Below are 128,596 nucleotides of genomic sequence, written 5' to 3'. Positions count from 1 at the left end.
GGGAGGGTGAGGTGGATGGAGAGGACCAGCCAGTCCGCGGCTCGCCGGCAGCTGCGTAAGCGGCCCGTCTTCACTTTCCTTCTTAAAGAGATAGTTGGCATCTTGTTCCAGAGGGCGCGGGGACGGAGACGGGGGCACGCATGGAATGGAGTCCTTTCCCACCTACACACCAGCCTGTACTTAGAGCTGGGAGGTGGGGCATGGCGGAAAGGGCTCTGGTCTACTGACAGGCTCTGTGATCCTGGGCGAGTCCCTTCACCTCTCTGGGCCTCAGCTTTCTCATCTGTAATATGGGATGATGATACCAATCTCACTTCCTGGCACACAGTTGGCTTATGTTAAATAGTAATTTTATCTGAATTCCCGTAAGAACATTTTTCACTCCCCAAACCAAGTACCTCCGAGTACCAGGGTTATTGAATGCGAACAGCACTCGGACTACTAAGAAAAATGATGGCAAGAATCTTAAATATCTGAAAACAAAAATGTTTGTCTTGGAAGTATTAAGATGGTGAATCTTTGGAAAGATAGAAAGATGAACCTAAAGTGTTCACTATACACCTTTTCCTTCTGTCTTCCACAGGGGAAACAAGGGGACCAAAGATCCAGAAAACTGGGTTCTCTGCCTAGCCCTTCCACTTCTAGCCATGCAACTTTAGGTAAGTTAAGTCACTCTCTGGGCCTGGTTTCTTATCTGCTGCATGTGTGAGAAGTGGGGCTCAGTGGGAAGGAGCTCTCTCCTTCTGAACCAGCCCTAACTATCTGATCAGTCATTTCTCTGCTCGCAACCATCCCTCACTCCTTCCAGATCTCTGCTCAAATGTCACAGTCAGGGAGGCCTTCCTTGACCACCCTCCCTAAAATAGTCATTCCCTCCTCCCCCACTCCCTCTGCCCTAGTTTTGGTGTATTTCACCACCAGCTGACATAGTGTATGCTTACTGTTTGTCATTATCACCCCCACTAGAATGTACACTCCATGAGGGAGGGAACTTTGTTTTGTCCCCTGCTATATCCCCAGTGCCTGGAATACACCTCACATGTGTTAGGTGCTCAATAAATATTGACTAAGTGAATGAGAGAGCAAGCACGCATTGTGCCAGGCCCTCATCTTCTGTAAGATCACTAGGCCAGATGCCATCCTGGTCTCTTAAGTCTTTAAGTCTCTGTCTACTCTTGGCAAGGCTGAACTTGGTGCTCTCTACTCTCCACCCTAAGCTGAAGGAGAATTTGTAAAGTGACTTCACCTACTTTATATTATGACTCTGCAGTACTGGCCTGGTTAGAAATAGTTAATATTTACAATGTACATGAAAAAAGAATTATTTTAAATTTACTGTTACTTTTCAAAGTTAAATCTTTTTCTGTAGCTCTAATTTGTGGTAAATCCATCACTCTATAACAATGCCTATAACTTTGCAATAAACGCCTATAAATTTTTTTGGCATTGGTTATGTTTTTCCCTCTATTCAATTAAATTGAATTCTCCTATCTGACGGCCACCATTATATTATGCTTTGTGGAAAAACATGGCAGAGCAATTGTAGCAGGAATAGGAAACTGTAGTTGAAAAAGCCATGTGAAATGAGGCCTGCTGTATATATATAAAAAAAACAAACTAATGCTGTATTAGCAAGTTAAATGATGAAATGTTTTATCTGCCCTCAGGCCCACCTAAGTTACATAAGTGACTTCTTTACACTTACAGCAAAGCCAAAGCCATGTAATTACTGTTTGTTTATCAGGAGACAATTTTTTTGGCTGTCCCCCATGTTTTTTTGCTTGGCACTGAGAAGACTACATTTCCCAGAAATCTCCACAAGGAACTTCCCCCAAACAAGAGAACACCTCCACCCACGTTACTTCCATCTGGAATGGTGTTAGCCAGTAAAGAATTCTCTCCTCAGCATCATTAAAGCATGTGCTTGAGAAGAGAGCCAGTGTTTAGTTATAATGTAAATTGCAACAAATGAGGATTTTTAGCATAAAACAAAATTATTCTAAAGAAATTAGTAGTTTTGTACCAATTGGGAAATACTTAAATTTGTTTAGTTTCAAAAGCAATTTGGGTTCCAATTCTGGGTAAGCACACTCCTCCCACTGAATTCAACAATAAAACCCAAACGAAATGCATGCAGCAACTACTTGAGGACTCTCAAGAGAAAATACTAGCAGGCAAACTGGGGAAGAAGGTCAGAATTTGATGTACCACTGAATTAGTGACTTTACCACTTTTGTTTCTTCTGATATCCCCTGGCCTGGTCTCAAGGCAGCCTAAAATTTGGAACTGGGGAATCAACACAGAGAGAGCTCCCAAGCAATCTCCCCAGTTCTGACTTGAGAATCAGGAAAGGAGACTCCTGATGCGCAGGGTGAGTGGGGGAAATAATTTTTCCTTCCTTTTTTTTAATCTTTTCTGCATTGTCTCCTGACTCAGCCCCCAGGCAATCCTGCAGTGGTGGCTCTGACAGCAGGGACCCCCAGGTGCCTAAAACTCTGAGGGAGGAGAAACTTCTCCAATCAGAGGAGCTGTAGTCCTGAGAGAGGGTGAGCTTCTGCTGTTTTTTGTCTCTTTCTATCCTCCCACCATTTGACTCCAGGTGCAGGTGCAACTGGGGGAAGAAGGCAGCAAAACAGAGCAGAGTAAATAAAGCTCCAAGCGCCAGCATTCTGGTGAACCCCAAAGAGGATAAACCAAATAATAAAATGATAATAATAGAAAAATAATAATTTTCAGTTACTACTGAAAACTAAAAACAAAGAAAAAAATGTTGAAAGCAATCACAGAAAAATGATGTGTTAATTATATAGGAATGATTTGAATAACTTTGGATTTCTCAACTGAAACCATGGAGGGCAGGAGAAAAATGGAACAAAATTTTTAAATTGCTGAATGAAAAGAGCAGCCAACCAGGATTCTGTACCCAGTAAAAATATCCTTCAGGAATGAAGGTGATATTAAGACTTTCTCAGATAAAGGAAAACTAAGATAATTGCCAGCAGACCTGCTCTGAAAGAATTGCTAAAGAAAATTCTTCAGACAGAAGGGAAATTATATTAGAAGGAAACTCAGAACATCAGGAAGGAAAGAAGGACAATAAAAATGGTAAATATCCAGGTAATTTAATAGACTATTCTTCTCCTCTTAAATTCTTCAAAATATGTTTGACAGTTGAAAGCAAAAATTGTCACATTGTCTGATGGGGTTTCAATGTATGTAGATGTAATGCATAAGACAATTACAATTACAATATAAAGGAGGGAGTGTAAAGAAACTTATATGGTGCAAGGTTTCTACATCCACTTGAAGTGGTAAAATATTGATTCTAAGTGAAGCGTAAAGAGTGTTTTGTATCCTTAGGGATATCTATAAAATAAATTTTAAAACAAATAATATTTGTTATAAAATATCTATAACAAAAGATATAGTAAAAAAAAACACAACAGATAAATTAAAATGGAATTCTAAAAAAATATTCAAATATTCCAAAAGAAGGCAAGAAGGGGGGAAACAGGAATGAAAAATAGAGGAAACAAACAACAAACAAATAATAAAATGGTAGATCTAAATCCAAATATATCAATATTTACATTAAGTGTAATTGGTTTAAATACATCAATTAAAACAGATTATCAGAATGAATTAAAAAATGAATTAGATGCTATCTACAAGAAACTCACTTTAAATATAATGATATGGGGGCCGGCCCTGTGGCTTAGCGGTTAATCGCTCACACTCCGCTACTGGCAGCCCAGGTTCAGATCCCCGGCGCGCACCGACACACCGCTTGTCCTGCCATGCTGAGGCCGCATCCCACATACAGCAACTAGAAGCATGTGCAACTATGACATGCAACTATCTACTGGGGCTTTGGGGAAAAAAAATAAATAAATAAAATAAATAAATATAATGATATGGGTAGGCTAAAAGTAAAAGATGGAAAAAGATATACCATGTAAATACTAATCAAAGGAAATCTGGAATGGCTTAATATGAGAAAAAGTAGACTTCAGAGCAAAGAAAATTACCAGGGATAAAGAGAATCATTATACAATAATAAAAGGGTCACTTCACCAGGAAGACATAATAATGGTAAATGTATGCATCTAATAAAAGACCTTCAAAATACATGAAGCAAAAACTGTCAGAACTGAAAGGAGAAACAGACAGATTCACAATTATAGCTGCAGACATGAACACTCCCTTCTTGGTAATCAATAGAACTAGCAGACAGAAAATAAGCAAGGATACAGAAGAACTGAACACTATCAACCAACTAGTTCCAACTGACGTTTATAGAACACTCCACCTAACAGCTGCATAATGACTCAAGTGCCCTGGAACACCCACCAAGACAGACCCTACACTAGGTTATAAAACAAATCTTAAAAAATTTAAAAGAATCAAAATCATTTCAGGTATGTTCTCTGACCACAGTGAATTAGACTAGAAATGAATTACAGAAAGATAACAGGAAAATCTCCCTTGGAAATTAACAACATACTTCTAAATAATCCACAGGTCAAAGAGAAAGTCTCAAGGGAAACTAGAAAATATTTTGAACTGAACAAAAGTGAAAATACAAATATCAAAATTTGTGCAATGCAGCTAAAGCAGTGCTTGGAGGGAAATATATACCACTGAGCATTTATATTAGAAAAGAAGGAAGGTCTCAAATCAATTAAGCTTCCACCTTAATAAAACTAGAAAAATAAGAGCAAAATAAACTCAAAGCAAGCTGAAGGAAGGAAGTAATAAATATCAGAGCAGAAATCAATGAAATCAAAAAAAAGAAAAACAAAGGAGAAAATCAATGAAACCAAAAGTGGGTTCTTCGAAAAGACCAATAAAATTAATAAGCCTCTAGTACAACTGAAAAGAAAAAAAAGAGAAGACACAAATTAACAGTATCTGGAATGAAAGGGGTTATTACTATGGACCCTGCAGACATTAAAAGGATAATAAGAGAATTCTCCAAACAACTCTACACACATAATCACCAATTTAGATGAAATGGAACAATTCCTCGAAAACCACAAACTACCAAAACTCACCCAAATTTAAATAGATAACTGAATAGCCCTACAGCTATTTTAAAAATTGAATTCATAGTTTAAAACCTTCCGTGAATCTCCAGATCCAGAGGGTTTCATGGGTGAATTCTACCAAACATTTAAAGAAGAAATAACACAATTTACACAGTCTTTTCCAGAAAAATAAAATAGGGGGAAATACTTTCCAAGTTATTTTATGAGGCCTGTATTACCCTGATACCAAAGGCAGAAAAAGAAGAAAAGACAAATACAGAGCAATATTCCTCATGAACACAGATGCAAAAGTCCTAAACAAAATATTAGCAAATCCACATGAAAAGATGCTCAACATCATTAGTTATTAGGGAAACGTAAATCAAAATCACTTCACACTCACTAGGATAGCTATAATAAAAAAAGGGAGAATGAGTGTTGGCAAGGATGTAGAGACAGTGGAACTCTCTCACATTGCTGGTGGAAATGTAAATAGTACAGCTACTTTGGAAAACAGCTTCACAGTTCCTCAAAAAGTTAAACATAGAGTTATCATACGACCCAGCAATTCCACGCCTAGGCACATATCCAAGAAAGATGAAAACATGTATACATAAAAACGTATACACCTACGTTGACAGCAGCATTATTCATAATAGTCAAAAAGTGGAAAAACCTACATGTTTACCAACCAATGAATGGATAAACAAAATATATATTCACATAATGGAATATTAATTTGGCCATTAAAAGGAATGAAGTACAGATACATTCTACAACATGGATAAACCTTGAAAACATTATGCTAAGTGAAAAAAGCCAGACACAAAAGGCCATATATTGTATGAGAGACAGAAAGTGGATTAGTGGTTGCCAAGAGTTGTGGGGAGGGAGGGAATGGGGAGTGACTGCTAATGAGTATGGGGTTTCTTTTTGGGTGATGAGAATGTTCTAAAATTAGATAATGGTGATGGTTACATAACACTGTGAATATACTAAAAATCATGAATCGAACACTTTAAAAGGGGTAAATTTTATGGTATGTGTGTTATATCTCAATAAAGCTGTTAAAGTATATTAGCAAATTGAATCCAGCAATACATAAAAGGAATAATACATCATGACCAAGTAGAGTTTATCCTGGAAATGCAAAGCTGGTTAAAAATTCAAAAATCAGTTGGTGTAATCCACCATATTAACAGTCTAAAGAAAAATCTAATGATCCAATCAATCAATGCATAAAAAGCATTTAACAAAATTCAGCATCCATTCATGATAAAAAAAAAAAAAAACCTCGCAGCAACCTAGGACTACAAAGGAATATTCTCAACCCGATAAAAATTACCTACACATGCACATACACACATACACGCTCATATACAAAACCAGCTCTAGCTAACATCATACCTAACAGTGAAAGAGTGAATGCCTTCCTCCTTGTGCTGGGAACAGATTGCAAAGAAATGAAACTGTCCCTATTTGCAGACAACATGATTGTCTGTGTAGAAAATCTCAAGGAATCTACAAAGAACAAACTCCTAGAATTTGTGAGTTTAGCAAGGTCACAGGATACAAAAGTTAATTGTATTAATGACAAAATTATAGAGATGGAGAACAGTTTAGTAGTTGTCAGGGGCTCCGGAGGAGGGTAGGGAGGGAGGTGGCTGTGGCTGCAAAACAGTAGCACAAGTGATACTTGTGATGGAACTGCTATGTGTCTTGACTGTGGTAGTAGTCACATGAAGCTACATATGTAATAAAACTGCATAGAACTAAATCCACACACACAAATGAGTGAATGTAAACCTGGTGAAATACAAATAAGGTGAGTGGATTGTATCAATGTCCACTTCCTGTGATTGTACTGTAATTATACAAGATGTTACCACTGGGGGAACGTGGGTGAAGGGATGTACAAGATCTCTCTGTATTATTTCTTACAACTGCATGTGAACCTACAATTATCTCAAAACAAAAAGTCAACTGGGAAAAAACAAAAAACAAAACAAAAATTCAACTGGAACTCTCATACATTGCTAGTGGGTACACCCACTCTGGAAAACAGTTTGGTAATCTCTTATAAAGTTAAACATGCACTTATCATATGACCCAGCAATCCCACTCCTAGATATTAACTCTAAAGAAATAAAAACTTTTAATCACACAAAAACTGTACAGAAGGGTATGCAGCAGCTCTATTTATAATTGTCAAAACTGGAAACAACTTAAATATCCTTCTGGGGATAAATGGATAAATAAACTGTGGTATATCCAGACAACAGAATACTACTCAGCAATATACAGGATCAAACCACTGTTACAGGCAACAGCTTGGAAGAATCTCAAAGACATTATACTGAGTGAAAGAAGCGTGTCTAAAAATGGTTACATATTATATGATTCCATTGATAAGACATTCTTAGAAAGACAAAACTAGAGTCAAGTAGAAGAGAGGGGCCGCCAGAAGTTAGAATGGGAGAAGGGTGTGACTACAAAGGGAGAGCACAAGGGAGTGTTTTTGGGTGATATTATTGCTGGCATCCTGTTTGTGGTGGTGGTTACAGAAATCGATATGTGTGTTAAAATTCATAGAACTGTGCACCAAAATTAAAAAGTCAAGTTTTCTGTATGTGAATTTAAAAAATAAAAGAATTTTTTTAAAAGGTGATTTTGATATTTAAATCTTATAGTTAATACATTCAAAGAGGCCATTGAGAATTTATTTTATAGCATAATTCCATATACAACAGTATGTCAGAGAGTATCATAGGCTTCATTTTACAGTATACTATGGAGCTCACAAAGAATTATATGAAAATTTCCTAATTCAAACTTCAACTAAGAAAAAAGAAAACAGTAGTTTTAATGTCAAAAAATGCTCAGTAAACACCAAGTTAAAAGAACACTTTAGTGACATTTACTTGAATTGTAGCAGCGGACAACATGCTGAATAAGTGTCTGTTAATTTCTTTTTAACATAAGAAGCAGATTTAGTTTTGCTGACACACGAATTGTGGTTACAATAATCATTAAATAGTAAATAAAAAGGTTAAATGACCTATAAATAGACTAAAAGCTACTCAGATAATTTAAAACAAAGATGAATTTTGTAACTCTTCAATTAAGATATTAGATTAAAAACCATGACATTAGGTCAAATCAAGGATGGTATGCATTAGAATCAAATAAATTATTGTCTGTGGGGAAATAAGAAAGTGTTGATTATTAATTAATCCCATAAAATTTAAGTAAATAATCTAATGTAAAATAGCCTTTTAAAAAACATCCTTGAATGTTTCTTGAAGGCATATAGTGTTTAAAAAGCATATTTTAAATGCAACATGGAAGTCAGGGAAATGGTAAATGTTATATATTCAAGTCAGCTAAGTTAAAAATATTACTTAGCTATTATTAAGTATTATTAAGTATTTCTGTAAGCATATAGGTTTCCAATTCTGGCTGTGATTATTCTGAACTTTCCTCTGAAAGAGGAAACAGGAGGTTGGCCTATCGATGAAACTGATCAGACCTCAGCTGCTTCCAGACGGCTTCTTCATTAAATTGAACAATCTATACAGAAACTCCAAGGATGACATAAATCTGCATGTTCTGGATTTCCTTCACATTGTATGAAACATTGGTCCCACTGTCGCTATAATATCTGCATAGGGAGCACTCTGGCTCAGCTCAATAGCCCGCTGTTTTTTTAGGACAAGGAAGCTATAAAATTGGGCAGCAGCTTGTTTTCGGTCACTATTTCTGCACAGTTTCATCAGACTAAAGTACTGCATTCCCATCTTGTTGGATTCCTGGGAAAATAATTAGAAAAGAGGAAAGGAAAGGGAAACAAGATCATTAAAAGTAGAGCAGGCTGCGTAAACATAATGAACAACAAAGTATTGATATTTTTGATAAGTGCGAAATCCTGAAATGGAGGAATGCAAATGACTCATTAGTAAACTTAAAAAAACATAGGTCATTGGGCACAAGCTTGGTTCATTGAGAAAATGCATGCAAAAGAACTCTAAAGCGTTATACAAATTTCCAACGTGCTATACAAACTTTAGGTCTTTTAAAAAATTGATTCCACTCCTGTGGAAAGTGCAATTAGTTTAGACTTGTAGGGAAAAAAAAAAAATCCACAGGATTTTGGGAGGCTTTAAATACAATGAAAATTATCAGCCTATCAGGCTTCTTTTCCTTAAACGTACTGGGAGTTGGGAGTGACTACAAACAACTCTAGTCGTAAATGTAGACGTATATTTGTACATCTCAGTGGCAGGGGAATATGACTATATAAACATCTCCCACTTTCTCTGCATGGATTAAAAAGATGTTGGATTCACCATAGGGCACCTGTGAAACTACTAGAAAAAATTGAGGTACAATAAAGTATTTAATTACGGATGAAGATAGCTCCTTTTATGAAGACTAGTACTTGGAATCAGATTCCTAGAATAGAAATATAGTTTTTTAGTTAGAAATACTGTGGTGAATACCGGCCAGTATCCCTGTGAGTATCGTACTCTAGCTGTGAGCATTTTTAGAAATACCATATACAAGTTTTTTTTTTTTTACCAGTCCGTAACATTTAACAAATTAAAAAGTTAAATACTTTATCATACTTTATCTCAATCAAAGGAGTAGCCCAGCATCAGCAACTTTTCAGAGATGGCGTGCCAAGCCTTCATTTATTCCCTCCCTTGAGGAGACAAGATGTGGATTGGGTGGCTTTTTCCCCTGGGAGAGAAGCAGGACAACCTTTTCAATTTTAAGAATCCTTCTGAAAAACACCCTGAGGGGACAAATATGCAAGACTGAACATATGTGCTTATTCTGTTCCCTCCAGAATCCCCTCTAAAATGAAAGTAAAGGTGACAAAGGAAGTAGATAAAGACAAAGAAAGTGGAAGATTAACTGACTTAGCAGAGTAAAGCAAGTTGAAACCTAAGTGCCAGCAGGGAGGAAAGCCAGCAAAAAACAAGCCAATTTGAGCTACAGAACGTTGGCAAAGCTCAGGAATTGGAGGCAACAGTATTGTTATAAGCTGGAGAGGAAGGGTGAAGCTGAAAACATGAGAATTTGTTGCAAGTCTACTTGGAAGCAGTTAGACCCTCAGGTCCACTCCACCACCTCACTGAACCAGGAGACCACTACCCCCATAGGCTAGCAGGAGGCAGGAAGTTGCCGTTCTGGAGATGCCAACCACTGAGGCTCTAGATCTGGGACATCAGGCACCGTGGATGGTGGAGGAGAAGTGTCATACCACAAACTGGGGGATCAAGTGAAATTCTACACTCTAAACAGTGAGACAGCCAGCCTCTCCTTTATCCCTTTTTGGTTCCCGAACCACGAGCATCATGCTTATATCTCCTAGGCAGTATATTTGAAGACTAAGCTGGGAAAACTGACCATTTCGAGGAAAAAAACCCTATGGATAATAGCATCTGTGTGTGTGGGGGGAGGGGTACCACCCAATTACCTTACTATAAAGATCACAAGTCTACAAGCCCCAACCATACTTATATAACTTCCAATCAGCTTTTTGGTGTCTCACTCTTAAATAAAAACAGATGACCAAAGATCTGCCGGACATTTGAGTAAAATTTCTAACATTCAAGAGAAAAAAGAAAGCATTCAAGAGAACCACTAAGGAAACAGAGACAATGCAGGAAGCAGAAGAAAACTATAACCCCTGAAAGTTAAGAGAAGACACTGCATCTGTGAAAAATGATTAGGATGATACTGAGAGAAAGCAGATCAGTGGTTGCTTGGGGTTGGGGGACGGAGATGGGACAAGGATTATCAAGAGGCACAAGGAAACTTTTTGGGGTTGTGGATATATTCACTATCTTGATTGTGGTAATGGTTTCACAGGTATACACATACAGTCAGCCCTCCATATCCACGGATGCAGAACTTGCAGATACAGAGGGTGAACTAAGAGACTCGAGTATCTGATGATTTTGGTATCTGCAGGGGATCCTGGAACAAATCCCCTGCTAATACAAGGGATACCTGTATGTGAAAACTTATCTAACTGTATACTTTAAATGGGTATGGCTTATTGTATGTTAATTATACCTCAATAAAGCGGTTAAAAAACTGACTAAATAAATAAAAAGATTAGGGTGCTATAAAACAAAAGAATAATTAATAACTAAGAAAAAACTCCTGGAAAACAAAAAAGATGAAAGCAGAAATAAAATTCAATAAAGACTAGAAGATAAAGTTGAAGAAACCATCTAGAGAGTAGAAAAATAAAAAAGACAAAGGAAATTAATATAGAGGATAAAAGATTTTTTAAAAATTAAAGGCGCAATTCAGGAGATTCAACATCTGACACGAAGGCAGTCCAGAAAGAGAGAACAGATTAATAACAAGGAGAGAATCCAAGAAATGCAAAAAAAATTTCCTAGAACTCAAGGAAATGAACTTTCAGAATAACTCACCACATGCTCAGCACAACAAATGAAAAAAGACCCATACCAAAGCACATCACCATAAAATTTCAGACCTCTAGGGATAAAGAGAAGATCTAAGAGCTTCCAGAGAGAATATAAAGGTCACCTACAAAGGATCACCAATCAAGCAGCATCTGACTTTTCAATAGTAACACAAGAAGCCTAGAAATGTTACAAAGCCTTCCACATCTAACAGTATTTTCAAACTGTTTAGAGACAAACAATCAAGTTAAACGTAAAATACAGAAATTTTCAGACTTGTATGCAGTGTCTCTATCTCTGAGGCACTCTTTATCTCAGAAATTTACAAGAGGATGTTAATCACCAAAATTCAAGATAAGAGAAGATCAAAGCACCAAGAAATAGAGGAACTAATATAGGAAAGAGACAAAGGAGTTTCCATGTAACGGCAAAGGAAACTTCCAAGACAAAAACTGGAGCAGACCAGAGAGCAGCTAGTCCAGATGAGAAGAGGATGACGAGCTCCAGGAAGGATATCTTCAAGAAAAAAAAGTGGAACAGATGAATCAATTGATATATTTGACCATACTAAAAGGGGGTTATTGTACTGTCAGAGAGTTTAGAAAAAGAATTAAGGATGGGTATATAGACACAAAGCAAATGGGAAAAATGAGGTAAAGATTAACTCAAAAAAAAAAAAAACCCCATCAAGTTGACAAGAAATGTATTTACCCTTTGAAGCTTCAATGTAAACTAATTTTTACATAGTCTGTGGCAGCGACTGCTGGTTGTCCCTTAATATCCTTTCCTCTCTTCTTCTATAGTAATTGAATTATTAGCTGAGCCCAAGGTTGCCAGATAAGGACTACATTTCCCAGCTAGATGTGGCAAAGTAATAAGTGCTGGTCAATGAAATGTGAAAAGTGATCCACACAATTTCTGGTTGTACCCTTAAAGGAAACTTTGCTGCTGACTGGAATGCAGACATGGTGGGTAGTTAGCCATTTTGGATCCTGAGAATAAGGAAAATGAGATAAAGGGAACCATTTGTGAGCATAGCTGCCATACCAGATCGTACTCTGCCTGAGAGAGAAATAAACTTCTATCTTTTTAAGCCACTGATATTTTGGCTCTCTGTCACAATCAAACCTGCATCATAACTATTACAATTACAACATTGTAAACACTGAAAACTGTGTCTAAAAATAGACCGGGGCAGGTGAGAGATAACTAAGCTAAATTTTCATTGTCTGTTGAAAGAAGCCAACCGATAAAATTTAAAGCTGAAGTATCAAGAAAGAGCAGTAAGAGCATGTAATTAGAAATAGAGATACAGATACTGAAAGAAACAGCTTAATGTAGTTGCCTCTGATGAGCAGGACTTAGGGATAAGGAGGGGTATGACAAAGGACTTCTGCGTTTCCTTTTCAGCCTTATAGCATAGCACTATTGAACTTTCAAAAATATATACATGTATTATTTTGATAAAAATTTTAAATTTTAAAATGATCTGTTTCACTCTTAAACTGTTATAAACTTAGCTCCATATTGAGAATTATTTGATAGCCTCCTAAACACAACATGACTGTGGGTAAGAAGTTGATTAGAACATGTAGGCACCAAAAGCAAACTCCCATATTTAGCCCTGGGTATACTGCTCAAAAGCATTTCACTCTAGTGGAATTTGGCCTCAACAAAACATAATGAAAACAGTTTCATTTTTATTGCTATCTAGAAGATTGAAGTCAACATTTCATTTATTTTTAAAAATAAAAATAGCGTTGGTAAACCCTACCATCTTACCCGCAAACTATTTAACATCCGAAGTACTCTTCGATTCCATCTCTCTGCCTCAATAATTTGTTCATTCTCCAATGACTCCTGTTTGAATGATTAATAAAATATCTTATTTAAGCAAATTTTACTGAGTGTTTACTATTTTCCAAGTATAGTGTTAGCTGCTACAAGAAACACAACTATAACACTGGGTTCTGCCAAATAAGGAGCTTATGGTCTGATAATAGAGAGAATAAGACCAATACACAAACACAGATCCACGTTTGCAGGATTATATCTATGCTCCCCAGGCTATCTTCTGATATGGGGCAGTCTTTACTAGTAATGCATCCCAGGGCACTGTGCTCTTACTTTCAAAAGTAGACAGGAAAAATGATCACTTTTGGCTTGGACTGTCCCAGCTCTGGTCAATCTGAACTCAACTGACAGGAGTAAACATCAAGCTACAGAAAAACTGCTTTGTAAAGGCCTTTATCTGAACTTACCTGCTGATACAGGTAACAATACCTGATTTTTAGTAGTTTGTGTACAATTGGGTTAGAAAACTTTCGGATTTCCAGGGTGCCTTGTCCAAAAAAGATCAACCCACTGCCTATCATGTTATCTGAATAGATTCATTCTTTTCAGTCTAAAATTCAGCCACCTTCAGAAACCACTCATATTTAAAAATTGTTAAGTTGAAATCCCTTCTCAGGAACTCACTCTACGCCCTTATCAACTAACACCTTATGAGCTAAGAATGGAAACTGGGCATAGGAGAGGTGCTGATGAGTCTGATAAAAGAGCAGGCCTACAAAGGGTTGGAGGAAGGAAAGTGCACCAATCTGACCTACTATATAATTTTTCCTAGGCTAGCTCTGACCAAGACACCCAACAGCATCTGTGTTACCCTTATCGCAGGTCCGCTGTCAAGCCTCCATGTATACCTCTGGAGCCCAGACACTTCCTAAAAGTGCTTTCAATTTCATGAACTCCAAGATGATTTCAGAAAGCTCCAGAATATTCTGTATGACATTTGAAATCATTTGAGGCTAAGGGGACTGCTGAGCCCCCATTCCCACCAGCGATACTGGCTTCCTGGTCCTGCCTATGCTGTATCCTTTCTTACATTCCAAAGAGACAATTTGAAAATATGGTCACTTTATTCTGAAGAGTTTTCCATATCTCTGCAGCTACAATTTATGTTTATTCCTTTCTGGTCTGTTCTGGGATAAATGAGTCATCCAATTACTAATGTTTATTTTATTGTTAAATACATAAATACTATTTTTCAAATGTAAAAGGCAATGGTCCAAATCTTTGTTAAAGATCCATGAGACTGCAACTTCACCTACATTCACAACTAAACTAACCAGAAAAAGGCTCAGAAGAAATAGTCTCTGTGCTTTGCTGATACATTGTCCACTTGATCTATCTGGACACCCTACAGCTGAATCCATTGTGTGGAAAGCCCAGTGGATTATTAAAATAGCTGAATTATTAAAATAGCTAAAATGTGCTGTGTTGTGGTTTGCTTGACCACATATGAAAATAACCTGTGTCTATAGAAGTAAAGAGAAAGGCAAAAATGAATCAACCTACTTCTGGCTCAGCTGTTTGGATGTTTCAGGTAAAAATTTCAGGTATTTATTCTGTCTTAGATTATCCAGAGAACTCAGTCTGCTTTCCACATATGAAAAAACAATCTAATTGTCCTGGAACTCATTATAAAGATAATTTATTTAAAAACAAAATTAACATCAAGCATTAATAGGAGTTTTGACATTATTTACTAAGAAACTTTTGCTAAAATTCATTACAATCTTAAAAATGCCTTCAGCATTCTTGGATAAGGACTAGAGAAATAAGACAGCAACATAAATGGAGTCAGGCGAGCCAGATGTTACTTTTGGCTTTGCTACTGACTTGTGGCCCTTTGAGCAGACTATTTTCTTTTTCTGATCTCTAGAAGTCTTCTACAGATATAGGCCTTGAGCCACATAATGTTTTGGGAAAAAATGCCCATACATTTTTTTGTAAATAAAATAGAATTTAAAATGCCCTAGGCCATACCCCTAATAGTTCTGTTTCTCTAAAGACGTTATGAAAGTAACTTACAACAGTGATTCTCAACATTTTTTCACCTGTGGCTATCTTTGATAAGCACAAAAATCTCACACCTTCCTTTAAAATTATTTGAAGTTTCAAAATAAATTAAAGAAAGACAAAAAAGTCAAAGCATAAAAACATGTTTTATCAAACTACTCACACGCATGTTTGTTTGTTTTTTTTTTGTGAAGAAGATTGGTCCTGAGCTAACATCTGCCAATCCTCCTCTTTTTGCTGAGGAAGACTGGCCCTGGGCTAACATCCATGCCCATCTTCCTCCACTTTATATGGGACGCTGCCACAGCATGGCTTGCCAAGTGGTGCGTCAGTGCGCGCGCCCAGAGTCTGAACCAGCGAACCCCGGGCCGCCGCAGCGGAGCGTGTGCACTTAACTGCTTGCGCCATGCGGCCAGCCCACACGCGCATCTTTCTTGAGATCACTAATTTAAATTATAACTTTAGAAAGTAACATGACAGCTGTAAAACCAATTTTTAGGTAAATAAGGTGTTAAATATTTAGGGACAAAGTTTTTAAAAACATTCCCAAAACTATACATATATTTACCAATTCAGCTGGACAATTTTCAATTTCTTGTGCCAAGATGGCATTCATTAAAGAGGATTCCTCAGCAGCTGAAGAAATCATTTCAATAATATCCTGCTAAAGCAAATTAGGAAAAGATAGGTAAGCCACCCAGTAGTAGCAGTCATCACAGGAACAATCTCATTTTGTTAAATGCTTTAATCCCATGAATGCTCATTTCTAAAACTAATTTAAAATACTACCTGAATTCTCAGAATATTATTTCTGAAATATCCCAGATAGGCAGCCCCTGACTTAAATATTCCTGTTCTTCATATGCCTCCTACAAATGAAGAACTCGCATGCCCCTTCCCTCCTTGCTTTCTATCTTTATCCTTCCTATTTCCCTCCCTACTGCAGACCTCATATCAAAAATCTCTACTGCCGTGTGGCTGAGACCACTTTCCTTTGAAGCATTTTATCTAGCCTCAGTCCCCTACCTCTATTATCATGCCAGTACCAGTTGGCAGAGGAAGGAGATCTGCAAGCAGAGAGAGTGAGAATGAGGGAAAGGATATTAATATCCCTACCTAGGGCCATGACAGGATTCTTGCCACCACTGCTGGAGCTGTCACTGGCAAAGGGGAAGAAAAACTGTATCCTTTGGAAGGGGAGTGAAGACATAAAAGAAAAAGGAAAAAGAGCCGGAAATTCTCCATTCCCCACCATCTCCCTTTTTCATTGCTATAGAAGCTGTTGGCCCCCTTTTTCACCTTCAGCCTGTCTCCAAGCTTCATTCCCCAGCTGCCATCTGTGATCTTAAGTTAGGAGCTTCCTACAACATAGTTTACTTGATTTTTCACTTCAGTTTTTTAAAATTTTAGTGAATATAAGGAATTGCATTTTATTCTTTAATATACATACTTATGTTTTTTTCTCTTTTAATTTCTATGAATAGTCTACATTTTAAATACGCTCAATTTTTCAGTTACTTTACATAAAAATTATGTTTTATGAATATTTGAAAATGATTAATCAGAATCAATATTTTCCTGTCCCTTCAAATTGTGCTTCCATTCCTGACTATATTTCACATCTGTTCACCATTTTTGGAAGTAGAATAAAAATGGAATTGAAGGTTAAAGCATAAGTGTAGGGTAAAGGAGTAAAAGATTCAAAAGAACTAGTGTATCAATCTCTTTCCCTCATTTCAAGTATTTCAGAAAATCTATTTTATTAATATGTTAAAGACTCATAAACTAAACAAACTTGACTAATTTTCAGTGGGTGTGCTCTAAGAAATGCTTGAGCCCAAATAAGGAAGAGAGTAGTACTGGCAACCCCGTATCTCAATATCCAGTTTTTATCAAACATTTAGTAAAATACATTCTCTTTTTTTTATTTTTATTTTTTTGAGGAAGATTGGCCTTGCGCTAACATCTGTTGCCAATCTTCTTCTTTTTCTTTTTTTTTCTCTCCAAAGCCCCAGTACATAGTTGTATATCATAGTTGTAGAGTTGTAGCTCTTCTATGTGGGACGCCACCTCAGCATGGCTTGATGAGCAGCGAGTAAGTCCTCACCCAGGATCCTGACTGGGGAACCCCGGGCCGCCGAAGCGGAATGCGTGAACTTAACCACTACACTACCAGGCCGGCCCCAAACACATTCTCTTTTAATGCATCATGAAATTGTCTTTCCTTCCAAGGGCATTCAGTTTCAATGTGGATTGACTCTGAATTCCCTGAGTGATTATCAAATATAGTGATGATGGAACAGACCAGAAAAGCACTGGTCTATTTTTATCTGGTGTGGCTATAATATTTACATTTGTACAATCAATAAAATGACAAGTGGGAAAATATTTTAAAGCACACTGTTTCCAAGTATGTTTTCAAATAACTATGTTTTTCAAATAAAAATTATGGCTTTAGACAAAAATTTTTAAAAATTTTGTTTTGGTCATAGATCTTTAGATAGTCTTTCATATTCAAGGCTAAGGTAACTGGTAGTTCTAAAACATATTATTCTTAGAGGTAGGAAGGGTGAATTTATGACCAGAAACAAAATATAGGTGTAGTGTCTAGAGTCCTAAAAGATTCCATGACATATTGAATATGGCGTCTAGTAGGATTCTCAGCATATTACCAGAGTACAATCATTTATTTAATGTGCCATGCAAAATACTACTTCAATATGAAACTACTTATCTTGTGATTTATTATCCTAAACTTCTAGAAAATACTGTTCTGCAGATGAAAATCATGTTTTATCCTGTAGTACTGCTACTCACTAAAGAAATTACAGAATAATATAAGACGAAATATAAACTATTAATGTAAGAAGATATGCCAGAGTCTCAACATTCCTTCACTATATCTGTGTCAGAAAAATAGTAATATTTTTATGATTCTCTTTGGTTAACTTACCTCAGAGTTAATATTTTTATTGCTATCCTCATGAGAGCTACACTTAGATCCATCAATCACATCCTTCCGAGCTTTGGTTTGACTTAACTCTTGCTGAGAATTTGGCTCTTCCATAATGGAGGTCTCTGAATTATTAAGGAAGTAAAGAAGATTTCACCAAAATATCTTTCAAACTTAAGTTGGGATATGGTTGTTACTAAAGAAAACTTCTGACATTAGAATCCCAGAATTTAAGCAAAGGGTGCACAAAAGTTTTTATGGCTCCCCAAGTCTCATATATTTATCTTCTTTTTCCCCTCATCTGCCTCTTTATCACCTCCATTCCCTATCCTCCATCAGCTCTCCTCCCTGCTCTCACTCCCACATATTCACTCAGAAGATAACATGGATAGTTCAAGCTCATCTTGGTATATTGTTCAGCAGATTTTAATGCCTTCAGAAAGGGTGATCAGGAAGCAGAGGTTCACTCACCACATCAGTTAGTATTATTATTCCTTTATAATAATCACAATAATAATCAGCAATTATTAATACTCCATGTATCCTGTGGGTGGATGGAAATATCCGTGTCTCAGGTTAATTGTTATTGTTTAAATGCTATTCTTATCACTAGGTGACTTTTCACGTTAGTTGTCTTAAAGTGAAATATTATCCTACTAGATATAAAAATTTTCTTTGTTGAAGGTTTGTGAGTACTGCCTTTGGAAGTGAAGGAGGTGGGAAAGAGTGAGATTAAGAATAGTCCATGTAGTAGATATACTTCATCTTTTTAATGTAGCTTTTTAGACAAAAATTAATCTGCAAAACAGAAAAATACAATGCTCATATAAGAATTTCTTCTAAGTTCAAATACTCTTCTAGAGACAGCATTTATATTTAGGAATATGGGATTGGATCCATCTTCATTTTTAAATGTAAAATGAAATTGTTGTTTCTACAACATTCCCCTCAACACCAACAGAATTAAGATGTCTCACCTACTATGTTTTCATTTCCCATTGTTTCCTTTACTGACTCCTTCTCTATCAATTTTCTTCCGAGTTTAAAGCCAGAGGACACAAGGCATTTTGTAAACAACTGTAAAAATACAAATTTTTGTTTCTCATTTTTGTACAAGTAAAGCAATTCAATAAAATACAAGCACATATGCTAAAAAGTAAAAACTATAATTCATGCACACACATCCAGCAAATTAATTCAAAAGTAAGCGGGTATTTTTTCACAAGTTTAAATTTTGTTGTATATATGAATGTAAATATGCATTTACTTATTTATAACCAAACATCACACCCATGTAAAAGGATGGAAACTATTACCATTTTCAGTTCCGCGTGAGTCAAATCCTGGGCAGCCGTTGACAGAAGTGTATCCACTCCTCCCCTCTTCTTCCACATCATCAATCTTTGGGTAGGAGGTGCAAGTTCCAAAACCATGAGTGTGTCAGAAAAGGAAGAAAGCTGTTTATGCATAATTTTGCTACTGATCTCCTTGACTGGATCTATGAGCAATTTCCTCTTTTTGCCTTTCCTTTTCTCAGCAATGTCTAAATATAAGAAATAGGCACAAATGTGGTTGGTTGTACATCTTTGTAAAATGATATTGTACGCACTACATAGCTAAGAAATGTCTACCACCTTACAACATACAGAGTTGCATTGGGAAGAAAATCCCCTTCTCTCTACTGAAAATTATGTTTTACAAGTTTTTGCACAGCTAGAGTGTCTGAGCAGCCAAGAGTTTATGAGTTTATGCATTTTATAAGGTGTTGCTTGAAGGTGCTTGGGAGGGACTATGTTGACCTACCAAGCGGACAACTGAGGAAATATGGAGCAGAGGGTATACTGAGAGGGAAGTCACTCAATTTTGAGGTTCCTTAAAATATCTACATAACAGGATAACTTTTTGAAACATTAATTTGTATTTGTCCAATATATTTTTCCCTCCCCCACTGAAATTCACACATAAATTCCAAGTAGGTAGCTAGGCCCATGGGATTTTGCTCCTATAGTTAATTTTACCAGATAGAAAGCAGAAGTCAAACTTTTCCTTAGTAAAGATGCAAAAGGGGAGGGAGGGTTAGATTTCCCAGAATGGACAAAGATCTGAGATCAGATGGAGCCAGAAGGAACAGGAACCTGCTTGCTAACGTGCCTCAGTAAAATCCTAGGAACATAACAAGATCCCAGAGGGGCTGGCTGTGTGATGACCCCAGAGGCTATGTAGGCCAGGTCAGTGGGCACCACAAACTGGTATGGCTGACAACCAGAGGTTCCCTTCCACCTGCTACACCCCTGCCCCCAATTTTTATACTATATGGCTTAGGGCAGATGGGGGAGCCATGCAGATTGAAATTCTTGCAAGTCCAGTAAGATAGAGGCTCAGAGTTGAATTTAGTAAAGAAAAAAATTTGAATGCTTTATTCTTTACATGCCTGAGTTTATAAACTGAAATTCATATCAATTATACTACTTAAAACTAGGATCTTCTTAACAGGTCCAGTTATATATTAGATTCATATTTATTATTTATTCCTCAAAACATGTGTGAGGTTAAACATTAGAGGGGATATTGCCTCTTCTCTTTCAATCCTTTTAGTTTGCCATATTTTATATTCATTTGCAAGTTTATTTATCTTTCTGATCAGATTGTAAGCTTCTTAAAGGCAGGCACTATGCCTTCTTCATTTCTGTACCCAACACAGAGTAATGGCTTCAATAACTACTGCAACTGAACTCAGTTTTAAATTTTCCAGTTTCCCAAACTGGAAATAAGATTTGACCAGGACTGAATATAATGAAAGGATCATCTCAAGTTTCCTTCACACTCTTCCCCTATTGTATTACAAATGTCATTACTAGATTGACTACCTCCTATAATATTTCATTGATTATTCAAATATCTCACAGTAAATAAGATATAGTGTATCAAAAAGAAAAATAAAAACATAAGCGACTCTGACCTGAAGCATCAATTGGCTCAAGGGTAAATCCTTCCTCTTCATTTGATAATGTGGTTTCATCCATTTTTTCACTTTTAGATAGACATATACACTCTGGATTATCTGGTTCTACTAATCAACATCACCATAAAAGGAATTACAAAAAAAATAATGGTTATGTTACAAGCTAGAGGACTATATGAGAATTAAAGTGAAAGATAAACTAATTGAAGATTTATATTGCTAACTGGAACCACATCTGAATTCTTAGAATCCTGTATTTAATAGAGTTGAAGAGGTTCAGAGATTCTATAGTCTGGGACCCACAGTGTCTATGTGAATCAAGTATCATCACCCTCTTTTGCACATGTGACATCTAAGGCTGGACTTAGATGTGACTGTGACTATGGTCACAGTGGAAGTAAAAACAGTGGTACCAGCCATAATAAATGACTGAGACAAATTTGATTATATGTCTGCTACAAAATTTGTATTCTGTTAAATCATTTAATTATTAGTTGACCCATAAAGAACCACAACTAAATTTTTATTGCCTATCTCTTTTTTACATTTTAAATTTCTACTATTGCATTAGAAAGCAAATGTAACATCAAAAAGAGTGAAGAATCCAAATGGGCTAATCATACTTTTAATTCTTAAGAAAAATCAGACTAAAAAACCTCAAATCATTTGAGGTACCATCATATGGATTTCAAGTAGAAAATATCCCCATATTTGTAATTTCTCTCAAATTGTATATAGTTTGTCAAACCACATTAATACAGTGTTAATATTAATAATCAATAAGCATATTAACATCAAACATTAATGATGTTTTACCATGTAACATATAGTATTCTAATGATTCAAAAGCATAGTATTTTTTTTTGTTTATTGCAGTAACATTGGTTTATAACATTGTATAAATTTCAGGTGTACATCATTATACTTCTATTTCTGCATAGATTACATCATGTTCACCACCCAAATACTAATTACAACCCATCACCACACACATGTGAAAAAGCATAGTATTTTGGCAGAGTATTTAAAGTGCTCTCATACCAAATAAACACAATCCTGGTTAAATAACCATCATTGTACCCGTCTCAGAACTAATTTTCCTATCCTATATTGTCTAGAGTCAGACTAAGAGAGTTTGAGGGACGATGTTATTTATTATCTTTCACTGTACTATACTGCTACTTAAACTCAGAAGCTCTGAGGCTTAATTTGAATATTAGCACCTGTTCACTTTCTAAACAAAGGAAAATTTCAACATACCCACTATAGTAGTGGGAGGCTCAGAAGGCAGGGAAATTTCTCCGTTCAAATGCATGTCTTCTAACAGGATATTCTGATCATCTTGTAACAGATTGTCTTAAAAAACACAATAAATACTTTGGTCATACAGAGTTGAATCTGTCGTTTCTTCACTAAATATTTATTGGCATTATTATACGCAAGGAATAGTGAAGGGCTACAAAAATCAATGAACTCTACCTAATTAGATTTGATTGGTTACATAGACTATCACATTTCATGCAGGATAACACAGGATTTTGTATATAATTTCCTTTCTTTTAGTAAAAATCTGTTTTTAGATGTTTAATTTCAGGAAATGTTTACTAAACTATTACCAAGATAGTAGCCGTGTTACAAAGCCATGTTTAGATTTCAAATCAAGAAGTAAAAGGGTTTTGGGGCCAGTCCCGTGGTCCAGCAGTTAAGTTCGGTGTGCTCGCTTTGGTGGCCCAGGTTTGTGGGTTCAGATCTGGATGCGGATCTACACCACTCATCAGCCATGCTGTGGTGGCAACCTACATATAAAATAGAGGAAGACTGGCACAGATGTTAGTTCAGGGCTAATCTTCCTCAGCAAAAAAAAAAAAAAAGTAAAAGTGTTCAAACTCCTTTGATAGAGATCTAAGGTAGAGCCACTGTTTTTCCAAAATTTCCAAAAGTTTATCATAACCAGGCTTTTAATGTAAACTAGAGAATTTAAAAGATTTGATTTATAACAGTCAATATCTTTAAAATATGTGCATTTGAAGCTGGCCCCGTGGCTTAGCGGTTAAGTGCATGTGCTCCGCTACTGGCGGCCCGGGTTTGGATCCCAGGCGCATACCGACACACCGCTTCTCTGGCCATGCTGAGGCCGCGTCCCACATACAGCAACTAGAAGGATGTGCAACTATGACATACAACTATCTACTGGGGTTTTGGGGAGAAAAAGGAGGAGGATTGGCAATAGATGTTAGCTCAGAGCCCGTCTTCCTCAGCAAAAAGAGGAGGATTAGCATGGATGTTAGCTCAAGCTGATCTTCCTCACACACACAAAAAAATGTGCATTTGGATTTCCCAGTTTTTGTCTACACTATTTCTACAATTACCTTAAAATAATAGCATAATATAAAAATAAAATAACATAAAGTGCTTAACAGATCATTTAGAATAGCTGTCCCACAATTTCTGTTAAAGAAAACAATATTTTTTTAGTAGATGATCTAGTATATTTTGTGAAGAATACATTAACCTCACTCTTTCCTCTCTAAAAATTAAAAATTTGTAAAAATAAAAACAAGCAGCACTTCACAACCTATATGGAAAATGTGTTTAAACAGATGTCTATTTACTTAGACCTAGCCTAAATGTTTAAAGATACCATAAGTTTTGAAAATTAGTGTAAAAAATGTGTTGATTTATATGACACAAAAGCATTTCTGAAATTTTAGTTTGGTCTAATAAATCTACTAACATATTACAGTAATTTGATCGAAATAACTATCCAATTTCTATAGAACCAGACAGCATACCAATCATTTCTCCTGCAGCCCCTTCATCTCCAAATCCATCTCCACTGTCATAGAACAGTGATTTTTCTCCAATGAGGCTTCCGGAACTATGTTCAACTAAAGGACCACTGGAACTCAGCAATATGTTGTCATCAAAGAAGCTATGTCTTCTGAGAACTTCAGGCTCCTCTCCTAAATAAATATATATCATCAGTACTGAGTTAGTCACAGAAACACAGAATTTTAGGGTTAGAAGGAAATTCAGATGTCATCTTGTATAGACACTCCTCTCTTTACAGATAAGGAAAATGAGAGCTCAAAAACTTATTTGAATTATTCAACTAAAGTCACTCAGTTAATCAGTGGAGCCTGGATTTCTAGCCTAATACTTTTTCCAATACAATAGGAAAAAAAGCCAAAACATCAGGACAGAGTTTTTAGTTATGATACAGTTTAATAATTTCCCAGGTTATTATTGGCAGTGGAATGATTTCTTCTACTTTAGATAGGTCATGTTCTGCTTGATCAAGTATTATTTCATATTATTTCGAGGACAATTGCTTGTGTTGTTTATCCATAATGCGGGTTTGGAAAATAAGGGGCATATATGCCTTCTGAGGAAAAGAAAGGTGGGTAAAATATTAAAGAATAGGCTTACAACATTCATTCAATAAATACTTATTGAATGACTGGGTATTACGCAAGATGCTAGGGGTTGGAGATACAGCAGTAAAAAAGACGAAAACCAGTCAGCTAACATTAACTGAGTGCTTATTATGTGCATTATATTATATAATAGAAGATACTACTATAATCCTCATTGTACAGACAAAGAAACACATCCACAGAAAGGTTTTGTAACTTGCACACAGTCACACCCTAATACATGACAGAACCAGGATTTGAACCCAGCAGAGACAGTGATAGTATCAGTGTTAGAATTCTGACTGGTAAATAATTTCAAAATGGAGACTTTTGAGAGAAAACTCCTAAGACACTGACAGCAGCAGGTAACACAAACTCTGCTTCAAACTGCCCTGCTTCCAGCTTGGCTGTCAGAGCGCGCTTATTCTTTCTCTCCTTTGGGTTTGAATCCATAGGTCCAGGAGTCTGAAATTCCAGAGGTGAAAGCTGGTCTTCTCTTCCCTCCCTCTAACAACCCATGTTAGTGCTAGTCAGTAAAGAAAATCATGAAGTATCACTCATATTGAAAATTCTTCTATAGGCCTACACCTTCTAGAAAGGAAGAGTTGAAAAAGGCAAGCTTCATTTTGTTGGACTAAAGATTTGATCAACAGAAAAGACTGACTTTTCCAAAAGGAACCAAAAACATGTTCACATCTTCCAGTTACAGCCTGATAGCTCCCAAAAGAAAAATCAGCCTTGGTTAACAAGATAATAACATTTAGGAACAGACACTATATTCTGAGCAATGAGCATCAGGAGAACCTGAGACTACTCAAAAAAATTAAAGAAATAATCATTGCCTTCAATATTACATTGTAATCCAGAAAAGATAGATTAACATTAAACGTTTCTTAGAGGACATTAGGTTTAAGCTAGTTTTTGAAGGAGAGAAAAGTCACTTATTGGTGGATAGGACTGAAGGAGGGAATAAGGGAAATAACTCTGTGATGTTGCTAGTAGTATCTCAATTTTACATATAGGGCAGTAAGGCTCAGAGAAGTTAGGTAATTTGCCCAATACACACATCAAGTCAATAGAGAAAGGCCAGATTCAAACCCAGGTCTGTAGGTCTACTAAGAACATGTTCTTCCCACCTATACTAGAAAAAGGCAAGAACAAACTTACTGGGGGTTACGTTTACATATCAAAAGATTCATTCTAAAGATATTTCTACTGGCATAGAAATAGCTATTTCTATTGGCATTGTTTTAATACAAAAATGCAAATTTAATTATTATGACTTATAATTTTAATTTCTCAAATATTCTCACCAAAGGTCCCAGCTTGGAAAAGTAGATCGTTGCTATAATCTTCTCTAAGTGTGATTTCTTCTGGTTTGCTTTGGTTCTGAGTAAAGTGTTTTGAAACATCAATAGCACTGTGGAGAAATATAAGATTGAGGAAAACATGTGAACAGAACACAATGATTTTGTAGTAGACTGCAAAAAACCCCACAAAAAAACCTAAAACAAAAAACAGGTTTTATTATAAAAATAAAGGAGATTTTAATTTTTCTCAATAGTGTTATTTATAAACACTAGTTTATTATATATGCATATATACAAATGATCTCCAGGTTGCCAAACCCAGCGGTCAATTCTCAGTCCTTATCTTACTTACCTTAACCAACAGTATTTGAAATAGATGTTCACTCTCTTCCTCATGGAATACATTCTCCTCTTGGCCTCTGGGATACTTCCCTCTCTCTTTCTTTTTTTTTTGTGAGGAAGATCAGCCCTGAGCTAACATCCGTGCTAATCCTCCTCTTTGTGCTGAGGAAGACCGGCTCTGAGCTAACATCTATTGCCAATCCTCCTCCTTCTTTTCCCCAAAGCCCCAGTAGATAGTTGTATGTCATAGTTGCACATCCTTCTAGTTGCTGTATGTGGGACGCAGCCTCAGCATGGCCAGAGAAGTGGTGTGTCGGTGCGCGCCTGGGATCTGAACCCGAGCCACCAGTAGCGGAGTGCACGCACTTAACCGCTAAGCCACGGGGCCGGCCCGATACTTCCCTCTCTTGACTTTCTTCCTACCACATTGGCTGCTCCTTTTCTATCTCCTTTATTAGTTCTTCCTCATCTCCTAGACTATTAGCTATTAAGAATGACCCAACACTCAGTCCTCAGATCTTTCTCCCTCTTTTTTAAAACCTACAGTCAGTCCCTCGGGGATCTCTTATGTCTCACGGTTGAAGTTCCATCTATATACTCACAACTCCCAAATTTATATAGCCCATCCAGACCTCTTTCCTGAATTTCAGACCCAGATATTCAACTACCTACCTACTCCCCTTGGATGTGTAACAGTCATCTCAAAACCTATGTCAAAAACCTAATTTACTTCCTTCGCCCGGCCCTCCTTAAACTTGCCATTCCCTAGTTATCCTAATCTCATTAAGTGGTAACTCCATTTTCATGCCAAAAATCACATAGCCATCCTTCAGTTTTCTCTTTCTCTTAAAGCCATGTCCAACCAGCAAATCCTATGGGTCTGCCCTCAAAATATATCCATAATTGGACTGCTACCATCTTGATAACATGAAGACGGAGAACTCACCATGGACCCTGTCACTTCTCATCTGGACTTCCTACCATAATAGTCTTCTCAGAGGCTCTCTGCTTCCTCCCTTTTCCCCTTACGGTAAGTAGTCAGAGGCAGCATGTTGAAATCAAGTCAGATCCAGTCACTCTCGTATTCAAAACCCTCCTGTCCTCCCTATCTGAGTGAAACGGAAGTACCTATTGTAGCCTACAACACCCTACCTCACCTGCATCCCCAGCTACCTCTCTGCCCTCATTTCCTACCACTTGGGCCCTCATTTACTCCACTCCCCAGTCTCACTTGTCTCCTTGCTGTTCCTTGAAAATGTCCCAAGTGCTCTGCCTTAGGGCCTTTCCACCTGATCTACTTGGAACATTCTTCCTCACGTTACTGAATGACTTTGTTCCTTCACCTCTTTCAGGTTTCCGTTCTGACCTTATTAGAAACGCCTTTCCTGACCATTCTATTCTCATTTTATTTTATTTTCTATTTCTCTTCCTAATGCTGATCATTTCCTGGCATATTGTATGTTTACTGATTTATTTGTTTATTGTCTGTCTACCCCAACTAAAATGTAAGATTCATGCAGCCAGGAGCTGTGTTTTATTCACTGCTATCTCCTCAGTGCCTGGCATCTGGAAGGCACCCAATAAATATTTACTGAATGAATGGATGGATATACCACCAATACTGCAAACTACACTCAGCAAATACAATGATACATTTTTGGTGTTGTACTTCAAAATTTCACACTAAATTTAAGTCTTTGTCAACTGCATGTGTACTTCAATTGTTAACTACATTTCATTTGTGTTCATGAAATGTTAAGATGAAAACAATAAGATATCAAGAAAATTAAACTGAAGGAAAATAAATACAATAATTTACTTCACATTCTGGGTGTCAAAATCATGAAATTCTTCTGGTAATGTGATAGCACTGTAAGCTGCTTCAAAATTCTCTTTTGGAAGGTCAACTAGTCCTGAAAAGAATCAAAAACCACATTCAATAAGCAATGATGCTATATAAAATAAGAAAGTCACAACGAAATCTCTACTTTTTCTCACTGGACTCCTCTGCTTAGTCTCCTAACTAGCTTCCCTGGATCCACTCCTGCCCCTCTTCAGTCTATTCTCTACAAAGCAGCCAGAGTGATATTTTAAATACGCAATCAGATCAGATCACTCCCCTGCTTAAACTGATTCAGTGACTTCCCCAGTGCATTTAAATAAACTCCAAATTTCTAATCAGGGCCTCTGCAGCCCTACAAAACCTATCGGCATCATCTCACGGCCCTGTCTGCCTCACTCACTATACTCCAACCATACTGGCCGTTTTGTTCCCCGAACAAGTCAAGCACTTTTCTGCCTGAAGACCTTTGCTCATGCAGTTCCCTCTGCCCAGAATGCTATTCCCTCTGGGACTTTTTACATGGCTGGGTACCTCTCATTCTTCAAGTTTGAGCTTAAATTCTATCCTCTCAGAAAGCTTTTTCCCGACTAGCCTAACTAAAATGGATTTGGCTGTTGTTTTTCTGTTGGAGTACTCTTTTTATATTCCTTCTTAGCACAATCACAATCTATAATTATTGTAATAATTTAAAAAACCTTTTTCATTATCTGATTTCCCACCAAACCAAAAGGGACTTTGTCTTGATTTCCTCATCAAACTGAAAAGGACCTTATTGGTCCTGTTTGTCCTTGTATCCCAGAACCTAACATAGTATTTCACACAAAGTATGGGATCAATAAATATTTGTGGAATATATAAATGAAATAATGAACAAATGAACCATATTTGATATGATTATAAATCTACCTAGAGAGTCTACAAATATTTTAAATAAAGAAAAAAAACCTTGTCAATCCCAATTCAACAAATATTAATTGAGGGACTAGCATGTGCAGGGCACTGAGACAAGAACTATAAGAGATTCAGAAAACAAATATGACAAAGATGTTGCCTTCAAGATGCTTCCAGACTAGTGTGAGAGGCAAGGCCTGTACCTGAGTAACCATAAAATGAGGTGGAAAGTGATGAATGTCTTAAACTTAAAATTAAATTAAATTTTGAAGCTTTTACATGACACATGTAAATCTCTAGTGCTTTGGAATGCCTACATATTTTTTATAATATTTCATAAATAGCATGCTACTCAGAATCTCGAGAATTCTGAAAACAATGACAATTATTGATATTTAGATTTTGTCAATCATACTATTTCTAATTTATCTCATAAAGGCAAAAACAGACATGGCAAACTAAGTGACCCGTTAAAACTGAATATCAGAGTTTCTTACACAAGGGTGGTAGCTTTAAATATATTTCCTATGTAAATATGCAGGAACATTACAAGTTTTTGAAAGCATAACCTTTTCCTGCAAATTCAAGAAAAAAACAAGGGAAAGAATGTAATTTCTCCTTAACCATGGAAACTGAGATTCAGTCAAAAGGAAGATTACATTCACTATACTCACCCTGGAATTGTAAAGTGCCACCAATTAAAGGAGCCCACCCAAAATAAAAATGCAAAAGGGAAGCAAGATGAGTGAGACAAATCAATATTGCACATATACCTGGGCGAAATGTCATCTTCATTTTAAGCAATGCTTCACTGCAATCTGCCAAAAGATATTTTGCCTTCCTATTATAGATTCGAACAACTCCCAAAAGAAGGTGTCCTGAAGTTCGAAGTGCAATTTTCACCTTTCAATAATTTTTAAAGTATTAGAATATTAAAAATTAGATTCATAAACCCTGCTCTTTGAAAATTACAAAATCATAAGAGTTTCTTTTCTTTAAAAAGCAGACATTTTGTATTCTTATTTAAAGTGAATCACTTAACTTTTACCCCACCTTGTAAAACGATTAACTTTTTTTCTTATTCAATAAAGATAACCTAATGTGGCATCTAAGTGAAGAACGATATTACTGGTTTTATGGGAAGAATGTAAACTCTGCAGTCAGGCAGCCTTGAGTTCAAGCCTTGGCTCAGTTGCTGAGGCTGAGTCACTTAACCTTCCTGAATTTCAATTTATTAATAATGGCTACAATTTATTATATACTTATTTTGTGCCAGGAATTGTCCTAAGAGCTTTTCATACATTAATTTATTTAATTTTGACAACCTCTATTTTCAGAAGAAAAAACTGAGACTCAGATGTGTTAAGTAGTACGCCCAACGTAACACAACTATTAAGTGAAGGAGCAGAAAGTAAATTTAATTTGACCAACTCAAAGGTGCATGCTGTTAACTACCACACCTCACTGAAGCTAAAAGAAGCACATCTCATGGAGTTGTTAAGATTAAGTAAACTGATGAACATCAAGCCTAGCCCAGCGCTTGACATACGGTAGGTTTTCAGTTATAAGTCATCCTTCTCCCAAGCAGAAAAATACTTAACCTATAAAAATAGTAAAATAATATTTTAATGCAAATTCTAACAGCTTGTTATAGTGTTTTATAATGAACATAGCATTTTATTGCTTATGAAGTGTTTTCATATATATTTTGATTTATACTCAATCCTCCTTCTTTCTTTCTACTCTCTCCATTCATTCACTCACTATTTTTCTAAGAAATACTTATTTGGTACCTACTGTGTATACAGTATTTTATTAGAGAATAAGGTAGAATTACAAAGTATGTATAAGTCATGGCCTCTATCCTTCAGGGTCCAATCTATTTATGATAAACATATGAAACAGTTAATTACAAACATATATGTTTATATTCAGACAATAAATACAATAGGAATTAAAAGAGAGAAGACCATTTGAGAAGTAAAACTTCCTTGGAAATATATTTCATGATATAAATGTATTTTAATTCCTTTCCTCTCTACAAGTCAGGGCAAATACATACCATAATTTTAATCAATAACATACCTTAGGTGAAAGAATTTTTTCAATGGTTATCTCTAGATTACATTCAAACACATGGGCCTTTGTGAGTTTCTTCTCCCAGTGAGCTGCAAGCCATATTTTGGCCAATGGCCCTCGCTTACTCATAAGCACATGCGTGTAGAACATGTTGCCAGTGTTCCTTAGTTGTATTTAACGAACTAAAGGGAACATTAAAAGATATTTAAAATTGGATTACAAAAACCTTTCTGTGCTATTTTACAGCAAGCAAAAACACTTTTCATTAATTCCATAAAATAACACTCACATTATCTTCTAATTCAATGTATTATTTAAGTCAAATTATTTTCTTGTAAAGAAGAAACCTTTATTTAAAATACAAAATAATAGGGGCCGACCCCAAGGCTGAGTGGTTAAAGTTCTGCACGCTCCACTTGGACAGCGTGGGTTCATGGGTTTGGATCCTGGGAGTGTACCTACTCCACTCATTAGCCGTGCTGTGGCGGTGACCCACATACAAAATAGAGGAAGACTGGCACAGGTGTTAGCTCAGGGTGAATCTTCCTCAGCAAAAACAAAAATAAAAATAAAACTCCCCAAAAACAAAATTATAAACTAATGACAGAGCTCTATTAGATTGTGAATCACACCTGGTTTAAATGTATTCTGATAACCCATCTCTTCTTACATTTTACTTACTCTTATTCTACAAAGGATTTGAGTTCTCGTATTAATACGGTCAAATAAATAGGGAGGGAGGCTGGAAAAAACAGGAGGTGGAAATAGGGAAAAAACAACAGACTAGGAAAAGGTGGGCAAAACTAAGAAAAGTGAACACAGATCACCACTCTTCTAAAATTTAAGGATTTGAGAGGTGTTGGATCATTGATTTATATCCAGATGTTGAATATCTTTGTTCTCTTTAAGATGCTATGGTTTATTCAACAGTATATTAAATATATGGAAGTTAAAATAATGGAACTCCAAAGTACCGTAAAGTGGAAAAATTAAGAAAATAAGAAACTATAAAAAACTATGGGCAAAGAATCAGAAGTAGGGAAGAAAGGAAACAAGAATCAAATTAAAATATTTTGAATTAAATATGGTATTTGATATATTCAAATATATTTGAATTAAGTATGGTAAAAGAAAACCTTCACTTAAAAATAAAGAATTTATGCACATTCCTACCAATTGTACTATTCTCAATAAGGCCAAAAGGCTCCACTATTAGGCGAAGAGATGTTATAACATTTCGGCTGACTTCTAGAGAAGAATCAAATTATCGCTTACACTTAAGAACCCTTAAGCGGCCACTATGGAAGCTTCCTTTTGCTTCTTTTCTACTTAAAGTTCTGATGAAAGAGCAAATTGAGCCCAAATGGATACAAAAACAAAACCACCCACAGAATTAAAAATTTAGGTGAACTTTGATCAATGCCCATTTCCACCCCAGGAATCTCATCATTGGGCCCAGACTAAAGGCTACGCCACCTACCAAACCACACTCCCCAGCGGGACAGCGTGAGGCTTTAACCCTGCGGCCTGCGCCTTGCCGTGGTTCCACTCACTTCCTTTCTAGTCTGCGTGCGTGTTATCGTAGAAGGAATTTCAATGTATCTTTACAAACGGCTCCCAGGTGTATGATTATTCATGTACTTTAAGAAAAAAATATCCCTGTGAATTTAACACTCCTGAGACACTGATTTTCCTCAGCGCGTATCTCCCTCCCCACACACACACAAAAAACACAAACCCACGCAACCCCCCGAAGTCCCAGAGTGCGCGCGCGGCACCCGGGGCCCGGGAACCGGCCAGCTCGTGGGAGGGGGCCCAGGGGAGGCGGCGAGGGCGGGCGGAGGGCGGGCCCCGCGGGGATGCGCCGGGGGCGGGGGCCGGGACCGGGGGAGGGGCGGGGGCGCGGAGAGGGCGCGCTCCTGCTGGGGAGCAAGGAGGCGCGAGGGCGACGAAAGGAGGGAGCGGGGCGGGCGTCCAGGGCAGGGACGCCGAGGGCTCCCTCCACAGACCACTACTCAGAGTTCAAGGCCGGGCGCTCAGAGAGGAAACTGAGGCCAGAGGGTTTCCCCTTCGTGAGGGAGGAGCGCCCGGCTCGCGGCTCCAGCCCAGGCTGCGGGCGGCGGCGTGTCTCCCTCAGGCGTGTGGGGATGCGCGCGGCCGCGGCCCCCTTCACTCGGCCCGCCTTCAGCCCCCGGGTCCTGCCCGGCCCCTCAGGCAGCGCCCTACTTTCAGCGTCGGGTCTGAGGAGAGGCGCGCTGAGCAGGGGCTGGAGGAGGAGCCGCCCGTCCGCGCGTCAGGTCGGAGGCGCTGCCCTCCTTGCGCCGCTAGGCGTCTGGGTGAGCACGGCCGGGCGATGGGCGGGGCGAGCAGGGGCGGGGCGGGGCCGTGAGCCGGCGATGGGGCGGGGCAAGCAGGGGATGGGGCGGGGCCTGAACCGGCGATGGGGCGGGGTGAGGGGCGGAGCGGCGGGGGACTGGGCGGGGCAAGCAGGGGGATGGGGCGGGAAGAGGGGCGTGGCAATGGGTCAGGGGCGGGGCGCTCCGGACGTGGTGCACCGTCTCCAGGCGTGGTGCTTGCGCTCTGGGAGCTCCAACCTTGGACCTCACCTGTCCAGGAGGTGACAGGGGCGGGCCCGGCCGTACAGAACAATTGTGAAAGGTGTAATGTCTGATGCTTCTGCCTGATCTCTGAATATCCCTAGGATGGAGTCCTGCCTCTTCCACTTACTAGCCTGTGGTCCCTGGAGAAGTTATTTAATCCTTTAAACTTCAGTTTTTCTCATCTCTAAAATGGAAATTGTCAACTTAAAAGCAAATTCGCCTATTGAACACTCAATATGAGTTTATTCAGGAATAGCCAAAAGAATTGCAATTCAGAATGTGCATGCTATGGCGGAAAACAGAGGGGAACGTGCTTTTATAGAGAAAAGGGGGAGTAGGGGAGGGCTGTTCTAAAAGAAAGTTCACTGGGGGAACGTAACAGTTCAGGGTGGCAACCGGCTTCTCATTGGCTGAGCTGAGGCATTTCTCATTCGCTGGGCTGTTGCTGCGTGGAGAGAGAAATCTTCCTTCAGTAGTAAAGGTACCTCTCTTTCTGTTTGGAGTAATTGATGATGATGATAAGGCATGAGCGCTCCCCCTACAGGTCTTCCTGTCTCCATTTTAGTTAAGGTTTCTTTTATTAATTTCCACAAAATAATAATAAAAAGTACCTGTGCCAAAGGTATTGTAAGATAAATGAGATGAAGCATGTAAAGAGCCTAGCGATAATAAATGCTCAATAAATATTATTATTACTGTTGTTATTAAAAAGATCATTCAGGGGGCTGTCCCAGTGGCGCAAGCAGTTAAGTGCGAGCACTCCACTGCAGCAGCCCAGGGTTCACTGGTTCGGATCCTGGGCGCCCACTGATGCGCTACTTGTGGAGCCATGCTGGGGTGGTGTCCCATACAAAGTAGAGGAAGATGTGCACGGATGTTAGCTCAGGGCCAATCTTCCTCAGGAAAAAAAAAAAGGAGGATTGGCATCAGATGTTAGCTCAGGGCTGATCTTCCTCAGGAAAAAAAAAAAGATCATTCACATTGACCTGCCGTTTAGGGACAGCAAATATTTTCCTGCTGTGGAATATCACAGCTTTCAATAGCCAAAGCCAACTGCTAGAACCTAAGAAAAATCACACTATGGCATAAGGATCCAGGACTGGTTTCCTCCCTTGAGATTCATAGTAAATACTAATAAGTCTTGGAACAAGAATGGTATCCAATATGTAGGTTATTGATAACATCCCAGGCTTCTTGTTAATAGGTTATCTCATTTACGCTTCAACCTCACAAGTTATTAGTTTTCCCCCTTTTGCAATGAGAAAATGGCAGGGAAAGGAGAAGCAACCTGTCCAGGATCACGTAGTTGGGAATGGTAGAGACAGGATTTAAACTCAGGCTTAGCTCCCATTTTCCCACCTCAGGGAATGGTGTCACAGCAACCACTCAAGCAGATATCTGGGAGACATCCTTGATGTCAACCTCACCTCTACCTTAATGTCAATCCATCAGCAAGCCCATCACTCCACCTTCAAATATGACTTTAATCTACGCACTGCTCACTATCTCTACCCACTAGACCTTTCTCCTGGAAAAGATCCAAGAGCCTCCTCAGCAGTCTCCCTCATGTCACTTGCCTTCCTTAAGCCCATTGTCCACACTGAAGCCAAGAGGGGGTCTTTGAAAAATATAAATCAAATCATGTTACCCCCTGACCTGCTCCCTTTAAAGTCCTTTAAGTCTTCCTGTTGTTCTTAGAATAAAACCCAAACTTCCTACTAACAACTACAGGGCTCTACATGGTCTCCCCCTTATACTCCAGCTTCATTTCACATAGGTGGATTTACCTGGACAATAATGAATCTTCAGTGTCAGGGCCTATGCAAGCAAGGGCCCCTCCAAGGCCCAGGGAGAAACAGCAATGTGTTCACCAGGGCATATGTTTTTGTAAATGTTGCAGAAGTAAGATATTTAACTGTAATCCTTTAAGATCGATACCTCTTTCCACTCCAACTCTCCCTCTATCACACGAGGTTGGTGGCAATGGAGTACCTAAAGGGTTCAGCTAAGGCAGGGTTGAGTTAGGTGTATGTTTAATCTAGGTTCAGAGATGTTTTGGACTGAATGTTTATGTCCCCCCAAAATTTGTATGTTGAAATCCTAACCTCCAGTGTGATGGTATTAGGAGGTGGGCTTTGGAGAGGTGATTAGGTTATGAGGGTCGAGGTCTCATTAATGGAATTAGTGCCCTTATAAAAGAGACCCCAGAGAGCTCTCTTGCCCCTTCTGCCAAGTGAGGACACAGCGAGAAGACAGCTGTCTATGGACCAGGAAGCAGATTCTCAGCAGACACCGAATGTGCCAGCATGTTGATCTTGGACTTCCAGCCTCCAGAACTATGAGGAACAAACATTTGTTGTTTAAGCACCCAGTCTATTGTAGTTTGTTATTGCAGCCCTCAAAAAACTGAGACAGAGGGATCCATTTATATGGTTCACAGTCACTCTCATCTATAGCAATGTCATTGCTGTCCATCTCAGTGTGGGAATGGCTTCCAGGAATACTCTGGCTGCCCACTATGCTGACTCACCCTGCACGGTGACATGACGGTGCAGGGCCATACGGGGTAGTAGTGCCCAGCATCGGGAGGATGTACATAGTGGGTGGGAAACAAGATTTGAAACATGCAGAGCCAGAAGAAAATTGTCCCCATCATCAGACATAGGAAACCATAAGCAGAAGATTTGGTTCTCAGCAAAGCCTAGTTAAAGCAGTTCTTTCCTGGCAGAAATATATTTGGCAGTGCGGCATATACAATTATAAATGCACGGCACATTTTTTCTTCCTCTCTAATAGGAATTGCACAAACCAGAGATATCAGACTCCTGTGTTTGTCAGCCATGTGGCGAGCATGTGGCAGAACAATAAACAGCTAGTATATCCATGTGGGAAGTTGCGTGTCTTATGATCTCATTGTATTGTGTCATGTCTTACTTAGCATTTCTACCCTAATGATGTCTGGTGCTTACAGATGAAATGGCCTGCAGATTGTAACAAAAGTAATAATTCTTTAAGAGGAATAGATACATTTCAAATTAAAGTAATGAATAGACTTGGATTGTTTAATAATAATTAATTAAAATGAGTGTATATAATTTATGATTATATAAATACATTGGGAAAAGACTTCTTTAACCTGAAATACTGTCATGGATGAAGATTTAATCTTTTTGGGGGAGCCGTTGACAATAAACTGGTTAACATGCCGTCAACTCAAAGAGTACTTAAAATTAGTCACTATACAAGACTTACAGCGCCTATATGAAAGAAACTTAGAGGTTTTCCTAAATTGGACAATAATCCTAAAAATTTACGTGGCGTTAAGCTTTACAACTTGAAGAAAATTGTTTAAACTATCCACAAAAAATTAATCAATCTTGTAAAGACCAAATTATCTTCTTTATATCTTTATAGAAAGACAACACAATCATTGTCTTATGACTAGATGATAAAAGAATATACAGCAAAAAATGTAGAGAAAAAATTATCGTAGAGCTATATCATGCAGTTAATTAAGAAAAATGCTTGCTGGGGCCGGCCCCGTGGCTTAGCAGTTAAGTGCGCGCGCTCCGCTACTGGCGGCCCAGGTTCAGATCCGGGTGCGCACTGACGCACCACTTGTCTGGCCATGCTGAGGCAGCATCCCACATACAGCAACTAGAAGGATGTGCAACTACCACATACAACTATTTACTGGGGCTTTGGGGAGGAAAAAAAGGGAAAAAAAAAGGAGGAGGATAGGCAATAGATGTTAGCTCAGGGCCGGTCTTCCTAAGCAAAAAGAGGAGGATTGGCATGGATGTTAGCTCAGGGCTGATCTTCCTCACACACACAAAAAATAATGTTTGCTATGTCTCTAGATTGTATGAAGTTTGTGATATTTGTCCGCTTTTAAAATTTTGTACTTTGTTGTTATTTCTTCTGTCATTATAAAAAAAATGTATTCCTTTTCTAACCTAATTATGTATTTATCACTTTGTATTCTTTTTCTTTAAGAACAGAATACCCCAAACTTGATAAGCTTCACTCCCCACAAAACCTGGTCCCATCCCTGCCCAACCCTGTCCCCTTGCTCCTCTGTATGCTAGCCATATTGCAGTCCCTCTACGCCCACTGCTTAGGAAAGTGCCTGGCACATAGCAGCATCAGAAAAGTATTGTAGATGAATGAATGAGTGATTCAGGAACTGGAATGTTAGCATGTTAACTACATGAAAATATGAATTTTGTCTGTTTTATTCATTGTTACATTCCCACATCCAGAATAGTGCCTGGCATACAGCAGGTGCACAGTTGTTTTTTAAAAAATGAATCCAGACCTGTTCAACTGCATACAATGCTTCTTTCCACTGCCTCCAGTTATTCCCAGTTTACAAAGCACTTCCCCAAGATCCTCTCCACAGCTCTGAGAGGCGTCATTTTCATCTTAGAGTTAAGGTTAAATGGAGGATCAGAGGAGGAGAAGTAACTTGCTGCAGGTCAGCCAGTCAGTGGCAGAGCTGAAATTCAAACCCAGATCTCCTGGGCCAGAAAACCTCATCCCCCATGGCCCTCCCGATAAGATGTTCCACAACAGAAAGGTAGATGGTGAAGGAGCCTGTCCTACAGCCCAGAGCAAGCGGGTTCCGGGAAGAATTACTCTGCATGGACACCAGGTGGCGCTCATCCACAGAGTAGTTACGCTCGTCTGATGGCACTTGGTAAGGAATGCAACACTGTCAAAACCAAACTGAACCCCAGTTTAATTTGCTCTCAACTGTCCCGCTTTTGCTTCCTTGGCCTTTGCTCTTTGGGCCTGAATAGGAAAACCTAGTCTTTCCCTCCTGAGTAGGGAAAAACCTAGTTCTCCACCTCCTGTGTGTTTCTCCTTTACTTTGACACAGAATGCTTTACATCTGACACTTCTAGTCACCAAACGTGTGTGGGGTTTTTCCCACACCAAGCAATTCTCCACGGCACCAGCTGGGTGTCCTACAATTTTAGTTAAATTCTGACACTATCTACCTGGAGATAGTGTCAGATCCCACAGGTTAAGGGTCAGTCCCACAAGACTGCTCTCCACTTCAGATGCTAAACGCAAGGAGTGGTCTCCAGGTTATCCAAAACTTCTGGCCAACTTGGCTACAAATGGGAGGTTCCCACGATCCTTCCTCGAGTTCAATTAATTTGCTAGAGCAGCTCACAGAACTCAGGGAAACACTTAACGTTTACCAGTTTGTGAAAGGATATGATAAAGGATACAGATGAACAGCCAGATGAACAGATACATAGGGCGAGGTCTAGGAGGGTCCTGAGTGCAGAAGCTTCTGTCCCTGTGGAGTTGGGGTGCATCACCCTCCTGGTATGTGGATGCGTTCACCAACATGGAAGCTCTCTGAACCTCCTACTATCGGGGTTTTTATGGAGGCTTCCTCACATAAGGCTGGTCAATTATAAACTTTATTTCCAGCCCCTCTCCCCTCTCTGCAGGATGGTGGGTGGTGGGGCTGAAAATTCCAAGCTTCTAATTATGGCTTGGTCTTTCCAGTGACCAGCCCCCTCCCAGGAGCCATCCAGGAGCCTACAGTATCAACAGACAAAAAGATGCTCCTAGTGTTCTTATCACTTAGGAATTTACAAGGGTTTCAGGAGCTCTGTGCCAGGAACTGGGGGCAGACACCTGTATATATTTTCTGTTATCTTACAGGGCCTCAGTTTTCTCCTCTGTCAAATGGGATTAATGCATACTTCCTAGCCAGGTGATATGTTTTGGGGCCTGTGCATACTAGATGTTCAATAAGCTTGTCATCCTTCTGACAGGGCCCAAGGCAATCTCCAGCTATACAAAACTCTTCTTAGCCCTGCACGTGGGCCAGAGGATGATTTCCAGAAGGAATGAGAAATTCCCTTTTGTTGATCACTGACTGTGGTAGGCGGAAAAATGACCCCCTTCCTAATCCCTGGAATTTGTGAATGTTAATTTATATGGTAAAAAGGAGGGGAATGCATCTTTGCAGATGTGATTAAGTTAAGGATCTTGAGATGGGGAGATTATCCTGGATTATCCAGATGGACCCTAAATGCAATCACACGTATTCTCAGTAAGAGGGAGGCAGAGGGAGATTTTACACACACAGAGGAGAATGCTACATGAAGACAGAGTGATGTGGCCTCAAATCAGGGATTGCCAGCAGAAACCAGAAGCTAGAAGGGGCCAGGAACGCATTCTCTCCTAGAGCCTCCGGAGGGAGTGCAGCCTGGCCAACACCTTGATTTTGGCCCAGTGAAACTGACTTTGGCCCAGTGAAAGAGGGACAGAGCTGTGGCCCCGGGGGCAGAGGCAGGACAGGCAGAGGCAGGACAGAAATCCCGTCTATGAACTGGGACTCAAGACATACTGGGAGTGGGGAAGGAGTTCACTACTGGGGACACCCAGATTCTGGGCCTGCTTACTAACCGCGATTCCAGAGAGTGTTGTTCTGGAAATATCTCTGAGTTCCCTTCACAGGCACAGAGACGCGCGGAGACCATCTTGCCCCAGACCCTGCCAGAAGGAGGGGGAGGGGCATGTGAGCCTGATTATCTCTGCCTCCTCCCTCCCATGGCACTCCTTCCTGCACCATGCGACATCATATCGTGGGTAAGAGCTCTGCTTAGGCAGAAGATAGATCTGAGATTTAATGCCGCCGCTGCCATTTACTTATTGCATTATTTTGGGCAACTTAGCTCCACTAAACCTCAATTCCTTCATCTGTAAATTGGAGATACAATATCACCCTCGCAGAGCCGTTGAGTGGGCTCAGTCTTCATGTGGTGCTGATAGTTAGGGTGGGTGATTGATAATGCTAAAGGATAGCTTACGTGGCACACACAGCCTTTGTTAGACGACAGGCACTGTTGTAAATGTTTTACATTAATTAACTCATTTGTTCCTCACAACAACCCCAGGAGGTAGGAAATATTATTATTCCCCTTCTAGAGATGATGAAACTGAGACACAGAGCGTTTAATGACTTGCCGAAGGGCACATAATTAGTAAATGTTAGAACTGGGATTTGAACACAGGCAGTGAGGCTCCAAGCTGTACTTACAACCACTACATTATCCCGGCTTTAAAAATGGTTAACTGCTCTCATTAATTACAATCGTTAAAATTTCTATGCTAGGAACATGTTGACTCACTGCATTTGCTCAATAGCCCTATGAGGTAATGTCTGCTATTATCCCCACTTTATAGAGGAGGAAACAGGCAGGAAAAGTTGTTATTGCTGAAGGTCACAGAGCTAATAAGTAGCAGACCTGGGATTCAAATCCATGCAGCCTGGTGTCAAAGCCCTCACTCCTTTTTTTTTTTTTTGTGAGGAAGATCGGCCCTGAGCTAACATCTGCTAATCCTCCTCTTTTTGCTGAGGAAGACTGGCCCTGGACTAACATCCATGCCCATCTTCCTCTATTTTATATGGGACTCCGCCACAGCATGGCCTCCCAAGCAGTGCGTTGGTGCGCGCCCTGGATCCGAATGGGTGAACCCCGGGCCGCCGCAGCGGAGCGCGCGCACTTAACCGCCCGAGCCACCGGCCAGCCCCAAAGCCCTCGCTCTTAATCACTACATTATATTACCTATGTATTGACGATGATGATGGAGGAGAAGAGGTGGAAGAAGTGCAAGAGGAAGAAGAAAGAGGAGGAGGAGGAGGAGAAAGTAAACCTGCGTGATGCTAACAACCTGTGATGTGTCCGGGTGTCAAAGCTGAGCTGGTCCCCTTTCTACAGACACTGACGCTGTAGAGAAGCGGCAGCAGCGTGAAATCCTTAGCGGTAGGAGTGGAAACTGAAAAGATGCAGGAAAAAGCCCAGAAAGCAAAGCCCAGGTCGAGTTCAAGAAAGCTGAAGCCATGAGGTGGCACAGTCCATGCAGAGCGCCCTCCCGCCCTGGTTCTCAGACTTCACTCGGGGGAGTGGGGCTACGTGAACTCGGTTCCCAGGCCCCAGCTCGGAAGCTCTGACTCAGTGGGCCCAGGTGGGGCCGGGGATCAGCGTTTCTAATGCGCATCTGAGGAGCTTCTGAGGCGGTGGTAGAGACTGATGAGGACGCACTCTGACAGGACGAGGGAGCTGCTCTGCTGAGAGAGAGAATGGAGCGTGTGTCTGACACGGCGGGGCTCACCAGACTCTCCTCTGCTCCCCACATTTCTCAGCCCCCTGCTGGGACAGACCACATGACTAATTCTAGCCAATGGGCTGTGGGCAGAAGGGACATATATCACTTCCTGGCTAAACTGTCAAAGAGCCAGTGACTGCAAATGTATCTTCCCTGCTCTGGCATCTGGTGACCTTCCAGGTGGTGGCTGGGTCTCTGAGCAGGAGCACATTCCCTGACCACCCCATGCGTAGGACATGTTGTGTGAGAAGGAACGAACCTTGGTGGTGGTGACGCACTGAGGTCTCAGGGTCTGTTTGTCACAGCAGCAGAGCTGTGTGGTGGCTTTAAAACATGTCTGCAAGTTATTTGATGCCCCTCCCATCAAGAGGTGGAGTCTGATTCTCTTCCCCTTGAATATGAGCTGGCCTTAGTGCCTGGCGTTTACTGCATAGAATGCAGTGAATGTCACACTGTGACCCCCAAGGCTAGGTCATACAGGCTGTACAGCTTCCTCTTGGCTCTCTTCGGATGCTTGTTCTTGGCATCCAGCCACTATGTTGTAAGGAAGCCCAGGCCACATGGAGGGGTTATGCGTAGGTGTTCCAGCTGACAGCCTCAGCTAAGGTCCCAGGCAACAGCCGGTGTCCACTGGCAGACATGTGAGTGAGCCTTTGAGATTAATCGAGCCACAGCCACCGTCTAACTGCAACCACTTGAGAGACCTAAAGCAAGAACCACCAGCTGAGCCCAGTCAACCCCCAGAACCTTGGGAAATATGATCTGCCTCAATAAGGAATGATTGTTGCAATAAGAAAATGGTTGTTGTTTTAAGCCTGGGGGCAGTTTCTTACACACCAGTATACACAACACACAGGCTCCATGAGGTGTCACACCTGGCCCAGGACTGGAAGCAGGCGCTGCGTAAAGGTCATCTGATCATTTCTCCTTAGTCACAGTCTGTGTCCTGAACTGCCTGCCCTGCTCCACTCGAGGTATCACGTCTTGAACTATTCATCTTTCTGCTCCTAATTTTTTAGCTTCTGACCTCATCAATCCTTTTCCCATCTGTGCTCCCTCCTCTCCTCACCCTTGGCTGCAAGCCTGGGTATAAGTCCTGTTTTTCTGCATTAGCAGAGAAAACCCTGGATTTTCCTTCCTGAGCCCATGATCCACATGCTGTCTCTGGTGCTCACTGGCTGTCTGGATGTATGTGATTTCCAGCCCAGCCCTCTAGGACCCACACTGAGGATGTCATTTTCACTCCACCCCACTGTGCCCCAGCAGCTGGGCTCAGTCTGAGTTTGTTCTGACCTGGGATCAGAAACTGAAAACTGGTTCCAGATGTGGGGTCTTGGAGAAGAACAAATACCCCAGCAGAGGGGCAGGCTCAGGGCTCCAGCTCTGTCTTCCCAGATTGGTAGACGGGAGGTTGGCAGGGGTTTTTGGTCTTGCGGCCCAGCTATGGGAAGCTGGGAGAAGCAGAGGGTGCTAGTGGTTGGCATTGGCTGTGGGAGACCAATGTCATTTCTACTTTGCATGGCCAGGCAGATATCTCTCTCAATGATGGCTGCTAACAAGCTTGTCTGTTTGTAAGTCATAGTTTCACAAATCAGTATATAATCACACAGCAATAATGACAAGCCGCCATTTAGTAGCCTTTCCAATGCCAAGTGCTGTGTAAAGTGATGTATATGCATTATCTCACTTAATCTGTACAATAATCTTATGAGGCAGATACTATTATCCCTTTTTTTTTTTACAGATGAGGTAGCTGAGGCTCAGAGAGGTTGAGGAACTTATATGTTAACTTAAAAAGCAAATTTGCTTGTTATTTTATCTCAAAATGAGTTTATTCGGGAATAGCCAAAAGAATTATAATTCCAGAGGTACATGCTATGGCAAACCATAAGCAAATCCAGCAAACAAAAAAGGGGAGCTGTTTTGCGCCGGCCCAGTGGCGCAAGCGGTTAAGTGCGCGCACTCTGCTGTGGTGGCCCGGGGTTCATGGGTTCAGATCCCGGGCGCTCACCAACGCACAACTTGTCAAGCCATGCTGTGGTGGCGTCCCATATAAAGAGGAGGAAGATGGGTATGGATGTTAGCCCAGGGCCAGTCTTCCTCAGCAAAAAGAGGATTGGCAGATGTTATCTCAGTGCCGATCTTCCTCACACACACTCAAAAAAGGGGGAGCTGTTGTATAGAGCAAAAGGAGGAGTAGGGAGGGGCTGTTCTAAATGAAAATCCATTGGAGGAAAGTAACAGTTCAGGGCGGCAACAGCTTCTCATTGGCTGAGCTGCAGCATTTCTCATTGGCTGAGCTGTGGGAGTTTCTCATTGGCTGAGCTGTGGGTGTTTCTCATTGGCTGAGCTGCAGTGTTTCTCATTGGCTGAGCTATGGGCATTTCTCATTGGCTGAGCTGTGGCGTTTCTCATTGGCTGAGCTGTGGGGTTTCTCATTGGCTAGGCTATTGCTGGGTAGGGAGAGAAATCTTTGGTCAGTAATAAAGCAGTTTTGCTTTCTGTCCAAGATGCAAGTGTCCCTTTCTTCCTGCTTGGTGTATGACAATGTATGATAGGACGTAGGAGCTCCCCCAACAGGCCTTCTTGACTCCAATTTAGTTAAAGTTTCATTTATTAATTTCCACATATCTAAGATCAAAAAGTAAGTAAATGGTGGAGCTGGAATTGAAACTTAGGTTAACGACCACATTTGTAATCAGGATCGTGCAAGTTAAGATGTAATGTGATACCATTATGTACCCATTATATTGCCAAAAATTAAGAAGATTGATAATACCAAGTGTTGACGAGAATGCGGAGCAACAGGAACTCTCAGACATTGCACGTGGGAGGGTAAGTGAATGGCCCGCTTTGGAAAACATGTTTCTTGTAAACCTAAACATTCACATACCTCCAATACAACTCTTCACTATATACACCAGAGAAACTCTTGTACAGTCATGTGCCACATGACGTTTCAGTCAACAACAGACCGCATATACGATGGTGATCCCATAAGATTAGTACCATATAGCCTAGGTGTGTAGTAGGCTACACCGTCTAGGTTTGTGTAAGTACACTCTATGATGTTCACACAATGACGAAGTCACATAACATCCCATTTCTCAGAATGTATCCCTGTCGTCAAGCAACCCATGACTGCACTTGTGTGGGGTGGGGGAGGATGGGACGGGGGTTCAGGAACAAAAATGATTACAGCAGCATTAGTGGTAATAGCCAAAAATCGTGTCAGTCAGAGACAGGCAGGAGACAGAAATCCCCCCAGTTATTTTAACAGAGAGAATTTAATACAAAGAATTGCTAACTAGGTATAAAGTTGCTAACTGGGTGGCTGAAAGGTTATAAAAAGAACTCTAAGATATAATGAAAGTAGTGCTTGCAGGAAGCATCTGCCACCCCCAGGGCTGAGGGAACAAAGAGAAGAGGCTGAATTTATTAAAACTGAAAAACGGAGAGGAGGAGCCCTGAGGGGCTAAACTTCACATGTCTGAGAAAGAAGCTCTGCTCAGCTGGGGCTTGTGTCTCGGAGAACAGAGGAGGACCAGGTAGGCAGGAACTCAGACTTCACGGGGTGGGGAGGTGCCAGGCCTTCTGGAGCTGGTGCTTCTGAGCTCAGGGGAAGAGCCCCATGGGGCTGGGACCTGGAGCCCTGAGAAGGGGGTGCTGGCTGGTGCCGCGGGGAGGAATTGCTGCCGCGAGGTGAAGAAGCATTGCTGGGTGGTGCTCATGGGAACAGGAAGCTGCAGAGAACAAAGATGAAGATGCAAGTCCTTTCTCCCTCCTCCAGGCTGGTGTTGGCCCTGCAGCCCCGACCTGCTTGTCGGCGAGGTCTGACAAAGCCTAACCCAGAGCAGCTGGGATCACAGATGTGTGGTCTGTGGGGTCCTGGCCCCAGCATCACAGAGCAGGTATGTTTTTAAAGTGTTTATTTAGTCTTAATTGTGGTACAATGTGACATAACATAAATTTTACCATTTTAACCATTTTTAAGTGTACAGTTCAGTGGCATCAAGTACATTCACATTGTTATGCCACCACGACCACCATCTATCCATAGAACTTTTGTCATTTTACAAAGCCGAAACTCTGTACCTATTAAACGATAACTCCCCACTCCCCCAAGCCCCTGGCAACCACTATTCTACTTTCTGATTCTATGAATTTGACTACTTTAGGTACCTCATGTAAGTGGAATCATACAGTATTTGCCCTTTTGTGACTGGCTTATTTCACTTAGCATAGTGTCTTCAAAGTTTATCCAAGTTGTAGCATGTGCTAGAATTTCCTTTTAAGGCTGAATAATATTGCATTTTATGTACATATCACATTTTGTTTATCCATTCAGCCATCGATAAACAGAGAAGTATTTTTTATATTGTCAAACATTATATAAAAATCCCAGGTTAGTCTGACTATAAATATTGTATATATAACGCACCTCCCCCCTTTGCCTCTGAATTCAATGGGTTTACTTTTTCAAGCCCATAAAAACAATATTCTAACGACATGCAAGTAGATGTTCAAAAATAAAAAGGTCTTGGGGCCAGCCCAGTGGCACAGGGGTTAAGTTCGCGTTCTCTGCTTCAGCAGCCTGGGGTCCACAGGTTTGGATCCCTGACGCGCACCTACGCACCGCTCATCAAGCCCTGCTGTGGTGGCATCCCACGTGCAAAATGAAGGAAGATGGGCACCGATGTTGGCTCAGGACCGATCTTCCTCGGCAAAACGAGGAAGATTGGCAGTAGGTGTTAGCTCAGGGCTACTCGTTCTCACCAAAAAAAAAATAATAATAAAGATAAAAAGGTCTACCAATAATCGGGCCATCCTGACACCAGGACTTCTTTATTTTCACCTGCTCTATGGTGAAGTCTTTCTTATAGGCAGATGTAATTTCTCCAAGTTATGACTCCATAACTGAGTGTTCTGCCCCATCATAAACCCCGTCACCTGCTGTCACAGGGTTGTTGTTGCCAACCCTGAGTGAGTGAAATGCTGGTTTCTTCATCATTTCTCTCCTTGGCTTCTTTGAACATCTGGATTGTATTCCTCAGGACTGTTTTGGTAGCAAATGAGAGAAACCCTACTCAAGTCAGCTTACGTAAAAATGAATTGGTGTGTGTGGTGGTGGGTGGTGATGGTGGAATTTACTGGTTTCGGTGGTGGAAAGAATGCAGTAGGAACTCACAGAACTGGGGCCTAAAACCAGGGATGAAAAAGAGCCAGCACTCTTCCTCTCTGTCCATCTCCTGTGTGGTTCTCTCTCTACTTCTCTTTGAAGGGTATAGCCTCTTTCTTTCCTACTGCAGACAGGTCTTCTTCACCTGGTGGGGAACACGGCCACTGGCAGCCCTAGCTTGGCAACTGTGGTAGAAAGAGCATCCAGATAACAATCCCAGAGAGGGCTGTAATTGGCTCTGTTGAGTCACATGCCCACCCATTGGGCCAATCATGTTGTTAGGGTGACCATGAATTATAATTGGCCAGGCCTGATCACATGCCCATCCCTATGGCCAGGGTGATGACAGGGCCTGGGGCTTTCAGATAAAGAGGAATGAGAAGGCCTTCTGGGAAGACAGAAAACAACTATCAGGTCACTACCAGGGGCAGGGGAGGTCTGTTTTTCACCGTGGCCACACTAGGTGAAAATCCTCACACATTAAGTTCTTTCTTTGTTTTAATAATCACTTTGTGAGAAATTCCCAAGGATAGGATTACTGTCATAGTGCTGGCCAGAAGGCATGGAACATGTTTGTATTTTCAAAGCATGTTCACATCTAATATCTTATTTGTGCCTCGCCAAAAACCCCGATAAGTGACAGGAAAGGAATCAATGACACAGAGAAGTTGAGTGGTGGGTCCAGGGACACACAGCGGATGAGGGCAGAGGAGGACCCAGAGCCCTGTCTTCCCGACTTCTATTCCACAGCTCTCTCCCAACAACATCAGAAAGGTTAGACTAGTGGTGCAAGGGCTCAAGCCCAGGGTCATCTCTGGCCAGTTAAGGGAGGGAGCTTCGTCTGCTGTCTGCCCCTTGGAGGAGCTGGGCCAGCTCCCTGGAGGAGCTGAGCTGGCGGCCCCTGCCTTCAGAGCCCGCGCGCGCTCTGATGGGGGACATCCCTCCGCTGGACCTGGCCTCCTCCCAGTGGGCATTCTCTGCACGCAGCTCCTCCAGGACACTGTGAAGGTGCCTCAGCGTGAGCAGCAGTCTCTGGTCTTGGACCTGCATCTCAGCCTAGGAGAGAGAACAAGTCTGTGAGGGGGCTGGACGTTCCCCAGAAAGTTCCCATCACTGTCTCATCAGAGACAAGCCCACAACCTCACAGAAGCCATGTCCACCAAAGCCTCTGTTTCTCTGCCTGCAAAGTGGAAAACAAATTACTTACCTTTCAAGGCTCTTATGAGGACTGAATGAATTAGCCCACGCTCTAAAATGACGTGCTGGACTACCAAGGTCTGTGATTATCTTCATCATCATCATCATTATTAAACATTATTATTCTTGCTTACAACCCCACTATGTGCTTTAATCCTCACTGTCACAGACAAATCCTTTTATAGGTATTAGGGTGATAGTGACAATATTAAAACAAGGCGGAGTACACCCTGCAGGCAGGCAGGAGCCCTTTACAACAGAGATGCTCAGCATATGGTATGCGGAAACCCTTGGGTCCCCAAAACCCTTTTCAGGGAGTCAGCGAGGTCAAAGCTACCTTCATCACAATGCTAACCTATTATCTGTACTTTTTACTTTCATCTTCTTATGAGCGTATATCTTCTTATGAGGGTACAGTGGAGTTTTCCAGAAGCCATGTGACACGTGATATGGTGTCAGAGCGAATGCAGAAGCAGATGAGACTCCAGCTGTTTTCTATTAAGGGAGACCCTAAAGAGATTTGCAACAATGTAAAACAGTGCCCCTCTGCTCATTAAACATTTTCTTTGAAAAATATAGTTATTTTAAATAAATTATTAACCTGTAATGAATTTACTATTATTTTTAAATGCATTAATAAATAAATACTAAAGGGCCGGCCCCGTGGCTTAGCGGTTAAGTGCGCGCGCTCTGCTGCTGGCGGCCCGGGTTCGGATCCCGGGTGCGCACCGACGCACTGCTTCTCCGGCCATGCTGAGGCCACGTCCCACATACAGCAACTAGAAGGATGTGCAGCTATGACATACAACTATCTACTGGGGCTTTGGGGGAAAAAAAATAAATAAATAAAATTTAAAAAAAAAAGAAAAGAAATAAATACTAAAAATTTCTGTTATGGCTTCTAATTCGGTCAATGTTGATAGCTATAACTCATATGAACAAGAGCTTTTTGGTGGGTCCTTAATAATTTTTAAGAAGGTAAAGAGGTCCTAAGACCAAAAACTTTGAGAACCCTCCACCATCCTCACTCACCCGTTTCCACTCCTTCCCCCATTTTCCCTAGGGATATTTTTTCCCATACATTTTCACTCTTTTGCTTTCTCTTTTGAAATGTTAACATTTTATTTTTCTGACTAGGTAATTCTTACACATGATACAAAATTTAACAGCTGCAAAAGGGCATGTAGTGAAGCGTCTCCCCCACCTCATCCCACTCTATGCCACAGCTCAGTCTCCCCCCCTAGTGGCGGCCACTGGGAATACCAGTTTTTCCTTCCAAAGCCGGCTCGGGTACAGGCATTCTCGATCTGTCTGTTGCTCTCTCCAAGAAATAATTACTAATATGATTTCTCCGTTAAAAATAGTATTTTTATTTTCATGACAAACTAATTACTACACGAATGAGAAGACAAAGCCCCTTTCCTTCCCTCCAGCAGTTAGTAATACCATCGAGAGAGGAGAGAACTAGAAAGAGAACTGGAGGTGAAAGCTAGACCACCTCCCAAGAACACTGGGATTCCTCAGGCTGCACCTCGAGGGCTAGCAGGGCCACCCCTCCTAATTCTCGGGAAAACATTAATTAAGTCTGGGTTTTCTCAGTTTTAGGGTTTTCCTCCCACATGTTGTTTTTTCATCCAACCTTTGGCGCCAGCTCTGGGTATGTGCTCCTGAGGACAGCGCAGGGAGGCGCCCAGCACGCAGGCGGTCTTAAGGGAGGTAGTGGACCTCGGCGCCTTTGGCTTTGAGGGCGGGAAACCCTGACCACAGTGGCTTCATCGGTAGGGAGGTGAGCTGTCTCACAGGGCGCGGACCTGCGATGAGGCGGGCTCCTGGCTCAGTTTGCTCAAGCTCCGCTCTGCCTAGCTCTGTCCTCCTGCCGAGCGACCACCGTTGAGCCATCAGCCTGGTTTGCTTTGTCACGAGACGGCTGCAGCTCTCTCCCCTCTTTCAGATCCCACCGGGACTTTGGCACTTACGTGACCCCGGGAGAGGAGGGAGAGCACGGACTTTGGTCCATAGTGGGCATTCATTATTGTTACCAATTTGTTCTGCTGCATGAAGTGCCTGTCCAGTGCTGGTCCCTCCCCGATGGTCAAGTGGGGCTTCTTGGCTGGGCTCCAGAGGGGCCCTTATGGAGTCATGCAAAGTCCATGTGATGGGGTGAAAAACAAGCTTGACAGGGAAGTTTACGAGTCAGGGATCAGCAGGAGGAGACTCAAGTCTCCCATCTCTTGGCATCACATGGAGGGAAGTCCTTGGGCCTGGGAGGCTGTGCCCCAGATAGGCTCTGCCCCCCACCTTGTTCTCCCTCTTTAGTGGGGGAGACATGCTTTATCAGGTGGAGATCGGCACTTTGGGTTCAGGCACCAAGCGGTCTCAGCGTGAGCACCTAGTGTTAGGGGAGCATGAGAGGGCCGCCGCCCCGCCTCTGGATGCCTGAGGAACATAGGAAGCTGCAGCTCCTGCTGCTGGAGTCCCTTGGGCCCAGAAGAAGCCCTCCTGGGTCAGCCCCTCCCACTGGGGTGAGGAAAGCATTGGGTCCCAGCTGGTCTGTTGCCTGGCAACCCAGAAAGGTCATTTTTGGACAGTCCTGTCTGTCCCTCCCTGGAAGGAGAAGCTGGCGTATTGGGACACAAACCTCCGGTGCCTTCCGAGCTTCCCTGAACCACTCCCTTCTCTCTGGGCTGGTGACCTCACGCACTTTGGGGCTCCCCTGTTTTTGGACTTGGAGAAAGCACCACAAGGAGAGGCATAAGGCCTGGCTTCCTGAGCAGCCACTGAGGGACCGAGTAACATAACTCCTAAGTTCAGGAGAGTTAGTGCTCCCCGGGGCGGGCCTTTACTAACAGGAGATGGGAGACAGGAGTGAGCGGGCAGATGCACGTCCTCTTCTTTCTCTCTGCTCCAGGGAGCAGATTCTCCTTCAACCCTTGCAGAGAAACCCAGCAGCCAGGTAAAACAGCTGCTGGGAGAGGCGCGGGGCCTCTTCAGGGCTCCTTCTGAGGCGGCCCCAGCTCCCTAACACATGCATCACCCGGCCCTGACTCGTGCCTCCACTCCCTGTTTCCCCACTCGCACAGCTCTGGGCTGGCACCTCCGAATGAATTGTTAGCCCCCCAGGCTTTGCGCAAGCCTCTTCTTTCTAGAAGATCCAGGCTAAGGCAGCGGGTGTGCTCCATGTCCACCTGGGTCAGGACTGTAATAGCCGACATAGACGTGCCAAGCAGACGCTAAGCGAATTACACCATCACCTCACCGAATTCTTACAATACCCCCTGCAATGTTGGTGTCCCCACATTATGATAAGGAAACAGGTTCAAAGAGATAAAGCCACTTGCTAGAGGCCACACAGCAGCAGAGCTGGGCATGTACCCAGGACTCAGTGTAATTCTGAAACCAGTCTGGCGGGCACTGCACCCAGAGCCTCCTATGTAGGCCACGACCTACTTACCCCAGCACCTGAGATGGCGATTGTGCACTGCGTGGCTGGTCCCGGAGGGGTGCCTACAGGGCCTACACCCCAGCCTGCAGCCTCTGCCCCAGCCAAGGGGGCACCTGGGAGAGGGAACCAGGGAACCTTGGAAGGTGTGGGGTGGAGGCGTCAGGTGAAAAGAAATGCAAAGCCTTACCAGCTCCTTTCTCAGCCACTCCAGGGTCTGCCCAAGATTCAAGGTTGGCTCTTCTGCTGCTTCCATCTCAGTGTCCTTGGGAGAGACCTTGACGCTGACCTTGGGTAGGGCCTGAGGGACCTTCAGCTTGGGTAGGCTCCCACCTGCTTCAGGCTGGGAGCAGGGTCTGGCCAAGTCACTGAGGATGGAGTTAATGAGAGCACAAAGTGGCTCACGTTGGAAAATGTAGTTTTTTTTTTTTTTTTTTTAAAGGGCTTCAGTGCTCTGAACAGAACAAGGAGGGAGGGCGGGAGGGAGACCAGTGGGATATGGGCGCCTCAGTGCCTGCGGGCTCCAGAATCCAAAATCTGATGCCAACAGGATCACAGAGACTGTAAAGCTTTAAACGATAACAATAATAATTATTATGAGAATAGATGCCCCTGTCCCAGGGCTTGTTTTGCTCTCAGACCTTTGCATATGTGTGTGTGTGTGTGTAGATGTGTGTGTGTGTGTGTGTGTGTATAAAATCTCATTTGGTGCAGATACTGCGTCTGTGTCCCAATCCCCTTCCTCCCTCCCTCACCTATCTGTAGAGTCTAGATAAAGGGAAATGCTCACTCTCCAAGTCCCCTTGCTTCTGGGATGCCCATGCTGCCCATTTCTAGTAAATACAATCAAAGTAGAAATCTGCTGTTAGATTTCTAGGAAAACTTTTACCCACCTGATAAAAGGAAAAAGGTCAGTGGTGCGCTCCCTTTACTCCTACTTTCTTCCCCTTCCTTCTGCCTTGAATGTGGATGTGATGCCTGGAGCTACAGTAACCATCTTCCAACCATAAGACAAAAGCCAAGATAGTTGCAGAGGCATTTGAAATCACTGAGTCACAGAATCACCAACAGCATCTGCCTGTAGGTGAGACAATAAACCCAATTTTTAATTGGGCAAACTCAGTCCTAACTGACACACCATTTATTCTTCACAACACACTATAAAGTGGCTATTCTTTAATTCTCTCTTTCAACAAATACTTATTGAGTGCCTACTGTGTGCCACATTCTGCTCTAGGCACTGGGGATACAGCCCCAAATCAGAGAGACAAAGGCTGTGCTTTCCTGGAGCTGACATCATAGTGGATGGAAGCAAACTACAATCAAATTAATATTATGATGAAAATAAATAGAATCTATTCTCACATAGGTTTTCTTTTTTTTAATTCAGTCTATCCACATGAACTAGGAACCCAAACTAAGAATTAACATAATGATCCCAGAGAAAGAGCTGAGGTGACCAGCAAAACAAACTCAACCCATTTTGGAGGGACTTGCCCTCAACCCAGGCTACACAAGCTGTGCACAGATCAAGCTCCCCTGGTGATGAACTCATAATCCAAAATTACAAAACACACAGGGAAATCATCCACCCTGAGTGAGAGCAGCAGACACTATCAACAGCAGGATCAGACCTCTCTCTCCCGAGAACTTCAGATAAAGATAACAAAAAAGTATTTTGAAAAGAATTAAAATCAGATGAGAAGGAATAAAAAACATAAGAAAAAAGACACTATTTAAAAAGGCAGATTTGAAAAAGAACTAAATAGAATTTATAGAAGTAAAGATTATAGCAAATATTTATAAATTAAAGAAAAAAGAGTGTACATTCAGTGTAGCCCCGGAAGATAGAGCTAGGGCAGTGGGTAGGGGATGTAGGGAGGCAGAGTGGGACTCAGTAGGAGGAAAGTGTTGCTTAGGATTCTTCCAGGCAGTGGGCACATGGTCAGTGGAGTATGGAAGCACAGCCCCAGTGATCAGGGAGACTGGAGAAGGGGCTCCACTGGCTTGGAGTTGGAACCTGGGGCTCCTTCCAAGTGTGAGACCCACTGGGCAGGAAAGGGGGCATTGTATAGGAAACCAGGACAACTGGGTTCTAACGCCACTTCTACCAAACTTTTTGTGTGAACTTAGGCCTCATCCTTTCCATCTTAGGCATAATGAAGCTCCAAATAGTTACTAAAATGAATTGTAAGCAACATCACATTTTTCATACCCTGGGGTTTACAGCCTGAGATGCATTCTGCCGTGCGCAGAGAAAACTTTACGTGCAGTTTCTCCTAGCTTAGCTGTCACTCTTTAGAACCAAAGAGGATCTGAGAAACTCACCTGCCACATTCACACCTCTTCTGAACACAAAAGTGAAAAATGATTTCTTCCAGGCAGGTCACCAGGCTTTGTGTCACATGACCGTGTAATTATGGGACAACTGCCTGGATCAGAGATGGGTGCCCTAGCCCAAGGCAGCCATCTACAGACTGGACAGGAGGGATGTCCTCATCTTGTGGGTGACTAGTATGAAAGGAGCTGTGATCTGGGGAGTGACCAAATGGTCCAATCAGATCTTCTCTCGGAGAATTTGAATTTGCCACAGACAGAGAGGGTGGATTGTCACAAGGACGCTGTGTAACAAACCTCTCCAAAACTCCATACCTTGAAACAATTGTTTATTTTCGCTCTTGAGTTTGTGGGTTGGCTGGGATAGTCTGTATCAGAGTTCAGATCTGCAGATCTGAGCCTGCTCTATGGGTCCTTTGTCCTCCTCTGGAACCACTGGGCTACTGGGGCGTGTTCTTCTCTTGGCAATGGCAAATGATAAGAGAGCAAGTGGAACCATGTGACCCAGGCTCAGAACTGTCACACTCTCGCTTTTGTCATGTACCACTGGGCACGGCATGTCACATGGCCAAGCCCAAAGTTAAGTGGCCGGGATGTACGTTCCATCCACCAAGAGCTCACGGCAAGTGTGTGGAGTTAGGAAGGGGTGAAGAAATGGGACCAACAATTCTACACCAGGAGGGAAGTTAGTTCAGAAGTGGGGCCACAGGCCTGGAGGGCTCAGAGGGAAGGTGGCAAGCAGAAATCATGAGGTGGCGGGAGCTGGAGACAGGAAGAATTGCTGGGTGGCAGTGGCAGGAGACACAGAAAGAATGAGAGAGACTTGAAGAGTACTTTAGGACCACCCACGCTTAACTGCTCTCCTACTCCAGACTAGGCATTGTGACAAGCCTTTGATGACACAACCTCATTTCATCCTCAAACCTTATAACTCAGTTCCCAAACTGTGTGCTGAGGCACCCTGAGCACTGCAGAAAACTCACAGAGGCACTGCAAAATATTTTACAATTTTGAGGGAAACACAATAACATCTGTCAGATACTGCACAAACTACTATTATTAAGTTCTTTGAACCTAGCTGCTTAATAAACAACTGTTAGGTATTTCTTTGGGCCTGGCACACTATGAAAAAATTACTGAGATGCTAAGGGTACGGTGAACAGAGAAAGTTTAGGAACCTCTGCCTATGAGGTAGTTACCTCATTGTTATCTTCACTTTATAGTTGATTACAGATAGATCCTATTATTAGCCCCATTTTACAGGTGAGGAAACTGAGGCTTAAAGAGGCCTGCGTTTTCCTAGAATCACCCCAGCAGGTAAGCAACGGGCTGGAGTTAGAGCCTATTCTCCCTGACCTGTGTGGAGGTCTTGCCTGTTGTCTTGCAGTAGGGAGGGCCAAGTAGGGGCTCAAGCCAGCCATCTGCTGCCCTCCTGGGCAGGGCCAGCAGGTTCTCTGCCCGACATGGTAGTTGATAGCAGCGCCAGGCAGTCAGGGTCTGGTGCACTGTCCTTGGCCTCTAGCGCTGATGCCTAATCACCCTGGAAAGCCATTTCTTGTGGTTAACTTATTTTGATGCACTTTCATTTATTTTTAATCCCACGCTTAGGGTTCTGGCTCAGAGCACATTTTACTTCACGGGCTCAGAAAGGCTTGGCACACAGGGATAAGTGGAGGTGGAGCCCCGGAAAGGGAAAGAACTTAAACCCCTGGGTGAGGAAAAGTGTCCTCACTAAATACTAAAGCCAGAATGGCCATCCACTCATCATCTGTGGGCAGCTAATAATATGGCTTCCATGTATCAAACCTGCACTGCATGATGGGGGTGTAGCAGTGAGCAAGGAAGAACTCACACCCGACCTCACGGGGCTCATGGTCCAGCTAGTAAGAGGATCCGTTAGCAATCAAATAGTTCAAAAATTGTACTTTATACCACAAGTCTGGCTCATATGTATGTAGAACGAGTGAATAAATGAATGAATGAATGAATGAATTTGCAAATGAAGAAACTATGGCTCAGGTGGAGATGTGAGTTGCCCAAGCAAGTCAGCAGCTGTGGTGAAAGTTGCAGGTTGCCCCTCGATATCCCTTTTCCCATTCACACATGGCAAAAGACTACATTCCCAGACACCCTTGCAGGTAAGTGTAGCCATGTGATTAAATCTTGGCCAATGGGATATGAATGGAAGTGAAGTGTGAAATTTCTAGGTTGTGCCCTTAAAAGGAAGGAGGAGGGTTCCTGCGCCTTCTCCTTGTTCTCCTTCTGCTGACTGGAATGTAGTCATAAGAGCTGGAGCTGGAGCAGCCATCTTGCACCACAAGATGGAGGATGGCAGAGCAACAAGATAGAAGGAACCCGGGTCTCTTGTGGTTGGGGAACCCACCGTGTCAGCCTTAACTGTCAAGTATATTTTTACATGAGAGAGAAATAAGTTCTGTTTTATTGAAGACATTATTTTGGGTCTGTTTATTACAGGAGTCAAACCAATGACCTAAAAATAGAGCAGCAGAGCTAGCAGCAGAGGCCAGGTCCCTTGATTTCCCCACTCAGGCCCTTTCCATAATCCCTCCACCTATATATTTGAGTGTTTTATTCTCTTCTGAGTGTTTTATTGTTCATGACCTGATCTACTCCTCACAACAGCTCTGTGAAGTCCATAGCAGAGAGAGGACTTCCATGATGCTCACTGGGCAGACAGCGAACTTGAGATGCAAGAGTAGTATGTGACCTGCCCTGAGACACATAGACATCCTTAATCTCTTGGATGGGGCAAGTGGGCTCATTTAGCTCTGCTCTCGTGTCTGACTCCTAGTCTAGGGCTCTACCCACTCTTGAGGACTGTCCCCTCTCCTATCCTGGGCACCTTAATCCTCATCCCCACTTCATAAAATACAAATGAGGTAGAAGTTTAGCAGAGACAAGCACCCACCTTCCCTTCCTGCCATGTAAGCACACGCCATCACCCAACCAGAGGGCGCATAAGGACGGAGTACAGTTGGCTTGGGGGTCCCAACACCGCCTCTCCTCCTGTGGCTGTTTATCCCCTTCCAGCAGCCCTCCCTTTGGCCTAGACAATCAAGGCCAGTAATCCAATCATTTGTCTTCTGCCTGTGCCCTCTCTCTGTGTACTCTGAGGTCCTGAACACATGCCCTGCACCCCTGTGTCCTGTAGCAAATGCTCCCAGGGCCCCGCCCATCTCCCCTCAACACTCTCCTTCTCCAGGTGTCCGAGGTTCCCTACTGCGAAGCACATCTGACTCTGCTTAAATAACACTCTCGACCTGTCAGAGGACAGAGTGGGATGCTGGGAACAGCCCTCAACAATGACAAACAGGCGTTGGTGGATAAATACCTCCATTCCCTCGGCTCTCAGGTGGGACAATACTTGGTCCAGCAGGACTGAGCCCCAGCTGCTCACAGCAGTTGGGTACTCATCAACACACCTGCAGCTCATTGGAAGCCTTCCCTTCCGGGTTTCACTTCCCCACCCCTCTACTGTGCTTCCTGGGACCACCTCCCAGATAAACCACCTGCCCTCAAATTCTTGTCTCGGGTTTACTTCTGGGGGAATTCAACCTATGACATGTCCCATCCACGTGTGCCCCATACAGATGAGTCCCATGCACCTCTTTCTGCGCACACCTGTGCTGGCCACTCTCTGCGCACACCTGTGCTGGCCGCTCTCTGTGCACACCTGTGCCGGACGCTTTCTGCGCACACCTGTGCTGGACGGCAGTGTCCCGTCCACGGGTATTCTAGCCCTTCTGCTCTGTACTCCTCATTTCTGTTTTACGAAGTGGGGATGAGGGCTAAGCTGCCCAGGATAGGAGAGGGACAGCACCCAAGGGTGGATAGAGCCCTAGACTAGGAGTCAGACCCAGAAGCAGAGCTAAACGAGCCCATTTGACCTATTCAAGAGATAAGAATAACTGCGTCCACGTGTCTCAGGGCAGGCGCTATGTATGTGTGTCCTACACACACCTGTCCCATGCCCAGGTACACAGTCCCACGTCCCATGTCAGGGAAGCGTGGCCCCTGACTCCGATGAGGTGATGGAGACTCTGGTGAGGCAGAGTGGGACAGTGGGAAGAGGGTCTCTTGGCCCCAGCTAGCCTTGGGTGTAACTCTGAAGCAAGTTGCCTAATTGATCTGACCCCCAGTTCCCTCCCCTGGTGAATGAGCTCCAAGTTACCAGCCATATGAGTGTGGGGGGACCGAGTGGGGGTCACATGGGTTACAGAGCCCACATGAAGCCCCGCACAGGGACCAGCACACAGGAGGAGCTCCATCAAGGCTCCTGGGCCTGCCCTCTCCCAAGGGAGTAGCTTTAAATCCAGCTAACCCAGCGCCTCCAGGGCATCAGGCCCTCGCTGGCCTGGGGAGAAGGGCACATGGCTGCGAGAAGACGAGGTCCCTGCTCTCGTGGAGCTGCCCGGCGAAGGTGCTCACTCCTGCAGAGACTGGGAATGTGGGTCTCGATTCCCCTCCTTCCTCTTTCCAGGCAGGGAGAGATCTCAGCACCCAGGTTTTTCATTCCCTAAGGCTGGGAGTTTCAGACAGACCAGGTGGAGAGGAAGAGAATGCCGGCGGGGCTGGCTGAAGATGTGTGTGTGTGTGGGCATGTGTGGGGACACTCCCTCCAGGGCCTGGAGAGTGGCCACCAAGTCATTTCCTCAAATCCCTGAACCATGTCCCATTTCCGTGATATCAGAGCCGCTCCATAAAAGCATCAGAGCTCGAGGAAAACCAGATGAGCCAGGCTGGCGCCAGAGGGTAAATGCAAAACAACGAACAGACCCAAACACCAGAACCAAGCAAAATGCTCAGAGACAGATGAGACTCAATGGGGTGGGGAGGGCAGGCATGTGGCTGCAGCTCTGGGGCTGTAGGTCTATCTGAGGTCCCCAAATCAATCTGGAAGTCAGAGGTCTTTGATTCTAGTTGCACTTCTACTGACCCTCAATGTGGTCATAGGACAATCTCTTCTCTCTTTGGCACTCAATTTTCCCAGATTAGAAATGGGGATAACATTAACAACTCAAGAATTTTGCATGTGCTTTGAAAATTATGATGGAACCCAGCATACTGGTTACAAACACTGAGCTGGGGTCTGGATTCAAATACCAGATCTGTGGTATAACTGCTGTGTGACCTTGGGCAAGTTGTTAACCACTCTGTGTCTCCGTTCCCTCACGTTGAAATGGGGATAATAATAGCATCTACGTGATAAGGTGGTTAAAAGTGAGTTAATACGTGTAAAGCACTTAGAACAGTGTCTGGCCTGTGGGGAGGGCTGTATAAGTGTGTGTCAAATAAAATAAACACACAAGTAATTCATTCCTATTATTTCATCTCTGGGTCTATTAAGTGTTGTTCCCTCTCCAGGAACACTTTTCCTTTCTCCTCCTCCTTCACCCAGCGAAACCTCAATCCGACCAGGGTTACTCGTTCAGATCACCCTCCTGGACACACTGCGGGCTGTTTTCAGAGTTTTTTCACCTGGAATACAGGGGCTTGGATTGGATCTGTATTTTTCAAACTTCAGCCACTCACATATCTCTTTCTCAAATTTTGCCTGCAACCTCTACTTTGATTTATTCATATTTGTCTTTAAAATGACCATATTAGATAGGAATAGTTCTTCTGAGTAATAGAAAATCACAAATAATAGTATGGGATTTATACAAGATAGGAGTTTATTTCTCTCACAATTAAATGCATGGAAAACTATCCCAGGCTGGTGTTTCCATGGTCATCTGGGATCAAGAGTCCTTCAATTTTGTTTCTCTCCAATCCTAACATGTTTCCACCTCATGGTCTAAGATGGCTGCTCCAGCTCCAGGCATCAGGTCTGCATCCTGGCAGCAGAAAGGACAAAAGGCGAGAAGGAGAGCATACCCCCTTCCTTTAAGAACAGATGATACATTTTGCCCATACCACCTGCTCTGATATTCTAATGGCTCACTGTCCACTTGGTCATACGTAACTGCAAGGGGGACTGGGAAATGGAATCCTTATTCTCAGCACGCTGTGCTAGCTATTGATCAAGAAATAGCTATCCCAGTGGAAGAAAGAGAGAGTGATATTAGAGGAAACCAGCAGATTATGTTGCCCCAAATTTACATAGATTCATATTTTTTTCTCCCTCACTCTAAGCAATATTATCCATGATATCTTCTTATTTCATGAACTAGTTATATATTTTTCTAAAATATATTCAAAATAAATACGTAGCCATTACAGTGAATACATACACACATACGGTGTGTGCGTATAGATATAGATGTAGCATAGACGGTGGGAGACTGTTACTGCCCCGGCGACCCCTGCCTCTCGGTATTCATAGCCTTGTGTGGACCCCTCCGCTTGAGTCAGGGCTGGCCTGTGACCTACACGAAAGCAACAGAATGCGGCAGAAGTTACACTGTGCCTGTTCAACCTGCAGCTTTAAGAACCTCCAACAGCTTCTTCTTTTGTACCGTGGGGAAAGTTGAGGGCCACAGAAAAACTCCGACTACCTTAAGACCACCATTGAGTGAGGAAGCCCAAGCTAGCCACCTGGGGATACCGTGTGGGCCAGAACAGGAAAACCCGGCTGACAACTGGCGGTGAGAGCCAAAGCCCCAGATACACGGATGTCCGAGCTTTTCCAGCCAGCTCGCAGCTGTTCCACCACTCCAGCTGACACCACGTAGAGCAGAACTGAGCTGTTTCCACCATGTCCAGCCAAAACTGCAAAACTGAGCAAATAAATGCTCATTTTCTTTTAAGCGGCTAAGTTTTGGGGGTGGTTTGTTATGCAGCAATAGATAACCCACACACATTTATCTATATGACAACTAAAATCATGTTATGTACATTACTGTTTGGAAAATTCTGGATTAAGGGATGTTCTAATGTTCTACAAGAGGTCCCTGTTCTCCAACAGATCCACACATCTCACAGATACACAACTGCGGGAATTGATGGAGGACTTCTAGCATGCCAACACGAGCACAGTAACCTCCCAAAGGTCTCTGTTTTCTCTCTTGTCCCTATGCCCCTGGAAGCAGCCAGAAAGAGCATTTCTCAAAATGCAAATCTGATCACGTCACTCTCCTGCTTATCACCCACTGCAATGTCCACAAGGAGTCTTCCTAGGTTCAACTACAAATTCAGACTCAACAGATGATCACAAGCCATGCTTGGCATTGACCCACTCTGAAGGATACAGGACAGGAGCCTGCTTGCTAGCGTGGCCCTCACTGCTAGCACCAGGCACTCCTCTCAGCGGGAGTCCTTGCTGCCGACGGGCAGAGCAGTACCGTGCACTGCAGGGAGATGAGCCCTCCGTCGGGGGTGGTGGTGGTGCAGGTCCTGGCTTAAAAGCTTCATGTCCCATGGGAGCCAATTGCTTTGGACTTGTTCAGTTATATGAGTCACCATGCTCAGGAAACCCAGGAAGTATGATCTCCCACCAGGTATTTATAGTTCCTCCCAACCCAATGCAACTGACCAACCAGAAGTCTTTTTCTTTTTTCTTTAATAACTTTATATTTTAGGACAATTTTAGATTTACAGAAAAATTGGGAAGACAGTACAGATAGTTCCTGTATACCTCACACCCAGTTTCCCCTATTATTAATACCTTATGTTAGTATGGTACATTGTTACAATTAATGAACCAATATGATACATTATTATTAGCTAAAGTCCATCTGTTATTCGGATTTCCTTAGTGTTTACTTAAAGTCCCTTTTCTGTTCCAGGATCCCATCGAGGATACAACACTACATTTAATCTCATGTCTCTTTAGGCTCCTCTTGGCTGTGACGGTTTCCCAGACTTTCCTTGTTTTGATGACCTTGACAGTTTTGAGGAGTATCATCAGTTGGGATCTGTCTGATGTTTATCTCATGGTTAGACTGTGGTTATGGCTTTTGGGAGGAAGACCACAGAGGTAAAGCACCCTTCTCATCCCATCATATCAAGGGTACATGCCATTAACATAACTTGACCGTTGAAGTTATTCTTGGTCATCTGGCTGAGGCAATCAGGATCACCACGTTTCTCCCCTGTAAAGTTACTCTTGCCCCCTTTCATACTGTCCTCTCTGAAAGTCACTGTGCTCAGCCCACACTTAAGAACTGGGGAGTTATGTTCCCCCTCCTTGAGCACAGAGTATCTACATATTTGGAATTCTGCATGGGAGACTCATCATATCTCCCCATTTTTTCTCATTTGTCATACTTTAGGTTACAATCAGATATTACTTTATTTATTTTATTGATTAAATCTTTCCAGCTTTGGCCATTGGGAGCTCTTTCAGTTGGTCCCCGTGTCCTCTGACATACCCCCATCATTGTGTGTGTGTGTGTGTGTGTGTGTGTATGTGTTTTGTTTGTTTACTTAAGCCCGTCCTTACTTTCTGGGACTTTAAGATGCTCCAGGCTCATCTTGTGTATTTCCTGCTCCCGTCCTAGCATCAGCCATTTCTCCATGGTTCCTTTTACTGGAGAATGGTATTAGAAACCAAGATCTGGGCACTGAGTGTGCTCGTTGCTATGCAGTATCATTGCTTCTAGGCCCTCTCAGCTGACAGAGAAAGTAAATGTATACGTGTATAGTAACCTGTGTGTAGACACATGTCTATAACTATTTCTATATGTAGTCATCTGCATCTATGTTAAGGTAAACATGAGTTCATACTGATATCTCCATTTCTAATCCATTACCATATGGATCACTCTAGCCTCCTCCTCGGGGGTCATTTTTGTCAAAGTAATGTTGCCTAGTAACATAGTGTACGTATATTTATCTGTTTCCAAGGAAACAGCTAGACAGTTAACCAAAGGTCAAATTCTCAGGCAAAAGAGGAAAAGGCTTTGTTAACTCTTTCCTCATGCTGATCAGTGGCTCCCCACTGCTCTGAGGATAAAGAGCGAGCTTCTTGGCCTACGAGGCTCTGCAGGGACCTGGCTTGCTGACAGTCCAGCCTCATCTCCTCCCATGTTCCTCCATGGCAACCACCTTGGTCTCCATCCATCAAAACTCACACTCGCCATACTCCCCTGTCTCCCATGGCCTTTGCCCACGCCAGTCCCTCTGCCAGGCCTCTCTTCCCGGCCCTCTTTACCTGGCTGCCTCCTATCCATCCTTCTGATCTCAGCTCAGTCCTGGCTTCTGCAGGGGAGCCATCCCCACCTCCCAGACGAGGTCAGCCCTTGTTTCAGGCTGGCACAGCATTGTGTACCTTGGCTGTGTAGCACTTACTACAGTAGCAGTGTAACGTTTACTTACCCTTTGTCCCCGCTAGAACACGAGCTTCTGGAGGGGAGGGATGAAGTCTACCTAGTTAACCAGTATACAAAGGTGCTCAATAAATATTTGCTCATTTTCTTCATTCTTTACCCAATAAATATTTATCCAGGGCCTCCTATGTGTCAGACCCTTTTCTAGTCTCTGGGGGCACAGCAGGCAGGGAAAGAGGCAAAGCTTCTGCCTCTCGGCACTTATGTTTTCGTGGGGATGACAATAAACAAAGAAGTAAGTTGCTGTCAGGAGTTGATCAATGCTATGGAGAAAGATTCAGAGTTAGGGAGTAAAGGGTGCTGGGGCACTGATGGTTTTAAAAGCGTGGTCTGGGAGAGTGTCTGTGAGAAGGTGACATTTGAGCAAAGACTTGAAGGAAGGAAGAGAGTGAGCTCTGGGATATCAGGAAGAGTGTGCCAGCCAGAAGGACCAGCAAAGGTAAAGGCTCTGAGGCAGGACTGTGCACGATTGAGGGAGGGAACCGTGAGCACTTTACAAGGACTATCTCATCCAGTCCCCATCACCCTTACTAAGTCCATTTCACAGATGAGGAAACTGAGCTTCAAGGGGGAGCCTTTTGCACAAGGCCACACAGCTGTGAGTGGTGGTGATGGGTTCGCGTGGGAGTCTGGTGCCACAGCTAGCTTCCCTTTGAAGTCCCCAACAACAGGCCAGGCCTCTGAAGGCAGGAAGAGACTGAAGCCTTCCCATCCCTGGAGGTCCCGTTCAAGTCTCCGCCACACCTGCCTCAAAGGTCCAGGTACCCGGCTTCCAGGGCGGCCTCCGCTCTCCTGGTTGTCGATGACCGCACAGCACTTCGGAGCAGGACAGGGCAGGCTCTCCCATGAGGTGGCTGAGGAGCCAGGACAAGGCAGCCTCATCTGCTGTCCTTCCAGATGGCCGGCCTCTGCTGACCTTCTCAAAGCCCCGGGAGCCTGCATTTTCGGGATCCCTTCAGCAGAGGCGAAAACTGAGGCTCCGAGAGGTGAGAGGACTAATCTGACTGAGGCCTCCTGAGTGAGCTGGCCACAGTCTTCCTGGAAACCCCATGATCTTCAGACCAAACTCCTCTCTGGGCTTGGCTTTGGCCCCCCCAAAATGAGTACCTCCTTAACTTTCATGCTCTAGGCACCTCACTTGACTCACCTTAATCTGGGTCCTGCAAAGGCAAGAAACAGTGAAAGTCACCCTGCTCACCACCTGTTCACCCACACCCATCGCTCTGGGCCCTGTCCTCCAAGAGCCGCTGGTCTGATGAAGGAAGCTGGCACTTACAGAAAACCACAACTCTCGGACATAAGGACAATAACTCAGGCAAAGGGAGAGCCCGGCTGGAGGGGCCCCTGGGAGAGGGAGTGTGTGGGGGAGCCAGGAAGGCTTCCCAGGGGTGGAGGCACTGCAGCTGGGCCTTGGAGGGCGGGAGTGTGTGTGCCATAGGCAATGCCCCAAGAGAACACCCCTCTTGGGCTGTGCACCCGCTGTCCCACAGAGAAAGAAGAGCAGGGAAGAAGGCGGGGTTGAAGGGGGCTCATCAGAGGCTTCCTTTCAGCCTTCAGGTGGCGCCCTTGAGCCACGGAGCCGCACGCGCCGGAGAAGGCTACCCCGATCTGAGGACCGGGAGAGGACCCTGGGCTCTACCTGGGAGCTGTGTGTGGGGGGGAGGAGGGGTGGGAGGTGGAGGAAGAGTCTGGGCTTGGCGCAGTAGGGGCTCCCCAGCGCCCAGGAGAGGCAGGCGGCGGGGGGAGGGGTCTCCTTCGGCACCCACCCCCGCGCCCCGCCCCTGCGCCCGGGCACCGCGGGCTCAAAGCTCCCGTTCCCTAAGCCCAGGCGCTGGCGAAACAGATATGCCCTAAGGGGAGGGGGGGAGGATGGAGCCGCACCCCCCCACCCTTACCCCAGTCTATCACCCGCCTCCCTGTCCCTCCCCGCGCTAACTCTCCGGGCGCCCTCGCCGGCCGCGGGCGGAGCTCGATCCGCCGCGCTCGGCGATCCCCGGCTCCCGCCCCTTCCCCTGTCGCTCCCTCCCCGGAGCCCGGGCGGCCGCGGCCGCCGCCGTTCAGCCCAGCGCGGCGCGAGCAGGTACGTGCGCCTCGGCAGCGGCTCCGGGCCGGGCCGGGAAGTGGGCGGGAGCCGGGGAGGGCGAGGCGGTGGCGGCCGGGCCCGCGCGCTCCCGGACTGCGCCGCAGCAGAGACACCGGCCGGCGGGCGCCGGCTGCTGGGAGGCGGGTGGGCGCCCGGGGAGGACGCGCCCTCGCCCTGGCCCGCCGGCCGCCCAGCGCCCTCGCTTCCCGCGTGGGGAGGCGGGGAGGGAGGCCCGGCACAGGTATGCACGCGGAGAGGAAACTGCGGGGGTCGGCAGGAGGCTGAGGGCCCGAGGCGGGGAGGGGCGGCGGCAGAGAGCTAGCCTGACCTCGCGGCCCGGCCGAAGGACATGCGGCGAGGGGACCCGGGCGCACGCCGGTCCTCGCGGAGCCCGGCCTCCCTGGGCCGCCTGGCCGCCCTGCTACCGGCGCCGCTCGGCCCGGTCCGGCCTGGCCTGGCCCGGCTGCTTTTGTGGTCAAGGGCAGGAGCAGGGGGTGTGAGCCGCGGGTAGGCGGGCGCGCAGGTGCGGCGGGAAGCCGGGGTGCTGGGGCTTTCTGCGCGGAACTTTGGGTATAACAGCGTGGACCTGCGTGTGCGTATGTGCGCGCCCCGAGGCTTTGTGTACAACTCGTGCGTGTGTCTATCCATTGGGTTTTGTGAAGCTTCACACACGCCTGCTGTGCGTCTGTCTCCCCGCGTGTTAGCGCGCGCGGGAGGGTGGGGTGCTGGGCTCGGGGGGTGGGGGGGGCGGTCTTGGTGGGTCTGGCTTAGATCTTAGCAGTCCTGGGGGTAGTTAACTGTGTGTATGTGGCCAACTCTACTCCTTCCCCGGGTGTGGGTACCAGTGTGGTCTGTGGATCCGTGGGTCACACTGCGCGGTTTCCCGTGTCTGTGGATGCTGCGGGTGGAAAAGGCCCCAGGGCTGTCAGTGTGGAACTGTGATGTGCCTCTCAGGTCCTGTTGGACCGCAGATGAAATCGGAGTGGAACTGGCATAGGTGCAGAGTGTGAGCACTGGACAACAGCATCTTCGTGGGTTTGTCTGTCTCTGCGTATGTTTTGGGTGATTGACTGGACATGCCCTGGTAGGTATCTCTGAACCTGTGGGTGAGAGGGAGCCTCCTTTTTCTTCCGCCCTCTTCCTAACTCTGACATCCTAAGGAAAAAGTTTTGGGCTCCTGCTGGGTGAAGAGAGCCCTGCTCGCAGAATTTGGGTGCCCTGGGTTTCCTCTGGGATATGGAGGCATCAGTGTGTCCGTCTGGGAAGGGGATTGCTAGACCACTCCAGGAGCTGAGTTCTGTGGAGGGTGCTGAAGACCTGGGAGGGGTGGGGGGGTGTATCTGGACCCCCAGTGGGCAGGAGCGGTCACCACCACTCCCTGTTTGTGGCTGGCCACTCAGGAAAATGCTTTTGATGCCAAGAGTAAAAAAGCCAACCAACACCCCTCTCCTCTGGGTTTACTGGAATGTGGGAGCAGTCTGGGCAGAGCCTGGCCCTGAGTAGGCACTCCCCGGCCCTGGGGGGCGGGGGTGGATTGTCTGCCTGGGCAGGTTGCCAAGCCATTCCTGAAGGCTGGCTGTGCAGGGGGCTGGGGACCCAGATGGAATTCAGACATATCTCTGCCCTCAAGCTGCTCCCGGTTGCTGTTCAACAGTGGGATAAAGTAGAGAGTCCACGAGTGAGGGCTGGATGAGCCAGGGAGGGAGGGTGGCATGATGCCACTGGTACAGGGGTGTGTGGGTTTGCAGGTTTGTATAGGTGATAACAATTCTTAGGGAACCTGTGTTCAACTCCCGGCCCCCACATGCATGCCATGGGATCTTGGCCACGTTTTGTAAAACGAAATTCCTGCTCGTGGGGCTGGTGAGGGTTATACAGGACACTCCTGAGTGAAGTGCCTGCCATAGGGCCCAACAGGGAGTGTGGGTGCTCAGTCAACATTTATTAAATTGGAGCTCAGGAAAGAGGGAGATGGTGACAGAAATGGGTTGTAAGTGGAAACAGGCTTTGTACTCAGATGAAAGGCCCTGTGTGTGCTAAGAGGAGGTGTCTGAGGCAAGTCCATGTTGGAAGGACGATCAGAAAGATAGAAAAACGTGCCTTCCTGCACTGAGGCTCTTTGAATTTCATTCATTCATTCATTTTCACTTCATTCATTTGCTCATATTCTCTCCCTCTCTCTCACATACATACACAGTCACAGAGCACTAGAGAATAAACTCAGGCATAGGCATGCAGAGAAACATCTAGAATCGTGTGGGTGTGTGGGTGTGTGTGCAGACACACCAGAGTGTATGAGCCATTCTGCACCTGGGGGTCTCTGTACAGTGTGGGGACTTGGGTCTGTGTGCCTGGGGCCCCGGCTGTGTGTTCCCCCAGGGCACTGATGTGCACGGGGGATGGTACTACTGTGGGCTCAGGAATTCTACATGTCAGCTGGGGAAGGGGGTGGAGGGGGGACCTGTGGGGGAGAGCCCTGGATCTGCTGAAGGGAGGGCTCCATCATCAACTCCAGCTGAGTGCTGTAGTGAGGGAATGGGGGCCAGATTCTTCCATTTCGCAAGAGGAGCCAGGAATCCAAAGTTTAAAATGTAAAATCTTTTGCTTTTTATATATCAGCAACCAAAACATCAAAAACAAATGAACAGACCAGAAATGACAAGAAAGCAAAACTTTTATGAGCCAAATACAGTCTCTGGGCTGTAAGCTGGTATCCTTTGGCAGGAATGCACATGTGCTGTCTGTCTGTCTGTGGGGATGTGTGTTGAGGTTCTTGGGTGGGGTATCTCCTCTTTGGGCAGAGAGTGCCCCCTCCTCACTTCCCCTCCCTGCTCCCCTCCTGTGGTCTCATCCAGGTCTCCCCTGCTTCTACTTACAAACAGGCATTTGGCTTTGACCTCAGTTGTGGCTCTCAAATACGCTCCTCCCTCTTTGTCCTCCCAGGCACCATCCATGCCTCTGTCAACCGTGCTGGCTTCCTCCCTGGACCCCTCCACTCTGCTCCTTCCCATCCCGTCAGCCCTCCATGCAGTAGCCAGAGAGAGCTTTCTGGAACCTGGGCAGATGTCAGCACTCCTTGCCTCCCTTGCTCCTCAGCCTGGCTTTCAGAGTCCTTTGAGAGCTGGCCCCAGCTGACCTCTGAGGCCTCCCCCCTTCCCCCCCAGCCCTCTCCGGAATTCCCTCATCCCCTCCCACTGCTGGGGTATTTCCTGCTCATCCTCTGAGGTCTGGCTCAAGTGCCACCAACTCCTAGAAGCTTCCCTCTCTCTTCTGTTCCCACACCACCTTCCTCATTTCCCCCCCGCCCCTGCCTCCAGTCACCCTCACCTCACCGCAGCAGTGTCCATTCACTGAAGTGGCTGGGGCCTTATATGCATTATGTTATGAAATCCTCACATCAGCCCTGTGCGGGAGGTTTTGCTTATTTCCCGTTTAACAGATGAGAAAACTGGGTCTGAAGGGTCCCATCACGTGCCCAAGTTCAAGTGGTGAAGCTGGGGTTTGGACCTGACGCCATTGTATCTAAATTCCCTCCGTCATCATCAGAGCTCACGGCTGGTATTTAGTGAGCACTTACTGTTCTGAGTACTTTGTGTGGATTATTTCAATCCCTACATCAGCCCTGTTACATAGGGAGTAGTAGTATTAGTGTCATTTTATAGATGGGGAAACTGAGGCCTAGAGAGGATAAGTGAATTGCCCAGAGCCACATGCCAGCCAGTGGTGAGCGGGTTCCTAGCACGGTTTGGACCGCACTGCTCGTGATTGTCTTATTCCCCACGGCCCCTCTGTCTGCGGGACCCCCAGGTGGGACTGTGCCTGACTCACCTTCAGACCACTCGGGGCCTAATGCGATGTCTGGCACCAGCAGGCTCTTGGTAGAAGTTTGCGAAATTCGACTGACTTTCTGTTTTCTCTTCTAGCTGCAAAGGGGCCCAGGGATGAGCTGGGGCCCTCCTTCCCAATGGCATCTCCCCCTGCTCTTGAACTGAAGACACTGAGTAATGGCCCCCAGGCCCCAAGGAGACCAGCTCCTCTGGGCCCGGTGGCCCCACCCAGGGAGGGTGTGGAGAATGCCTGCTTCTCCTCCGAGGAGCATGAGACCCATTTCCAGAACCCTGGGGACGCCAGACTGGGCAGCTCCCCCAGCCCCCCCGGGGGTGTTCCCTCACGGCCCCGATCCCAGAGGGACGATCTGTCCCTGCGTTCAGAAGAGGGGCCAGGTGTGGAGCCTGTGAGCCGCCCAGTGGATTATGGCTTTGTGTCCGCTTTGGTTTTCCTGGTGAGCGGGATCCTCCTGGTGGTGACAGCGTACGCCATCCCCCGCGAGGCCCGCGTCAACCCGGACACAGTGACAGCGCGGGAGATGGAACGGCTGGAGATGTACTACGCCCGCCTGGGCTCCCACCTGGACAAGTGCATCATCGCGGGCCTGGGGCTGCTCACGGTGGGCGGCATGCTCTTGTCGGTGCTGCTGATGGTCTCCCTGTGCAAGGGCGAGTTGTACCGCCGGCCCACCTTCGTCCCCGGCAGGGGCTCCAGGAAGACCTATGGCTCCATTAACCTGCGCATGAGACAGCTCAATGGGGACGGGGGCCAGGCCCTGGTGGAGAACGAAGTTGTCCAGGTCTCAGAGACCAGCCACACCCTCCAGGGGTCTTAAGTAAGAGCCCACCCTATCTGGCTGCTTTAGCTGCAGGGCCACAGGCCCCCAAGGCCTGGGGTTTCAGACGGAGCTGCACAGAGGGCCCTGTGGAAGCAGTCTTGGATGCTGAAGGGGCAGCCCGGGGCCTGGCCCAGTCTCCCTTTGGGAGAGCAGCCCCCTGATCTGTTTTGTAGCCTGAGGTTTTGCACAAGGTTTTGTTTGAAGGATGGCTTCTGCTGCTAAAAATACAAAAGTTTGGAAACTGCTGCCCTTGGAGGATGAGGTTTCTTGGCATTTCCGAGGATTGAGAGCTGCTTGAAAGGCTGCCCATCCTGTTCCTCATGCCTTGGGGAATTCCGGGATCTCTGCTCTCCTCATCAGCAAAGTGTGGGTGTTGGGCGACCTTGGAGGGGTCCCTTTCGGCCCTGACCATCTAAGGTGGGAGGTGGCTTCACCATGAGGAGGGACGTCAGCACTGGGGTGACCCTCCCCTCTCCAGGCCTCAGTCTCTGTGACTGTGAAGGGAGAGGGTTGGACTGGACGATCCCTGGGGTCCCCCCAGTTCTGCCCGAGGAATTGGAGCCCAGTATCTGCCTCCAGCCACTCCTTCAGGGGAGGAGGGTGTCCGGCAGGTGCTGACCATTCGCCATGCCATTTTCTGGCCCGGCCTCTGTGGCCACCACGGTCAGCTAGCCTGCAGCTCGCACGGTCCTGCTAAAGAGCCCCCTAGGTCCCCGGTTAGGCTGGATTAAATCCAGAGTTTGCTCCAGCCTGGTTTTGGTCTTGGGATCGCATTACCCGCAGTGACTAGATCTTAGCACACATTTTACAAAGTCAAGCGCACAGTTTTCACAACTCCCTGGACAAGAGGGCTCTTATACAAGAAAGGGTGAGGGCTTGGTTGTGTTTCTGTGGACACGACGTGGGCCTTCTTCACCTCCCCTCCTCAGTAGTATGTCTCTTGAGCCTGACCTTATTCTGGTAGCAGAAAAATCAATTTTTTTAATGTTGAATTTGTAACTTCCCCCACCTCCCCCTCAGCAGTGAAGTACAGCCGCAGTTTATTTGGGGAGAAATCAGGCACGTTCTGGTGGCCTGGAAAGTCCAGCCACATGGATCATCATTTATTCTGTTTCTCCTGTGGAGTGTTTCCAGGCTCTGTCCAGACTTTTTAAACTACTGACAAGGAAAGGAAGTGGGCCCTGAGAGGCAGGGAGATACAGGTGTCTGAGGACTGGGGGAGGCATGGTCCAGTCTGAATGGCCCTAGGGGGCTTTGAAAGGACCTGCCTTCTAGGCTACTTGTGTGAAGACTCTGAAGGAGTCATTTCACTGAGCCCCCTGACCCCGTGCAGGTCCTACTTCAGCCGTCTCAGGTGGCCATGTGGGCCTGCATCTTAACTGTCTCTTGGGGGTGGGAGGGCGGGGTGGGCGAGGGGTCTGGAGGCCAGAGCTGCCCTGATCAGCTGTAACCTGAGCCTTCAGTCTAGAGTTGAACATCTGGGCAGTGTAACATCACAGCTTCTGTGACAGATCAAATATCTGCTCCTGCGGGCAGGTGTTGCCAGGAGCAGAGGGGGAGGGCTGGAGGCGACAAGGGCTCTTCAGCTTGGCCTGCCAGGTCCTGTTCCTGGTGTTGAAGGGGTGGGGCTTGAAAAGAACAAAGCCTTGAGATGGTGAAAGATTCACAAGCCCCAGGGCTTCCACTGAAGTGTCAGTTTCTCCCGGGCTCCCAGTGAGGAGTGGATGAGCCGGCATGAGCCGTTCTAGGTAAACTCCAGAACTGAACATCCCAATGATAGGCTAAGGCATTTCAAATCCATAATGATAATAATAAAAATATCACTTCAAGCCATATGGATTACTGTGACAGTGGGGGACTCGTTTGGAGACCAAACCTGTTGAGTGCATGCATCTGGGACCATCAATTCATATCAGTTTAAATGCAATGAACTGTGTTTAGGGGCTAAATCTGTTAGAAGATTAAATCCCAGGAATCTCAGGTTTTCTCCAAGCCAGAGAAGCCTGCTTTGCATCCTAATGCAGAAACTCCCTTAGAAAATGTGTGTAATGGATCGAGGCAGTCATTACTTCGTCAGGGAATTAAGAGAACTTGAGAGATGCCAGAAACACTTCCCCAGGATTGCAGCTGAGATCTCCCAGCCGGTGGATCAGAAACAGAGTTCGGAAGGAGTCGGGCATGGAGGAGGGTGCCGAGAACTTTCTTTGCAGGTTTTTCTGGGGATATGTGTGGAGTGGTCCGGGGGACCCTGTGGTCGCTGGAACGTGCCTCACCTCCAGGAACTGCCTCTCCCACCTGACATGCTACTGGGGTCCCCAAACCTTGCTTTTCCTGGTGTATCAGAACAGGTATTGATTTTGCAGTTGGTAAGACCTGGGTTTGAATCCAGGCTCTGCCATTTACTGGCTGTGTGACCTTGGGCAAGTTACTCCACATTTCTGTATCAATTTCTTTATCTGTGAAGTGGGATGAATGAAAGTTCAGCCTCAGGGAGGTGGTACAGATCAGAGACAAGATAGAGACCTGCTGGTCTGAGGTCCGGTCACAATGATCATTCTCCTTCCCCTCTCAGTTGGGATGACTCGATTAGGCCCAAACCCTCAGGCTCAACCCTTCTGCCTTTCTTCTCTCACACCTCTCATTCTACCCATCAGCAGATCTTGTCCTGCCTTTGAAATCTGACCACTGCCCACCCCTCAGCCACAATTACCTGGTCCAATTGCTCATTGGCATCCCAATTTCTCTCCTGCCCATCCTCCACCCCCAGTTCATCACCAGATGATCCTGTTAAAAGGCTAATTGGCTTAGGTCATTCCTCAGCTCAGAACCCTCCTATGGCTCCCTCTCACTCTGTGCAAAAGCCAAAATTCTTGCCACAGCCAGAGGCAGATTTACCATCCAGGCCCGTCACTTGCACAGGCCCTGAGTCAAATTTTTATTTGTAATTTTGATTTCTTTTAAGGGTGGCCCCTTATACTGCATAAGCTTCAGGTCCCTGCAAACCTGGGTCTGTCCCTCACAGTAGCCTATAAAACACTACGCAGTCTGGCCCTATGCCTCTGACCTTATTCCCACCCCTTGCCTCTTTGCTCACTCCACTCCAGCCACACTCGCCTCCTGGCCATTCCTCAACCTTGCCAGGCACACTCCCACCTCAGGGCCTTTGCACTTGCTGCTCCTTCTGCCTGGAGGGCGTGTCCCCTCAATATCTGCAAGGCCCACTCCCTCACCTCCTTAGGGGCTTTATTCAAATATCACCTCCTAAGTGAGGCCTTTGCTGACCACCTATTGAAACTGCACTCCCCTCCCCCCAGCCTCATCCCTCTTTTCCTTCCCTGCTTTATTTTTCTCCGACCACTCACCACCACCCAGCAGGCTGTGTCTTGTACTTATTTACTGTCTCTCTCTCCTACCACCTCCTCCACTGGAATGCAGGCTCCATGCGGGCTGGCATTTGGGTCTAACTTGCTCCTAGTGCTAGAACAGTGACACACAGTAGGTGTTCATTGTGAGTGAATGAATGTAACAGATGTTTCCTCTGCCTGCTGCAGTGAGGCAGGGCCCTGTGCAGGGGCCTGGAGACCCACAATCCCTGCTCCCTGGAGCCCCCTCTAGGGGTGAGATCAATCACACAGAAGATCAGGTGCCCAGAAGTATTGAAAGAGCTTATTGTGTCACTTGGTCCTGAAGTTGGAGCTTGAGAACCCATCTGCCTTCCTCTCTGAGGGCCTTGGTGCTGCTTTATGTGGGAGAGGTAGACGCGTCTCCCCAGTGGGGGAAGACCCCTCTCGCCCAGCCTTGTCGGGAACAGCTAGGATCCAGCTAGTCTTGGGGGACATTTGCTGTGTGTGTAGGAGCCTGTGAGATAGATACACCAGCCTGATTCTTCCTCATCCAAGGACCTCGAGTGCCCAGGCCTGGCTTGGGAACCCCAGTCTCCATCAGCACACCTGCTCACTTCCCTCAGGCATCCTGTCATCTCTCTGCCAAAAATGCCTGCTGCCTGAGACTCCATTACTGCTCCCTTCCTTGGGAATAAGCATGACCTTCTCTGGGATTCTCTTTAAAATGTCCTCCTCCTCGCATGTACACACCTACATATACCGTCATGCATTGCTTACCGACAGGTATGTTCTGAGGAATGCGGCATTAGGCGATTTCGTTGTTGTGTGAACAGAAGTGTACTTACACAAACCTAGATGGTGTAGCCTACTACACACCTAGGCTGTATGGTACTAATCTTACGGGACCACCCTCGTGTATGCGGCCCATCGTTGACTGAAACATCATTATGCAGCACGTGACTGTACACGCACATGCACACACGCAGAAGCACACACTGTGCGTGCATACACAATCACGTGCACATACATTGTGCATGAACACACACACACAAGGGCTTTCTCTTGTCTGACCTAGCTCAGAAGCCAAGGACACATACTCTTTTGAAGCAGCTCCAAGCCAGGGCAAGCCCTGGATTATTGATAATGTTTTCTCTTTCTTCAGAAGCCATAGGCCTTGCAGTTCCCAGGATGCTAACCTCACAGCAAGAGTCAGGTTTCCCTCTCCAGGCTAGGCTGGTACCTCTGTATCCGTCCTGCTCTCCCACTGTGTGGTCCTGGGCTGGGAACCAGGTGAGTCAGGTCCTGCAGGTCACCCCCTCCTGGTGGGCCTTTGGGCAAATCACCCCACCTCTCTCGTCCTCCAGAGTGAGCTTGGAAACCTTCCCACTCTGCCTTCCCCAGGGACTGAGGGGATCAGGAAACACAAGCAGAGGGCTTTCCAAAGTGAAGAGCATGGTTCTCTGTGTCTGGGGAGCTTTGGAGGGGCAAGAGGAGCGGGGAGGAAGGGAAGCATTATGAAGAAGCCATAGGAGGCAGAGTTCTGTGTTCAGTCTGTGAGGAAGGCAGGGTGTTGGTGGCACTGACAAAGTAATGGAGATGCCCTCCAGTTGGAACTGTTGGTTTCTCCCGGAGAGAGTGGACTCCCCTTGATGTCCCCAAGGAGGTAAATTTCAGCTAAGGGAAGGAGAAGCTTGCTGAGATCTGGCCTGGGTTGGAGTGGTAGGGAGCTCCTTGTCAGTAGAGGTATGTTAGCTTCTACTAGTCAGGTGTTGGGTATCTCCAGGGATGGAGCCTAGTGGAGTTGGGTAGGATTTAGTCAAGAGGCTCCTCAGGGTTCCAACACCCCTCCTTGGAGGAGAGCCAATGCCCCAGTGGCCAGAGCCTGGCTAAAGACAGTAGCAAGCCTGGCCCTGTTGTATCTCCTTGTCTTTGGCCCAAACACCCTCTTCCCCAGATCAGTCCTCTCCCTGGGTCAGGCTGTTCTTGAGCAGAAGGGCAGGCCCGCAACATCTGACTGGTGCAGAGGGTGGCAGGATCACCGCCTTCCTCCTCCCAGGGGGCCAAGTGCTTCTGAGCTTTCTCCCTCCTCAAATCTCAGAGGGATCGGGGGCAGAGCCCCTTCTGCAGGGGGTCCATTGAGGATCAGCCATCAGATAGGAGTAGAAGGGCACTGGCTCTGGAGCCTGGTTGCCTCGTTGCTTGGTGGATGCCTAATGCCCCGAGCCTGTTTCCTCATCCGTTAAATAGGGGTGCTAATAGCACCTTCCCTGTAAGGCCTGCTGAGCGGTAGATGAGAGGATACCTGTAAAGCACTTAGCACAGTGCCTGGCACTTCATCATCGCTCAATAATGTTAGCCGTTGATGTTCATTCGTTCATTCACACCTAATGTGCATTCTTGCCTGGGCAAGGCACTGTGGGGACACACAGGCCCTGCCCTTGAGTTGGTCACAGACTATCTGGGGAAACAGGACAGTGCACAGCAGGCTGTGTGTTTGGGGGGTGGGGGTGCAGAAGAGGTACCCCGTCTGATTGAGTTGGGGTCAGAAAAGACTTTCCTGGAAGTGATGATGTCTAACAGGAATCTTAAACAAGAGGCAGTATCTGACGTGGGGTGAGAATGGGGAGCAGGAAAGGTAGCCTGAGCAGAGAGGAACAGCATGAGCAGAGGCTCAGAGGCATAAAACAGCCTGGTGTGTACTGGGGAGGGGCAGGGGTAGGAGGGAGGTCTGCAGGTTCTCTGCTAGAGTGTCAAGATGAGGCATGCTGAAGGGCAGGGGCATTGTTGTGGGGCCTTGCATTTCATCAGCTATAGAGTGGGGGCAACCAAAGTCCTTAACTCGTAGCGTGGTTATGAGGACTCTGAGTTCATGCTGGTATAGCACTTAGCAGGGGGCCTGTATGGTACATGGTGAGAGCTCACTGTCAGCCATTATGATTGCTTGCAGGTGTGTGTGGCAGGAAGAATCTGCTGATGGTGCGTTGTAGGGGTCACATGGCACTGGGGAGGCCAGTCCATGGGACTATAGGTCTCCAGTTGCAGCCAGAGGACATGACCTCGACCTCCAGGTCTCCATCTCGGCAGCCTGTCCCTTCTGGGCCTCCGAGCTGCCAAGGTCAAGGTGGCGGTTGCTGCTCTCCTGGGCCCGGGGGAAGGTGAGTGAGTGGAAGGATCTTCTGGCAGGAAAGCTGGCCCCAGGGGAACAGGGAAGGCAGGGGAGGAAGGAGGCTGCCATGCCAACCACTTCCCAGGTGGCAGAGCTTCTGGTCCAGTACTGACTTAGGGTCAAGGGCATTCAGAAAAAACCCTCTCTTCTCCCTCTCTGTTTTTCTCTTCCTCCAATCTCTCCCTATTCTCCTTCTCTTTTTGATTCCTCTTCTGTGTCCACATCTCTTTTCACTGAAGCCACTCCTGGGGGGTGAGGTGCCCACAGGTGAGTTGTTAATTGCTGACTCACCTGCCAGCCATCTGACTCTCCTCCTGAGAGCCTCCACTTCCCCCAACACAGATGAAAGCAGAGGGTCAAGTGCAAATGCCTGCTGGGCTCAGCAGGTGACATTCACGAGCGAAGCAAGTGGCCGTGGGCAGCAGTGGCAGGATTAAAGGGGTTCAGCTTCAGCTCTGGCTGCCTGTTGCCCTATGGTGGATGGACTCAGGGTTGCAGGAGCTCTGGACTTTTCAAGAGCAGCTGGACATCTGGACCTTTGTGTGAGTAAAAGGATGCTGAAAGTGATTATCCCACTGCCTGAGGACTGATGGGCCAAAACTGAGAACAAGGGAGTGTCCAATGAGATGCCAACTGCTGGGGCCAGACATCTGCCCCTCTCCCCCTGCCCAGGGCTTACCTAGCCCTCAGAGATGCGGGTACCCTCAAGAAGTGGACTAGCCTCTGCCTCCCAGCTGGAGGCTTGCTGAACTGCAAGGCCTGCAGACCACTTGAGTGTTGCCCATCCAAGATCCTTCACTCATTCTTTCAACAAAGATTTGAGCACCAATTCCATGCTAGGTTTTGGAGGTTTAGCACCCAACAGTTGAAAAACGTAAGGAGAGTATTCTTGAGAGGGCCTCAAATCTATCTTCTGTAGCTCAGTGGTGATTGTGAACATGGAGACCAGGTCTATTTCTCACCTGGAGAATTTCTGATGTGGGAGGCCCATGGGAACAGCCCGTGCTGGCTTGAAGGGATGGTGGTGTTGGGGATCAGGAAGGAAGAAGGGCAGTGCTGCATCCCCTCCCAGTGTGCGAGGCCCTTGAAGGTAGGTGAAGGACCTCAGTGTTCCAGGGCTCCAAGTGTTGATGTAGGGAGGGGAGAGGAGGCTGGAGCTGTGGGGTGGCACAGGTGGCTAGGCAGCCCAGCACACCGCCTCAAGGAACAGATGGGCCATGAGCCTCTGGTGGACTGGACAGAGACCCTCACTCCTCTCTGCGAGTCCAGGATGAAGCTCTCACCATCCCCGCGAATCATGCATGTTGTCTACTGGAGACCCCAGCATCAACCTCCCCCCCACCAAAAAAAAAAAAACCACCACCACCAAAATCCAGTATGAATCCACCAAAATCCAGTATGAATTAGGGTAAGTGCACCTCCACCCACCCCCCATCATCATGGCCAGTGAAGAGAGACTTCATCTTTCCCTCTTTCTCCTCCCCACCCCACTGTAGTGGAGGAACAAGAGTTCAAAAGAGGTTAGAGGAGAACTCTTGGAACTGGATGTGAGTTGGAAAGTTTTAAACTGGACTGGACTGAGTTTGAAAATCACGGTGACCAGTTAGTTGATGGTTGGGCCCTAGATGCTGAGATGAGAAAGGGGGATTTGACAGAGTTGGATAAAAGAAAACACTTTATGTTTGTACATTTCAGTGAACCAGTTATGCATTATACACATTAGATCATCAAATTTTTTAATGAAATACAGTGTTCTTTCTGTGCCAGGCACTCTTCTAAGTTTTTACATCTACTAGCTCATTTAAACCTCACAGCCACCTTGAAGAGTGGGTGCTATCATTAATTCCATTTTACAGATGAGGAAGCTGAGGCACAGGCAGGTTAAGGGACTTGCCCAAGGTCACACAGCTGGTAAACAGCAGAATCAAGACTCAGATTTAATAACATGCAGGCCAGTCAGAGCATGTTTGTGGAAGGATCTGGGCTGTGGGCTGCCACTTTGAAGCCCATCGTTTAAATGAGAATGGGGAAGCTCTGTGGGGGAGAGGAGGGCACGTGGGGGAGTACTGAACTTGGTCAGGCCCACGGCCCACTTAGAATCATGGAATCTCACAGATGGGCAGGATCTTGAAGACAGTCGGCCCACCTTTATCCCCATTTTACAGCTATGGAAAACCAAGGGGGACAGGCCTTGCCCAGGGTCACCATGGCTCAGGCCCCCTGCCTGTGCCTCTCTTCTCATAGGATTCTCACGTGAATTTATGTCCTGTGAACCAAGGATGCAACTGTGCTCCTGCTGTTCTAATCCGAAGGAGAGGGGGAGGGCAGGGATCTGTCCTGGAGGCAGGACACCTAGGTCCACGTTCCCTTCTCTTAGGGATGCCTGCCTGTCCTCTGGAGTCGGCCACCCTGGATTGGGAGCAGCAGGCACTGGCCTATCCTGGCCCAAAGGCTGCCTCTGGCTGTGGCACTTAAGGTGGGCGCTGACCAGGGTGCTGAACCTATATGGCGCCTTCCTCTTAACACGCAGCCTAGCTGAGGTTAGAAAGGGAAGTGAGAGGGAAGGGGATTCTCATATTTTGTCACTCAGGGACCAGTATGACTGTTTTGGGCAGTGTTTAGTGGGAAAGCCTTGGAGCTAGGATTTCTGTGGTCTTCACGTCCTTGGGAAGGTCACTCACCTGCTCTGGACCTGCTTTTTCATCTGTTCAGTGGGGAAAGTAGCTCCCATCCTACCAAACTCAGAAGACTGAGGTGAAATCACGTGGAGCCAGTGACAGAGCCTTGCGCAGAGCCCAAGCCCATTTCAGAGGCTCACACTCACAGAGGCTTTGTGGCCCTCTGTGGAGTGGGGGTCATGCTGGGTGGTTTCTGCTGCTACTAACCTAGGTGCTCTGGGTGCTGTGGCTGAAGGTGGAAGTGCTCAGAAACATCAGATATGCTTTGCAAATGGGACTGATTTGGGAGTCTGAGACCATCCTGGGGATTATGCAGCATTGTTCCTTTCTCACACAAGTCCTGACATGGTTTTCCCACTTCAGGAGTAGTTTTTGCCCAGGGATCCATGCTTCTCACCTGGACAGGGTGTGGGGTCTGGGTACAGCAGTTCTACCAAAAAGAGCACTGGCTCTAGAACCAAGCTGACCTAGGTTCCCATCATGCTTCTGCCACTTGCAGAAGGGCAAGCCCAGCGCCTCAACCAAGGCTGCTAACAGTGTTTCCCTTGGGGTGGCCAGGAGTACAAGAGCCCAGGAAAAGCCTAGCACACTGGGGGCACCAGACACGCTTGTTTTCTGCACTGGAGGGCAGCCTAAGGTTCCCTTCCTCTTGTTCATGAGTGCCTAGCCTTACCTACCCAGATGGCCTCCATGCTAAAGACAGCTCCAACTATCTGTTTATAAGACACATTATTTGGCTGAACTCTGCAACAATCTTTAAGGTAGAGGTGATGCTCATTTTGCAGATAAGGCCACAAGCAGAGGGAGGGGCAGGAGTCACACCCATGCCTGCCTGATTCTGAGACCCCTGCTTGGCTTTGGGCAGATTCCTGGACCTTTCCAAACCCTTTTTCTGGTCTAGAAAATGAGGATAGTATCTCATTATGGTTGTTATGATCTGAAGATATAATGTATGCCACATTACAAGGGTACCTGCATGTTTAAAAACATATACAAGAACACATCTGAGTGACGTACAGGGGCAAGGGAGGGAGACGACACCGGGTAAAACTGGAAACACTTAAAATGACGGGGTTCTCGCATGCATCAGTCAAAGTGTGCTATGAACCAAGAAGACTGACACTATTCTTCCCACCTGATATTGAGGTGAAGGAAAAAGATACAGTTTGTACACTAGAGCATCTCAAAACCTAATGTGCACACAAACCACTTGGGGAACTTGTTAAAATGCAGATTCTCATTTAATAAGTCTGGGGTGGGGCCCAAGATTCTGCATTTCTAACAAGTTCCCAGGTGAGGCTGCTGGTTTGAGTGGCAAGGATGTGGAAAGTCTTCCCTTCCCTTCTCAGGAGTCCTCAAACTTGCTTGATCATACGAATCACCTGAGGAACTCAAAAATGCATTAAAGGCCCTTCCCTAGTGAACTGGATCCAGGTCTGGGTTGGGGCCAGGATGTACTGTGTACTTTGAGCAAGCATCTCAGGAGACTGGTAGGCTCAGGTGAGCTGGGGAAGCATGGCTGTGGTATGCATCTACATCATGGCCCATGGTGTAGACAGACATACGAGACTGGCTCCCTAGACCTCTGTCGCCATTGCGCCTTCCTGAAGGAGAGGCGGGAAAAGGGAACAAAGACATTTTCCCAGGCTCCCTTGCAGCTGCGGTTTGCGAGGTGATGTAGGTTCCAACTGTCAGATGCATTCAATTGAGCCTTGAATTTGGAGCTGAGCTGAATGGGGGTCAAGGTGGCAGTAGGAAGGGCATTCACTTCCGGTGCAGATCTAGGCAGCTGCCAGTGGCTCTGGAGTTTCCTGACCCCAGATCATGGTGATGATAATGTGATCTTGCTGATCTCTGTATATAAACCTTCTTGTTTAAAAAAGCTAAAGTAGTTTCCGTTTACTGCAACTGAACCCCAGGACTAACACTTCAGCAGGACCCTCCTACTGTCTCCTCCCTCTGCACCCCCATCACACTGTCACTCTCACAACACTCACCTTACGCAGCTCACATGGAACATGGCCTTTCACGTGGTAAATCTTTATCAGACTGCACCGTCAGCCTGAGCAGACACTGGGCCTTCAACTTTATACCTTCATCTGGCCCTGTCATTGCTGCTCCCTGCATTCTAGCATCTGTCCTTACTCACCTGGGTCTCGCCACCCCTCACTGCCCACCATCCTCACTGCCTGCCACTGCTGCCTTCTGACCCACCCTGCAGGTCCGATTCAAGGCCAAGTGACGTGGGGTGTCCCAAGGACAAACAACGGCTGGGGACTTGGATGCTTGCATCTCTCCTTCGGGGCACAAAGCCGAGAGTGGCCCACAAGCATGCCAGCTTTACAATAGAGAAAGCTGCGATATGCGTGTGGGGATCTTTCCTCTTCTTGATGGTGGACCTGTCTTACTGGAACTGCACCAAAGTAGACAAGATTAGAAGATGATAGAGGATATTAATTGCTACATAGATTCTAATTTTCTTTGTGAAGAGGCATGGATCAGTAACAGAATGTCATTCATGACAGCAGGAAGGAAGGCCGGGAGGGAAGCTGGGTTCTAAGAGTGAGGCTGTGTGGGCTTGCCACTTGTTTCCTAACTGCATGTCCACAGATACTGACCTGACTATAATATATTCTTGGGGTCGGGGTCGCAAGAGACTCATGACTTCACCCTGGAGGTTGACAGACTGAATAGACAGATGCAATGAGAAATACAGCCAACTCTAAGAACTGGGAAGGAGACAAGGCAAGGAGGAGAAGGTGGGGATGCAGGGCCTGCCAGAGACGGTACAAGTGGTCTATGGCACTTCACCAAAGGACAAGATCTGGAACCAGACCTTTATTTACTTGTAGGGCACTGGATGAACAAAGAAATTTCAAACTAAGCAGAAGTGATGCCATGAACCTCATTAGACCTGGAAAGGTCATGGGAACTCCCTTAGACAGGACCTGTCTTATAACACGTCCAGCCCAGAACTTCCCCCAAAAGTCAAACCCAGCTCCTCTGTGGCTCACCAGCCATGGTCATCCTAAAGTGGCTATCACCAAAGCCATGGTCTGCTCCCCAGGGGTGACTGTCTCTGGTCTGTGCCTTGCTTGACCTAGATCAAAATTCTTTTTTTAAAAAAAAACAGAGGGCAAAACCACAATGAGATGCCACTTCACACCCATTAAGATGGCTATACCAAGAACACCTCCAAGTATTGGCAAGGATTTGGAGAAATTGGAACCCTCATACCCTGCTGGTGGGAATATAAAATGGTACAACCATTTTGGAAAACGGTCTGGCAGTTCCTGAAAAAGTTAAACACACAATTACCAAAAGATCCAGCAATTCCACTCCTAGGTACATACCCAAGAGAACTGAAAACATAAGGCCACACAAAAACTTGTACACAAATGCTCATAGCAGCATTATTTGTAATAGCCAAAAGTGCAAACAACCCAACAGTCCATCAACTGATAAATGGATAAAGAAAATGTGGTACGTATCCATACAATGGAACATTATTCAGCCATAAAAAAGAATAAGGTACTGATACATACTACATGGATGAACCCTGAAAACCTTAAATGAAAGAGGCCAGACACAAAAAGCCACATATTGTGTGATTCCACTTATGAGAACTGTCCAGAATAGGCAAACCTTTAGAGAGAGAAAATAGACTAGTGGTTGCCTGGCGATGGGACGGGGGGAATACAGAGTGATTATTAGTGGGTATGGGGTTTCTTTTTGGGGTGGTGAGAATGTTCAGGAATTAGATATGGTGATGGATGCACAACACTGTGAATACACTAAAAACCACTGAATTGCACACTTTAAAAAAGGGTGAATTTTATGAATACGTGCATTATATCTCAATAAAGCTGTTACTAAGAAAAATAGGAACAGGTTATTAAGTGCTGGTATTTATTGTTAAGGCTCCAACTTTTCAGGTGCCACAAAACCTGAACCATTTCCTTTTGCTGCTTGGTGATTACCTGATGATGGCTGGAAGGAGGCAAGTGGCCCAGACCACAACAAGCACCGACAGCTTGACTTGGAAGTTCTTAAAGGCCCCATTCACTTCCCCCCACATAACAGCTAAGACATTGTCTGTGTCCCTCAGTGTCCTTGATGCAAGGAGACCCATTCAAAAAATGGCTGATTCTGCAGATGAATCACTAAAGTTTCTGTTTTCAGAAAACAGAATTATGTATATGACTATCCTTTCAATCTTTGCTACTAGAAAATCTAAGTGGCAAATTTATTGTTTCAATCTTGTCTTTTCCTTGAATCAGGGTCCTGAAAGTTATCTACCTTCCCTGATTGTCTGATGGTCTCTGGTCTGATGTTCCTTTAAATACTTCCTTTTATAATAAAGGATGCTTTTAGGAGCAAATTGCCCCAAGTCCTTTTGGTAGCAGATATGGTCCAATTTCAAAACAAAAACATTCCATCCACTTGCCAGCGCTTGAGGAAGACGACTCTGACTGATGATTGCATCTGCAGCCCTGCCTGACCTCTGAGTCTTGCTCCAGAGCAGAGCTGCTGTAAAGGCTTCAAGGTGGTCTTTTACTAAATCAGTGCTTGAGATGGGGTCTGCCAGAAATGCCCAGGGAGCCTACTCTTGCTAGCCTCCTCACCAGGCCCAGCCCCCATCCAGGACTGACCCTGGGCACATGTGTCAGTTTAGCTTACCCCTAACCCACTCTCAGGCAGGGCAGACAGGCAATCCCAGGCTATAGCATATTAGCAGACACCTCTGAAAGGCTCTAGTAGCCCTCTGCCCACAGATAAATATTTATGTCCTAATTTAGGGGAAGGAGCCCAAGGAGCTAAGAAGTGAAGGACCCACCCACGGCTGAAATGCTAGTTGTGGAAGGAAAGTGACTAGTGCCTTGAGCTCTTGCCTCTGAGCCTGGTGCTCTATGGTGCTCTTTCCACTCCAGCACAGGGCTTCATCACTGACCACGTCTGCCAGGCCTCGGGCTGAAAAGGATCCAGAGAACACCAAAGTCAGGTGGGCCTGGACGGAGGGCAAAGGCTTCCAGAGGCCTGGGGGTGAAATGCCTTCCTGGGTTGTTTCTTGCTTCACTAGCTCCTCCATCCACCCCAGCCACTGGCTCCCAGAGGCTGGGCTCCCTGCTCCTCCCCAAGTTCAACACCATACTCAAATGGAGCCCACACTCCCGTGCTCGTCTGGGCCCCAAGGGGGACGAGACGCACAGAGTTACAACTGTAGGTAAGGACCACACAAAGCTTTGAACCTTCATTCTCTTCCTTTTGCACCAGTTCCTAGGGGGCACCATACACAGAAGCAGATGTCAGAACGTCAGAGCAGGAAAGGTACTTCAGAGTTCATAGGTGGGCACGAAGGCCCTGGGAGAGGACAGGACTTAGGGTCACTCAGTAAGTTAGTGGCAAAAATGAGATCAGCCCTCAGGTCTGTTCTGTTTCCTCCTCTGTTTATAGGCTGCCATTGCCTAGGCATAGACAGACCCAGAGAACTGGCTCAGACAGGCAGAACTGGAGGATTCTGCCCTTTCCAGAAGGATGCAGTCTTCCTGCAATGTGCCTGCCCTCGTGAAAGTCATCCTTGTGGCCTATGGGGTTTCCAGTCACTCATTTTCATCCACGCAGCCAGACTGGGACCCATCTTAGTGATGTCAGGAGCAACTGCAATTTATGAAGGGAAGGTGCCTGAGAAGCAAGAAGGGGCCCTGGGTAGGAAGAGAGTCATTTAGCCCCACAAAGATTCAAACTCTCAAGTCTCATAACTGGAAGGAGCTGTGCAGTAAAGAAATGCAGGAGACTGGCAACATGATTTTTGTATTGACATTTGGTTCTCAATAATAACATCCAAAATGCGTTCTGTTCTTATAGCGCTGTAGCTGGGACTGCATTGGGCCGAGGGTATATGTTGCCGAGTCTCCCTTAGGAAGTAGGGAGGAGCTGGTGACGAGTGAGACACTGATTTCTCTTTGGGACCTATATACAGCCAGGTGGAGAGCTGCAGCAGGTGTCTTGGCTCTGATAGGGGGTGGGGAGGCAATCCCAGCCAGCCTGCAAACACATGGGGAGAGTCCCTTGCCCCCAGCCCACAAGAACACGGTTGCTGATGGGGCCAGTGGTGGCAGCTCCAGGAGAATGGAGGGAAGGCTGGGATGTTACATTCTTGAGGCCTTCACAGGTACATGTCATCGTAGCCCGGCGGGGGGAGATGGTCTGGGTTAGGTCTGGAATGGAAAGAGGGGTTGGTGAGTTGGAGTGATGGAGGGCCAGGGGCACACAGGCAGACAGGGCCCTGAGCTGAGTGAGCCTGCCCTCCAGGATGATGTGGTGGTTCGTGGAGTTTAAGAGCGTGTGCTCTAGTGTCAGACAGGGCTTAAATCCTGATTCTCCACCTGGGATAAGTTACTTCATCTTTCAGCGCCTCAATTTCTGCAGCTGTAAAATGTGGACGGTAATATCTACCCACGAGTGTTGACATAAGGATCCAGTGAGTTCCTGACAGACTAAAACACACACTAACACTCACTAAGTGTGAGCAGCAACTCCTCCTCTGAGTCCTCCCTGAGGGGAACTAGGGGAGGGAGGCACTGAGGAATGGGGCTCCAGGGAGGCATCAGGCAGGCGCCTGGAGGAGGCTCCCCTCTCATGGCAGCAGGGGATGGAGCTAGTGGCCACTCTGCGCCTGGCGTCAGACATCTTCGTTCCTGCAACACTGAGCTGAGCTGCCAGCAGGTCCTACTTCTCAGCAGCCCTGAGCGAATACCTACCCAGACGGGCTAGTCCCAATGGGTCCAAAGGGGTCAAAGCGTGCTCCTGGGGGCACTGCGCCTGGAGGAAGCCGGTTTGGGAGGCCCGACGACGGGTCAATAAGTGCTCTTGGGAAGCCGGATCTCAGGGGATCCACAATCATGCCACCTCTCCGACACCTGAGGCAAGAAGGAAAGATAGGTAAGCAGGAATGGCAAGGAGCTGTTGAAGAGGTGCAGGAGGCAAGAATGGACTAAGAATGACTGGGATATCTGCTCTGGGCGGTTCAAGCAGACACATATGGATGGCTGGCTGAGTGCCAGCAGGAAGCGGGCAAGGGCAAGAACACAAAGAGCACTCCTTTCCTGGCATGCATGGCCTGTACTTTTGGTTCTACAGGCTCCCTGAGCCTGCAAAATTGAGATCTCTGTCATGACCTACACCCAAGGGGGACAATTTGATTAAGAACAGGCGCTAGAACTTGCCAAGGTCAATGCAGAACTATCACAAGGCTCTGCAGGGCACTACTTTAGGTCTAACAACTAACAACAGCATTGAGACAATGCATGCTGCTAGCTTCTCTGATGTTTCCTTAAAGGACCTCAGGGAAATCTATGACTGCCTGTGGGTTGCCCAAGTCTGGCTCCTGACAGCATCTGTCCCTCACGGAGTTCCATGGACCTGACCTCAAGGCTCAAACTAGGATGAATGAGCTGATCTTCCCCAAACTTTGAGGTTACTGTTCAAGCTTAACTGCAAGCTTACTTTCCCACTGTCTAAAAATGAGATGCTCAACTTGGGGTCACTTTGTAACAGAGGTTAAAATCTATTCTGAATCAGTCAGAGAAGACCGTGTATAATTGAGGCTGTAATAACTTTGTTGCATGTATGACAAGAAGCACACCGAGTCTAACGGGGATCAGAGACTCCTCTTATCAAGTGAGGGGACCTCTGAATAGCCCTGAACTGCTCTAAGGTCTGCAGCCCACCTAGTGCTCTTCAGTCTGCACCTGATAAACCCCTGTGGTATCCTTCCACCTAAGGGAGGACTACTGTCTTCCACCAGGGCAAATGGGGCCAGAAAACAACACAGAAGCTGCCCGCTGGGCTTGCTCAGCCCCTCCCCAACACTCAGAGCCCTCCTGCACCGCCCTGGGCATGGCAGAGCAGAATGAGTGGTGATGATTTCTAGGCTGCTCAGCAACAACTGCCTCCCTCACCCCAAAGGAAGACTGATGAAAAGCTCTAAAATTAGAAGATGAGCTAGGGCTGAAAAGCCACGAGAGCAAGTTGTGTTGCTGTCAGCACCCCAGCAGTACTCACCCAAAGGGGTCTAGGTCCTCTCCCCCGACAGCAAACGGGCCCAGGGGATCAGACCTGAAACAAACAAGGGACAATTACTGAAAGTCCCAGAGCAGCCGGGGGCCTGGGTGCCCAGGGGCTGGATCCTGATGTGCATGGGGTCACAAATGCACTCACTCCCAGGCACGGGGACAGGGGAAACGCCTGCATGAGACCATAACACAGGGATATTCCAAAGTGATCCTTGGCACAGACTAACACTGACAATATTACAATGGCAGTTATGTGACGAGAGCTGAACACAAAGCTAGAAACATGGAAAATCCTAATCTCTGTACAAATTTTATCTGTAGAAAGATAAAAATAACCTCCAGATGAAATTTATTCACACCTTTTTCAAGTTCCTAAACTTTGTATAAAGAACCAAGAACTTTTAGATCAGAAAAATATTATTCTAAAACCCCAAACCAAAAGCTCAGATTTGAAAGAGTCCAAGGATGGAGTGAGACGGGTGGTCACATACAGCCGGAACAGTGCTTCTCAACCTTCTGTTCATTATGGCCCCTGCATGGAACTTTAATACCACAGCTACTATGTATCTGTTTATGCACTGTAGCCCATTGGAGGGCCACAAACCATTGTAATCTCTAAGATTTTTTTTACCCCCTACCAAGAACTAATTTTTGTCCTCATTGAGAATGCATGAGCTAGGACCATAAATGAGTGCATGCTTTCTGGAGAGCAATTCCATACTATATAATATATACACACACAAAATGTATCTATCTTTCAAAATTCTTATATATCTTTATATTCTTTGATTCAGTAATTTTACGTCTAGGTTTCTACCTTAAGGAAAGAATACAGAATTCAAATTAAAAATATCACCATAAAGACTTTAATCAAGGGAACTGGATTGGCCTAAATGGGGACCAGTTAGACACATTATGATATATCCCTAAATGCAGTTGTGGAAACAATCTTAGAATATTTTAAAGTAATGTGGAAAAATGCTTATGCTCTAGTGTTAACTGTGGGGGGAAAGAGGATTATCAATAGCCTAGGAAATCAACTGTGAAAAATGTGTGTGTGGGTGTGTATGTATAAATAAAACTAGAAAGAAGCATACTGAAATATAAACAGTGACAGTTTTTCCTGGGTGGTGAGTTTCTTCTTTATACCTTCCTGGTTTTCTCTATAAAGGATATGGACACAGATACAATAAAACAAAAAAAATTTAGTGTTTGAAAAAGCATGCTTTGGAATCTGCTTGGAGCCCCAGGAAACAATACAAACCTGACACTTCTGGGGCACCTCGAGTTCCTCCCAGACTTCAGGAAAGTCTTGTAAACAGCAGCTAATCTAAGCTTACAAGTAAGAAGCCATTAATTAAACAACTGGGAAAAAATCCAAAAGTAGGTGCTTCTCCAGTCAGTTCTACCTAATGCAATGGAAACGGTATTGTGATTTAGGTGGATGTGGCTAGGTTTCCAAGGGAACAAATTTCTCCTGACCTAGGTTAGTGTTCCCAAAACATGGTCCGTGGAGCTGGTAGTCAAAGTTTCTGGTGGCCTCCAACATTCTGCCTTACTGCACAGACCAGGTGGTGCCAAAGGGCAGTGAGCATCTTACCTATCCCTACAGAGCAGCAAACAGAAGGGGCTTCTAGTAGGCTATAAAAATGCCTGGGAGAACAGAGCCTTGACGGCTCCTGACACATGCAGCTGTCTTTATTTTTCTTTCCTGGGTCACAGAGTGTGGGGAGGGGAGGAAAAACAGAGAACAATGGAGGTTAGAAAGGCAGCTGCGAGGCCCTCTTCTACAATTTGTGTACTTGAAATTGTCAGCATATCCTTTAGGTTCACACTCAACACAGCCGCATTGTAAAACATGCACACTTCTGTGACCTCATGATGTACCTGCTTAGAATCCATTTTTAAAATAGTCTCAGTCATGGATGTGCTGAATGAGGTTCTGGGCATTTTACAAAAAAAGGTAATTTTTGTACATGGTCTCTGAAATCAAGCCCCTATGACTTCATCTGGTAATCAACTGAAGGAAAGAGTGTTTTAACCAACCCTGTAGGCAAAACTGCCTGGGCCCAATGGGCAGTATGTCCCCATTCCATAAGGGGCCCCTCCAAGGGATCTGAGGGTGATCCTGACCACACAACTTCCCCCTTATGGGTTCCCTTCTCCTCTTTGATAAAAACAAGCCTCTTTTGGGCACACAAATCCAGGTGACATCATTCTAATGGCTGAGGTCTAGTGAACTGGAAGGGCCTCAGGACTGGGAGTCAGAAGATGGGCCTGGACTCTGGATAGGGGATTAGCTTAGCTGGCTGGCAGAGGTCTGTCACAAACCTCTGCATCTCAGTCTTTTAAGATGTAAAATCTAAGTTGTAATACTCACAGGGTCTCCATGATGGTGAAAGCAGTACTGGATATGAACAGATTTGTTGACAAGAAAGGCTTGAAGAAGAGAATAACATCAGCCGCCATTTACTGAGAGCTTGCTCTGTGTCAGGCACTGTGCTAAATTTAGTTTTTAAAAGATTAATTTTTAAAATTTTATTTACTAAATAGGCAATGCATTCACCAGTTTCAAAATTAAAAAATAAAAAAGGATACACAGGTCTATAATCTTAGGCTAGATGTGTTGTGGAATTCGGACTTTTCCATATTTTATAGAGGTCAGATGGGCACACCTAATGTGTATTGTGTAACACTCCCAAGCAGCACCCTGTAACCAGTACCCTAGTATTTCTGCAAAATGAGTGAGTATTCACAAGTAAGTGGGATAAATGAATATATAAGGAGCTTCATGCCACTTCAGGTTGGGTTGTGCTCCCAAACAAGGTTTGGCACCAATTTTATGAAAAGAAACTTGGTTTTCAGAACTCTTTTGATTCCAGAACTGTAGATAAGAGATGGTGAACCCTTAAAAGTAAAAAAATCTCCCCCTCACTCCTGTCTCCCAGGCTACCAGGTCTTCCCACAGACAACTAACAACATCAGTTTCTTGAATGTCCTTCCAAAGATACTCTGCATATATGAGCAAATATGTATCTCCCCTACTTGTTTAACAGATGGATGTGCCGAGCTCCTTATATACATTATTTTAGTTCATCTTTGCAGCAGCCTTCTGAGTATGTATGATTCTTATTCCTATTTAACAGATGAGGAAACCAAGGTTCAAGAAGCAAGGTTTCTTGCACAAGGCCACACAGGCAGTAAGTGGCCAAGACAGGTTTCGTACCAGGTCTGCCCAACTTCAAAACCCGTGCTCTTTTTATCGGTGTGTTGAGATCATTTACATTTAATGTCATTTAATGTGATGCATTTAGATTTAGATCTACCATTTTATTATTGCTTTTCCAATTGTTCCCTGTTTCTCATTTCTCTGTCTCCTCTTTTTTTAAAATTCAATTTGAATCTTAGTGTTTTTCACTAGATCACTTTGTATGTTTTTTCCAGTGGTTGTTTGAGGGATTACAATATACTTACTTAACTTTTCACAGTCTACTTAGAAACAGTATTTTACCATTTAAAGTGGAAGGTAGAAACCTTACCAGCATACACAGGTCCTTTTATTCTCCTCCCTTTATGTTGCAGATGTCATATATTAGATCTACATACACCAAAATACAATTTTTGCTTTCAACTATAAAACTATAAAACGTAGAAACTTCAAGAGAAGAACAGTCTATTCATTCAGATATTTATCATTTCTACTGCTCTTCCTGATGTTCCAGTTTTCCATCTGGTATCACTTCCCTTCTGTCTGAAGAATTTCCTTTAGCAATTCCTCTTGAGAAGATCTGTTGACTACGAACTTAGTCACCTTTCACTGAGAACATCTTAATATCCTTCAAAAATAAAGGTGAAATATTTGCTGGATATAGAATTCTGGGTTGACAATTCCTTTTTCTCCACACTTCCAGAATCTTGGTCTACTTCTTCCTGCTCTCCAGTGTCTGGTGAGAAATCCACAATCATTCACATTCCTCTGTAAGCGATGTGTTGTTTTTTCCCAGCTGCTTTCATGATTTTTTTTTCCTTCATTTTTAGTTTTCAGCAGTTTGATTCTATGTCTGGGCGTGGACTTCTTTGGGTTTATCCTATTTATGGTTTGCTGAGCTTTCTGAATCTGTAGGTTTACGTCTTTTGCCAAATCTGAGAAGTTTTCAGCCATTATTTTCTCCAAATAATTTTTCTGTACTGTACTCTTTCTTCTCTCCTAAGACTCTGAGGGCCCAATGTTAGACCTTTTATAATTGTCCCACAGGTCCCTGAAGCTGTTTATTTTTAAATCTTTTTTCTCTCTGTTGTTCAGACAGGATAATTTCCATTATCTATCTTCAAGTTCATTAACTCTTTCCTCTGTTATCTGCATTCTGATACTCATTGATCCAGTGAGGTTATTCTGATCATTTTTCAGTTCTAAAATTTCCATTTGGTTCTTCTTTATATCTTCTATTTCTTTGCTGAGACTTTTTATCATTCCATTCATTTCAAGACTGTTTGCCCTCACTTCTTGGAGCATTTTTATAATAGCTGCTTTCTGTCTTTGTCAGATAATTCCAACATCTATGTCATCTTGATATTGGCATCTGTTGACTGTCTTTTTGTGAGCTGCAATTTTCTTCGTTCTTTGTATGCCCAGTAATTTTGGATTGTATTCCCCGATATTTTGAACATTTTGTTATGAGGCTTTGGGAGAATCCTAATATTTTTGTTTTAGCAGGCAATCAACCCAGCTGAGTTTGGGCTCCAAGTTCTGGTTTCAACATCAGTACCATTTTCAAAGTCTTTGCAGTGCTGTTCAGTTCTCTACTGTGTATGTGCTATCCAGTGGTCAGTCTGAGACCTTGTAGTGGGCTATCTTAACCTGTAGTTTTTTGTTCTCAAAGTCTCTGGTATGATATTTGGGAACAGATCCACTTATGTATAGTTTGCAGGTAAGGCCAGGAGTCCATAAACAACTTTATGGGGTTGCTTTCTGAGCTTCTCCCTTTCTGTGATCTCCTCGGTGCTTTCCAGTTCCCCGGGGCTCCCTTTTTGGTCCTCTGGCCAGAAAGCTGGGGCTTTATTTATCACGCTCTGCCATGTACTTCCATGACTATGCCTGTGTCCACATGCCTGTGTAAAGCAATGGGAGGAACAAAAGAGGACAAAACGCAACAGTGGTTCACCCCATACTCTTGAGACAAGTCTTCTTACCGGAAAGGAAGGTTCTTCTCCCCCAGTTTTAGGTGTTTGTGGACTGTCACAGGCTCGGGTATAGAAAAATGGAGAAAAGGAAGAGCAGACACGGGATATTTTTTCCACTCTCTCTGGGCATTAGTAGTAGATCCCTTTCCGCTCCTTTAGCTAGAACTGGAGGGCTCTCCTGGAGTGCTCTCCTGGAGTGCTCTCTGTTCATGCCAATGTCCACTTCCTCATTTGGGGCTTTCTTGAGTTCAAAATGGAGAACATCGAAGGAGGACAATGGTGAATTCACTGCCAGTTTGGTGGTACTTCAAACTCTGGTCTTCTCCAATCTACCTGCCACTGCTCTTCAGAGTTCTCACATAGCTACTCCATGCATTCTGTATAGCTGCAGTCAGTGGGAAAGTCAGGATGGAGTGTGTTTACTCTAGAACTCCTAAACCCAAGCTCTTAACCAGGACAGAACACCAATACGGCTGCCTTCAACACAGCAGCTGATCTGCGCCCATAGGGGATTGCTGGGTGTGAACATGAAGCTCTCAATCTGCACATGAGGCTTCTCTAGGAGTGCTTGCTGTGGTTTCACAGAGCACCCAGCAGCAACGACCTGAAGATTTCCAGACCCTAAGCCCCGGGTGGGTTTTCACAGCATTTTTTGAAACTCCTAGGCCAGTTCTGCTCAAACTGTAATGTGCACATGAATCGGTGGGGCATCTTGTTAAAATGCAGGTTCCAATTCAGAAGATCAAGGGTGGGACCTGAGACTCTGCATTTTTCACAAGCTCCCAGGTGATGTAACTCTGCTGGTCTGAGGAGCACAAACAGGCTGTTTCCCAGTCAGGGTACAAGTTCAGCTGGGGAATTTTGGTGATCTGGGTTTATTTACCTTGTTCTGCCAAGTGTGGAAATCCAGGACTAGGGAAATGGAGATAATGGATAACCATAGACAAGAGTGTGTGTACATACACATGTACAGCACCAGTTACAGTGCTCAGAGCAAGCAGGGCACTAAACCTTTCCTTTTCCCCACCCTGAGGATATCCTATGAATTCAAAGGTGAATCAGGGACTGAGAACTGTTGGGAAATACTGCATTTAGACAAAGGGAACAAAGATTTTTAAAAGAAAGAAAAAGAGAAAAGATATGCATAAATTATACTACAAAATTTTAAGAAAATGTGACCCACAATCTGACTTTAATGATTTTTGCTATTCTTTCCTAGTCTTCCTTCATTAGCATGTTTGTATACAATTAAATTATTATAAACATAATTTTAGATTCGTGTTTTCCTGCACTATGTCCCCTATTTCCCAAGTTGTCTTTGCTATTAATATTTTTAATGGCCAAGTAATATTCACTCAAGTGAAGCAAATTTTTTAAACTTACTTCATCTTATACCGTAGGCATTGATATTGCTTCTGGTGTGTGTAACTAGAAATAATACTGTAATTAATAACCTCTGTGCATACAGTTTTTTCTGTATTAGAAATCAATAACTGTTACCCTTTGCCTGTCCTACCACTGTATGACAGGAACATACAACCTGTTTCTCTGGTCAACAGACAGAAAGGAGTTGTGCTCATTTAGTTATGCTGATTTAGAGGGTGAGATTTGGGTCCTTCAAGCTGATGAGATTTAGATAAGATTTTAGACTGAGCTGATGCAGTAATGGGATAAGACTCTTGAAAATCTTGGGCAAGGGGGAATGTACATTGCATTTGGGAAGCCAGAGGGTAGACTCTGGTAAAATTTCTAGAAATGGCCCCCTCTCAAGACTCCACACCCCTGAACCCCCAGAACCTGTGAATGTGATGAGAAATAACTCCTGTGATTGTTTTACATTATATAGCACAATTGACTTTGAAAAGGGGAGATCATCTGGGTGGGCCAATCTAATCACACGAGCCCTTAAAAGCTGAGAACTCTCTCTGGTTGATGGCAGAAGAAAAGGCAGAAGGGAAGATTTGAAGTATGAGAAGCACTTGACACGCTGCTGCTAGCTTTGAAGATGGAGCAGGCCAAGCGAGAAGAAATACAGGAGGTCTTAAGGAGCTGAGAGAGAGGCCCCCAGCCAACAGCCAGCCAGTGAGGAATCGGGACCCCAGCCTTACAACAAGGAACTGAATTTGGGTTCAGTTAACTTACAAATATTATGGGGATGATGCTGTAGGGTATGAAGACATATCCTCTACCCTCTCTGGGTCCTTCTAGCTGGGCTATGAATTAAAACGATATGAGACAGAATAACAGGAGAAAATCAAACAAAGCTTTATAACATGTATACATGGGAGAGACCCAGGAAAAACTGGGTAACTCAACAAAATGGCAGAGGCTCTCATCTTAAATACCATCTTCAGCTAAAGACAAAGGAGGATGTTGGGGGTAGTGGTTTGGGACTTCAAAGGGGAGGAAGGAAATTCACATGAAGATGGAAAAGCACATGGGCATAGCAAGGATCTACCAATACCCGGAGTTATCGATGGTGATGGCCTGTCCTGGGGGCAGGCCTCCCATCTTAAATTTCTTTTAGACAGTTAGTGGGGGGAGGTCAAAGTTTCTTTCAGAGTCTTTTGTTCTTGAAAATAATCAAGGTAAAGAGACATATTTTAAGGTGGACAATTCTGATTCCCCACAACGCTTTTCTAAATAATTGAAAAGAAAAATGAGACTAACTCCAGCAATGGCAAGGATAGGGAAATGACATCACAATATAGTGGGAATGCCAACTAATATAACTGCTTAGGAGGGCGACTGTGAACTATGTATCAAAATCTTTAGGGCCGGCCCCGTGGCTTAGCGGTTAAGTGCCCACGCTCCGCTGCTGGCGGCCCAGGTTCGATCCCGGGCGCGCACCGACGCACCGCTTGTCCGGTCATGCTGAGGCCGCGTCCCACATACAGCAACTAGAAGGATGTGCAGCTATGACCATACAACTATCTACTGGGGCTTTGGGGGAAAAAAAATAAATAAATAAAATTACAAAATCTTTAAAAAGAGGCTTAGTCCTTAATGTAGTAATTCTACTTTCAGGAATGCATGCTAAGGAAATATTCAGAGATCAGCTCTAAGTTGCATAAAATGTTCACTGAAGCGTTAGCTATGGTAGCCCAAAATTAGAAATGACTTAGGCTAAAAAAACCCTTGCATCATCCTTGATTTTTCTTCCCTTCGTTAAGCCAACCCATCAGCAAGTCCTGTCAGGTATACTTCTTTTTTTTTTTTTTGTGAGGAAGATCAGCCCTGAGCTAACATCCATGCCAATCCTCCTCCTTTTGCTGAGGAAGATCAGCCCTGAGCTAACATCTATTGCCAATCCTCCTCCTTTTTTTCCTTTTTCTCCCAAAGCCCCAGTAGATAGTTGTACGTCATAGTTGCACATCCTTCTAGTTGCTGTATGTGGGACACCGCCTCAGCACGGCGTGACAAGCGGTGCGTCAGTGCACGCCCAGGATCCGAATCCAGGCCGCCAGTAGCGGAGTGCATGCTCTTAACCGCTAAGCCATGGGGCCGGCCCTGGTATACTTCTGAATTAACGCCAGATCATTTACCTAGTCTGTCAGCACCTACCACCATTATTGTTTGCCAGAGTGCCTGTGTCAGACCCTTACCTGGTCTTCCTGTTTCTACTCTTGTCCCTCTATACCCCATTCTCTACAAAGGAGCCAGAGGGATTAAAAAAAAATGTAAATAACATGAAGTCCCTCCCTTGTTAAACACACCCAGTGGCTTCCCACTGCTCCTGATCTCGACCCCAAGGCTCTACATGAACTGGCCTGTGCTTACCCCTACAGTGTCATCTCCCATCTTTCTAGAAACCCTACCCCATTGGTTTACTGTGCTCCAACCACACTAGCTTTCTCTGTCTTGAACACTCCAAGCCAACATAGTTTCTTTTGAAGCAATTGCTGATACATGTGTCAAAAGGAGGAAATACTAAAAGCTGAATCCTATTCCAATGTTTATGAGCCATGTCGCTTTAGGCAAGTTAATGAACCTCTCTGTGCCTCAGCTTTCTTTTCTATAAAAATGGGAATAACAACAGCACCTACCTCGTTCGCTTGTTATGAGGATTAAAAGAGATTTTACCCCTAATCTAAGTGCTCAGCACACAGTAAGGGCTCAATAAATATTAACCATGTTAGTTGTCAGAATCTAACTGGGATTTCTGCAAAGAAAAAAAGTCAATGGCCAAAAGAGTCCCAACTAGATAACTTTCTACCCAAAACATTTTGATGGCTCCCATCACCCCAGGCTCAAATCCAGCTCCTTAGCACATAAGGCCCCTTGTGATCTGGTGCTCACATTCACCTATTCTCCCCTCACGTGCCAGCACAAGTGAAATATACTTGTAAAATGGGGATAGCTGATCTCATGGGGTTGAGAAGATTAAATATGAGCATGTGGAGCAAATGCCTGGGATGTTGTCTGAAATACTTGGCACTCAATAAACAGTAGCTATATAAATATTATTGAACTAACTTTGCCTCCATGGGAAAAAATCAAACAGATCAGGATTATTTGGTTTCAAGAGGAAAAGAATGAAGGTAAATTTTTTTTTTTTTGGTGAGGAAGATTGGCCCTGAGCTAACGTCTGTGCCCATCTTCTTCTATTTTGTATATGGGATGCCGCCACAGCATGGCTTGATGAGCGGTGCGCAGGTCTGCGCCCAGGATCCAAACCTGTGAACCCTGGGCTGCCAAAGTGGAGTGCATGAACTTAACCACTATGCCACTGGGCCAGCCCCAAGGGCAAATTTTAATAGGAAATAAGTTTCACAAGTAATGAAAAATGAAAGTTGAATTATTAAGGTAGCATAGGTAGAGGATAATTCTTTTCATAATATGGTGCTGGATCAACTGGATATCAATATGGTAAAATATGAATCTATCTTATACCACACATAAAAATTAATGTCAAATGGACTGTATATCTAAATAAAAGGTAAAACAACAAAGCTTCTAGGAGAAAATATATGAGAAATTCTCCATGATCTTGGGGTAGGGCAAAGATTTCTCAAACAGATCAAAAGCATGAAACATAAACAGAAAGCATTGATAAGATAGATTACATAAAATATTAAGAACGTTTTAATTAAAAAAACAAAACACCATTAACAGAGTGAAAGGGCAGGCTACAGAGTGAAGATATTTGTAACACATATATCTGACAAAGGACTTAAATCCAGAATATATAAACAACGCCTACAAATCATAAAAAGGCAAGATAACCCAATAGAAAAATGGGTAAGAGACTTGAACAGACTATTCACAAAAGAGTAAATCCAAATGGCTTGCAGACATGAAAAAAAAGAAGATTCAAAATCTGGTCCATGGAGCCCTGGGCGGGCTGCTGAGACTCTCATTTCAGGGGGTCCAGGAGGTCAAAACTATTTCATGTTAGAAGCTATTTGCTTTTTTCACCATGTTGATATTTGAACTGATGGTGCAAAAGTAACGGTGAGTGAAACTGCTGATGCCCTGGCATGAATCAGAGCGGCAGCACTAAACCTGCCGGCACGGAGTCCTCTCTCACCAGCCACCCCCACACACACCCAGTCTCACTTTAGACTGTCCTGATGAAGTAGTAAAAATCACCAAGCGTTCTAAAATAGCAATCTTTGAGTACACTTCTTTTTAATGTTCTGTGTGATAAAATGGGAAATATGCATAAAGCATTTTTTTTGCCTACAGAAATACAGCGCTGTCTCAAAGAAAAGTACTTGTGCAGCTGTTGAAATCGCTAGCTGCAGTAACCATTTTTTCATGAAAAACATATTTTACTTGAAAGAATGACTGACAGACAAACCCTGGTTATTCAGACTTGGCTACATAGTAGACATTTTCGTGTAAACAATGTGAGCCTTTTACTTCAAGGAAAACAACTGACGGTATATGTTGCCAATCATAAAATTCAAGCTTTCAAATGAAAATTAGCAATTTGGAAATTTCTATTCACCACTAGTTTGATGGCTTCTCAGTACTAATGCTGATGAGATCTGTGATTTTATTGACTGTGATTCTTTGACATTGTGTAAGAAAATGTGTCAATGTTTAGCAGATCTGTACCTCTCAGTGAACCAATATTTTCCAAATGATCAACACGTGATCTTCCAATTTCACGCATGGGTAAAAAAGATCCATTCAAAGGGCACGACAGATAGAACAGTCGATTTTAATGTAATAATGTACTGATATAGATTCAGATTCTATATTGCAACTAACTCTTAAAGAAACTATCACTTGTCAAGTTTTGGTGTACAGTGGTCCCCCCTTCTCCATGGCGGATACGTCCAAGACACCCAGTGGATGCATGAAACCATGGACAGTACTGAAGGCTATATATACTGTTTTTTCCTATACATACATACCTACAATAAAGTTTAATTTATAAATTAGGCACAGTAAGAAATTAACAACAATAACTAATAATAAAATAGAACAATTATAACAACAAACTCTAATAAAAGTTACTGTAGATCTTAGCAACCTCAGAATGTGATTTTTTTCCTTTCCTTATTAAGTCAAGAACTTTCGCCTTTTCACTTAAAGGAAGCAGTTTAGGGCTTCTCTTTGGCATATCTGAATTGCCACCATCACTACTCTTGTACTCTGGGGACATTATTAAGTAAAATAAGGGTTATTTGAACACAAGCATTATGATACCACCAGAGTCAATCTGATAACCAAGACGGCTGCTAAGTGACCAATAGGTGGGTAGCATACACAGCACGGACGCGCTGGACAAAGGGGCGATTCACGCCCTGGGCAGGATGGTGTGGGACGGCACGAGATTTCATCATGCCACGCAGGATCGCGTGCAATTTAAAATGTACAAATTGTTTATCGATGGAATTTTCCATTTAATATTTTTGGAGTGAGGTTGACCACAGGAAAATGAAACCGAGGATCAAGTGCGACTACTGGAATGCAAAGAAGAATTATTTGAAAAGATTTATTAAACTACTCCTCTCTTTTCCAACAACCTGTATTAAGGCTTCCACAAAAACAATTATCACCTGTAGACTAAATGCAGAAGCAGAAATGAGAATCTAACTGTCTTCTACGCCAGATATTAGAGAGATCTGCGACAATGTAAAACAATATCACTCTTCTCACTAAATTTTTTGTTTTGAAAATAGTTATTTTCATAAAATTTCTATTTTACGTTAACACATAATGGGTTTATTGCTATTTTTAAATGAATGAATAAATGTGTACTTTTAAAAATTTCAGCTACGATTTCTAATATGATAAATATTGATAGATATAACCCAAACAAGAGCTCTTTGGGTTCCTCATTAATTTTTGAGAGTGCAAGAGAGTTCCTGAGACCAAAAAGTTTGAGATCCGTCAGCATAAGAAATGTAACTCTAGGAAGTAAAAGAAAAATTTATATACAGATGTTCATAGTATACTATTTCAAATGAAAAATTGGACATGCTTGAAATACCCCATGGATGTTAGGCAAACTGTAGCATATCAGTAAAATAAAATATCAGATACTAAAAAAGATACGTTCAGCACTTTAGTAAATGAATGATGAAATCTTTTTTTTTTTTTTTAATTTTTTGTTTATTGCAGTAACATTGGTTTATAACATTGTAAAAATTTCAGGTGTACATCATTGTACTTCTATTTCTGCATAGATTACATCATGTTCACCAGCAAAATACTAATTACAACCCATCACCACACACATGTACTGAATTATCCCTTTCACCCTCCTCCCTCCCCCCTTCCCCTCTGGTCACCACCAATCCAATCTCTGTCCCTATGTGTTTGTTTATTGTTGTTATTATCTACTACTAAGAGAATGTAGACCACAAAATATTGATAGCATTTAAAAAATAAGTAAAGATACAGACTGACTGGGATTGAAAATGAATTTTGAATGACATAAGAGCTTTATATCTAAGGGTTTATTTTTAGCAAGGCTGGTTAAGCATAGGAAAAACTGGTTTCTCAAAACAAGCAACAGGATTTGGGGCATACAGTCTCCTGACTGAGGACAGATGGAGCAAAGGGAATGGGTTAGAATTGTAATGACAACCACAAAAAGAGTTAGGCTTAGATAAAAAAAAAAAACCATCCCTTACAGATGGGCTGTTTTCAGTAATTCTTCCCTAGAGATCTCAAGAGTAGCACAGACCTACTTTTCACCCTCAATTCTCCATCACAGTGGAATATCCTCTCCATCTACACTCCTAGCCTGGAAGCATCCAGCATCAAATCAGCAGACCAGTACTCTGTGATAAGCTCCAGACACACGTCACCACACATTCAGGGAAGCAAATCTCTTTATGCACTAAGGCAGACATCCCATCTTCGGTCTGCATCTGGAGGTTTCCAGGTGTGGGATAAGCAAGATGGGGGCATGGAAGGCGAGAGGTGAGACAGAGGACTGTGTCCTGTGGGAAGGGGCAGAGGCTGCTTTCTCCTACTCAGAGCACAAGCCAAGGCTGTTCAGTGACAGGGTAATTAACACCCCGCCTCAGCCAGATGGGCTGCTGTGCTGCTCTTTCCCTTCTTCCTGCCCTAAGGCCTCACCCCCAAATCAGGCATTTGAGGGAAAAACAAAAAGGTGCAAGTCTTGAGCGCCTGGTTGCCCAGCAACATGGTGGTGGGGGCTATAATAAAGGAATCGATGTCATTATAGACATCTGTGCTGACAGAGGAAGGGGACTGGCAAGGACTGGGGGTGGAGGGAAGCGAGGTGACCATAGAGGGAAGACCTGGCGGGCTGTCAACTCGCTAGCGGCTGACAAAAAGCCTCCTAAACATTCCGCCTCCTCTTGCAATCATCTCATCCAGTTCAAGTCCTAGTCCTGGGAGACAGGCTTGCTTGAGACAGACCTAACTGAGAGGGTGGAAGTGGATGGATTTTTCTCCATTATCAGTGGGCACTCACTACAGTGAACTGGTACACACAAATTAACTATTACATGAACTAAAACTGAAGGGTGCAGTGGGGAAAGCAAAAGCTTCTGAGTCAGACCCAGATAGGGGTAAAGCCCAGTCTTCACCTCCCACGGGGATAACGCTGGGAAGCTATGCTACCTCCCTATCCACTGTCTCCTGCTCCTGTAAAGTAGGGATGCCACTGATCATCTTGTAGGGCTGTCTGGAAGATGAGAAACCATATAGAAAAGCATCTGGTTGAGGGGTCAACACATGGTAGACAGCCAAGAAATGGCAGTTACCCCCATTCTTTTTTTTTTTTTTTCTTTGTGAGGAAGATCAGCCCTGAGCTAACATCCATGCTAATCCTCCTCTTTTTGCTGAGGAAGACTGGCTCTGAGCTAACATCTATTGCCAATCCTCCTCCTTCTTTTTTTTTTTCCCCCAAAGCCCCAGTAGATAGTTGTATGTCATAGCTGCACATCCTTCTAGTTGCTGTACGTGGGACGCGGCCTCAGCATGGCCAGAGAAGCAGTGTGTCGGTGCGTGCCCGGGATCTGAACCCGGGCCGCCAGTAGAGGAGGGCACGCACCTAACCGCTAAGCCACGGGGCTGGCCCACCCCCATTCTTGATAAAAGTGGCCAATGCTGACAAAGGAAACAATGTCCATAAAGGGCCTGGGCCTAAACACAGTCGCCTAACACACCCTCTGGGTCAATACTCTCATACCTAAGCGGCTCTACTGCACCAAATCCTTTTTTGGAGGGTAAAGAGTAAGTATTTAAAAAAATAAAACAAGGTTCTCTCTTTTAGTGGATCCTCTACTCATTACACCTTCAGTCTTGTTCTCATCTCTGCCTACTACCTGAATGAGATCTGCTGAGTGCATACTGAACATTTACTATATTCTGAGAAATAACTCAACATGTGACATCATCACATTCAATCCTAAGAAACCTCTGAGACAGGCATTATGATAATTCCCAAGGTGCAGATGAGAAACCAAGGCTCTGAGAGGCTAAATGTGCTCACTGAGAGACAGGTAAAGCTACAAGGTTAGGGTTGGAACCCAGCTGATCAACCTCTGAAGCCTGTGCTCCTAACTGTCATATAATACTCTCTCCCTGACGGGGGTGGGCGGGGCAGCGGAAGGAAGGGGACCAAGTCCCACCTGCTGAGTGGTATGCAGGAGTGACGAGGCTCTGCCTTCTGCCTTACCCCCTCCAACCCACCAGGTTCTTTAGCCAAAGGCACTACTGCCCTCATCAGAATCCTTCAGTGGTTTCCAACTGCTCATGGAGAGATTCACGTACTTCGCATCAGAGGCCTTTCAAAACCTAGTCCCGTCCTCCTATATCCTAGGATTCCAGACATGAATTCTTTCTCTAGCCTAACTTCAGGGACAGTCCCGCGCTTTCAGACCTTGACGCCTCTCGCCTACTGCTCTCTCAGCCGGGAACAACCTCCCCCCTGAAAGAAGTGTTAAGAAATAATTCAGACACACGAAAAGGATTTCTCAAGAATACTTCTCCTCTTCCCCATGAAGACACAGCTTAGGCAGCACCTCCTCCAAGAAGCCTTCCCAGGCTACTCATGAAGGATCTCTGTGCTAGCCTCTGTAATGGCAGTTATCACTCTTATTTACTCACCCGTCTCCCACGCCAGAGGGAGAGTACATGGCTCAAGAGTGGGAGCCCAGCCCTAAGAATCCCTGAACCCACAGGGAAACACTGGCTGATTAGACAACTCATCAAAAATGCACAAGGCACAGGTCCAGGAGATGGAAATACAAGAGATGAAAAAGTGGGACAAAGGGGATAAAACAGGATATGCACTTAAAAAAAGCCAACAATCTTGAGACTAGACAAAAATAACCGAATGTTAGTGTTTTCAGACTGTTCATGCTAATGTATAGAAATATAATTGATTTTTGTTTATTGATCTTGTATCCTGTCACATTGCTGAACTCATTTATTAGTTCCTAAAAGTTTTTTTCGAGGATTCCTTAGGATATTCTATACACAAGATGCCATGTCATCAGCAAAGAGAGATTGTTTTACGTCTTACTTTCTAATCTGGATACCTTTTATTTCTTTTTCTTGAGTGACTGCCCTGGCTAGAATCTCAGGTACAATGTTGTATAAAAGTAGCAAGGGCAGACATCCTTGCCTTGTTCCTGATCTTAGGGGGAGAGTATTCCATCTTTCTCTATTAAGTAGGATGTTAGCTGTGGGCTTTTTGCAGAAGCTCTTTATTGGGTTGAGGAACTTTCCTTTCTTTTGCTGAATGCTTTTATCATGAAAGGGTGCCAAATGCTTTTTCTCTGTCTACTGAGATAAACATATGGTTTTTGTCCTTGTTCTATTAATATCGTGTATTACACTGATTTATTTTCAGATGTTAAACCAACCATTTCTGGGATAAATTTCATTTGGTCATGATGTATAATCCGTTTTATATGTTGCTGGATTTGTTTTGATAGTATCTTGTTGAGGATTTTTACATCTGTATTCATAAGGAATACTGGTTTGCAGTTTTCTTGTGATGTCTTTGGTATCAGGGTACTACCAGCCTCACAAAATGAGCTGGGAACTATTTCTTCCTCTTCTATTTTGTGGAAGAGTTTGTGAAGCATTGGTATTAATAAAAAATTCATTATTAAGGAAATTTTCAAATGGACCAAAAAATAGTACAAATAGTATAATTTATGAAACCCCATGTAGCCTTCCACTCAGTTTCAATAATTATCAACATACTACCATTCTTATTTCAGCTATGCTCGTTTCCCAATGTCTTACTTGTTTAGAGGGTGAAATTATTTTAAGCAAATCCCAGACATGTCTTTTCACCCTTAAAGACTTCATTCAACATATCTAACAGGTAAAGACGACTTTTTTTTTTTTAACATAACTAGAATTTAATTATTTCACCTAACAAAATTAGCAGTAATTCTTAATGTTATCTAATACCTGATCCATGTTCAAATTTCCCCAAATATCTCAAAAATGATTTTTAGAATTAGTTTGTTTGAATCAAGATCCACACAACATCCAACATTGTATTTACTTGAAATGACTTTTAATAGCCCCCTTCTCTCTTGTCCCCCCCTGCCATTCACTTATTTGATGGAAAAAACAAGGCCAATTTATCCTGGAAAAAGTTTTCACGTTCCAGTTTTGGCTGTAACACATCTATCCCCATGTGTCTGTTTAAATTGTTCTTCTCTCCCTCATGCTTCTTTCATTCATTCATTCATTCATTCATTCATTCATTCATGAGGAAGATTAGCCCAGAGCTAACATCCATTGCCAATCCTCCTTTTTGCTGAGGAAGACTGGCCCTGAGCTAACATCCATGCTCATCTTCCTCTCCTTTACATGGGACGCTACCACAGCATGGCTTGATAAGTGGTGCAGAGGTCTGTGCCCAGGATCTGAACCTGTGAACCCCGGGCCACCGAAGCAGAGCATGTGTACTTAACCACTATGCCACCGGGCCAGCCCCCTCATGCTTCTTTTAAACTGGGAGTTAGATCTAGATTCAGGTTACTGTGAATTACTACTGCATCATATTAGAAGACACATAATGTCTGGCTGTCCCACTTTTAGTGCTAAGTTTGATCTATGGGTTCAGGTGCCATCAGCCTCATCCACCCATTATAACATTTCCCATCAACCTTCTACCTAATGGTTTTAGCAACCACTGACAACTCGTGCCTAGGTACATTATTTCAGTAGGAGTTGCAACATGGTGATTTTCTAATTCGTTCTGTTGTTCCAAGGCTAGGATTTTTTGCCTTCATATTTATGGACTCCAGGTCTATGATTCCCAGTTAGGACGGCACAGCTTCCAGGTGCCACTGCAGAAGCCCTGGCATTTATAGGCAGAGACCAGAGAAGCTGCATGCTCTACAACTCACAGTAGAGTTCCACATAACAAAGAATCACCTGCATCCCACACAACTCTCGAAAGTCTTGTCAGACATTCATGGAAGTGTAAAGCCTATAAAAATTACCCGAGTCTAAGACCATTTTATATACGAACACAAAGTATTTTTTATACTGTTTTAATACAAAGTTTTCCAGGAATGTAACTATGATGTAACCGAAGAAACACTGTCTATCTACTATCTTGTTGCCATCCTCCTAAGGGCTATTCACCGTTTCAGAAAAGTCATGTTAGTAACAGCAACACAGTTTGTGGTATTTGAGTTGTTGACACAACACACCTGTATGTCAGCTTTTGTTACTGTCGAATTCAAGATAATTCCACATACAAGTGCAAACGTCTATGTTTTCCCCAAGGTAATTATGCTCAGGCATCTACACGATGAAATACACATTACCTTATTATTACTTTCTATTTCTCATTTAGATTATAGTTAGGACTTCATACCAATTCTTTTTGAAATTGTGCATTCAGTAAGTTAGATTATCTACAAATTCATTCATCCATTTCAAGAGGGTAAAAGAGATTTCATAGAATATTTGCTTTGAAATGGGCAGTGAGTCTAAGAGAACTGAGAATTACTATCTACTTCAGGTCTATAAAAACTCCCCCAACTTGACTGCTGTCTAGTGCTTACTCTTAAATCTTGTCACCCTATTCTGGTTACATCACAACCAGAGCACTGTGCTGGGAGTGAGGACATCTGGACCCCAGCGCTGGCTCTGCCTCTTTATTAGTGTCTGGTGACCTTAGGCAGGTCATCTTACCTTTGTTTCTGTCTGTACCATAAGGAGGTTAGATCAGACAGCTGTTTCCAACCTTTCAACCACTTTTTACTATTCTCCACTCTCCCCTCAGGACCCAATATTTCCCAAGAGTGCCAAAGAGACTTGTCAATTTACTACTCACTGTAATAATTAAACCAATTTCCCATTTTTTAAAACTAACCAAAGGTGTATAATTGCAAAATAGAATAAAATAACAATGGCAGTTAACACTTACGGAAAGCTTATTATGGTCCCACAGTGAACCCTCCTCCTAAGCCTGCCAACCCCACCATTGCTACCACACTGTGGACTCCAAATTGGGAAGTGTTGTTGCAGGCAGAGACTAAGGTCTCCTAGTCCTTGTCTCCTCCCTCAGAGCGGAAGTCTCCAGTCCTAAATGCTGCCATTCTAATCTGCAAAGATCTTGGATGTGACTTGCTCATATCCCATGCTGTTTTGGTAAATTTCTGAAGTTGTCAAAGAGGTCAGGGGACTACAGTGAAATGAAATGCACAATGAAAGGCAAGACAGTGGGAACACATCCCCCTGCGGGAAAGTACTTCTGCATTTTCCCAAAAAGCCTGGTCCAGGGCCCTGCACAGACAAAGAGGTCTGGAATGAATAACTAAATCACCTGGGCAGCAACCGTGAGTCTGCACACAGCCCCAGAGGCACTGCCCCTTGGGCAGACTCAGCAGCTCTGTGTGCCTCTAGAAAGGGGATAGGCAGCCTTAAGACGCTGGGTAGTCAGGCAGTACAGTACAAGAATGCACTGCTCCACTTGTGTCTCCATTTTCTACCTCTGTACAACCAGACTCTTGACAATTCTGTTGAAGACACATGGGGGCCAGAGAAGAGGGCAAGTGGCAGGAGAGTCATGACTGGAATTCTTCTGCAGAAGCATGGGCTGCCCACTGGGGGCTCTGTACTCACCAGGGAGGCTGCCGGCTGGTGTGTGGGTGGTGTGGGTGAATCCGGAGCGGGTCCACCTCTCTGGCAGTGGCAGGGGGAAACTCCTGGCAGGGACTGCTTACACTAGCCTTTTCCCAGTGCTCATGGATAGGTGTGATGATTCCAGACACAATACGAGACCGAAGCTCCTCACTGTTCTTGTAGGTCCTGCGGGAAGCAGATGAGGTGTCAACTGCTTGCAGCTGGCGGGCAACCCTGTGTACAGTATTTTGGCGGCGGCGGCCCTGACAGCTCTTGGCGTTGCGCTTGGACCGTTTGCAAGGGTGGGAACGGGCCGCCCGGCGGACCTGCGTGAGGGGGGCAACAGCCTGGCGCTGTCTCCGAGATTTGGGCCTAAACTTCTTAGGCATCTGAGTTGCCCCTCCTCGTTTACCACCCCATTAGAAAGAGGTGAGGGTGTAGGGGCACAGGGCCTGGACTGGCTACTACTCTGTACCAGCCCCGCCTCACCCTCACCCCACCCTCACCCTCATTGTGTGTTCATCACATGTCACGGGAACGGTCAAGGAAGGCCAAAGCTCTGTAGGGAGGACAAATCAGGTTCCTGGTCCAGGTAGGCAGGGCTCTGGGGACTCAGGCCCAGTTCTGTCACTAACTCAGAGGCCCTCAGAAGGCTGCTCTGGGCCTCTTTTCTCTGCCTGTGAGAGACAAGCAATGTGAGCTCTAGATGAGATGCTGATGAAGACTGAGGTAACAGAGTGGGCAGAACACTAGAGTTCCTAAACATCTGGTGTTTTAAAAAGAGCCATATCCTGGGTCAAAAAGCAAACCTCATAAATTTAAAAGAACTGAAATGATACAGAGTATGTTCTCTGACCACAGGGAATCATACTAAACATCAAAACAGAAAGGAAGTCTCTAAATACGTGAAGATTAAGCAACACAATTTTAGATAATCCATGGATAGATAAGAGGAAGTCTTAAAAAAAAGTACAAAGCACTAAATAAAAATAAAAATACAACAGATTACAATATGTGGGATATAGCTAAAGCTGTGTTGAGAGGAAACTTTATAGTACTAAATACCTATACTGGAAAAGAGGAAAGAAATCAATAATCAAAATTCTGACTTCAAGAACCTAGAAAAAGAAGAGCAAATTAAGCCCAAAGCAAGCAGAAGTAAGGTAATAATAAAGAACGGAACTCAATAAAACAGGAAAATGATAGAGAAAATTAATAAACCAAAAACTGGTTCTTCCAAAAGATGAATAAAACTGATAAAACTTCTAGCAAGAGTAGCAAACATAAAAAAAGAGAAGACACAAATCACCAGTATCAAGAACAAAACAGTGGCTATTACAACACACCTGTTGCCATTGAAAAGATAATAAGAGAATACTGAAAATAACTCAATTCAACAACTTAGGCCAATTCTTCAAAAACCATCAACTGTAACAACTTAGCCAAAATGAAACAGATACTCTGAACAGTTCTATTAATGTAACTAAATTCATACTAAGCACTCAAAAAAAGAAATCTCCAGGTCCAGATGATTTCAGTAGAAAATTCTACCCAACATTTAAAGAAGAATTAACACCAACTTACAGTCACTTCCACAAAACACAAGAAGAGGGAACATTTCTCAACTCATTTTATGAGGCCAGTATTACCCTGATATCAAAACCAGACAGAGAGCACACACAAAAAAGAGAACTACAGACCAGCTATTTCCTGTGAACTTGGATGCAAAAATTCTCAACAAAATATGAGCAAATTGAATTAAAAAATATATAGAAAGAATTATACACCATAGGATTTATTGTAGGCATGCAAGGCTGGTTTAATACCCACATATCCCTACCATATCAATAAACTAAGAAAAATCATATGATCCTATCAATTGATGCAGAAAAAGCATTTGACAAAATCCAACATGATAAAACCATTCATGATAAAAACTCAACAATCTAGGAATAGAGGGGATCTTCTTCAACTTGATAAAGAGCATCTACAAAAAAACCTATAGCTAATAATATACTTAATAGTGAAAGATTGAACACTTTGCCTCTAAGACTGGGAACAAGGCAAGGATGTTCTCTCTCACCACTCTTAACATACAATTAACAGTATCAACAATATTGGAAGTTCCAGCCACTGCAATAAGGCAAGAAAAAGGAAAAAGGATACAGATTAGAAAGCAAGAATAAAATTGCCCCTATTTGCAGATGACATAATAGTCTACCTTAAAATTCCCAAGGAATCAAAAAAAAACTCCAAGAATACTGTGAGTTCAACAAGGTGATAGGATAGAAGATCAACACGCATCATGCACATTAACTGCATTTCTATATACTAACAATGAACACTTGAAAATCAAAACTAAGAACAGAACACCATTTATAATCACCCCCTCAAAAGAAATAACAAAAAACATCTTCCATATATATGCTGAAAATTACAAAATGATGATGAAAGAAACTGAATTATGACGCAAACAAGTGGAGAGACATACCATATTCACAGTAAAAACGGAAATTTTCCCCATTATAAGTTTAATGATCAGTAGGTTTAATGCAATTCCTATCAAAATCCCAGCAAGGATTTTTATAGACATAGACAAGCTTATTCTAAAGTCTGTACAGAAATGCACAGACTCTAGAGTAGCTAAAACTATCTTGACAAAGAAGTAAGTGGGAGGAATCATTCTACTCAATATTATGGTCTAATATGTAGCAACAATAATCAATACTGCACGATACTGGCAGAGGGACAGACACAAAGATCAAGGGAAAAAACAGAGAACCCAGAAACAGACCCACACAACTATAGACAACTGATTTTTGATAAAGTTGCAAAAGCAATTCAATGAAGGAAGAACAAATGGTGTTAGAGCAATTGGACACCCACAGGCAAGAAAATGAACTTCTGTCTAAACCTCACACTTTACACAAAAATTAACTTAAAATAGACAACAGACTTAAATGTAAAAACATAAAACCATAAAATGTTAAGGAAAAAACACAGGAGAAAATCTTTGGGCTCTAAAGCCAGGCAAAGAGTTCTTACATTTGACACCAAAAGCTTGATCCATAGAAGTAAAAATTGATAAAATAGATACTATCAAAATTAAAAACTTTTGCTTTGCAAAAGACCCTATTAAGAGAACTAAAAAAAAAAAAAAAAACCTAAAGGTACAGCCACTCTGGAAAATCATTTGGCAGTTTTTTAAAAAACTAAACATGCAATTACCATTGCACTCGGGCATTTATCGAAGAAAAATGAAAATTATGTCCATACAAAAGCCTGTACATCAATGTTCATAGCCCCATTATTTGTAATAGCAAAAAACTGGATGTGCTTCAACAAGTGAATGGTTAAACAAACTGTGGTACACCGCACCATGAAATACTACTCAGCAACACAAAGGAACAAACTATTGATGCATGCAACCACTCAAATGGACCATAAGGGTATTACGCTGAGTGAGAAAAGCCAATCCCAAAAGCTTACATACTGTATGATTCCACTTATATAACATTTTTGAAATGACAAAATTTTAGAAATGGAGAATAAATGGTTGCCAGGGGGTTAGGGGTGGGAAGGAGTGGGTGTGGCTATAAAAGGGCACCAAGAGGGATCCTTGTGGTGATGGAAGTGCTTTGTATCGTTGTCTCAATGTCAATATTCTGGCTGTAGTATCTAGTAAAATTTTGTATGATGTTATCATTTTTAGCAATACAAAGAGTCTCTCTATATTATTTCTTACAACTATATTTAAGACTAAAAATACCTCAAAATAAAAAGTTTAATTAAAAAATGCATTATATAACCATAAGATAAACTGAATCTATTGGCTAGAATTAATAGGTTTTCTCTAGCATAGAAGGGGGTTCAGGGAGGGCACGAGAGAAAGCCTCTATTTCCTGCACCCATCCTTTCCACCAGAGAAACTCTACTTGAACTAGTTTAATATGTCAATCCTAAAGAACACTGCTTGAAGAAAGAGTTCCAGGGTTAAAAAGTATAACACCAGCAATAGCCTGGAAAATCTAGAGGCCTGTGGTCCACACATCCCTACAAAGATCAGGCTCCTATTTAGAACACAGAACTGCAGGGACCTTGCTGCTTCCCTGCCCAAGCTGGGTGGAGGGGATAAATCTAACTCGTCTTTCCTTCAATCAGACGAGCTGTGTGTGATACAGCTGGAAGGCCTCTGATCTCCCCATGTAAGATGTTTACCTGTAGAACTCAGGTCTGATTCAAAACTGCCAAGTCCTGAAGGAGAAGTTCTCGCACAATTTCTAAGCCTCAGTAGAAGTGCCACTTTGGTAGTAGCAAAGACAGCCTGTCATCCTGTCTAATATGGAAGGGGCATGGCAGGACATGTTTATACACCCTAGCAGATCAGTTTGCTCACCAAGGGGCACAAATTCCTACCTAGAACAGACAAGACGTGCCATGATAACCCAACAAGGAGGGCCCAATGGGGGAAGGGGACTATAAGCAGGCAGCTGAGGCTGCTGGCAGTAAGGCAGGAGAGAGGGAGGGCCTTATGATCAGGAGGCAGATCCATACCCAGCTCTCAGAGCCTCAGTTTCCATGGAGATGATTCCCAGGGATATTTTTCTCCTTTGTGTATTTACTAAGAGCTGGGCTCAGCACTAAGCACTCTGTGCTGACATCTCATTTCGTTCTCAGAACAACGCTCTGAGGTAGTACTACTGTGCCCCTCATTTCACAGTAATCAAAAAACAAAACAAAACACCTCCCCCTCACAAAACCCCCAAAACAAATGCATTTAAAAAAAATAAATGGAGACTATCACCATTTTCTCTGAGTACTGCTGAGCGGACTAAATGCTCTAACGAGCCTGAACAGCCCAGTTCAGTGCCTGAGTTCTTCCACAGGTTTTGTCAATTTCTCTCCCAATGGAATTCCAGAATAAGAAGTCAAGAGAGACCACCCTCCAAATGTCCTTCCCTTACTCCCCTTCAGGGGTGTGGGGGGTCATGGTGTGGGCAGCAGCCAGAAGGTCAGCTCTGCCAAGGCCAGGCCTGGCCTCGCTTCACTCCTTCATTCCTTTGTCTGCTATACACAAAGCAGACCCAGGGCCTGCCTTCAGGGAGATCACAGGCTAGTGGGGGAGGCCGACTCTACGATGGCAATCATCAGATACCCACTTATTAAAGGCTTACAAGCTTGTTTCAAAACATCAAACATGGGGGGCCGGGGAGGCTTCTCTGAGGAACTGACGTGTAAACGGGAACTGAAGGAAGAAGAGGAGCTGGCCGTGTGAGGAGGCTGGGGAGAGTGCTCTAGGCAGAGGGAGAGTTCTGAGAGGGAAGACTGGGCCTGGCGTGGGGGGAGCAGGGCACTGCGGCTGAGGCACAGGCACTAAGGGGGAAGCGGGACAGGATTAGGCTAGAGGGGCCGCGTGCTAGACTTTAGGTCTCATCAAAGATTTTGTTCTTTATCTTAAGAGCCAGGAACATGGAACATTCACTGAAAGGTTTGTTTTTTGGATTTTAAAAAACTTTTCATTGTAAAATACACATAAAATTTATCAACAGCCAGTTTTAAGTGTATACTTCAGCAGTATTAAGTACATTCAGATTGTTGTGCAATCACCACCACCATCTTCAGAACTCCTTTCATCTTGCAAAACTGAAACTCTGTACCCATTAAACAGTAATTCCCTATTCTCCCCTCTCCCAGCCCCTGACAACCACTATTTTACTTTTTTTCTCTATGAAATTTGACTACTCAAGGAACCTCATATAAGTGGAATCATATTATATTTATCTGCTTGTAACTGGCTTATTTTGCCTAGCATAACGTCCTCAAGGTTTATCCATGTTGAAGCATGTGTCAGCATTTCCTCCCTTTTTAAAGCTGAATAATATTCCACTGTATGCATAGTTGTCCCTCAGTATCTGCAGGGGATCGGTTCCAGGACCACCCACCAAGGATACCAAAATCCTCGGATGTTCAAGTCCCTTAATCAGCCCTCCCAAGCTGGTTGAATCCGTGGATGCAGAACCTTTGGACACAGAGGGCCAACTGCATATACATTTTATTTATCCATTCACCTGTCCTAGGTATTCACAGACACCTACGTTGCTTCCACCTTTTGGCTACTGTGAATAATACTTCTATGAACGTGGGTATACAAATATCTCTTTGAATCCCTGCTTTCAATTCTACTGGGGATACCCAGGAGTGGAACTGCTGGATCATATGGTAATTTAATTTTTTGAGGAGACAGCATACTGTTTTCCATAGTGGCTGCACCATTTTATAATTCCACCAATAGTGCACAAGGCTTCCAGCTTCTCCACATCCTTGCCAATACTTGTTTTCTTTTGATAGTAGCCATCCTAGTGTGTGTGAGGTGCTACCACTGAAGGATTTCAAGCAAGGTTTTAACCACAACCTGATCTATGTTTTAAAAAGGCTGGTCTGACTGCTGTGTGGGAAATCGAGCGGAGAGTGGTGGGCAGAAGTGGAAGCTGGGATCTCCTCACATAGAGGTTGCATGGAAAAGGGGAAGAGACAAAGAGGGGTGGCCAGAATGATGGAGGTAGGTGGTCTGAAGTCTGAGAAGAGTGGAGCAGGTTCAAAATGATTACTGCTAATTAGATGCAATTAAATGCAACAGGGTTTTCTAGGCAGTTCTGATGACTGTGAATTTATAGCAATGCCAGGCTTCCTCAAAAACCCTGAGGAGGTCAACGAGGATGGGGGAAAAGTCCCTAAAGGGGAAATAAATGGGCCTAACTATATATCAGAGATAATTTCATTACACTGATGGAAAAACAAGCATTAATCTAAATACCTTTTGAACACAATACTCTGACTATATATATCCTCAGTGGGACAAGGTCAAAGGACAAAAAGAACTGAAAAGAAACCGTATTTGGAACTTTACTGAGATTTGTTATTGGTAGGTACTGATGCAGCAGTTCAGAAACTATTTGTGCGTTATTTTAAGGTCAAACAAAAAAGTAAATATATTGATGCTGTTGGGCATCAGGGTTCTCACCACAGATACAAGTACGGAATAAGAGAATAAGAATCCTGTGGTGTTAGATTAAAAATAAAAGTATCAGTTTAAAATTTAAGAAAAAAAACTTAAAGGAAAAAGCTTCCTAGCTCTATTCTCTGAAAAGGCCTGGAAGCAATAACATCCTTAGTGTTAATGAGCACACTCAGGGCCCAGATACTGGTTTTTCAATACTATTCCCCACCAAAGGAAATCATAGTTCCTTAGAGAAATGACTGATTTCAAGGCAGGGGTGAGGAAAGTACAAGGTGAGGCTAGAACATCTTACTGTGCCAGAAAGTATGAAAATGCTCAAAGAATGATGAGGATATGTCAAAAGGACAAAGGAGGCAGCTTGCAGGGGTTTCTACCAGACAATTCTGAACAACTTGCGCAAAGAATACAGAAATGGACTATAACTTCGAATAAAATAGAATCTGTGAGTCTATACTGATATTTAAAAAATTAAAAATAAAGCGGACAGGGAGAAAGAAAACTCTTTTTTATTAAAAAAAAACAGCTAAAAAATGTAGAAAGAATGACCAACATAGAAAATTACTGTTTTGTAATCATCACAGTAATAACTGATTCAGGCAAGAATCATCAATAGATGCTAAAACCACTGATGAAAGACCTTTAGGAAGCAGAATATCCACAGTCTGCTAATATAGTCCCACAGATCACTTACACACAAAAGAAGACAGATGCCTTTACTATAGAGAAACCTGGCAGATACTGTCATAACCAAGTGATCAAACTGAACCAAATCAACGAAGAGATAGACATCACGTGCCTGATGTGAAACACTGAGGAGAACAAAGCCTCACCTATGTAGTGTTCGTGTCAAAAATGTTCAACCTGAGGGGCCGGCCCGGTGGCGCAAGCGGTTAAGTGTGCGCGCTCCGCTGCGGCGGCCCGGGGTTCGCTGGTTCGGATCCCGGGCGCGCACCGACGCACTGCTTGGCAAGCCATGCTGTGGCGGCGTCCCATATAAAGTGGAGGAAGATGGGCACAGATGTTAGCCCAGGGCCGTCTTCCTCAGCAAAAAAAGAGGAGGATTGGCGGATGTTAGCACAGGGCTGATCTCCTCACACACACACACAAAAAAAATGTTCAACCTGAATCAAGTGATGAGGACACAATCTGAACAATCTACACAACAACTGCCCTCGAGTCTTCAAAAATACCAATGACACGAAAACAGTCTAGGAAACCATTCCAGATTGAAGGCAATTAAGGAGACATGAAAATAAACGCAACATGTGATCTTTGGTTGGATAAGAAAAAAACCTCAAACCAAAAACCAAAAGACTAGCTAAAAAGGACACCCTTGGGATGACTGCAGAAGTCTCAGCATGGATGGTGTATTAAATAATCTTAATCTATCAATGCTACATTTCCTGAGTGTCATAACTGTCTTAAGGTTATACAGGAAGTTGCTCTTGTAAGAACAAGGAGATACATGCCGAGATATTTAGGGGGTTAAGGTTCAAAAAGAGCGGAAATAATTCTCAGATGGTTCAAGAACAAAAAAGCACACAGAAAAATTAGGCAACTGGCAAAATGTTAAAAATTGGTAAATTTAGGTAATAGGTATATGGTTTTCACTGTAATATTTTTGAAAACCTTCTTCTCTGTGGGATTGCAAATTTCAAAACAAAAAGTCAAGAGAATGAGAAGACAAGCCAGACTAGGAGAAAATATTTGAAAACATAGATATAATAAAGGCCTGTTATCCAACATATACAAAGACCTCCTAAAACTCAATAATAAGAAAAAAACTTGATTAAAAAATGGACCAAAGACCTGTACAGACGCCTCACAAAAGAAAACATACAGATGGTAAATAAGCATATGAAAAGATGCTCAATATCAGATGTCATTAGGGAACTGCAAATTAAAACGACGAGATACCACTATACACCTATTAGAATGGCCAAAATCTGAAACACTAATACCACAAATGCCGACAAGAATATTGAGCAACAGGAACTCTCACTTACTGCTGGTGGGAATGCAAAACTGTACAGCCACTCTGGAAGACAGTTTGGCAGTTTCTTACAAAACTAAACATGCTCCAACACCACCAAGAGTGAACCCTAATGGAAACTATGGACTTTGGGTGATAATGTATGTCCATGTAGGTTCGTCCATCTTTAGATATGTACCACTTTGGTGTGGGATGCTGACAGTGAAGGAGACTGTGTGTGTTAGGCAGGCAGAAGGTACACGGGAACTTTCTGCACTTGCTGCTCAAATTTGCTGTGAACTAAAACTCCTCTAAAAAAAGTCTATTAAAAGAAAAAAAACTTGGGGGTGGAGCAGAAACCTGATTCAGCACACTTTTTCCCAGAAGCCTACACTGACTGACTCCATCAGCCTGGCCCCATCTCTATTCCGTAGCCAGTGCAGCCCTTGTGGACTCTTGACTGCATCACTTTATTTCACATGGCATTTCCCATGTGGTCTTCTCTTCAACTAAATTAAAAACAGAAAAGAGAACTTAGAAGTGATTGTGCCCAGGGGTGAAAGATCCTTCCGTTAACCTTCCTCCATTCTCTGGTCACCTCCACCCCATTCCTCATATCTGGCCACTGGTTCTCTCTTTTTCCCAGAGAAAGGCCATCACTCAGAAGTACCTGTGGAAGTCAACCAGGTGTTCTGAATCAATATAATCATCCAAGTTCAGGGTCAAGTCTGACACTTGCTGTGAGCCACATTCCTAGAAAAATGAGAACAGAAAATGAGAGACTGGAGATATTTTTAGGCTAATGAGTGGGTGGGTAGGAGGAGAAAATTAAATATGGAACCTAAAGAAATACATATATGTACAAAGAGGCACATATAAGGACTGCCTGTACTATAGGAAATACTCTTCTAATGCTTGGAGACTTCTCTGATTTAGGAATACTGCCTTTCTGAGTTAGAGCCCAGAAAACCTACTCCCAGGCTCTTTGCAGCTTGGGCACAGGCATGTAACTGAGGTGCCAAATGGATGCACAACTTTGACCTGGAGGTGGGCAACATGGAAAAGCAGACCCAGCAAGGGGCAGACTTCTCGCTAATGAGGGAGGCAGCAGGGGTCACAACATAAGTGGCTCATGAGAGGGGGCACCAGGGCTGGCAGTATTGGCCAGTACTTAATGCCTCGGGGTGGCAGCAGCAGCAGTGGTTTCCACGGCACAGTCTGGGGCACTATCCTGGAAGCCCAGCCTTGAATCTGTTTTTCCAGCCCTTCCAACAATTCAATGAGCTGTCCTAGTTCTTTTAATAAACACAATCTGTTTAAACTAAGCTGAGGTGATCTTGTTGTTTGTAAGAACCCTGTCTGACACAGGATCTAAATGTTTATCAAAAGGAAAAGGGATAAATAAATTATGGTATTACAGAATACTACAGAGAAGTTAAAGCGAGTAAGGTATATCTATATGCATTCCCACATAAAGACCTCCAAAACATATTGACAGAAAACAGCAAGGTGCAGTACAATACAGACTGCACGGTACTTTCATATGAACACACACAGACAACCAGGACAAAACTTAACAAAAGGGAAGTCATTGCCTTCGTGGTGCTTCCAGTCCAGTGGCAGAATACAAACATTAAACCAAAGCATAAATAAATATATAATTACTAATTGTGGTAAGCTGTAGGCAGGAAAACAAAATGATGAAGTAGAGAGGCATAGTTTAGATTTTTCTCACAGGTGAGAGTAGGTAGTCAGGATTGAACTTTTGGAGGAAGTGCAAAACGAGAGAGAGCTAGCCAGGCTAAAGGAAGGGTGGAGGGTGTGCATGTGTGTGAGGCGGTCCAGGGTGGAGGGGAAGAGCTTTCCAGCACAGGAAACAAGAAGTGTAAAGGCTCCAAGGCAGCAAAGAGCCAGGCTTATCTCAAGTAGCCCCCTGAAGCTACAATAAGCTTTTTTCTCCCATGTGGTCACTGAAAGAATTTACCTTAATCAATACCTTTTACAATACCAGGCAGTGAACAGCCCTGAGCACAAAGCTTGTCTATATTTAGGGTTCTTGCCTTAGGATAAAGTTCCAGAAGTAGGATCACTGGGTAAAGGTGCACATTTAGGGCTCTTGATCCATACTGTTAAATGGGTTTCAAAAAAGCAATCCCAATGTCCACTCCCACTGGTGGACCCCTACGTGTCCGAGAGACTCACCAGCACATTGATGATCATGCTGTTCTCCACGGTGACAGCCTTCACAAGGAGCTTTCTGGACCCATCCTTAGACTCATACCGGAGGACATACAGGTCTTTATTGTTGTTCCACTCGGCTGGCAGCAGTTCTGATTTCTTATCATTGGGACCCGGCTGAAGAGACACCAGGGTTGAGAGGAGGAAGATTATAACCTCAGAACACAGAGCTATAAAAGGACCTTACAGATAATCTAATCCCACTCCCTCACTTCACAGATGAGGACAGGGAGGTCAAGAGAAATAAAACGACCAAGGTCGTGCAGCAACTCAAGAGGTCTGGGACTCAGGTCTCTGGACTCCTAGTCTAGTGCTCCCTCCCTCCTATCTGACTGCCTTTATGGCACAGCACTGGAACCTGTCAAGAATCTGCAGCCTCGGTTCAATAACAATCTCCTCTCGATCCCCCTGCCAAGAATAAGGCCAACAATCTCAAGGGATACTATGAAATTTTAAGGCAGTGTTTTTCAAAGTTTGGAACTTGGGCCATCTGTAACAGGATCACCACAGAGTTGATTAAAAATACAGATTCTAACATACTCCCCTCTAGACTAGTGTAGTGGTTTAACAAAAATTATGAACAATTTTCATACAATCACAAAATGTAGCATATGTACAAGATAAAAAAGAATGATAAAATGGACACCTATGTATCTACCACCAGCTGAAGAAACAGAACACTGCCAATACTGCTAACGCCTTGAGCAGCGTACTCCCAATGAATCTCCTTCCACTCCCTCACAGGTAATCAAACTCTGTATTTTCAAAAATTTCCTTACTTTTCCTTATAGTTGTATTACTATACACACAACCTTAAAAGTATATTGTTTCAAATGTTTTTGAATTTTATATAAATGGCATCACTTTTATCACTTGCCTTTTTCATTTGATAGTTTTTGAGATTCAACCATGTCAAAGCATTTATCTATAGTTGATTCACTAGACAGCATTCCATTGCTATACAGTTCACAGCTACACAGCATACCGTCGTATGAATACGCTGCAAGTTACACATTCACTTGTTGATGGAGATCTGAAGTGTTTCCAGTTTATCTGTTTTGCTGTTATAAACAATGCTGCTACTTGTACACTTCTCCTAGTACACATGTGGATGAGTTTCTATAGAGCGTGTCTAGGGGAAGAACTTTTAATTTATAAGATAAAGTCAAACTGTTTTCCAAAGAGGTACTGATTTACAGTCCCATCAGCAGTGTATCGGATTTCCTGTTCCGCGTGGTCAGCAACACTGCTATTGTCCAATTTTAAAATTTTTGCCAACCTAGTGGGTGTAAAAATGCATCATGTGAGTTGTGATATCTTCCTTTCTTTTCTTTTTAAATAATCCTAGGACTTTCCTTTTACACACTAAAGTCTGAGAAAGAGTTCTCAAACTATTTCTATAGCAAAAACTAATATAGTTATTTCCAGGTGGGGAAAGATTTCTTAAACAAGATCCACAAAAGAAAAAAAGTGCTGTCTTTGAAACCGTTCATAATTTAAAGCTTCTGTTCAACAACAGACACCACAGACAAAGTTAACAGGCATCACAGGCTAGGATGAGATGTTTGCCATGGCTGCAAATGAAAAGAATTAATAACTAGTACATAAAGGGAACACCTGGTAAATAAACAATAAAATTGGGAAGCCACTTGAAAAACTGGCAGAAGATATAAACAAGCAAAAGATAAAGGCAGCTAACAGTGTATGAAGAGTTATTCAACTTGACTAGCACGCAGAGAAGTCCAGGTTGAAATGATGAGATACCAGGTCACACACATATTGTTCTGCCAGGTGTTTGTGTGGGTGTGGGCAGAATGAGAACCTCCAGGCACTGCTGGTGGCCATTTACACTCATACCACTTCTCTGGAGAGCCGTGTGGCAGTATTTAGCACAATTAGGAGACCTGATACTCCATGACCCCAAACCTCCACTCCTGGAAGAAACCCTATGCACAGAGACACAAGAGATACAGCAAGGGATCTTCATCACAACCTTGTCGGGGGCACCAAAGTGGAGGTAAAATGCAAAATATGATCACAGAGGAATACGATATAGCAGTTTAAAGGCACAAACTAAGGGCCGGCCCCGTGGCTTAGCGGTTAAGTGTGTGCGCTCTGATGCAGGTGGCCTGGGTTCGGATCCCAGGCGCGCACAGACGCACTGCTTCTCCAGCCACGCTGAGGCCGTGTCCCACATACAGCAACTAGAAGAATGTGCACCTATGACACACAACTGTCTACTGGGGCTTTGGGGGAAAAATAAATAAATAAATAAAATTATAAAGGCACAAACTAGATCTAATTGTAGTATTATAGATAAATGTAAAAGATATGACTTAAAGAAAAGTTAACAAAAAAATAAGATTTATAGCTGGGTACCATTTATGTAAAAAATTATTAAAACACAAAAAAATTTGTATTTTTTTTCATGGATGTATATTTATATAGCTAAACACAAAGCAAGTGGACTGGGAAAGATCTGTATTCATGAGAATACAGTGGGAGGGAGTGGGACCAAAGAAAAGGACAAGAGCAAAGACAAAGGCCCAGCACACGGACCTTACACACAACAAGGACAACGGGAGGCCAGGAGTGGGGAGAACTGCGGGCCTCTCCTCTTTGGTCACCCCTGGTGCTCAGGAATCCAATGCGGGAAGCGGTCCCAAATAAATTTCAAGATGTTGCAACTGCATGGTTTAAAACCTGGCTGGCCTGAAGCTGAGAAAGGAGAGTGACAAAAAACAAAAGTGAAACTTATCAAACCACTCTGCTAAGTGACAAAGAGAAACTCTCCTGTCACCATAACTGGGTAAATTTCCTATAACATGTTTAGTGTTGTGGATTTAGGGTTTACTTTGATAACACGCCTTGTCTTTGTTCTGTCAAGGGCCTTTGAATTTATATTTACATCTTTCATGTACAACTTTCAACCCACCAGATTCTTTCTTGGAATATAGATAATTCAGTCTGCTCAACATCCCATAACCTCTGGCTTCCAGAGTAACAGAGAATCCTGGGGCCAGGGGAGGCTGATGCCTCTCACTGCAGTGGAACCGATGTTCCCCAGTCCAAGGGCTACCCTGATATGGGGAAAACAGGTGGGACTGGGAGGGACTGGCCTGGGTGATATCAGCCAGTGGCATTCGACTGCCTCTAGGCCCTGACATCAAATATCAGGCTTTCCAGAAAGCTACAACTGGAAAGCAGCCAAAGTGCATGGTTGTGTAGTTTAACTCCCTTGGATGGAAAAGCTAAGGGCTGAGAGGGGCTGAGAATTGCCCAAGGTTAAGTCAGGTGCAGAGCGGGGTTTGGCATTCAGAGCTCCTGGATGCCCAGGTTATGGGTGGAGAAGATTTTTCCCAGCCAGGTCCACCAGACTGGTCCCAAGAAAGTAAAGACAGTTGTCCCCTTAGACAATCCCAAGGGGCTGGAAGCATTCTTTAGCAGCCATGAGTTTACCCCAGTGTCTCTTGGCTAAAACGCATTCAAAGAAACTCAAACAGATCATTTCGGGCATTTTCTCTTTTCCAACATAATCCTAAGATTCCTACAACAGAAAAAAAATTCTCTAACTTAAGTCTATGGCCATCTCTACCCCCTTGCCACCTAAATCACTTGACACAGCTGTAAAGCTCTTATGAGGAGTGGTGCTGACTTCAAAAAAAAAGAAATCCAAATTCAAATACTGCGTTTTTATTGAAGCCAATGGCTGCACTGCTCTCCTAATCAAGTTTTATGTATAACTCCCTTGTACCAGAGACAAAACCAAAGAGAAAAGCAAATGATTCAGCTTTCCATTTAACTGTCAATATACTATATGATCAAGTATACACTTTCAGGACCTTCCCCTCTCTCTTATCACCCTCAAAAGGGTGGGGAGCAGGAGGTGGCTGGAGGGGCAACATAAACATCCTCTGAGCTTGGTAAACACTATGGGTCTCAGGCCAGAAAAATAAAACCCTCTCTTAAATAAACTACTAGGAAAGATGCCTCTCCAAACAGCTTCTACTCTGAGTGAAAGTAGACTCGGCAGAAGCGAGAGGAGGACAAGTGCAACCTGAGCTCCCGTGGCACCTAAAAGAAAGGGCAGAGAGGCAAAACTACACTCCAGTGTGCAGTACAAGCACCCACCCCCTCAGACGGCATGCATGATTTAGCACTGGGGTGGACAGATGGACAGAGGGCAATGCCTTTCAAAACCCTCATCCTCACTCTGTGGCCTCCCCCGGAGCCAGCATCTTTTTCTGGCCTGCATCAACTCAACACGTGGCCCCATGAACAGAGTGGAATTAGATGGACCTTTGGGAATCAGCCAAGGATCTTTTATTTATTTTTTTAAACCAGTATTAAAATAAGATCGTATTCTTTCTGCATATTTCACCTGAAAACTTTTGGGCCAGGAGTATATGGCAAAGGGATGACGCCAGCTGGAAGGAGGCAACGACCTATATGAACCGATGTCCCTAAGCTATCAAAGTGATTCAGACAGAGTTGCTGTTGCTGACAGGATGTGTGAGGGGACGAGCAGTGGGAGCAGATGTGCAGTGTTCATGTATCTGTGGAGTGGGAAGAAGCGAAGGGAGTCGCGCAGGCCCTGTGTAACAAGTTCCTGTTCTGGAGGAAAGGTTCCGACAGTGTGTCCGAGTAGAAATAGCTACTTGGGAGTAAATAAGGTGAGGTACATGAGGAGGGGCAGAGAGCAGGGCAGACCTGGCAGATCTGAAGGACAGGGCAAGGGGCAGGGGGTGCTGAGGGCCGATGGGGGAGCTCCGAGGTCAGGACCAAGTCTTACTCGCCTCTCCAATCCCACTTCCCCCTGCACCACCCTACACACCAGCCTCCTGGGAGAAGTTCCCAGGAAGAGCTGAAATGAAATGACCAGGGCAAATGAAAGAGCTGCTAAAGAGGAGAAAGCTGGAGTGGGCAACTGAGGAGAGATGGGTTTCTGAGGGGAGACTATGCACTGAAAGGGGAAGCCTGACACTTGTGAGCGGGGCCCGTCTCTACCTGGTGCCAAGGTCTGAAATGCTGAAGGGCAAGGTAAGTGGAAGAAACGGTTCCCGCTTGCAGGTGTGTGTGCAAGGCTGGCCCTTCTTTTCCAGCCTCATCTCCAGGCCTAGAGTCCACGTTCGGGATGAAGTAAGAGTGAGCCTAGAGGTGGGGACGGGGGATGCTAAGTGTGTACCTGGGGTCCCAGCGAGATAACGAGGTCTGAAAAAAAGAAGCCAGAAATCCATGACAGTTCTTGTGCTTCCAATTCCCGGTGGTGGGCGAAAGTGAGAGGGGTGTGGTGGTCTTGGTCACTAGTTCTCAGGGACAGAGGAAGGGGGCAGTGGGGGGTGGGGGGAGTACTTAGCTCTAAGTGCTCAGGATGTGTAAACCGTGTTTGAGGAGGGATCCTACAGCTCTGTGTCGACAGGAAAAATGAAGACTCTGGATACATATCTGAGAAACTGAAAAAGGATTAGGGAATTTGAGAACTGAAGCAATCAGAGAAGAGAGGAAGGTTAAAATCTCACTGTAAGATGCAAGGGGTGAGGTGCCCCGCTCCCCAGAGCTGGTCCAGGTTCTGAGAGTGAGAAGAGAGCGACAGTGAGGGGCAGCTCGGAGTCCCGAGCGTGTGTCGAGGGGAGCTGGCTGGGAGCATCTTTTCTCTGACGGAGCAGAAGGCAAATGAAGGGGCAGGCCCAGTTCCCCCAGGAATCTCACGTGTAGGCCGCTGTGCAGGGCGCGAGTCACAGGGAAGGGGCAGGGGAGACGGAAGAATGCTACAGCAAAGAACCGGCGAGATGGGCTGGGCCCAGCATCCTGGGGCTCTGCGGGGAGGACAACAGGCCCCCAGCTGTGAGAGGCAGAGCCCGAGGACGGGAGCGCAGAAGGGGCTCGTCTTGCAGGGACAGGCTGGGGGAGGAACGCGTACCCGGCGCTCACACCCAGGGTGTGCGTGTGCGGGAGGCGGGGATGGCAGCGCTGAGCGGTCTGCGGGGCGCGCCCCTTCAGTCCAGGGTGCCGAGTGCGAGCTCTCCGGGCCGTGCTGAGTGCAGGAAGGGGCCTGACCGGGGCTGCGCAGATCAAAGCTCACCCTACCTCTGTGCCTGGACCCGGACACCCGGTGGAGGCTCGAGGGCAGCAGGAGGGCAGGACTGACTCCCCCCAACCCCTGTGCGGGAAGGGGCTGGGCGGGCGTTCAGGCAGCCGAGGAGCGCGCAGGGGAGCTGCACGCTGCCTCGGGGCCCGGCCCACCCGACCCTGGCCGGGGAGGCCGCCAGCCGTGCCGGGGCGAGCTTCCGTCCTCGGGTTTTCATACCACGCTGCGCCCGAGCAGCGCCCCCGACCCGCAGACAGACGCGCGGTGTCCGGACCCCGGGCCCGGACTCGGGAGGGGGCCGGGCGCTCCGCACCGGGCTGCGGGCCTGCGGGCTCCGGGTCTGCGCAGAAGACGCCGCGCCGCGCCCCCCCCCCCGGCCCGGCCGCCCCGCGGCGTACCTGGTCGCCGGCGCCCAGGCCGCAGTAGCCGTGCGTCACCACCTCCCAGTGCAGGAAGCAGACGAGCGCGTCCTGCGCGCAGGTGATGGCCGGCGCCACCGACGCGAACAGCACCTCCAAGCCCGCCATGCGCGCCCCCGGCCTCTGCGGGCGGAGGAAAGAGGGAGAGAGTGCGGTGAGCCAACGTGCCCTCAAAGCACTGAAGACGCCGCTCCGCTACCCGGCTCGTCCTGGCCGCGCCTCCACCAGCGGCCAAAATGGAGACGCCCAGGGCTGGGGGCGCGGCCGCCGGAAGTAGCTCCAAGCTCCCGCACAGCGCGCGAGCGCGCCCGGCTGGAAGCCCAGCGCGGCGCTTAAAGGTTCCGCCAGGCAGCGCGCGGGCGTTCCGAGCTGGGCTCCGGTTTTGCCCGGTAGCTGGCAGGACCGCTACGCGCAGGGGTTCCGCCTTCGAGCAGAGCCCGCCTTGTTCTGAGCCAGAGATTCCCAGGTGCAGAATGGGGTGGGCGTGTGCTGGTGGGGGAAGAGGTTATGAAATATGGCTAAAACATATTCATAATAACAGTTGGGACTTAGGCAGTGCCTGCTACGTGTCACATTATTCTAAATGCTTTATTTGTAGTCATTTATTTACTTCTCAGGACCCAACCCTATGAAGTTGGTGTTAATGATAGCCGCATTTTACAGATGGGTAAACAGAGGCACAGAGGGGTAGATTTGACCTAGATGACACAGTCAGCCAGTGAGTGGCAGAGGTGGTACTGGAACCTAGCGGTCTGGCTCCTAGGACAACGTTTATTAAATGTTTGTTGTGTGTTAGATCCTGTGCCAAAACCTTTACATCACCCTATCAACAACTCTACGAGGTGTGTTCCGTTGTCATCCCCATTTGGGGGATGACAAAACCAGCTCAGGGTTGAAGCCACTTGCCTCGAGAAGACACAGCTGCCGACCGCACAGCGGGAGCCCCTGATCCACTACCAAATGTCAATCCTTTATTGGCCTGTCTCCTGCACGATTTTTGCTGCCTATTGCTTCTTCAACAAGTGTTTTGAAATCCACGTATCATTTTTACTCAAATAAATTTAGTTTTCCCATCCCAGTCAAAACCTCTCTGCAAGCCACCATTATCTCTCGCTTGGATGTCTGCGCCAGCCTCTGGACTGCCCTATTCCATCTCTGTCTCCCTGAAGTCTGTTCTACACTCTGCAACTAGAGATTCTGTTAGAACACCTGCCAGATCACATCCCTCCTCTGCTCAAAACCTCCTGGCGCTCCCATCACACTCAAAAGAAAGGTGAAGTCCTCCCCATGGTCTGCAGGAACCTGCATATGGTCTGCACCGCTCCTCCCCACCCCCACCCCCACCTCTCTCCATCTCCTCCAACTCTCCCCTCAACTTCTGCACCGTTGGCTGCTATAACCTTGCCTCCCCTCTGTGCTCACACACATCTGATCCAACAGAAAAGCTAGTCAACCTTACCCTCCAAATATATTCTGAATCTGACCACTTCCTACCTCTTCTGCTGCCTCCACCCTGGTCTGATCCTCTAGCATCTCATACTTGGACCATTGCAGTAGCTCCCTAACCAGTCTCCCTCTTCCACGTGTTCTGTTCTCCAGGCCTTCGCATGTACTGCCGTCTCTGCCTGGAATGCTCTTTCCCCAAATGTCTGCATGGTTTGCTCCTTGATTTTAAGTGACTCCTTCCCTCACCTCTTACCAGCCTCAGCAAAGGGCTTCCCTGACACCCCATCCACAATAAGCTCCTCCACTCTTTAACCCCTTACCCTGCTTTCTTTCCTGCAAAGCATTAATCATAACCTGATACTAATTAGGTATTTATTTGGTTGTTTATGACTATCTTCCTGCTAGACTGTGACGAGGGAGCAGGGACCCTGTCTGTGTTGTGCACAAGTATTCCTGAGTACCTTCCTGGCTCAATATATACTTATTGAATGAATGAATGAATGCTGAATGAGTGAATTGTTGGCCTGGGCTCAACGCAATTGGGCTAGTCTCACTCCTTTGCAGTCCACCACTCACTTTGTTAGCTGGCCCTGTACCTCTCCAAATTTTGTGTTTCTGGGGTTCCCCTGGAGTGCCCACATTCTTGGACCCATCTCCAGAGATTCTAGCTGAGCAGGTCTGAGGTGGAACGCAGGTATGTTGACCACACTCTGGGTGATGCTAGAGCTGGTGGCCACGGAACTCCTGAGATATCCTGTCTGTGGCATAAAGCTATTTGCCCTTTCCACAGTGAAGCTCTGCATTTGCAGGCATCCCATCTTTTGCTTGCTCTGTCCCTTCTGCTTGCAGTCCTTCCCCAGTTATTGAAAATTCTTACCTATTCATTCATCATTCATTCAATCATTCACTAAACCTCCACAGGCTGGGTTGCCATGGATAGTGATGCAGGCTGTGCACTGCACAAAGGTGGCCGCCCAGTGGCAGCCCCATTCCCAAGTGTCTACTGTAAGACAAGCCCAGATGAACAAGCCATAGTTCCTGCCCCTATGGAGCTCACTGTCTAGTGGTAAAAATATTACAAACAAAGGTAATCCAGTGTAAAAACTGCCATGACAGAGGGGCACTAGGAGGTCTGTGCAAGGCCAGAGGAGGCATCTAATTCACGCTGGGGGTCAGGGAGGGCTTCCTGGAGAAAGAGATTCCTGACCGCACTGAACCTTAATGGACGGTTGGGAGTGAACTGAAGAATAAAAGGTGTTCCAGAGAAGGGAACAGCATATGCAAAGGCCTGGAGGTGTGAAATGCGCTAGTACTGTGTGATTAGAGGGTCAGTGCTGCCTCCTGAGTGAGGCTTTCCCCCATTTCCTCTGCCCACAATCAGCTACTCTCTCCTCAGTGCAGTTGGCACTAGTGGGGTGCCAAGGGGCGGGCACGGGACAGCAAGGGCTATCAGCCTCAGTGGGGAGGAGAATTTTGTCATCAGAGATGATTAGAATGGCTGGTTCATGGAGATAATAAAAAGCAGACTGGCGGTTGGTCAGCTTTATCATTGCTTTTCAGTTTTTTACAGCAATGCACCCCCTCATTGCCTGCACCCAGGCTGACAGCTCCCCCACCCCCACCCCTTGGTTCAGCCACTGCTTGGCGTACAATTGGTCATAGCTCGAATCTCACAGAACCTTGCCTCCCTGTTATAGCATTATTCACCATACTGTTATACATCATCCCTGTGGTAGCTTGGCTTCCCTCAGGAGTCAGCGTGAGACAAGGATTTGAGTGGTTTATTTGGGAGCTGATTCCAGGACATAGCAGGAAGGGAGTGGGAAGTGAGACTGGGAGGGAGAGGCAGCCAATGGGTGGCGTGTCATCAAGCCAGTTACCTCTGGGCACCCGGAGCTCCATCTTGTCTGGCAGCTCTGGGAGACACGTGTCTCAGAGTTGCCCCAGTTGAGGGTGAGGGCATTGCTATTTTTTCACTCACTCTCTGGATGAGGGCTGCTTCTGTGGGCATGAAAAGCCCTCAGGCAGAGAACTGCAGAGTTTAGAGAAAGTAGTCCTTGGTGCTTGGAGGTGACTGCTGAGGAGTGAGCGAGGCACCGTGGTGTCTGCTGTGGCCCCCTCTAACGGTGAGCCACGCCTTTACATGCTGTGGCCAAGAACCAGCGTGGAGTAGGCCCCAGCATCTATGTATTGAAAGAACAAGGTGAGCTCTGTCTCTTGCACGAGGCTCTGAGTCCCCTGAGAGCAGGACTGTTCCGTCCACCCTGGACCCCAGGGTCATCCATGGATGGGAACAAATGGGAGGATCCCCTGGGGCTGGAGGTTGTCCATGTCCTGCCCCTGGTCCATCCAGCACTTTCTGTGGAC

The 128,596-nt window shown here is 44.7% G+C and overlaps 4 protein-coding genes across 5 annotated transcripts; 1 reads left to right on the top strand and 3 right to left on the bottom strand.

Annotated features, from left to right (window-relative positions):
• Positions 1-8,466: 8,466 nt before the first annotated feature.
• RAD21L1 (RAD21 cohesin complex component like 1) lies at positions 8,467-31,310 on the bottom strand. Its single transcript, XM_004433847.3, has 13 exons — positions 31,137-31,310; positions 29,825-29,954; positions 28,137-28,230; positions 25,979-26,085; positions 24,042-24,212; positions 22,510-22,605; positions 21,247-21,357; positions 19,604-19,830; positions 19,265-19,364; positions 18,288-18,412; positions 15,903-15,998; positions 13,256-13,333; positions 8,467-8,836 (listed from the first exon to the last, which is right to left on the bottom strand). Exons 1-13 carry the CDS (start codon positions 31,278-31,280, stop codon positions 8,648-8,650), a joined length of 1,668 nt encoding a protein of 555 aa, XP_004433904.1. The 5' UTR covers positions 31,281-31,310; the 3' UTR covers positions 8,467-8,647.
• Positions 31,311-47,870: 16,560 nt separating this feature from the next.
• C21H20orf202 (chromosome 21 C20orf202 homolog) lies at positions 47,871-51,940 on the bottom strand. Its single transcript, XM_087444890.1, has 2 exons — positions 51,875-51,940; positions 47,871-48,104 (listed from the first exon to the last, which is right to left on the bottom strand). The coding sequence occupies exons 1-2, from the start codon at positions 51,938-51,940 to the stop codon at positions 47,871-47,873; spliced, it is 300 nt and encodes a 99-aa protein (XP_087301016.1).
• A 13,144-nt stretch (positions 51,941-65,084) lies between these two features.
• Positions 65,085-70,306, top strand: TMEM74B (transmembrane protein 74B). Of its 2 annotated transcripts, none has more exons than XM_087445486.1 (2): positions 65,085-65,391; positions 69,318-70,306. In XM_087445486.1, the coding sequence occupies exon 2, from the start codon at positions 69,359-69,361 to the stop codon at positions 70,055-70,057; it is 699 nt and encodes a 232-aa protein (XP_087301612.1). In that variant the 5' UTR covers positions 65,085-65,391; positions 69,318-69,358; the 3' UTR covers positions 70,058-70,306. The 2 variants fall into 2 exon arrangements, with proteins under 2 accessions (XP_087301612.1, XP_014645531.1); XM_014790045.2 differs by lacking the exon at positions 65,085-65,391 and adding an exon at positions 65,554-65,635.
• Positions 70,307-85,040: 14,734 nt separating this feature from the next.
• PSMF1 (proteasome inhibitor subunit 1) lies at positions 85,041-125,032 on the bottom strand. Its single transcript, XM_004433848.3, has 7 exons — positions 124,763-125,032; positions 118,241-118,393; positions 116,709-116,791; positions 107,049-107,234; positions 87,313-87,366; positions 86,010-86,168; positions 85,041-85,466 (listed from the first exon to the last, which is right to left on the bottom strand). Exons 1-7 carry the CDS (start codon positions 124,889-124,891, stop codon positions 85,415-85,417), a joined length of 816 nt encoding a protein of 271 aa, XP_004433905.3. The 5' UTR covers positions 124,892-125,032; the 3' UTR covers positions 85,041-85,414.
• Positions 125,033-128,596: the final 3,564 nt, after the last annotated feature.

Source organism: Ceratotherium simum, chromosome 21, assembly GCF_057802395.1.
Source record: "Ceratotherium simum simum isolate JZ-2026a chromosome 21, ASM5780239v1, whole genome shotgun sequence".
In the NCBI taxonomy this organism is placed as follows: Eukaryota; Metazoa; Chordata; class Mammalia; order Perissodactyla; family Rhinocerotidae; genus Ceratotherium; species Ceratotherium simum.
This window is presented reverse-complemented; position numbering and strand designations above follow the sequence as displayed.

Excerpts from the sequence above, each read along its gene's own strand:
- RAD21L1 (XM_004433847.3), bottom strand. The coding sequence starts at position 31,280 with ATGTTCTACACGCATGTGCTTATGAGTAAGCGAGGGCCATTGGCCAAA. Across the intron at positions 15,999-18,287 it reads ATAAAAATATTAACTCTGAG|CAGGATATTATTGAAATGAT; the intron begins GTAAGTTAACCA and ends AATTTGCTTTAG. Across the intron at positions 13,334-15,902 it reads AAAATTGTCCAGCTGAATTG|GAGTCATTGGAGAATGAACA; the intron begins GTAAATATATGT and ends TCATTCAAACAG.
- C21H20orf202 (XM_087444890.1), bottom strand. The coding sequence starts at position 51,940 with ATGGAAGCAGCAGAAGAGCCAACCTTGAATCTTGGGCAGACCCTGGAG. Across the intron at positions 48,105-51,874 it reads AGTGGCTGAGAAAGGAGCTG|GCTGAGATGCAGGTCCAAGA; the intron begins GTAAGGCTTTGC and ends TCTCTCTCCTAG.
- TMEM74B (XM_087445486.1), top strand. The coding sequence starts at position 69,359 with ATGGCATCTCCCCCTGCTCTTGAACTGAAGACACTGAGTAATGGCCCC.
- PSMF1 (XM_004433848.3), bottom strand. The coding sequence starts at position 124,891 with ATGGCGGGCTTGGAGGTGCTGTTCGCGTCGGTGGCGCCGGCCATCACC. Across the intron at positions 116,792-118,240 it reads GCATGATCATCAATGTGCTG|GAATGTGGCTCACAGCAAGT; the intron begins GTGAGTCTCTCG and ends TCATTTTTCTAG. Across the intron at positions 87,367-107,048 it reads ACCAGCCGGCAGCCTCCCTG|GTCTGATCCCCTGGGCCCGT; the intron begins GTGAGTACAGAG and ends TGTTTGTTTCAG.